A 144,179-nucleotide genomic window follows, 5' to 3' on the forward strand; every position below is an offset into this window, starting at 1 on the left:
CAATTCTTCCCAGCCCAAACTTTGCAACATTTTTGTAACGCTACTCTTTTGTCGGAAATCACCCAGAACAAATCGGGCTGCTTTTCTTTGGATTTTTTCCAGTTCTTGAATCAGGTAATCCTGGTGAGGGTCCCATACACTGGAACCATACTCTAGTTGGGGGTCTTACCAGAGACTTATATGCCCTCTCCTTTACATCCTTACTACAACCCCTAAACACCCTCATAACCATGTGCAGAGATCTGTACCCTTTATTTACAATCCCAGGGGCATAGCCTGACAATAAACAATAAGCTAAATAAACATTCAGAGACATAATTGTAGAACCAACAGAACTGTTGAATCTATTTTCTAAGAAGCCTCAAAAATTGGATTTTTAGATCGTAAACTGAATACAGTATACTATTCTCAGTAAAACTGTTGACCTTGATTGCAGAGTTCTCATTCTGTATTGTAATGTAAGAATGTGTAGTGTACTGCAATCTGAATATCAACATAATTCACTTGCCATTGTCCTTATAATGACAAGCCATGCATGCTCACATCACATACACATCTTCTTTGTGTTATATCAACATTTTGTAACTATAACACACCACCTTATCGGCCAATCCTGGCTACACTACTGCTGGTATAGATGTTGATTCCCATAGGGAACCTGAAATATTTGTCCCGAATGAGTAAATTTGGTATTATGCTACTGCTGGCAACTCAGTCACCTAATAGCCAGTAAGAACCAAGTCAGCAGCCGTTTTATTCACTCCCACCATTAGGCACACAATGAAGTGCCATCTTGAAATAAAAGCTGAATTTAACCCATGAACCTCACAGTCAGTACCTGAAACTCAAAATGTCTATCGTAACAATATATCATGTACTCTGCTAGCATGTAGAGAAGAAATAAACATAGACCTTCTCAGAGAAAACTTCCTGGATTATTAGTCAGAAGAGTATAGGCTACTGAATAGGTAAATCTATTGAGTAAAAAAATAATAATAATATCATAAAAATAACTTCAAACTCTTACTGATTGACTTTAAAAAAATGAGTGTTAGTTCTGCAAGTAAATAAGGTGTTTATTTATTATAATAATTTTTACATCTTTCACTAACTGTAAATCCGTATATATCACAATATGCTAAGACACTCTATTTTGCTCTCCAAATCAAGCAACTTCCTAACAACAACAAATTGCATTGACATTCTAACATATCAATCACCATCCACTGAATTGGTCTTTCCTTTTTTTTTAAGTGCCATATTTGCAAAATAAACTGTTGACTGATATCTGCAGCATCATACTTCAAATGAAGGCAATTTACAAAGACATTACAAATACTGGATTAAGAATGCTAATCATTCATTTCCTGTCAAAATGGTCAAAGATTGCTCCCCCATTTCTTTTTTCTGTTTAGGCACTTACAATGTGGTTTTTTTCTTTCAATGGAACTCAAATTAGTGTGTTACTCCTTAGCTTTTTTGCGCTTCAAGTTAACTGGCACATAACTTACAAAAAAATATTAACAAAGAAAAATTATATAAAATCTACTGTACATATAAAACATTTTTCTAAATAAAAGCTCATTTTTCTCATTTTCAAAAATCTGTTGATAACAATATACAAGAGAATAGATTATAAAATTTGTACACATGATTTCAGGCATACTTGTCACATTCATACATAACATACATACTGTACATACACAAATAATGGAATACCGTACATTATTTCGGTTCAAAGTGATTTTAAGATATGAAAGTGCTTTGAAAATATTGTAACATGGCATTTAAATATACAAATATATAAGATTTCATTAAATTATAGATTACTTAAGACAGTATGGCTATGTACACTAATATATGAGTAACAACTAAACAAAGAGAACACACTGGTTCAGCAAATTCAGAGAAGAGTAAAAAATAAAATCCATTATTTTAGATACCTACCTATATTTAGCTGCTTGAGAATTGATATGGCACATGAGTCATGACACAGGTACAAAAACAGTACAGAGAAAATGTTGCACATGGAAATGTAATATACAGAAATCACACACTTGCAGATCTTACACAGTAAGAACTAGAGATGGAATGGTAATATATGTTTTTGCTACTTGGTATATTATCATTATCAAACAAAATAATAATATTTGAAATTTATTACTCTTAAAGTTAAGCTATAATTGAACATTTTCTTACAAATTTAATTTTTAACTCTCTGCAATTGCATTTAGAAATAAACAATTCTTGAAAATAAATAATACAACCACTGCAAAATGTGAGCAACATGTACTGAATTCTGGTAAATCATATATTAACATAATAATGAGGACACGAGTTTACTTTTTCCTAGCTGCACCCTTTTTTATAACATTCTCCTCATGAATTTTGTATCTGAATTAACAGGAAACTGAGACTTATGTAGACTGTAAATTGCAAATATTGTTCTAAATTTTTTACATTAAAGAATACAGATTTCTTCATCTATGAATCCAGAATTTTGCCCCAGTATGCCAGTGGGCTATAACATAGCTTGATTAAACTAAATTCAGATTGAATTGCTGTGTGAGAATGCTAATAGAAACATTGTCATTATACTGTATATTGCATCTCCAAAGTATTGTGAATAAGGTAATAATTTAAAAAGATGAATCTACCTTGATTTATGGGTTGCTCATTTCAATCAAATGTTTAAAAAAATGAGTCTGTTAACAATAGAGAAAGTACGACAACTGATTAATTTGATGCCAGGGAGATATTGTCATTCCATACCTAGTTCAAACTTATATTAAATACCTCAAGATAGAAGTACAATGAATAGATAAGTGGTATCCATACAGAAGGAGACAGCCATGGAGGGGAATACAAAAAGGAATCTCTTGCTAAAATGAAGCCAGTTTCTAATTAATACCCTAACAGATTCACTTAGTAACAGAAACAATCATGAAAACCAACACCAGAACTATTTCATTCCTCATAAACACATTTAAAATACCAAACATCCCAGACGAGGACACCAAAGATATTTCAAGATGTTGTATTTAGCGTGGAGGCCATTTCTGAATAATATTATTCTTATGTTAAATTAGGGATATTTATTTCACACAACTTGGAGTCTTTTCTATATCTCTATATTTAATGCTGCTCTTTGTCTGTCTTTGAGATAGTCTTTTAATTAAGGAAGCTAATAGAATAATTAAGAAGCCAGAGCCCACAATAAGTTTTCTCAGAGAACATTTTTAAACACCCATTATCTCCAACTAGTTCTACAAAATTAAAAAAAAAGAATGCAACATTTCCTCTGTATTATAGATGTATGCTTGTCATGCTATAGTGCTGTTGGTGTTTTTCTAGATCTGTCTACTTCAACTCCCTGAGCAATAATCAGACAAGAAATTTAAAATATCTACTTAGTCTTCATAATAAGAAGTGAGCCAGAAATTTCTTTCAGCCATACAACAACAGCAATAACATGCAATGTCTCATCCCATTAACTAACCAAGCAAAATACCACACTATCCACAGCAATTAAATAAAAATTATTAGCTTGGAAATATAGTCAGTCGTACACAGAACCAGATTTACATGTACTACTATGCTGAATTGCAATATTATAGAGACAATGTTGTGCACTAAGGATAGAACACAAAGAAATGTAGGCTTATATAAATAAACTCTTAGTCATAATGTTCAAAATAATAGAATATCACCCATTTAACGCAGATCATAGAAATCATAAAAGAATGTCCGTCTGTATGATTTAAATGAAGGCAAACTTTGTAGCAGATTTGGTGGCAACTCAAACCAGGTTTTTGCAGATTTATTTCTGTGATTTTTTTTCCTACTGCCCAGTCATAGCTGAAAAGTAAAATTCAAAGATGATATGAAGTCTTAGGATCATCTTTATTACTATGTTTCTTGTTTACCTGATTTCTAATGAACATATATTATAATTATGTTTTGCTTCTACCCATAATTCATGTAACTGCAGATATCTATGACATTCATAGTGAAAAATACTTATTTTTATGATGAAAATAGATCATGTCTTGTAGAGAAGAAACAGACTTCAGTTTCTTAATGTTTCAGATAGTTATGTTAACTGGCTACATAATGTTGCAATCTAACTTAGTAGCACACATCAATGCAGGCTCCAAGCTATAATTTATTTTTGCAAGTGTGTGAATGCTGCTTTTCTTTCAGTTTTTCTTTTCTAATAGTTAGTTTTAAATATATTTTACTGCAATATATAATAATGTACCAATTAGTTTGAGCATATTTGTGATGTATATTTATTTTAATACAATATGCCTAAGTTTACTACAGTTATGATACTCTCTTCAGAGTGTTTATAATACAAACTGTGTTTATATCACCAAACATTCCATATGTACATTCAAAAGATACACTGTATTATGTTCATTGTAATGATAAAGAACAGCTTCACACATTTACACATATTATACTGAATGTAAATTGTATTAAGTGCAAAGCTTAAGGACTTACTACAATTTAAAAAGAAAAACTATTTTTTAATGAATTTTTATTGCAGTGGCTCAACAGATGAAAATGGTCATCTTTGATGTGACAACCTCACCCTTAAAGGTGTGTACTGAAGCAATGTGCAACATAAACAGACCTTGCTGCTTTGTGACGATAGACCACAAAGCTGTTATTCTCATGTCATACGTAGCCACTGTCCTTGACTTGATGGCTCACTCATTTGAAACACACCTATTCACTCCTCTGCCCCGCAGATGCAAGGTGATATGGCACTTGCGATGCGCCATCTGAGTGTGGGCTCAGTACCATTTGACTCCCTGTTGCTAGCTGATGAGTCATTTGTTCAATCAATCATTCACTATTGATCTGCATTTAGGGCAGTTACCCAGGTGGCAGACTCCCTATCTGTTGTTTTACTAGCCTTTTCTTAAATGATTGCAAAGAAATGGGAAATTTAATGAACATCTTGCTTGGTATGCTATTCCAATCCCTAACTCCCCTACCTATAAACGAATATTTACCCCAATTTGTCCTCTTGAATTCCAAATTTATCTTCATATTGTGATCTTTCCTACTTTTAAAGACACCACTCAAACTTATTCGTCTACTAATGTAATTCAATGCCATATCTACACTGACAGCTCGGAACATACCACTTAGTCGAGCAGCTCGTCTCCTTTCTCCCAAGTCTTCCCAGCCCAAACTTTGCAACATTTTTGTCGGAAATCACCCAGAACAAATTGAGCTGCTTTTCTTTGGATTTTTTCCAGTTGTCGAATCAAGTAATCCTGGTGAGGGTCCCATACACAGGAACCATACTCTAGCTGGGGTCTTACCAGAGACTTATATGCCCTTTCCTTTACATCCTTACTACAACCCCTAAATACCCTCATTTGTTTGATTGGTTTCAGTTATCATTTCAAATCTGAACAGGCATACACTCCACAAAATGCACTGACATATGACTTGTGACAATGTGACATATGACTCTGCATGAAAGTTGAGAATTGAGGCTAAATGTGACCATCAAGGCCCGTGTCTCTGTTCCTACTGTGTATATATTGCTCAAATGTCAAACATAGATGGACCTCATCAAGCCAAACAAACAATGGTAAAAGAAACATTGAGATATCTCCATCCATTCAAGAGATATATGCTCCCAACAAAATGATCATAGTCTGTCCGATATTGATATGATGTTGCCCGCGCTACCATCTTGAGACATGTCTCACTTGCCCCATGTGGCCATGGCAAAGCAGAGAGAACATTGTGTTTCATTCAAATGATTGTGCGACTTACAAATAAATTTGTTATATTTGATATATTTGTTTCATTTCACTAGACTCTGCACATAGATGTCATGCCTAAAAGTTGTGGCCGTGTGTACGCCTGCATAACTTTTTGTCCAATGCTTGATATTGATATTTTTTTACTTTATCTTCAAATCCAGAATGACATGGTCGAGTGGAACCATTATTAGCAATGACATATTTGGACCTATAAATAGATCCCTGCACGGATCCGGATAATTTTGATGATAATTTCTAAATAATGAATTTTATTGATTTTCACTCAGGTATACTCTTATTTTTGTTTGTGGTTAGGTGACTCCTGACAGTGGTATGGAAGAATGGTGATATATACAGAGCCTTGAGTCAATAAAGCCGTAAATCTGACCTAAGCTTAACTGGCTCCTGTCTGCAATTAATGGAAGAAGGAACAAAGGTCAATCCATCAGTAGTTGTCGCAAGAGAAAATCCCTCATAAACCTGTGATTGTAGGGGTTCTGGTGCCAGATATGAGACCTATTGTATTATGTTAACAGATCTAGCCTTTTCAATACCCTGGGTGTAATATAGTGTATCCGCGAATAAGCATTCGCGGATAACCTTTCATGGGTGCAGATGCGGATGAAGGAAGTGCGGATGAGGATACTATTTTGTATATCCGCGCAGGGCTCTACCTATAAACTTCATCTTCAAATCCTGAATGATATGGTCGAGTAGAACCATTATTAGGAAAGACATATTTGGACTTCATCATCATCATCATCATCAATGTCCCACTCCAGTCACCCGGGTGTGGTTAACAAGCCTCCTCCTCTCCTTTCTGTCCTTCCACTTCTCTTGCTCCATTAATTCCGCCACATCCAATCCAGCTTCTCTTATATCCTTCCAAATCTGATCCATCCACCATCTTCTCAGTCTTCCAACTGGTCTCTTTCCCTTAACTTCTCTTTCCAATTCCCTTCTAACCAGTTCCTTTCCCATTGTATTTACATGTCCGAACCATCTCAGTCTTGCTTTCTGTATCTTCTGTACTAATGGTTCTATATTTAGCTCTTCTCTGATTTTTATATTTTGAATTCTATCTCTTCTCGTCTTTTTAACCGATGTTCTTAAAAATTTCATTTCTACTGCTTGGATCTAAATATCTTGTCTCTTATTAGTTACCAGCATTTCTAGTCCGTATAGTACAATTGATATGAAATACCATTTATATAATGTTAATTTTGTTCTCTTGGGTACTTTGTCATCCCATAAAAGCTCTCTGACTTGATGATAAAATGTTGTACCTTTAATTAGTCTGTTATTAATTTCAGGGTTGATTTCATTACTTCCATTAATAATGCTTCCCAGATATGTAAACTGTTCTACATTCTCTAACCGTTCTCTGTCTATGTTCACTTGGCTTCTCTTTTTCTCTTTTTTACTGAGCTCGATAGCTGCAGTCGCTTAATTGCGGCCAGTATCCAGTATTCAGGAGATAGTGAGTTCGAACCCCCACTGTCAGCAGTCTTGAAGATGGTTTTCCATGGTTTCTCATTTTCACACCAGGCAAATGCTAGGGCTGTACCTTAATTAAGGCCATGGCTGCTTCCTTCTCATTTCTAGCTCTTCCCTATCACATCGTCACCATAAGACCTATCTGTTTTGGTGTGATGTAAAGCAACTTGTAAAAAAAAAACTTTTCCTCACAAAATTAAACTTTTGTTACCACTATGGCTCTCTTTTTCTTGTTATTATCCCTGGAAGGATATCCTATAAGCAGCTTTACACTTACACTATTTACACTCAGCACAGGCAAATCTCAAAACTTACAACTCATATGATACAAGTAGCATCAGCTCAGTTAAACAGTGGTATTTGGTTTGCTCAACTAGTGTCGATCATAAAAAGCACTGTAATCACATTCTATCAGTCTCATTCTGCTGTGCTACAGAAAGTCATCCTAACCTAAATCAGCAGAGAGCTTCTTGGTTGTCATCATACATTCTTTTGTTTTCTCTTAGCAATCATAAGTGAATTTGCATAAAAATTCACAAAAAACTTTTAAAAACTTTAATCTGATTTCCTCATTCTATAAATAGAATAGAAATTAAATTTATAAAAACAAACTAAATAGTTTGTATTACATATTATCATAAATAAGGCCATGATGTTTCACAATTTGATCTGAGATGGTAATTTTCATTTTTAAAACCAATGTGTATGTATATTTATAAATGAACTAATGCTATATTATGTGTACTGCAGGAAAATTCATTATTTTTCACAGAATCTGTAAGCTAGAAACATGGCTTTTTAGAAAAATGAAAATACCGGTACAAATTGTAACTTTCACAGAAGATTTACTGGAGTAACAAAGAACATCAGACTTTCTATATAAAGCAATATTTTGTCCTTGTTAAGAAATTTAGGTATTTTAATCCATAACTGGTTGCTACCAATTCCCTACTTAAGTTTCAAGAGGTATTTATGCATTGAATTTTAATAGCTGAAGTCAGACACATTAGCATAAATATTCTGATTTATTGAGCTACCTTAGCTCCATCACATGTTCATTCACGAACATCATGTGGTTGCTTCTTACCTGCTTTTGCATTTAGGCTATACGGTCTTCAACAAATTTTGCCGAAAGTATGGCAATCTTATGATATTTTTGTTCGAAGATCCATAACATCTTATTAGTTTAATAACAGAACTGATTTTATTATATCTCCTAGGTTCCCCATCATCAAAGATTTACATATAATGCAAGCAGACTACACAAAAATCATGAAAACTTTATGACTTATCCATTCAGACATTTATTATTTTATATACTCTTCTAGAAAATTCATAACCTCAACGACCAGAATATTACTATGTGCATTGTACAAGAGCTAAGAGTAAGCAGAGTGTGAACGATAGCTTATAGAGATCTTACTCTTCTAAAAATTCTAGTATGGTGCCAGCATACCATATTAATGCTTTCCCATTTTTTAAATCCAGATACAGCTCTGTACAGGTACCAATCAACAAACATTAATATGAAAATAATCTACTATTTTTCTACAATTGTACTGATAAATTTAGCAACCAGTAAAAGATTAACAAATGTAATATGATAGTAAGTCATGCAGTTCATATACAGAAAGGCATAATAATGGAATTCCTACCATAATTGGCTTGGATATGAAATGTTTTAGAAAACAGTTAAAAGTACCGTAGTTGAATGTAAAACTTATCTATCTTATTGGAAGACCTAATTTTACATTTTGCAAAACTTAGAATATAGCCTTTTAAATCCTTTTAATTTCCTTGAGTTGTTATTCAATAAAAATGTAAAGTATTAAAAGTAACTTATACCTATATTAAAACATAAAACTTTGATTTATTTCTTCCGTACATCTTAATAATGGTAGCAAGAACGTATAAAACACCCAGCAAGAATATGATTAACTTACTAAGTAAAACAGCATATGATTCTCTTAATACTTGCATAATCATTCAAACAGCTACTTCCAGTTGTTTTTGAACATTTTACTCTCCTATTTAGGATCAGTAAAATATTAAATCCCTAAATTTTCTGCTTTGAGTTCTGGGATATGCTAGATTTGCTATATACCTTCTGATGCTTCCACAGTCTATGCAGTAATTTTTATATATTTCTTTTTATTACAAATGCTGTCTTGGAAGCTTTGTTACATTACCTTTAGTCATGCATGACTTACTGTAAATATTAATCAGAGAAAAGAACAAAATTATGCTTTTAATTCAAAAATTCCACAAAGTGATTCACCATTCAAGTACTCCATAACCCTACTAGTAGCTTATAAAGAGAACTTATTAACTTAATTTTTTAAATAAAATCACATTTGAAGCTTTCTAAATTCTGATAAGTACCGGTACTGGTACTGGTATTTATTATTAAAATGGTCTCCAATAACATCAGCATCAGAGAAGGAAATAAAATTGATCAAAATAATTATTATAATGAAAGAAGTGAAATAAAGGCAAAGGTACCTGTAGATGAGGCAGTCATTTCAGATTTTGAAAATGAGATTAAAATAATTTACCTTGATTCTGAAAAAATTTAGAAATTATTATTAAATTCAAAATACTGTAATGTTTAAAACAATACAATTAAAATTATCTCATTTGACTTTAAAGTGAAAAAATCCCACAATTTTAATTGAATGAAAGTTACTGCACCAGTATATACAGTAACTTTAATAATTTAAACCACAAAATATGAATACTGCTAATGTATAACTCAATGTAATGAGTTACATATTTAAAATATGAACCCTTAATTCTCAGCCTGCAAGAAATCCAATAAGAAGGTTCATAATTACAGTAGCAGCGATTAGGGGGGTGGGGACGAGGGAGGGCAATGGACCCCCCCCCCCACTTTGTGGAGAAAACATTACATTTTTATTCCATTTTAGCCAGTTGAAACCAGGAATTATTAAAAAAGAAAGCTATTTTTACAATATCAGCTAAATCTTTTGTATATTTTATTATTATTTATTTATTTATTTTTTATTATTATTATTATTATTTTATTATTATATTTTATTATTATTAGCAGAAATACGCACTATACGTCGTTCATTATGGCTAACCAATTTGTATAGCACCGCAACAAGTAGTGGAGACTTCGCATGTGCTGTGAAGAAAGGTAGCATGGGAATATTCTTTTTTTGCCAAGTTCATGGACAATGAGCAATGATTCACCTGCTTAATTGTAATATATGTATAATATTGGTCCTTTGGTGAAAGTTTGATTGTATAGTATTGAATCAAAATCTCAAGAAAGTATTATTACCGTACTTTAGTTGGTAAACTATCAACCTTTATCTCTCTGACGAAATTTCCTCAGAGAGCATATAAAATGTACCATTTTGTGGTCTTCATTTTTCTAGTTTTGATGTATATACAGTAAAACCTTGTTCATTCGAAGTTGTTGGGACTCAAAAATCGGACTTAGAATTACGTGATTTCGAATTAACCGTCAATTCGCAATTCAGAAGTACCAACCCTCACCGTGTTACAAAATATTCTAAGGCAGTTAACCTTGATTCACAGTTTATATCTTTCCAATGCTATGAAAAAAGAACTACTTCCAAAATGTATCCAAGAAGGTGCATTTACAGTATTCAAATAATGCAATTGGATATCTCACTGGCAAACATAACCTCACGCAATGAAAGAAAGAAAAAAAGCATGATTCAAAGACGAGGAGAAATCTATGCTCGCTCCCATGTGCAAGTGCTTTATTTATTGATTACTATACTGTATGCATTTTAGATGCCTTGTATTTACACAGAAAGTACCCGATGCCCCGAAAATCAAACTTTCCTATGACTCTATCCTTGTACGATTTCCCACCATGGCACTTCTCTCGTACTTCAGAAATGTAAACACTTCCTGCGTCACAAAGTATTCTAAGACCCATTAATACATGCAATCACCTCGATTCACAGTTTAAACCTTTCAAATGCCATGGAAAAAACTATTTCCGAAATGTATCCAACAAGGTGCATTTACAATGTTCAAATAAAGTACTGAAAACATAACCTCGTGCAACGAAAGAAAAAAAAAATCACACAATTCAAAGACAAGGATAAATATGCTGGTTTCCCTGTGCAAATGCATTATTTTTTTGATTTCTGTACTGTTTGCATTTTTAGATGCTTTGGACTGGCATGGAAAGTGCCCGACACCCTTAAAACATTGTGGATTGTCGAACTTTCCTACGACGAGGGGATAAAGTTTCTCGCTTCCATGTGCATTGCAACGCACTACAATGACCCCCATCCCCTACCCATGTACGATTCTCCGGCTGCCACTTTCTCCTTTAAAACCATAAGACCGTTTGGGCTCGCATTAAAAGAAAGCCATGCAGTTTCATCGGCAATGACAATGTTGTTCGGTGCCTACGAATTTATTATATGAGCCATGCTTTTTTCGTCAAATGTCGGCATCACTAGTGTTCGCAGATTCTGTTTTTCCACACACTGCCTGTTGTGTGATATTACGGCGTTCCTTAAAAGGTTAAATACAAAAGAATTCCGATTTCATTCAACTTAGCAATCATGAAGCGCAATGTAGACGCACCAAAGTGAATGTAAGTGCGGAAAGCTACCCCTCCACATTCCGGAACATGTGTTCTATTATGACGCAGATAAATTTTGAGTTGAAATTACTCTGTAACATACTATTGTTTCGAACTAAAAGTCTGAATTTCGGTAATGGGGCCAACATTGTACTTCGAATTACGAATTATCCGTATTTCGAATTAAACAATTTAAATAACATATAAAACTGTATCTCATGTTTCCGGGAATGAGAGCTTCTTTGAATTAGGCGGGATTTTGAATTAACCAATTTCGAATTATCGAGGTTCTACTGCACCCTGCCCCTCCCACCCTATACCCTACAAACCTGGGTACATTTTAGTGACTACATTGTTTGCTCTCCTACTTCTAATTCCCAATCGCTGCTACTGCATAATTACAATCAAAATGTGGTATTCATAGAATAATATGACATGGTGCTATGAAATACTTGAGTATGGTTTATATAGTAGACATAACATTTATTATCTCCAGTCTTCAGAGTTCTTTAAGCCAACAGTAATTAAGATACAGCCTCAAATATTACAATATAACAATGATAAAGACCAAGAAATGTGGTAATTTAGATATAATTAATGTAACTATGGTACTTATTTATTATATAAAAATTTGTATACAAATTCAACATCTGAAATAAAAGAATTTGATCTTTTTTGTAAAATCTTCACTAAAAACTTTAAGTTTATTTTGTATTCCAAATTTAAAATCCATTCACACTTAATCATTTGCAGCATCATAAAAATAGTTTAGCTTAGTCTCAAATATGCATACTTTGATAAAAATATGTTCCAATTGATAACATACTTATCAACTTTCTTCCAAAGTCAAAAGAAATATCTGATTGAAAAGACATTCTTTCCATTCTTTACAAAAAGGTTTTCTTTTTCCACAGAATAGTTCAGTTTTTCCTTTTGCTACATGAAGTTAACAAACGACTAAACACTATCCATTTTTGCTACCATGTATGAAGAAGTCCCTGCCCTGAAAATCAGTCGGTAAATTGGTAAACTTCAGTTGAATGGGATAAAACTTACATAATATCTCTCTGGAGTGATTACATTCTTTCTCCATAGCCTGAAATAGAAAACCAAGTTCTGGTTATCATACATCTATGGAAATGTATCACTAATGCCTTAAAAGAATATTAAGGAAGACTCCTTTGAACTGTGGACTCCACAGTTGAAACTGAAGGTCAGACACTTGTCTCTGAATGAGCTCTTCCTGCAATAGGACTCAGTTCTTCCTGCTGTGGGCTTGGACTTTGTTCTTCTTGAAAACTTATGCTGCCTGCTTTGAACCACACTATGATGTCCACAAAAAATGCACAAAGCAAGATGGCTGCTGTTGTACCTAGAAAACGACAAGTAAATATCATATAAGAAATGATTTTCAATTATGACCTGCAACTGCAGTAACTGGTTAAAATAAGAAATGCATGACTGTGTGGCTGGTGCTCACAGTGCTATGATACTTATAATGCCCATAAGCCTTGTCAAACCAAAATATGCCATTAAGAAACTTCAACTCTTATTTCCTATCACACAGATTTACAGCCCTCCTCAGTCCGACAGAGAGCAGCTGCCATTGATCTGCGATGTGCAATATACTATGCTCAATGAATGTGTAAAATAATAAAAGTTCAGGTACTCAGATGATGGATGATTGCAGACAAAAGTATAACCAAATTCATTTCATCTTACATCATGGAAAAATGTATTCAAACAACTTAAAGTGCATGCAGGAATTTCAAGAAATTTTATTTCTATTTTGAAACAAGAATTAATTAATATATATTTCTAAATAAGAATGAAATATACAAGTAGATGCTCTCATGAACTGAATGTGAAACCTCAATGTTTCTTACTTTATTACTGTAATATGTAGTTGGTATAATTGGTTGTAATCACTCATTTCAGCTACAAGGGAGGAGCTTGTACAGTTGGTTATGTAGTCACTTCTTATGATCAAGCTTTCCAAAATCAATGCACAGAGTTGCCTGGTGTTTGAAATATTTAAATTCAAGGTACCCATGTCAGAATACTTACTAGCATGTTGTAAACCTTTCAAGAGAAAATTCAAACATTTGGAAGTATGCTAAAATCATCAACAGTTCTAAGTAATCTTTAGTTTAGGAACATCTGAATTATTTTTTAATGATTTAAGCTGAACTTTCTATTATTTATCTCATGCAGACTGACTGAGCTTTTCTTCATCGTGAAAAGTAGAGAAAATGCTAACCCCAAATAATTTTTTAAAATACGTTTCTTGGGTGGTTCTAAATAATATTTACCATGGAAAAATTTCCTAAAGACATCAGCATCATATAACCAACAGGCTCCTCTTTCTCCACAAGCTGCAGTTTCCCAAACAAGACAGGCTGAGTCTACCACTGCTCCGTACACTATGGGACAAGGTACATTACCTGGAAGAGAACAGAAAAAACATTAAAATCAATAAGAAGAAGAATTATGGTCTTAACAAGACAGATATAGGAGAAGCATTCACAGAGGAGATGACAATGGAGGGAGAGAAAATAAATATATTTATGTTACGGTATGTTATGTTATGTTTCCATCAGCGTGTGTATCCAACCCTTGTCCCATTTCTCTAAGGGGTCGGTAATGAAGTGTGATGAAACTTCATAGCAAATTTTTACGAATGGATGCCCTTCCTGATGTAAGCCGTATTAGAAGAGTTAATGAGATAAAATGAATGACGTGGTATATGATAATAGGAAGGGAGAGGGTGGAACCCAGTGTTGGCACATAGCCTACTCCTGATGAATAGCACCAAGGGGTCTGCTGAAAGCTTAAGATCTCCATCCGACATATCAATCACCATCAATGGTGTTATATGCCCTCACTCTATATGAACACTATGGAGAGGTTTGGAATTGAATCCAGGCTTTTTGGCAATCTAGCGCCCCTGTCGTGGTCTAGAGGTAGAATTGCTGCCTTACAATCCAAATATTTGGGTTCAAGTCTTACATATTTTTTCAGCTATAATAGCCTCTGTGGATCCGTGGTAGAGTGTCGGCCTCCGGATCCCAAGATAGCGGGTTCAAATCCGGCAGAGGTAGTCGGATTTTTGAAGGGCGGAAAAAAATCCATTTCGACACTCCATGTCGTACGATGTTGGCATGTAAAAGATCTCTGGTGATACATTTGGTATTTACCCGACAAAATTAATTAAATCTCAGCCATAGACGCCCAAGAGAGATCCGGTTTACTCTAGGTCCGCTAGATGGCAGACAGAGTAAACCGGAACGTCGAAATTGACGAGCAGACAGCCAGATGGCGTCAAATCGAAATGTCTGCAAACGGTAGCTGAGGCCATACGATTATTATTATTTATTATAGCCAAATTTCCATGTCAGACAGGTTCCACTGAATACAGGTGAACTAACATGAAAATTGAACCATTCTTCATGGGATTTGAAAACACTTCCAATATGGACAGTTTTCCAGTTCATAAAGATGCCATTAGAAGCAGATTTTAATGTATTTGTAAATCATCAACAGTATAAATCCCAAATAAGGAGAGTTTTTGGAAACCAATTTGTTTATTTCAATCGCCCAATTGTCTTACAACAAAATTCATAAAACAACTCTATCAAATGAATCAAATACGGTAATTATTTTCCTTGATAAGCTTCTCTGATAATCAGTGTCAGTACAACTTCTGAATGTCCAGGACCGAGCTCGATAGCTGCAGTCGCTTAAGTGCGGCCAGTATCCAGTAATCGGGAGATAGTGTGTTCGAGCCCCACTGTTGGCAGCTCTGAAGATGGTTTTCCGTGGTTTCCCATTTTCACACCAGGCAAATGCCGGGGCTGTACCTTAATTAAGGCCAAGGCCGCTTCCTTCCAGTTCCTAGGTCTTTCCTATCCCATCGTCGCCATAAGAACTATCTGTGTCGATGCGACGTAAAGCAAATAGCGAAAAAAAAAAAAGGTAGCAAATGTTCAGGAGGTTTGACTAAATACTTTTGAAGAAATGCACTTGAAAGTTGTGGGGATATGCAGGAAAAATGAAAAAATTGTGAATCATGTATTCCCACAATTCCCACAAGCAATCTTCTCAAACACATTCACCGTATGATCACTGATTAAAATACCTAGGTGCATGTCATGGACATGTTTAAGTCTTTCAACAAAGTTTCTTATCTACCTCTTTACTAATGAACCATTCATGACCAGAGTTGGGAAGTAACTGAGTAATATTAAACTACTTGTAACGAATACCTCTTTAGCAATCTTTACTTGTCATTGTTACTTTTTGTAAAATGTAATTTTTACTCGTAATTTATTTCTTGAAGTAAAATTGTAATTGTTACATTTTAGTAGTCGATAAACATTGCATGAAAGCAGAAATGGGAAGAAATTAAGCGATGATGAAGATCATTTTACATTTCTAATTCAACAGAAGTAGTAGCTTCACTAGTGCTGGATGAGGTACTTTCCCAACTTTTCAGTACTTCCGAAGACATCAAACTTTTCCTACAATATCTATCACCGCTGGGTGTATTCATAAAATTAAACAAGTGCCCCTGTAGAGCATCTTTTCTGCAAATGCAAAAATGTACTTTACTTGAAGAGGTTAGGGCTTAGTGATGAGAACTTGAAGAACTAATAATTTTGTAAAGTAAATGCCCAATTATTTGAAATACTAAATTTGAATAAGTTTAACTACAAAAAGAAAAAAAAAGGAGGGGTGGGGGAACCGAGTGAGTTGGCCATGCGGTTAGGGTCATGCAGCTGTGAGCTTGCATTTGAGAGATAGCAGGTTAGAATCCCACCGTCAGCAGCTGGGGCTGTACCTAATTAAGGCCACGGCCACCATCTTCCCACTCCTAGTCCTTCTCATCCTTCAGTCACAGAAAACCTCTGATGTGTTAGTGTGATGATAAACAAGTGGCAAAAACTAATAATAATAATTTTGAAAGTTCCAAGGTATCATGTTTATTTCACTTAGTGATGACAGCCATTTAACATCTTAATTTTTTAAAATGAAGTATTCTTTTCTTGTAAACTTCGATAACATTCCAGCCCCATGCAAAATCAATGTTAGTATTTCCTTAAGACTGGCATTCTGTGAAGTAAACATAATTGTAATTTTACTGATAATTTAAAAAGGTAATTTGTGACTGTAAATTAGTAAAATGTTTCTTGTGTAATTGTGATTCGGCCTAATTACTTTTTCCTTGTACTTTTCCCGTCACCCTCCGTGACATTCTTCATATACTTTGTAAAGTGTACGTGTCAGTTTTACAGGTTTTACAATGTTTGATTGTCTTAAACACACAGAATATCATGTCACGACAGTCTGATTGCCTGCTGAGGGCATTTATGCTTTGCCAGTGTGTAAAGAAACATAGCATACTGTACAAGCACACAATCATGAATGCTCTAATGACAGTATTTAATGGTTATAGTACTTTTTTCTTATATTCTTTCTACTACCATAGATTTTAAGAGATGCTAATATGACAGAATTTTGTCCCACTTGAGGACTTTAATGTACTTAAAGCTATCAACATTCAGTAGTCACATTCAAGCATTCTCAATGTCAGGATCCAAATTCCTAACTAGGAAATACAATGATAACTATCAACTGTTTTCAGGTGGAATTATTAATTTATTTTTTTTTACAATTTGCTTTACGTCGCACTGACACAGATATGTCTTAGGGCGACGATGGGATAGGAAAGGGCTCAGAGTGGGAAGGAAGTGGCTGTGGCCTTAATTAAGGTACAGCCTGGTGTGTAAATGGGAAACCACGGAAAACCATCTTCAGGGCCACCGACAGTGGGGTTCGAACCCACTACCTCCCGGATGAAAGCTCACCGCTGCGCGACACTAACCGCATGGCCAACTCACTCAGTGAATTTACTTTCTAAGCATCCTATATATTTTTTTTATTTTTTATTTTTTGGAATAGTGTATGTAAGTGTAGCTCTTCTTTTGCAGATTTACATCAAATGTTTGTATAAAATTTCATAAATATTACCCACGCAAATAAAGAATTTTATTAGGCTATTTGATTTAATACATTAACCAACTAAAAACCTCTTGCTGTTAAGGAAGCTAGAGGAAAAAAGATAGCTAAAAAAAAAAGGTTAAAAAGGTTAAATATTAAATACAGTAGTAATGAAGACTGTTGACAAAGAGAAGTACGCAATAATCTATTATCTTTAAAAAATAGCCAAATGTAAATTCACATATTATACATATTGCTGAAAAATTGAAGATTAGATTCATGTATACCCACCAAATAGTCCTATTGCAAACTGTATAAGCCCCAGAGCCATGGCTTTATCTCTAGGATCAACACATCGTAGTATCAGCAACATGCTCCCTACTTCAGACGTTGAGTGAATGAAGACGAAGAGCGAGAAGAGAAGAATGTACCAGACAAACGTTTTGCACTTGCTGTCACAATATCCGATGGTAGCAACAGACATTGCATCTTGAGTTGCTAGAGTCTCATTCAAGTAGCTCTCTTTTATGCACTGGCAGTCTGAAAACTGAACAATACAAAGAATTTAGTTCACAATGAATGCTTTATACTATAGTAACCCAGGTAATCAATTTAAAAAAACCAACAACAATGACAATAATAATTAAAATGGGTCGGCCTTTTTGGCTGAATGGTTAGCATCGTGACCTTCAGTTCAAAGAGTTCTGGGTTCGATTCCCGGCCGAGGTGGATATTTTAGCTGTGCCGGGTTAACTCCTTTGGTTTGGGGATTGGCATTTATGTTTGTCTCAACACACACCTCTTCATATACACACAGCACACACAGCATATACACAATCACTACAAAAATACTGAAGAGTCAATATATCCCTTCACATAAGGTTGGCATCAAGAATAGAACTTTGTTATAATATCATCTAAGGGACCTGATAAATTGTGTTGTTTTAAACGAGTATAATTGTAACTGAGTTATGTTTGCAGTTGAGTAGTAATGATGTTATTGGTTTAACGTCCCACTAACTACTTTTACAGTAGACATGATATAGGCTTTTGGGCTTATGCTGTGTCAAGAAAATAAGGTAAAATTTTTTACGTTTCACAGAGAACATTGTTTGAGAAGCCTTTCTTGTGGACAGTCAAGATTTTCTTTTGATGACGCAGAGCAAAGTTCTCAGCAAAACGTAAAGAATTTCACCTTATTTTCTTGACACAGCATAAGCCTATATCATGTCTATAAGTATGGGCCGTGAAAGCATCAATGGCAATACTTTTATGATATTCGGAGACATTGAGGTGCTAGAATTTGGTCCTTCAGGAGGAGTTCTTTTACATGCTGGAAAATCTACAGAAACGAGGCTGGTGTATTTGAGCACTTTCAAATACCACTGGACTAAGCCGGGATTGAACCCGCCAACTCGAGCTCTGATGGGCAGCGCTCTTCTGGCTGAGGTACTCAGCCCGGCCTTTCAGTTGAGTGAAGTGGAAAATGATATAGAACAAAACTTAATTGGGCTTAGTTTAGACTGTACTTATTTACTTTTAAGCTTGACATTAAAATGCAATTTGAATTGCATATGACGTACTGTAAGATGTAGTATTAAATTTCATAGAAGAGTCTTACGTCATACAGTTAAACTTTGAAGTACAGTATGTACAGTACTCACCACACTTCTTCATTTAGGAACAATAATGAGTAACTTTTGTCTGTCTTCTGCTGCTTACCCATTTCAAAATTATGTTCTATGTTCGATATTTTCATCACAAATTCACTACAGCCTGCCCTAGCTTCATAGAACATGTTCATAACTCTAATGGCTTCTTAAGCATCACTCGCTACTAAAATAGGCAATTCGAATTTTCCTTCTTCCTCCTCCATGGTCAAGGTGGCTCTTATTCTTCACTTCACTTACAATATCATTGTCCATTTGTGCCTTTGTTGACAGCATGTTTTGCTGCATTTCAGATAACTGCTAATTATCATCACTGTCAGAATGTTCTAGTGACAGTAGAGATCTTAAAATATTTTGGTTCTACAAAAAATTCTAATCCAAATTGAGGTTTAAACTGATGTTATATACGAGGTAGCTGCATGTATGTTTGTTGTATTAAGCAGGGCTGGACACACTTCCTTATGAGGAATATGTTAGCACCACAGAATACTTGATGCTATAGACAAGCCGTCACTGAAACTGATGTTGCTGGAACAAGGAGATCTACTGTATTAATAATCTGAAAAAAATTGGACTAAATCATGAAGACTGTGTTAACAGAACCAAGTACCGACACCAGATCAATAACTTCCAAGGACTTCTGTGAAGAAGAACAGCAGAACAGCGAGTGGACAGCAGAAAGGAGACAGGCTGCCAGAAAGAGAATACAATGATACTGGGCTGCACAAGAAGCTTCTAAAAATGTGTAAATGTTGCTTATTGTGGTCTATAATGGCCACGAACATCAATAAAAAAATTAAAAATCCAACTACTTCTGCCATATCTTGAGATATGGAGGCCAACACATTGTCATTGATCTAGAGAGGGAGCTACTTTCTTAGCTAAAATATTGCAATATACCGTACTGAACAAGATATTCAATTTGCACTTACCTGCACTATTTTTCCATCTTCTATAGTAATATTCCGACAGCCTGCATGACAAGCTGAAAAGTATGTTTTACTATCCATACCACAGATAGGGCCAAATTTATTACGATCACAACTGCAGTTGAGATCACAAACAGGTTCAAAGGATTGTAGCCTAGAACAGAAAATATAACAAATGTTAGAGAAATTTTCTTCAAAAATAATGTACAAAAGACATAACATACAAAATATTTTCAATAATCATCCTTGATAGGATAAGTTTACAACTTGAGAAAGAACTAGGAGAATATCAAGGAGGCTTCAGACCCTCGAGGAAATGTCCTGATCAGATCATGAGACTTAAGTTGATAATGGACTATAACAGGAGAAGAAACAGAGATATGGTGATAACATTTGTAGATTTCAAGAAAGCTTACGATTGCATCCATAGAGAGGCTCCAGATTCAATTCCTGACCAGATCAGGGATTTTTACCTGGAGGGCTGGTTCAAGGTCCTGTCAGCCTACGTGATTACAACTGAGGAGCTACCTGAAGGTGAGATAGCGACCCCGGTCCAGAAAGCCAAGAATAACAACCGAGAGGAGTTGTCGTGCCAATCACACGACACCATGTAATCTGCAGGTCTTCGGGCTGTGCAGCGCTCCGTGAAGAATGGGCTGCCATTCCCCAAGCAACCTATTTCCTTCAGATCCTCCCTTACTTCTCTGATCCATTTACATCCTGTTGTGGTATTTTTTGAGATGAGATTGTGTTGTACTAGTTGTTTCAGAAGTCTTGAATCCTGCATCCTCATGATATGTCCAATGATCCCATTCTTTATTTCTTGCTAGCTCAGCAGTTTAGCCCTCAGGGAAGGTCCAAAACTTTTTCAATGTAACCTACCTTTCGAAAAATGTAGCTTAGTGCCGGCTTATGTAAAAGTTTCTTATTATTTAACTCTAAATTGGGGATAGAGAGTGCTTTCCCCTCTCAAGCTCCCCTTCATTTTGAGTTGAGGTGACTACGTTTTCATGACCAATTTTCTACTCTTAATGTATTAAAATTTTCTTATACGAGTCACCTCCCTAGTTTGGGAATAGCCCCTGTATCATCAGCCTAGTGCCCCTTAGGTTTTATAAAGTTTCATGTAGGAGTGCAAGCAACGCCTCCATTCATCTTGGTATTTTGGGCCATTTAATTAACATATTGTTTTTCTTTTAAGGCCCTGTAGGCTGGGTACGAGATACCCCTGTTTAATTCTTGTACGTTGAGCCTCGATGGCAAGTTTTTGTAAAGTCTGGTATTGCCTTTTAATAGGCTTGAAAAATTGAGAGCGGGTCAGCTCTTTCTTGTGTTTGAAAAGTGCCTCTGGGAGGCTTGAGGTTAAAAGTTGGGAGCAAGTGCTTTCTGCCCTTTATATGAGTGTACCTTGTTATAATGTTGGGCTAATAGCTCAAGGATTGTGTAACTGAGGCTCGAAGCCAGAATTTGTAAAGACCCCTTAACTTGTGCTTTCGTTTGTAAAGTTATAATTGTACCTGATTTTTCATTGTTATTTCACCTAGTGAAAATTTGTTAAATCTTGTTGTCTATAGAAAATATAACCTTAATTCAAATTTTAATTAATCTTTCAGCTTTGTACTTAGACCCATTCTAGCCCGCACCTTCTTTCACCTCTGCTGTTCCACAGATATCTCAGAACAATAATAATAATATATTATTATTATTATTATTATTATTATTATTATTATTATTATTATTATTATTATTATTATTATTATTACTTTTATGGTTTTCAGAGACACTGAGGTGCCAGAATTTTGTCCCACATGACAAAATGGAACCAGGATGGCCAGGATTTGAACTGAATTACCTTGACGAGAAACCAGTGACAATTTCACTGGCTTACCATACATACCCTTTTTCTTAAAAGTGGATTCAACAAAATGGAATATTTCAAGCAAACTAGCAAAACAGAGTTAAGCATCTTATTTGGAATACTCTAAACTGTTTATAAATTTTTAACAATAAAATAATTAATAAACTATGTCACCAAAGTCACCATGAGCTTTATCTAAAAGCAAACTATGTCGAACCTTACCTTCCAACATTTAGGCCAGCGAAGTCATCCATTGGACAGCCAATGAACATAAGAATTCCCATTCCTGAAAATAAATTTTAAAATATTTTACATTAATAAGTAAAGAAATGACCTGAGTTTATAAGAAGTAGGACCCAAAAGTTCAAGGACTTGGAATAAAGCTGCTGAATGTGAATACTTTAAAACAACAATGCTCAATAATCTTCAAAGTAATCCCTTTGGGTGACTAAAGACTTTGCCAGTGTTGTTAAAACTCCTGGAGCACTACTGAAAACCATGTTTTTCAACTTCCCATAATTCTGAATCTTCAAAGTAATCCCTTTGGGTGACTAAAGACTTTGCCAGTGTTGTTAAAACTCCTGGAACACTACTGAAAACCATGTTTTTCAACTTCCCATAATTCTCCCTGTGGTGCTGCTGCTTTTATGTAATTAATTGATGCAAAATGATGTTGCTTCAGATGCCCTGTCATTTTTAGAATAGAAAGGCTAAGGCAGGTGAAGCTGAAGTAACAGTACACAAGTTCCATTTTTACAAGAAACTCTGAGACCAGCAGGAACAGATGTGCTGACATGTTGTCATGGCAAAGGTGTCAATGTCTACTTCGCCACATCTCAGGCTGCTTACAATGCGTGGACTCCCAAATACAATGTAAAACATTCTGATAAAGCTTCCTGTTTACTGTTTTTCCCACAGAAATTAATTATAAATGGACAATTCTCCGTACAACATTCTGTGTTCTTTACAGTGTGAAAGTTTTTGAAGGGTTTTCTTCCAAATATGAACAACATTTAATGTTTAGACACTGCTCTTGAATATACGTGTTTCTTACTTTGCAGCACGAAGATGACTAACAATAAAAGAAGGTGCCTACATACACCTCATTTCTCACCGTCCATAGGCAAAACCATTACTGATTGGTAGAGTTGGAAGGATGGATTTCAGACACTGTTATTTTAACTACATGCTCATATGCGCAGTCCCCAAACTTTTGGATAACATTTTGTATAGAATGTTGATACAAGTTTGTGTAAGAGACATAAAATATACAGAGTGTATTAAAGTAAGGTAGCTGACACGTGTGAAGTTATCACGCCACAGTCACATTCTTTGAAGTGTATTAGTTTCAACCATAATAATAGCACGTATTTTTAAGACATTATCAATACTATTAAGACAGTCTGAGAAAGTTACTTACAATATAACAGACCCTCTGATTGTCTCAGACTAGATTGAGAAGGTTATCTTCACTATAGCTGAAATTTAGACAGTTCTTTGAAAACTTATTTAGCAGCTTTAAAAGATACTATAACAATATTTTAACTTGCATCTTTTCTGGGTAAAAACAAGAACCACTTTTATTCTCATTTCTGAGTGATTCTTAAGAAGAAACATCTAAATCAATTCCTACCTATATTTGAATCACAGAATTAAGAATGATTTACTTTCATTTTTTATTTGTTCTTTTTATCTAATTATTTTAAATTTATTTGAACCTTTTATTAGAGCATGTAAAAGTTACAATTAGTTTCTAGTTTTTTTAACAGTCATTCCTCTACACCGTAATTCAGTGCTTTCCATTTTTAAAGAAATGTCATAACTAAAAACATTTGGTGGAAAATACATCATGAAGATATTACTATTTCCTACCCATCCTATGCTCACTAATTTTAACAGGAACACCCATAACATTACCTTCCTGTTGCAAGTGTTGATAGGAGGGAAAAAAAAAAAAAAAAGTACAGTAGATTTTCTCTCTGGACAAAAACATCTAAAGTTTAATATCGTCAGAATTCTTATTATTGGCTTTTCTCAAATAACAGGTGAAACAACTTACCAATGGCATATATAATAGCAGTGCAGGCAATCCAAGCTGCAACAAACCTTGCATTAGGTTTCACCCTGAGGATGAATACACCACTGATGATGATCCCTAGTCCCATCACCAGAATACCTCCCACACCTGGAACAACACATTCATAAACTTAGTTTCTTGCAACCAAGGAGTTTACATCACTGAGTAATCAGGGGAACAAACAACATAATCTCTTAATGACAAATACTGTTTACTTATATATTCTACACTTTCATGCTGGTCATTGAGTAGCAGACAGAGGGGTCGAAGAACAACAACTTTTAAATAGAAATATAAAGTCTAGGACAAAACCCTGTGGCAGGACAAGCCTAGGAATGTCAGAAACAAAAAAACTCTACATTCCTAAACAATGTAGAACTGACAATCAATAAAGTGCACACAGTGAAATTAGACATTGGACACTCAACATTGTTTGCAAACGTTGCTCAAAATGTTGCCCACAACATTCAGTGCAGGCATCACATCTGTGTAGTAAGCTCAATGTCCAGAGTCTAATTTCATGGTGTGTACAAACAACTATCATATCACTTCACTTACTGTCAGTTCTGAAATTTGAAAAAAATTAAAATAAAATAAAATAAAATAAATGGTCCATTATGTCATTCATGAAGGAACTTTTACTTTATAACACAAGGTCCAGAAAATTTACAGAATTCACAGAAAAAGTCTAAATTTTAGAAACAATAAAACCTAGAAAAATGAAATATTTTTGCATAGTGTCTAACCAACAAAGTGTTAACTGGAACAACTATTTTATACAGTGCATAAGACAATTAGGTAGTTTAAACAGTACCTAAACTGCAGCTAGTCATTCATTCTCAGAACACCTCCACTACCACTAGTGAAAGTCTTAAAAGAATAATGAGGTACCTCTGATGCTGATGACGACATATTTCCAATGAATAGTGAGCAGCTCTTTAGATTTGACTTTGAATTATGCCCACCTAATAAGCCCCCTTGCTAATTACACACAGAATTCAACTGAATGGAAGAAACAGAAAGTGGTTCATTTCATGAATCGAATCCTTTCTTCTCACAATACAATTGAAGAACACACTCACTTTCACCCTCTTCAATTCAGGTTACTGTAACATGAGTTTTATGGTGGACAGGTACCTTCTCACTAGATCCATTTCCTGTCTGTTGCTACTCTTCTACAACCTGCTAGGACTAAAGAGGTCGTCACTGTAATTTAACTATCTGGAGGAACATTCATAGCAGAGGCAGATTCTGGTATCGTGCAATGAACTTCACTGCTAATCTGTGGAGTGTGAATTTATAAGTCAAGCAAAGACTGAATATATGCTGTATATCTCCAGCAACCTCCCGCCCATATCAACCAGCAACAGCTGATATATAATGATAGATGGGAGCAAAATTAAGGAAAGTTTACTTTTTGAGTGCAAGTCAAATGTTATATTTACAGTAACTACAACCCTAATAAGTTTGTAGGGGACTAGTATAACACAACACTTATTATTTATTTTATACTACAATATTCTTTTACACTCTAATGCACTGTCAATAATTATCTAGTCATAACAATAAAAACAATCTCCATAGACATCAAAACATTCCATCACAATTTCTTCTCTCCAAGGAGTAGGTATACAATGTGCATAATGTCAAGGACTGTATTACTCGTGTGGTCCCCACATCACTTCCTTCGAAGCCCCAATGGGCCAGTCCTCTACACCTCATCATGAAAAAAGAATGGCTCTTGGAGAGTGTGTGGAGACTACAGACGGCTAAATGATCGGACAATACCACCCTATTCCACAAATTCATGATGTCAATCAAATTTTAGAGAACAAGATCATCTTTAGTAAACTAGATCTCCCGAAGGCTTACTATCAAATTCCATTGGCAGAAGAAGACAAAGAAAAATTGGCAATCATGTTGGGGCCACCAATATTTGTAGGGGACTAATATAACACAGCACTTATTATTTATTTTATACTACAATATTTTTTTACACTCTAATGCACTATCAATGATTATCTAGTCATGACAATAAAAACAATCTCCAAAGATATCAAAACATTCCATCACAGTTTCTTCTCTCCAAGAAGTATACAATATGCATAATGTCAAGGAGCCCATTACTCATGTGGTCACCTAAAGTTCATTCAAGTGCCCCTTGATTTAATTTATAGTACAGCCCTAGAAGTAGAATTAGTAGAAAGAACATACTAATAATTGTTCATGATATTTTGTTATTGTTCCAGAGAATCAAAAATGGAAGAGGGCAGCTCCCATTTTTAATATCAGTGCTGAACAGACAAGAGTTTGAAAGATTCTAGACTCTGTAATGAAAGGGTTACTTGAGAATGTAAATTTAGCTTACCTTTTTTATGTGGGTTATCTACGTATATGAAGCACGAAAGTTTTTGATACTTTAGGGAGAAGTTTAACTCTCTTAGATATAATTATTTATTCATTTATCATATGATGAATCAAAGTTATTTACATGTACATTTTGTATACAAAGTTTGTGGACAAATGTTCACAGTCACAAGCTCGTACAATCTTACAATTCTAGATCTAGTTCTCTGACCCATTCTATTGCTTCATTTGATGCATGATGGATGTTCGTTATCATTCCTCTAAAAGAACGAAGAGGGCGGTCAGCAACAATGTGGTGGCCAGTCTGCAAGGAGGCACCACATTCACAATTTGCAGAGGTAGCCCATCCCTATTTGTGTAGCAGATATCCACATCTGCCTTGTCCAGTTCGGATCCGGTTGATGATCCTCCACTGATATCTGGGAAGGTCAAATCCTTGTAGTCGCTTAGAAGGGTCTTCAATCAGATGTATATTAACTAATGTAGATTGCTTCCACTGGATTTTCCATGAATTCATAATTTTGAAGGAGGATCTTTCAAGGTTAACTGCTGTACGCCACTGTGGTTTCCCTGATTTCAAGTACTGATGTTCTGTTTGTGCAATATCTTGGTGAATGAGAAGCTCTGGATTCTGTTGAATGTTTTTCCATACCTTTAGAAGTGCTTCTGATCTTCTCAGGGCTGGAGGTGGAATATTGCAGAGAACAGGTAGCCATAGTGTGTTCATACTTCGAATACATCCCATGATTGTAATATATGATGAAGGTAAATAATTACATGATTTACTCTATCACAGTCAAGGGTCAATACTCTCAACTGTTAGTACAATAGATGCAGGTGTTACCCACAGAATAAATACTGGTTGGACCAAGTGGTGAAGTCCTAATGAGATACTGTGTGATAGAAGAATGCCCTTACAATCCGAGGGTAGGTCTAAAGTATACAAAAATCTTGTTTGGCCAGCCATGCTCTATGGAAGAGAATGCTGTGTAGTTAAGAAAACATATGCACAAAAGATTCGCACTGCTGGAATGTATATGCTCTGCAGTTAAAGAAGAATCTCACTAACAGACAAAGTAAGGAGTGCATTTGTAAGTTTCAAAGTCGCACCCACAAATCCACCTGGCTGACAACTGTCCAGAAAGAAAAATCTTTGGACTGGTAGCAGAAAAAGCAATGAACAGGAAGAAGTGGCATCTTGTGGTTATGAAAGCTGATTCTGTTTAACTGCAACAAAGTGAGGAGGAAGAAAACAGAAGGGAAGATTCCAGTTAGAATGGGCATCAAGGGGGTAGCCATCAATTCAAGTTTTAAGAAGTGTGAGAAAAAATAGAGACATAAGAAAATATCAAATTAATTATAAGTATGGGCAAATTGTGGTTAAGCTTTGGAATAATTACTTTTCCTTTTCTGACCATTTCAATATTTTTTCCCCCATTTATTTAATTACCTAGAATGTGTAAAAACATTTCAGGTAATATGACAACTAATGTCATATTCTGCACTCATCTGCAAAATGCTTTCTAAGGCACTCTTGCTGCTTTAACTTTTCCTGTACTAAAATTACTTGCAAAGTCAGCCCAAGTAATCTAAATCAACAGGTAAATCAAGCAACTGCAGTATTTTAACAATGAATACTGCAGCCTTGAATACATGTCCTCACTTCCTTTTAAATTACATTCAAATGTGATACTTCAAAAATCAATAGCAATGTAGCAAAAATATCCCCATTTTAAACACATAAATACTGCAAACAGGTGGTAAATGACTGAACCATTTACGTGTACAGTTTTATAATATTTTATAGTGAAGTAATGTGGCAATACCAGCCTTTCAAAGTGTTGTCAGAATGATTTAAGGGCAATACATCCATCAAACCCCTACCTCTTCACACGACATGTCATGACAGAAGAGATCTTTATATATTCAAAAATTAAAAATTATCCTTACAAGAAAATACTCTTAAACTCGTGTACCATACATACTTCTCTTGGGACAGCATGTAACTTCTGCGTTTGTATCTTCTACAATTCTCAGAAGTCCTTACTGCTATATTAAATGTTAGGTACTGGGCAACACTTAAGATAAGTTATGGCTTCGAAACAAGCCCTTTGGTACATAATCTACATTGAGTTGTTGACTTATTATACTGTATCAAAGATCATAGGTTTAATTTAAATGAGGAAAGATGAATTTTGAATACAGGAAAATAAATTTAAAGAAGAAGGTACTAGTATCCCTAGTGTGCCAGTACAATGACCATTGCTGAACTTGATACTAAGTAATATTGTACGAATGATGTACCAACGTCCTTTAAACACTTTATCTGTTAGTAAAAAGAAAAAAAGGATATGACAGTATGCACAGGAAACTAAAACCACATATATCACTAATGATTTCCAGTACAGTGTCTGCTATGACCTAGTCTAGAACCTGTTTCCGTCAATTCAATTAAGAAATTAATAGAGAAACTTTCTATGGTTTAAAGCTTACCTGAGACCATATTTGCAGTATGAGCTGCCAGTCTGAATTGACTCTCCAGGTACTTGGGCAAGAATGTGTACAGACCAGCAATAGGCAAGATGTGGAGGACACTGCTGGCTGTGCGGAACATGAGGATGTCATTCGACAGTAAGCGCTTTACGGCTGCTGGGAAGTCTGTGAATACAAACACTTATAGTTAATCACTGAAAGATTCAACAATACACTTTGTTTATAAGAAATCTAAGATACAATAAATGAATAGAACAACTTGAATAATAATAATAATAATAATAATAATAATAATAATAATAATAATAATAATAATAATAATAATAGTATTTGGAGAGTACTGTATATTTTGTAGGTGGGTATGAAAACATTCTACGTGAAGAAAGCAACTAATAACCCTATCAATTGAAGAACCTGCATGTTTCTTCTATGATCTTGGTTTTCCATTAATTTTAACATTCACCTTTCGTAAAAGTGGATAGACTTAGAGGCAAATATGCCAGCCTAGAACGTTTCGACAGCACTGAATTTACGTTAAAAATTAAATAATTGAAAGAGGTTCAACCTATTCAATACATAGAATGTGTACAGACCAGCAATAGGCAAGATGTGGAGGACACTGCTGGCTGTGCGGAACATGAGGATGTCATTCGACAGTAAGCGCTTTACGGCTGCTGGGAAGTCTGTGAATACAAACACTTATAGTTAATCACTGAAAGATTCAACAATACACTTTCAATTATTTAATTTTTAACGTTAATACTTTCAATACGGAACAATGAAATTTTTATCTTTAAAAGCACTGAATTTGCCAGGGAATTGTGGAGAGACCGAAACAAGTAAATGCGGATGATCCAATATTCGGCGATCATTTGGAGACTGTTACAGTTATTTTCTAGTGTGACGATGCCCGAAATTTTCTACTTCAGGGTCGTGTTGCAAAGGCATGAGGGATCATCGGGAGGCCAATTCACTGTCACAGTTCCGCCACAATAAACTCTTAGGGTAGCATTTAATTAATTTAAAAAATCAAAGTTATGTAGTGCGGAATTTAACATTTGGTCTTTTGACTCATAATACTACTACAGGAATCTCCTACCTGTCATTGCTCGTAAATTCAAGTTTCGCAGCAGCGAGCTACGAATTTACTTCACCACAAAATCCCCAGCATTATTCTACCGACACGAGGCTGATATACAATATTTGGGCACGTTCAAATACCACCAGACTGAGTCGTGTTCGAACCCGCCAAGTTCAGCTCAGAGGACCAGCCATCTACTGACTGAGCTACTCAGCCCGTCAATGGTAATAGTGATGATTCATCTCGTCTCATCGGACACACAGAATGGGCAGGAGTCGCATCGTTCAAGGGATGGTTCAAATACGATCGATCGATCGATCGATGCGACTGATCTATAATACGAGTAATATAAATTTGTTTGTCTTTAGTCAAACAGCAAGGAAACTATTTAGGACATAAAACATGTTTGCAAAAGAAAGGTTCTCACTCAGCAGGATGTAAAGAGAACAAGTGAGCATTACAAAGCGTCACGTGGGGTCTGGCGAGCTCGCCTCAAGGTCAAGGTCTCAGACTAGGACCTGACCTTCAGTGGCCCAGCTGCCAGACAGGAAGAGGGAAGTTACCGGCAACCAATATTTATTTATTTATTTATTTATTTATTTATTTATTTATTTATTTATTTATTTAATTGCAATGAAAGTCCGCTCGACAAATAATTGTGATCTATCTGAGTGGGCCCCTAACTTTTGAGATGCGTCGCAATATTCCAGTCGAGTTTAGTTTCAACAATAACAATGTTACTGATTTTACGTCACGATATTAGTTTTAATCGATACTCTTTTGAAAATAGACTTTAAAATATTCAAGCACTAAAGAATAATTTTTGGAAATTTTCTGTCAAAATGTGGATTTTTTTCATTCTTCGTAGGCTGTCAAAAACAGTTTATTCTTGAAGTTCGGAGCCTATTGATTTTATTCACAACATTTCATCAAACTATGAACTGCGTATTTTGATTGAGGAAATTAATTCTTAAAAATCCTAATGTACTGGTAACTGAACGGTTCCACACTACAGCTAGTAGCAGAAAACTTTTGCGCAGCCGGGCTGAGTGGCTCAGACGGTTGAGGCGCTGGTCTTCTGACCCCAATTTGGCAGGCTCGATTCTGGCTCAGTCCGGTGGTATTTAAAGGTGCTCAAATACGTCAGCCTCGTATCGGTAGATTTACTGGCACGTAAAAGAACTCTTGCGGGACTAAATTCCGGCACCTCGGCGTCTCCGAAAACCATAAAAATAGTCAGTGGGACGTAAAGCAAATTCCTAACATTATTATTATAACTTTTGCTACCGGGCGAGTTGGTCGTGCGGTTAGGGGAGCGCAGCTATGAGCTTGCATCCGTGAGACAGTGGGTTCGAACCTCACTGTCGGCAGCCCTGAAGATGGTTTTCCGTGGTTTACCAATGCTGGGGCTGTTCCTTCAATAAGGTCACGGCTGCTTCGTTCCCACTCCTAGGCCCTTCCTATCCCATAGTCGCCATAACAACTATCCGTGTCGGTGCGACGTAAAGCAAATTGCAAAAAATAAAAAGAACGTTTGCTTGTACATATAACAGAAACTCGCCCTCGACGTACTTGCCATAAGACACAGTATAGTTAGGCACCGACACAGATAGGTCTTATGGCGACGACGGGATAGGAAAGGCCTACGAGTTGGAAGGAAGCATCCGTGGCCTTAATTAAGGTACAGCCCCAGCATTTGACTGGTGTGAAAATGGGAAACCACGGAAAACCATCTTCAGGGCTGCCGACAGTGGGATTCGAACCCACTATCTCCCGGATGCAAGCTCACAGCCGCGCGCCCCTAACCGTTCGGCCAACTCGCCCGGTTTTTACAGTTTTAGCGTGCCAGGTTTGATAGCTGAAATATACATGATTTAGTGTTGTTGCTCAGTCCAAACCAGCGTCAAACCACGAGAAAATGCCTGAATAAAATTTAGTGAAAATCGGTATGCTAAGTCGGGGAATAAGGCAATACATTCTAGGCTATAAATGATTTATTCATGCTCGGTGAAATGGTACTTTCGGGAAGGCCTACTATTGTCAAATGTCTATATTATTAGTGGTCCTATCGATGAACACTACTGAACTAAAGTTATAGAGAATACAATTTCATATCATTTATGTCTTGTACATGCCTTTGCTGGCAGGACCTAGTGTTTACAGTGCACTGTGTCTTCTGGTATGGGTTAGAGCAATTTTGTAACTTTCATTGATCTGTCTCTGTCTTATCCTTGGCTTTGACAATATGAAAGTGACTGGGGTATGAGTAATGCCATTCCTTCTGCAGCCAGTCCCTGCTATGAATGGTATGAAAATGTTGCTCATAGGGTCGGTTGGTGCATGCATTTCAGTGGGCTTGGCAGACTGATATATATAATAGCAACTTCTGGCTCGGTGAGGAAAGCAACGGGAAACTACCTCACTCCTCATTTCCCTAGAACGCCTCTTCAGTGATGCATAGGCCATCTATGACAGCTGATGGCGGAGCTGTTGAGGATCCAACCAGCCTTAGGGCTGAAGACTTAACATACATACATGTCTTATACAGCTATACAGTACACGGTTTGATAACAGATATATTCGTGAATTTAAACTTTTATTGCTTAGTCCATATCAACGCCGAGCATCGCTAACATGGAAATATGGTTCAACCGCGTTAACTGGCGATAGTTTTTGTCGTGATTGTCTTAAGGTTAAATCCACGTGGTCATCAGCCCATATCGACAAAGAAAATTATGAAGATGACAACCAAAATTTAAAAAAAAAAAACTCGAGAAGAAACGATCGCTAGGAGAGTAAGATAACAGGTGTCCGGCCCCGCGGTGTAGGGGGCAACGCGTCCGCCTGTCACCCGGGTCAACCGGCGGCCCCGGGTTCGATTCCCGCCTGGGTCAGGGGTTTTTAATTGTAAATGATTAATATCCCTGGTGTGGAGACTGGGTGTTTGTGTCGTCCCTAACGTACCTTTCCTCACATTCAACACTCTACACTTCCTCCGTTGACCGACTCGTTGGCTGAATGGTCAGCGTTCAGAGGGTCCAGGGTTCGATTCCCGGCCGGGTCGGGGATTTTAACCTTCATTGGTTAATTCCAGTGGCTCGGGCGCTGGGTGTCTGTGCTATCCCCAACATCCCTGCAACTCACACACCACACATAACACTATCCTCCACCACAAAAAACACGCAGTTACCTACAAATGGCAGATCCCGCCCACCCTCATCGGAGGGTCTGCCTTACATGAAATTCTAAATTATATTTACTTCCTCCGTTCCAATTACACGCAGGTTCATATCACATGGTGCAAGCAGGGGCAAAAGATGTCTATAAGTCGACGCCCCGAACAAATAGCATTTAAAAAAATAGGCAAACGGGAGTCATAAAAAGAAGATGAACCCTTTACATTGGATGCCGCAGTATCACACTGTCGGAGAAAAAGTAATAAGTACTGAAAGCCCATAAAACTCATCAACAACAAAATTACATTGACTATTGTTTGTCGTAGCCGGGCCCGTGGTGTAGGGGTAGCGTGCCTGCCTCTTACCCGGAGGCCCCGGGTTCGATTCCCGGCCAGGTCAGGGATTTTTACCTGGACCTGAGGGCCGGTTCGAGGTCCACTCAGCCTACGTGATTAGAATTGAGGATCTATCTGACGGTGAGATAGCGGCCCCGGTCCAGAAAGCCAAGAATAACGGCCGAGAGGATTCGTCGTGCTGACCACACGACACCTCGTAATATGCAGGTCTTCGGGCTGTGCAGCGGTCGCTTGGCAGGCCAAGGCCCTTCAAGGGCTGTAGTGCCATGGGGTTTGGTTTGGTTTGATTGTTTGTTGTGATGTGCTTTGTCATTTCTCTTGCCACTCATCTCCGATAAATGGCAGTACTGCTGCGTGCCGCGTATGCTCAAGGGGTTACAGTACCTATCCGAGTAGAACAGCCTCCTCGAAAATCGGCGGGAAGTAGTGGAGAGTTGGATAACTTTCCTTATTTCTGCATGCCATTTCTCTGTTGTTCTGATAACTACTGGTACGTGACGCACTGGTTCATTACAGTATTCCACCTGCTACGAGGTGCTGATAGGAACGGAGAGTGTAGACACTTAATGGAAAACGGCAGAGCAGTGTTCATCGCTGTCTGTGGCCGAGTCATTCCAGTTCTGGAACTTAGAAAATTGTTAGAACGCCAGCGTTGTACTCTTCGTGAAAAGTGAGAAACTGTGCCGTTTATAATTTCATCGAGCATTTCATACGATATCATTGCTTTTAACCGCGACATTCCAGTCGGTTAATACTGTATTCTGACAAGAATACTGACGTCATTGTAATGACATATATCGAGTTCAATTGAATATCTGTGACGGCATCACGCGAAAATGGACGGGTGGGTTTTAATCAAAATTGGTATTTCAGTTCAGGATAAGGTCGAGTAGGATCTTAGCTAAAAGTTATTAAAAAAGTCCTCAGTTCTAGTCCTTCAGGCAAGCAACTCAATGTTGAAAACATCCTAGGGATATGAGCTACGAAATTTAGGTAAATAAAGTATGGGAATATATGATTTATTTATTCCTAAAACTTACAATCCTTTTCTTAATTCGTCATCCAGTCGACTGGATTAGCAGTTTGCCTTTTTCTACCACTACGAGCGCTATTGTGAGTCAATGGATTGTTTCACTTATGCACGACTACGAGCGCAAATGTGAATCAATGCAGAATTTCATTTAAGCCCTTATAACTACATATTCGGTGTGGACATTTTTCAAACAGTCAAAAATCCTTTAGGGTATTGAACCAAAGAACACATTACAGAAATACACTGACTGACAGAGCAAATGCAACACCAAGAAGGAGTGGTTCGAAAGGGATGAAAGTTGGGGAAAAAACAGAGACGGCACGGACGAATAATTGATGTTTATTTCAAACGGATATGCAGGTTACACAATGCGCACGGCATCGACTCAGTAGGATGTAGGACCACCGCGAGCGGCGATGCACGCAGAAACACGTCGAGGTACAGAGTCAATAAGAGTGCGGATGGTGTCCTGAGGGATGGTTCTCCATTCTCTGTCAACCATTTGCCACAGTTGGTCGTCTGTACGAGGCTGGGGCAGAGTTTGCAAACGGCGTCCAATGAGATCCCACACGTGTTCGATTGGTGAGAGATCCGGAGAGTACGCTGGCCACGCAAGCCTCTGTACACCTCGTAGAGCCTGTTGGGAGATGCGAGCAGTGTGTGGGCGGGCATTATCCTGCTGAAACAGAGCATTGGGCAGCCCCTGAAGGTACGGGAGTGCCACCGGCCGCAGCACATGCTGCACGTAGCGGTGGGCATTTAACGTGCCTTGAATACGCACTAGAGGTGACGTGGAATCATACGCAATAGCGCCCCAAACCATGATGCCGCGTTGTCTAGCGGTAGGGCGCTCCACAGTTACTGCCGGATTTGACCTTTCTCCACGCCGACGCCACACTCGTCTGCGGTGACTATCACTGACAGAACAGAAGCGTGACTCATCGGAGAACACGACGTTCCGCCATTCCCTCATCCAAGTCGTTCTAGCCCGGCACCATGCCAGGCGTGCACGTCTATGCTGTGGAGTCAATGGTAGTCTTCTGAGCGGACGCCGGGAGTGCAGGCCTCCTTCAACCAATCGACGGGAAATTGTTCTGGTCGATATTGGAACAGCCAGGGTGTCTTGCACATGCTGAAGAATGGCGGTTGACGTGGCGTGCGGGGCTGCCAACGCTTGGCGGCGGATGCGCCGATCCTCGCGTGCTGACGTCACTCGGGCTGCGCCTGGACCCCTCGCACGTGCCACATGTCCCTGCGCCAACCATCTTCCCCACAGGCGCTGCACCGTGGACACATTCCTATGGGTATCTGCTGCGATTTGACGAAGCGACCAACCTGCCCTTCTCAGCCCGATCACCATACCCCTCGTAAAGTCGTCTGTCTGCTGGAAATGCCTCCGTTGACGGCGGCCTGGCATTCTTAGCTATACACGTGTCCTGTGGCACACGACAACACGTTCTACAATGACTGTCGGCTGAGAAATCACGGTACGAAGTGGGCCATTCGCCAACGCTTGTCCCATTTATCGTTCGCTACGTGCGCAGCACAGCGGCGCATTTCACATCATGAGCATACCTCAGTGACGTCAGTCTACCCTGCAATTGGCATAAAGTTCTGGCCACTCCTTCTTGGTGTTGCATTTGCTCTGTCAGTCAGTGTAATTATATGTTCTTCTTCTTTATCTGTTTACCCTCCAGAGTCGGTTTTCCCTCGGACTCAGATACAGTTCCCACCTCTAACGCCTCAAGGGCAGTGCCCTGGAGCTTCAGACTCTGGGTCGGGGGATACAACTGGGGAGGATGACCAGTACCTCGCCCAGGCGGCCTCACCTGCTATGCTAACAGGGGCCTTACGGGGGATGGGAAGATTGGAAGGAAGACAAGGAAGCGGGAAGGAAGCGGCCGTGGCCTTAAGTTAGGTACCATCCCGGCATTTGCCTGGAGGAGAAGTGGGAAACCACGGAAGACCACTTCCAGGAAGGCTGAGGTGGGAATCGAACCCACCTCTACTCAGTTGACCTCCCGAGTCTGAGTGGATCCCGTTGCAGCCCTCGTACCACTTTTCAAATTTCGTGGCAGAACCGGAAATCGAACCAGGGCCTCCGGGGGTTTCAGCTAATCACATTAACCACTACACCATTTAGGCGGACGAAATAATTATATAATTAAGTTAATTTGGCTAGGATTTCAATTAAAAAACGAGTAAAGAAACAAGTGATTATAGGCTCTTTTTCCGAAAATGCATTCAGGCCGGAAGAGATTTTCGAAATTTGTGTTTTGGAGTTTGATAGAGCTATCCAAGACTCACAATGCGAAACCTTTTCGGGCCCTTTATCGTTTTTCGTAGTATGGAGAGCCCTACTTTGTCTGCAAAGAAATGTTTTCAACATAACAACTTTCAGCGGGAAGGGGAGTTTCAGAAGCGGCCTAAAGTATAAAACTCGATGTCTTTCTCTTACGTTTGATTTTACATGGAAATAGTTCGTGACAACACTTATTTACAATTTTTTGTTCTATACCTTTTTCCGATAAAGTCATTCGTGTGAAAGTTTAAATCCAAGAGCCGGTAAATAACTCTACAGTCTGTGAAGTGTGTTGCTATGGAGATCGTTCTGGCAACGTTTTAAAGGCTTTGTTCATCGGTCGGTGTGTCCGGCTCCATGGCTAAATGGTTAGCGGGCTGGCCTTTGGTCACAGGGGCCCCGGGTTCGATTCCTGGCAGGGTCGGGTAATAATATACTTTATTGCAGCCAATGGCCATAAGATATTTACATTAATACACAACATTAGTCATCTTTGCATAAGGCTGTCATCGATTCGCGCCGACAAGTTCACATCATGGCATGATAACGTTCACAGCTCTTACCACAACGTTCACATACACAGTCCGTATCTGGTTGATGGAATTTCTTTGTTTTACACAGCTTATAATGAAATCCGTGTATTGCAAAGCGTGTAATCAAGTGTCTGAGCTCATATCCTCCTCCTTGCCAGTCTTTGTAAATCATTGCGTCCGTCGAAGCTAAATGTATCCTCTATTTGCTGGGATATCCGTTAAGCAGAGCTTAAGGTCCAGCAGCCAGTTTCGTTGCTTACTTAGCACCACCCAGGAGACACGTGTAGGGTAATTTAGGGTTATACCTACGGACGCAAAGCAACTCGAAATAATATTGAGCAAGTAAAAATTCTTGACATCAGCTCTGATAACATTTTCACCACCAGGATTAAAGTTGCAGACTTGGAAATAGTAAACATTTACAAACCACCATCTCAACCGTGGTGTAATGAAGCCATCAAGAATGTAAATCATCCGGCAGTCATTATGGGAGATTTCAACAGTAGGAGTACTTCCTGGGGGTATGGAGATACTAATTCAGATGGTCTTGGTGTGTTAGAATGGTCTGAAACAGAAGATGTTTTCCTTGTGTACGATGCAAAAGAGAGAGGCACCTTTCACTCAGTAAGATGGAAGAAGGACACCAACCCAGACCTCTGTTTTGTTTCAAGGGACGAGCACGGAAGACCTTTACAATGCAGCAGGAAAGTACTGAACAATTTTCCCCGAAGTCAGCATAGACCAATTCTTCTAAAAATTGGCATTGAAGTCCCAATAATAAGATCAACACCTGCACCTCGTTGGAATTTTGAAAGAGCAAACTGGGAAGCGTTTACTAAGGAGTTGGATCACAATATCCAGTGGATTCCACCCAAACTGGACAACTATAAGCGATTTGTTAGTTTAACATGCTCCATGGCAAAGAAACACATTCCCAGAGGATTTAGAAAAGAATATATCCCCGGATGGAATAGAAGATGTGATGAGCTGTACAAAGAATACCAAATCAGCAACAGAACAGAAGTCGCTGATGAACTATTGCAAAGCCTAGATTCTGCCAGAAAAGATAAATGGAACTCAATGACAGCAAGCATGAATTTTCAACACTCAAGCAGAAAAGCATGGATTCTTCTTAGAAAACTTGGTAGTTGTACTCCCAAATATATTAATAAGAGCTCAGAGGTATCTCCAGTAGATGTAGCTAAAAGAATCATCAAACTGTCCAAAATACCAGAAAATGTCAATAAAGATGAATCAAAAAACTCAAGAAAGAGCTAAAAACTAGGCTATCCTCGACTGAATCAACCCCCTAGTTCTCAGGGGAATTCACAACTGCAGAAATCTCAACAGCTTTAAAAAAAAAAAAAAAAAAAACCAGGCAAAGCAGCAGGAGTGGATGGGATATATCCAGAATTCCTGAAACATTGTGGACCTAGAACCCTACACTGGTTACTTATGTTCTTTAATGACGTCTTAAGAAATGGTAGGCTTCCATCTTTGCTTAAGAGAACTAAAATAGTTGCCATTCTAAAGCCCGGAAAAAGTGGAGATAGTCCTGAAGATTATAGATCAATAGCACTCTTAAGTATTTGCTACAAGTTAATGGAGAGAATGATTTACAACAGAATCTCAACCACAGCCTTCCAACGCATACCAACTGAACAAGCAGGATTCCGACCTAACCGAAGCTGCTGTGACCAGGTCTTGGCACTCACCAGTCACATTGAGAACGGATTTCAAGACAAGAAGAAGACAATCGCTGTTTTTGTGGACTTGACATCAGCTTATGACACCGTATGGCGACAAGGGATGATTTTGAAATTCTTGAAGATCATTCCCTGTAAGAACCTTGCAACACTGCTGAACAACATGCTATGCAATAGAGCGTTCGAAATACATTTAAACGGCAATAAGAGTAAGCCCTATATACTAAACGATGGTTTACCCCAGGGATCAGTTCTTGCTCTTCTACTATTCAGCATCTATACTGCAGATCTTCCATAAACTACTTCCAGGAAATTCATATATGCAGATGACATAGCTCTGGCTGCCCAATCGAGTGACTTCAAAACAGCAGAAATTACACTCACAAAGGATCTCCATAACCTGAACAAATATTTCAGTACTTGGCGACTCAAACCTAAGCTGAACAAAACTGAAGTAAGCTGCTTCCACCTAGACAATCAAAAAGCCAACTATGTTCCTCAAGTCGAATTCAAAGGCCAAAAACTTAAGTATAACCCATATTCAAAGTATCTGGGCGTCACAATGGATCGGACACTTTCATATAAGCAACATCTCTCTAACACTGCAGCCAAGATAAAAACAAGGAACAACATATTAGACAAGCTCAGTGGAACAGGATGGGGAGCAAACGCGACAGTACTACGAACATCAGCTCTTGCCTTGATCTATCCAGTTGCAGAATACTGCTGCCCTGTGTGGCTTAACAGTGTATATACTTCAAAAGTTGACACACAACTGAATGATACCATGAGGACAATATCAGGCACCATCAAATCGACACCCCTAAAATGGTTACCTGTTTTATCCAACATCCATCCCCCTCACATACGAAGAGAACTGGCTCTAGTAAGAGAATGGCAGAAATGTCGCAGTAACCCTCAACTGCCCTTACATCAGGACTGCAACCCTCAGAAACCGAAGAGATTAAAGTCCAGAAACCCATCATGGAAGTTAGGCGAGAAGCTCCTGGAAACACATTTTGATGCTGATAAGATCTGGCGCGAAGAATGGACCTCTTCAAATCCTGACCACCTGGGTTTAATCCACCATCCTTGTGGAGCTCCTCCTGGTTTCAACTTACCGAGAAGGGAATGGACATCTCTAAACAGAATCCGAACAAACCATGGAAGGTGTAAATTCTGGCTTCACAAGTGGGGAAAATCTGAAGACCCATTCTGCGACTGTGATAATGTGCCTCAGACCATCCAGCACGTTGTTATGGACTGCCCAAAAAGAAGATTCAATGGATCCATTAAAGAATTACATAGTGCCTCTACAGAAGCAGTGGACTGGCTGAAAAGTCTGGACATTAAGTTTTGAATGCTGACTTGTATATAACATACTTATTTAAGAAATATGTATTTATATGTACTTATAATGTATCCTTGTTTTGCCATACGAAATAATAATAATAATTGCGACCGTCAAGTAAAATTCGCTCCATATGTCTCTCTTCTTTGCTCTTAATTTTTCTATGAACTGTGTAGATGTTGGTGTAGTTGGTAGCGGTAGGTGACAACGGAGATCCTCTACGTAGAAAGGTTCGCGAGTTAACTCATATACAAGCCTTGAAGGCGTATACTTCGAGACACATAGTGCCTTTTTCAGAAACGTAGTTTTCACTTTTTCTAGTTGCTCGAACTGTTTCATTTTTAGATGCGGCCATACAATTTCTAATCCATAAGTGATCACTGGTGACACTTTGAGGTCAAATAATTTCAGGGGTGTTTTGATTATTTGTTAATTTCTCTGGCACGGGGGCTGGGTGTATGTGTCGTCTTCATCATCATTTCATCCTCATCAAGACGCGCAGGTCACCCACGGGGGTCAAATCAAAAGGCCTGCATCTGGCGAGCCGAACTTGTCCTCGGACACTCCCGGCACTAAAAGCCATACGCCATTTCCATCGGTCAGTATTGTTTTAAATATTAACCCGATACTTGGCTTCCCTCTATACCGGCAGGAAGAAATCAAATAAAAATTATCAATAATGGAGAACAATATGAAACTTCAAAGGTCCAGAGAGAGCAAGGAAGTGAGTACGTCACGACAAGCCACTGACAGAGAGAGATACATGCAAACTTCTGTGCTTCAGAATCTGTTTTTTTTATTTTTTATTGCTAGTTGCTTTACGTCGCACCGACACAGATAGGTCTTATGGCGACGATGGGACAGGGATGGGCTAGGAGTGGGAAGGAAGCGGCCGTGGCCTTAATTAAGGTACAGCCCCAGCATTTGCCTGGTGTGAAAATGGGAAACCACGGAAAACCATTTTCAGGACTGCCGACAGTGCGGTTCGAACCTACTATCTCCCGAATACAGGATACTGTCCGCACTTAAGCGACTGCAGCTATCGAGCTCGGTTTCAGAATCTGGGGGACAATACGAATGGTGGACAAAAGTGAAACCATGCACATAGTACTTGATTGCCCTGTCAACGACGGGTACTGAAAATAAAATGGCGTATGGCTTTTAGTGCCGGGAGTGTCCGAGGACAAGTTCGGCTCGCCAGATGCAGGTCTTTTGATATGACTCCCGTAGGTGACCTGCGCGTCGTGATGAGGATGAAATGATGATGAAGACGACACATACACCTAGCCCCCGTGCCAGCGTAATTAACCAATGATGGTTAAAATTCCCGACCCTGCCGGGAATCGAACCCAGCCAGCACGCTAACCATTTAGCCATGGAGCTGGACAACGACGGGTACTACAGCTAGTCAACTAAACGTTGGTATAGGCCCACTCGCACCCACGAACAAACCTAAACAGTGATGGATTTCACCAAGATGTATGACGACACTGGCGAGTAAGTCGACTGTTTCTCGAGGTTTTGAATACGCAATAAACTGAATGAAGTGAAAATGAAAATCCACAGCCTGTTTCCAGTCATTCAACAGGGTCAGGAATGAAATGAATGAAGCCTCCATTGAGCGGCGAGGATAGGAATTGTGCCGGCTGCCGAAACCTGTCGCACTTCTCTGGGGGAATGATTAATGACTGACAGATGAAATGAAATGACATTGGAGAGTGTTGCTGGAATGAAAGATGACAGGAAAAACCGAAGTACCCGGATAAAAACCCGTCCCGCCTCCGCTTTGTCCAGCACAAATCTCACACGGAGTGACCGGGATATGAACCACGGAACCCAGCGGTGAGAGGTCGACGCACTGCTGCCTGAGCCACGGAGGAGCAAACCGAATGAAGTGCCACTTAAGAATATAGATAACCGATCTACAGAGATATTTTAGAATTGAGATTGTCAACTAAATCAATGATGCCATGCAAAGCTGCATGTCCGGTAAAACAGGACATATCACATCGAAATCATCTACTAAATACGCTATTCTCACGAATGAAGCCCCCATCTAGCGGCGGGGATAGGAACTGTGTCACCCCCTGCGGGTGGGGGACGCACATGTAGAATACACCCGCGGTATCCCCTGCCTGTCGTAAGAGGCGACTACAAGGGGCGACCAAGGGATGATTGCATTAGAACCATGAAACTACTCTTGATTCGTACCATCATGCGGGGAACACCATGGGTTGCCTGTACTTGCGAGTAGTAAATTGGTACGAAATAGGTTTGTGATTAGTAGCAGTAAAGAGGCTGGCCTGGGGGGTTTCCAGTACCTGTGCGTCGTACCCATGTGAGCAACACCGCGGGTCTGGGCGTAGCCTGTGAGTTGTACCCTACGAGCGGCACCGTGAGTCTGCGCTGCCTGTGATTAGTACCCACTATGTGAGGAACACCACGGGAATACCGGCGCCCGTGATTAGTACACCTAGGTGGGGAACCTTATCGGATTGCGTTGTCTCCCGAGTGGCTTCATTGTGTGAGAAACACCATAGGTCTGCGTTCCCTGTACGAAGTGCAATCCTTGTGAGTAGTACCATCTTCTGTGGAGCACCGTGAGTCTTCGCTACATTTGATTAGTGCCCCAACATGACTAATGCTATGGTTCTACTTTACTCGCGACATGTACCATTCTGTGGGGCCTTAGACGTGGATTTTGCACCCCTTTAGACATCAAGCATCATTGTGCTTTATAAGTGGTCCCTTGGTCATTAATAATATTATTTACGATATTTTTTTGAGTCTCATCCACTGGTTTTTGTTTGTTTGTTTGTTTGTTTGTTTGTTCGTTTGTTTTTTTGTTTCTGGTTGAGTTCATGTCCATCCGTTCATTCTTCATGACATTTTTTATTTTATTTTGGTCAGTGGATGAACTTTTTGTTATTTCATTTCGTACCATTAGGGGCCGATGACCTCGATGTTAGGCCCCTTTAAACAACAAGCATCATCATCATCATCATCATCATCATCAGGAACTGTGTCGGCTGCCGAAGTCTGTCGTACTCCTCTGGTGCAATAATATTAATGACTGACAAATGAGATGAAATGATATTGGAGACTGTAGCTGGAATGAAACATGACAGGGAAAACCGGAGTACCCGGAGAAAAAAACTATCCCGCCTCCGTTTGCCCAGTACAAATCTCACATGGAGAGACCGGGATTTGAACCACGGAACATAATGGTGAAAAGCCGGCGCGCTGCTCCTGAGCGACGGAGGCTGCAATCTTAGCTACATATTGTTCAAAAATAATCACCAGAGCACCTAAGACATAAAACTCAGTTATGGTTATGGTTGGATTCAAAAGATTTTTTTTTTCATTATACAGTTTTAGAACATTATTTTCGAACTACTTTGTTCTATACATTGTTTGGATATAGTGAAAAATAAGGGAAATATCAGTGGCGGCCTTGTGAACGTTGAAGTTCCAAGAGCCGGTAACTAACTCCATGAAGGGTTACAATGAAGATCATTCCGACAACATTTAAAATGCTTTGTACGTCTCTCTGTAATCTTCGGTTTTTATAGCAGAATTTTGCGATCCGTATGATTGCAGAGAGGGAGGGTTGAACACAAAGAGAACTAGAAAAGTATCGTCAGATTCTAATCAAACAGAATAGTTGCATTTTCGTAGTTGCTGACTGGATACGTACTCGAATCATTATAGCAATTAGGCTTGGAATAATAGGACTGCAACTTCACGATGGCTGGAAGAAATGTGAGTGTCGTATTATTTTATGTTTTAACCTTGGGTTTTTCATTTTGTCAAAAAGTACTACTACAGCACCCGTATCCATATCCCGATGTCGAGTTTGGAGATGGGTGCTCTATCAAACCTCAAAACGTCAAGACTTTAAACTGAAAACCATGTAAGTCAAAATCCTAGTAATACGCTCAAGAAGTGGTCTTCAAAAGTTTAATAATGCACATTTTAAATTAGTGCCCTGTCAATGGCTGGTACTATAGTTAGCAGATCATAAGTGTACCGTGTACTTCAACATTAACGCAAAGGATACTGCTACAATTCAATCTTGAAGAGAAAGGGAATTCAGGAGAGAAAGAACGCGAGTGTAGAGCACGCGAAGAAAAAGAATAGAAAGTTCGGAAAAACGGGAAGATGTAAAAATATGATCCACAAACTGTGGGAGAGAGTGAGAGGTTACGAGAGAAATCAAGGAAGTGCTGAAGTACTAGAGAAGATGGATGAAATAAATCACAGTTCAAGACCGTTGCACGCGAACACACAACCAACTGCCTTCATGCATGTTAGTAACACAGCCATGCGAGCTAATCACATACCACAAGAGGATTCAGAAATCAAAGTTGAAAGTTTCATAATTGTGACATATTTTTAGAACTGGGAACAATAAGATTATCCACGTTATTGTGAACTCTGTCTTCTATCATCGTCTTCGAATGTTGCCTCCGTGGATGAAGAGATGCCCGGCTAATCATCCCACGTTCGTGGGTTCAATCCTAGCTGAGGTAGTAGATTTTTGAAGGACAGTCAGAAATCTAGCTGTGTTATGCCTTCTTATCATGATATAGTAAGAATTCATAAATATAACCTCTTAAGCTGAACATTATTATAAAGCTAAAGCTTAAGAGTGAGAGTGTATGTTATTAATGCGTACAGCGTTTAATTAAGAAAGTAATTATAAGTTGAAGAGAGGGGTTCACCACTACCTAATTAAACAGTTCCCCGCCTGCTTTAAATCCATACCAGCTGCATCCTGCAAAGACACGACCGGAACACTATGTATCTCATTAACACACACAGGGTGGTCGGAAACAACGTGAACCGAGTACATGAGTGTTAGAGTGTTGGTCATACTGATAAACAATTTCAAAAAAGTAATTCGATATCTACCGCTGTGTTCCGTGGTTCAAATCCCGGTCACTCCATGCGAGATTCGTGCTGGACAAAGCGGAGGTGGGACAGGTTTTTCTCCGGGTACTCCGGTTTTCCCTGTCATCTTTCATTCCAGCAACGCTCACCAATGCCATTACATTTCATCTGTCAGTCATCATTAATCACTGCCCCAGAGGAGAGCGACAGGCTTCGGCAACCGGTACAATTCGTATCCTCGCCGCTAGATGGGTTCATTCATTCCATTCCTGACCCGGTCAAATGACAATTCGATATCTGTTGAAGTTAGCCAAACAGATCGCTCCGCGGGCTAATTCAAATGTGCTTTGCGAGCCGGTGTTGCCAAATCTGTACGTGACATAAGAACGGTTTGGGAGCCATGCCGAGAAATCAGCATCAAACACAAACTCACCGTGGGTTTCAGCCGGTATCACATAGCGTGCGATCCTTTCAGCTAGGAGGTCCGTGTTCAAATCCCTCCTCTTCGACTGGTGCTCATGAGGGCCCGTCGCTCGATTCCCGGCCGAGTCGGAGATATTTTAACCTTAAATTGTTAATTTCTTCACTCGGGGACTGGGTGTTTGTGCTGTCCCCAACAGTTTCCCATACACGGCCGATGCCACCCACCCTCTTCGGAGGATCTGCCTTACAAGGGCCACATGAAATTATCACAGGTCAATATTTTGAAATAGAACACAAGTCATAAAACAGTTCCATCTTCGAATGCGTATGCAATATTTCATGGAATTCCTCCCAATGACTTAGATATGATGTCGTTTTGGAGGGTTGATAGACAGACGTCATTTCATTTTTACATAACGAGATACGGCACAGACAGGCGTAGCCAAGTGGGCGTTTTCAACCATGAATCTTCCAATTGGTAAAGATTCAAGCCGTATTCTATAGCAGCGATTGATGGTTCCTATAAAACCAAGGTCGAGGTAGCAAGAGAAAATTTGAAGTAAAAGAAAACTCCAAAAGAAAAGGAAATCATGGACACCTTCTCGTGGTGTTTTCCTGGACATTCTAAGAACCAAGGCAATTCTTCTATTTAATTCTATCTTCTACGCAAAAGAAAACAACAACGTTATTATCAACAAAAACCTCCCACGAGAAGGACAAGCAATTCTATTAGGTACATGTAAGTCAAAGTAGTATACAAGTTTTATAAATATCTGTTAAACAATTACCAACTCATTATCTTTGCCAAAACACTTGTAGTTATAATTCTCATGATCTAGAATGGATATGCTGCTACAAAAATGGTGCAAATGCAAAAAGACCCGGGACCACCCAAAGTCACTGTACATCCAGGACCGAATTGCTCAACATCAATTTCGCTTCGTATGATCCGTTACATTACGAAAGGCTGTGGAGATAAAACAAATGGATGAATGACAGCAAGTGACAGGCTGACAACAAAATGCCTGTTTGCCTCTAATCTCAATTTTACAATACCCTGGTGAGACCTGTCCTGCTGTAATATGGGATATAATATAAACAGGAATAGCAGGTCCATGTAGCAGAAATGACGAAGCTACCCTGGTCACCAGGTCATACCAGACTTGACCACATAAGAAATATAGAGATCAGAGGAAATGTTGGTGTAGTCCCTATACTGGACATAATGCGAGAAAATCTCCGACAATTCTGTTGTTAAAACTGCGTTCAACATCTCTTCTCCACAGCACCGACCCAGAGGGCGGCCAAAGAAATACTGGATGGACGTTATCAAAGAGGATATGACCAGGGTCGTTACAAACTGTTGATGATGCCGAACATCTTCTGAAGTGGGGATTCAAGTGCAGTGCAACAGAGGGGACCCTGCTACGCGGGACTAACGCCGACAGGAAGGAGAAAAATATGGAGATAAGATAAGCAGGATACATTAAAAAGAAAACCATTTGTTGGTTGAAAACTCTATATAGCAGTTTCTATAAGTTCTTGACTGTATTTTTACGAAGTCTGTGGTGTAGTGGTTAGTGTGATCAGCTGCCATCCCCGGAGGCCCGGGTTCGATTCCCGGCTCTACCACGAAATTTGAAAAGTGGTACGAGGGCTGAAACGAGGTCCACCCTGCCTGGGGAGGTCAAATGAGTAGAGGCGGGGGTTCGATTCCCACCTCAGCCATCCTCGAAATGGTTTTCCGTGATTTCCCACTTCTCCTCCAGGCAAACCTAAGTCCACGCCCGCTTTCTTACCTCTTCCTTGTCTATCCCTTCGGATCTTACCATCCTCCCCACAAGGCCCCTGTTCAGCATAGCAGGTGAGACCGCCTTGGGAACGTACTGGTCCTCCTCCCCAGTTGTATCCCCCAACCCAAATATCACGCTCCAGGACACTACCCTTCAGGCGGTAGAGGTGGGATCCCTCGCTGAGTCCGAAGGAAAAACCAACCCTGCAGGCTAATCGGATTAAGAAAGAAAGTTTCTACAAAAATAAATGAGTTTGTTTTTCAGATGAATTCCTCTCTAAATGTAAAGAGAAAATCCCATTTACTGTTAGAGCATGCGGTGTGTTTTACTTCTTGATTGCATGTTTAATGGTCTCTCATTGTAGCGACCCTAAATTCAGGTTGGTGAGAAGATTTGAAACTAAATAAGAAGCAGCAAGGGTTAGCGCATGGGAAAAGGGAAATCGGGCGGAAGTCAAAATAATTCTCTATTGTTGTAGTGGAACGTGGGACACATTAATTAGTCAGTTTCGATTGGTGGTAGGGTCTTAACAACTCCTTGCTCGAGAGAAGAATAGTGTTGTAAATTACTAAACGAATTAAACTTCTCAAATGAATGTAGTCTCTCTTGAAAGGATTCTTATGTCAGAAAGAGACACCTGAAATTTGATTGCTTTCCCTTAAAAAACTGGAGCAGGGTTTCTGAAATATTTTCACCTGTGGAAATCAAGTCCGCATAAAATACAAGCGTGGTTCCATTAAGAGTCTTACGTTCCAACAATAATAATAATAATAATAATAATAATAATAATAATAATAATAATAATAATAATAATAATAATAATAATAATAATTTAAATCTCTAATTCAATATTTATCAATGATTAATTAACATATTATATAGGTGTAATGAATATCGGCCTTATGGTGAATAAATTACATTTCATGCTGGGGCTGTACCTTAATTAAGGCCACGGCCGCTTCCTTCCCATTCCTAGCCCTTTCCTATCCCATCGTCGCCATAAGACCTATCTGTGTCGGTGCGACGTAAAGCAACTAGCAAAAAAAAAATTACATTTCTGAAAATCCCGTAAGAAAGAACAGTATTGAATTCTCAAAATTGAGAACATCAAAATTTAAAAAGATGCTTGTATAGAAACATATTTTAAACTCTTTTGCTATGAACAATAATAATGAAAAAAAACCGAGATTTTTCTCTAAAAATGATTAGTATTATAAAAAATGTTTAATATTCACTATATCAGTGTTAATACACATTAAACATGTACCTTCCGAAGTTTGTGTCTGTAACTATTTGTGACTTTCGGTAAGATAAGGTTGCTTATCTCCCTGTTCTCCCTTCTCTCATACTGTACATACAATCATGACTGGGCCCTAACCTTTTAGGAATCGCATGCATAGTTTGTAGATGATTCTTATTCAAATGAAATTAAAATAAAGCTAAAAGTGTGTAAATCGAACCAAAGAAACTTATTCTGAAACAAAAGAGAAGCGCACTCGCCTTAAACAAATGTATGCAAGAAATTCTCTTTTAAAGACATTTGTCTAGAGCACACCATTTCAATGATAATTGATGCAAAAATGGGGAAGAGAATAACATATTGAAATAATGTGCTACATAAGAGCCTAAGTTTGCGAGTTCGGTTTCAGCTCGGTCCAGGACTGGAAGATGTTCAAATACACCAGCCTCATGTCGATAGATATGCCGGTAAGTAATATAAATTGTACGGAAAAAATTCCTAAATCGCAGCACCTCCGAAAAGCATTCCAGAACTCCTCAAACGAATTCAGAAGTGCTCCACTTGGCAATGACTAGACTACTTTCCATGTTATACCTGTCCAAAAAATATAGGCTGATAAGATATTTTATTGTTTGTTATTTTTTAAGAACTACAAGATGATCTATTTCTTAGATTACGTTCAAGGAGGCTCCCATGGTTAACAGATCCTACCACGACTGGCAACCAAAGATAAACTGAAGAAAATGTGGAACGCTTCACGTTCGGCAAACCATCACCTTGTCCAAGATCCAAGTGCCCTAACACCTGGCTACAATTTAAGGTGCTATGGACAGACCATTCTGAATCGTTTTAGGACAGCTAAAGAAAGATGTGCGTACTTGATATATAAAGCTTGGTCATTTCGCCATCATGTGATTGTGGTGTGGCTCAAGAAAGACCACTCACCACATACGTGAATGCCCATTGAGATCTTCCCCAAAAACGACCTGAAGAGTTTCATCTTGCTACTTCAGAAGCTGAAGAATAGGGTGCCCAAAAACATCTAGACTTGTACTTCAGCCAATCTCAGAGTCTTATACCGTATTCTTGTTTCTATGCCATACGAAAAACGAAAGAAATAAAAAAAGAAAGAAAGAAATAAGAAGAAGAAAGGACTTCTTATCATTGACAGCCTTTACTTGTTCAATATTCTGATCAAGCCGGATCGTAGGATCGACTACCAATCCATATCTGAGACGTCTGCAGTACGGAATCTAATGGTAACTTTAGTTTCACGAAGTATGCTGGTAGTAAAATGACTTAATAATCTCTGGAAGTAATGTCCCGGCCACAGGAAGAGATTTAAGAAAATGCTTACGTGTATACATACGTTCAAAGGGAGGAGAACACTCGATCTCATATGAAAAATGAAACGTTCATATTAATTAAAAAAACATATTGGTTATAGTCTAAAATATCAAATATCTTACAATAAAAGATGCGTATGTGATAAAATGAGTTGAACTACACGACAAGATTCTCGATTTTTCAACACAGCTGAACAGCGGCCTGGAGTGCGTAACACCTGGGAGGCTCTCTATCTCCTGCACGCAGGTGTCTCCTTAACTGCCACGGATTACAAAATGAGGCAAGGTATTATATTTTATACGGCGCAAGAAATTTACGAGTAGTCTCACATTCCAAGCGCTTCTTTTGTCTTCTTGGAGAGCTCTTGGGCCGAGAAACGAGGAAGTCAACAGAGAGCGGACCAACAGAATGAAGAATACGCTTTCCGCGTTGTCCATAAGTCTCTTCAAGATTCAACATATCATGTCAAATGAGAAAGTGGAGGTGATGGTGGTGATTATTATTTTAAGAGGAAGTACTCAAATGAGAAAGGAGGAAAATGTTTACTGTTACAAGTGACTTTTCAATGTCGGAGAAATTCATACAAGAGTTTGATTACCGCCACGAAGTTATCTCCTTACTCCATAAGTGAGGAGAATATACAGTAAAGATGCTGCACAACAGTAATGATGCCCATTAACTATGAGCTGTCTCAAGATACGCTGGGGTGTCAATGTTAGCAATTTTGCTTTACGTCGCACTGACACAGATAGGTCTTATAGCGACGATGGGATACGAAAGGGCTTGGAGTGGGAAGGAAATGGCCGCGGCCTTGATTAGGGCATAAACCCAGCATTTTCCTGGTGTAAAAATGGGAAACCACGGAAAACCATCTTCAGGGCAACCGACAGTGCAGTTCGAACCCACCATCACCCGAATGCAAGCGGTGTCAATGTTACGAACCTTAACGAGAGTTATTTAACGTTCTACAACAACATTTAAATGATTGCAAAACAAGTATAGCCTGATACAACTGATCACAGAAGGCAAGAAAGAAAGGAAACACCGGAGCGCGGAATCTCTGGCAGTAGCTCAGCATCGGAGATTCGGCAATCCTGATATGGGAGGCATAAAGTAGAAATGATTACTGCAGGATGATCGCGAATCTTCTTTGAAAAGAAGAATAAGAATAAGAGCGAATATAAAACGCTAATAATAATAATAATCGTATGGCCTCAGCTACCGTGTGCAGACATTTCAATTTGACGCCATCTGGCTGTCTGCTCGTCAATTTCGACGTTGCGTTTTACTCTAGGCCCCCACTAGATGGCAGACCGAGTACACCGAAACTCTCTTGGGCGTCTATGGCTGAGATTTAATGAATTTTGTCGGGTAAACACCAAATGTGTCACCAGAGATCTTTTACATGCCGACATCGTACGGCATGGAGTGTCGAATGGACTTTTTTCCACCCTTCAAAAATCCGACTACCTCTGCCGGGTTTGAACCCGCTATCTTGGGATCCGGAGGCCGACACTCTACCGCTGATCCACAGAGGCAGCATATAAAACGCTGCTAGGGCAATTTATCAGAATTTGGTCCATTGTTACTAAGTAATACTTCTTCTTCTACGCTTTTCCCACACCTAGATGGCGTAGCGGGTGTGAACTGTGTCTCTCATTTGGACTTGGCCGTGTTTTACAGCCGGGTATTCTTCCTGACTCCAACTTTATGTGAAGGAATGTGTTCACTATTGCGTGTTTCTATGGTTTTAAAAAAATGAAATGGCGTATGGCTTTTAGTGTCGGGAGTGTCCGAGGACAAGTTCGGCTCGCCAGATGCAGGTCTTTTGATCTGCGTGTCGTGATGAGGATGAAATGATGATGAAGATGACACATACACCCAGATCCCGTGCCAGCGAAATTAATCAATTATGGATAAAATTCGCGACCCTGTCGGGAATCGAACTCGGGACCCCTGTGACCGAAGGCCAGCACGCTAACCATTTAGCCATGGAGCCGAACTGTGTCTATGGTGATTGGTAGCGAGGCGTGTTGTGTACGCATGAATATGTGTGTATTGGGACAAACACAAACATCCAGTCTCCGAAATTACCCAGGAATTACCCAAACATGGCATAATCTCCGATCCCACTGGAATTCGAACACATGATCCTCTGAACCAAAGTCCTCGACACTGAATTCATCCAAGGAGTTGTTGTTTTCCTAACCCTCGTCCAGTTTCTCTACGGGGTCGGGTATGAAGTGAGATGAACCTTCGTAGCGAGTTTTTACGACCAGATACCCTTCATGACGTCAACCCCATCAGAGGAGTTAACGAGATTTATTTATTTATATATGTATGTATTTATTTATTTATTTATTATGTACTAGCACTCTGCCCGCGGCTTCGCTCGCGTCATAGTTATGTCCCATTATATTTTTTATTTCTCTTGAAGGCCACCGAACCAACCTTACGCGTTCATCGACTTTCTTGTACAGCGTTTGCGAGCAGCACGATCACAAAGACGTTTTACTAACATCAGTTCTGCCGGTGTGGTTCCAGTCTGGGATTATAAATAGGCCATCAGTTTGTAAAGCTGTTCTGTTGCATCTTCATGAGTCATTGTTTCCTTATGATGGAGCGTCGGTTTCATTTTCGAATTCACCATCACTCTCGTCTTTACCTGCCGAGGAACAAGAGGCAATAATGTATTCATCTGTCATCATACCGTAGCCTGAATTACAGTCATTTATCAACCAGTCATTTACTGTCCGCACACTTTATCTTGATGCATTTGTGTACGGGGTGAGGAGTAAGGAGGGAGCTGTCCCGGTATCGATAGTGCTGCCTGGTGCTGCCAACTGAATGAAAATGAAATCTGAATTGAATCGAGAATATGATCGATCGATATGAAATTTCTAAACCGTTGTCATCTTAAGCCAACAACTATGTCACATACACATTATATAACATTATAAAACATATCTCTTGATGCGAATCTTGTTCCTAGCATGAATTCTATACTTTGACTTTGATGTGTAAACAACAACAGTACCAGTACGTAAAGTTTACGCCAGATGTCGCACAACGATGCTTAAGCGATTCATAGTTTGTGTTTCAAAGGTTGCCAGTATGAATCTCGAAGATCGCCGAGGTCGACCGATTCAGCACTAGGATGTTAATGCACCAAGATAAAGTGTGCGTATAGTACGTCGTTCACATCTACGTCCGCGCATCCGGGAATGCGTACAAATGTGTCAAGAAACTCAGAAGAGTCCACGGTTTCCCATTCTCAATTCCAGGTGAATGCCGGGAGAGTACCTTTGATAGACCGCGGCCGACTTATTTCCAGTTCCTGACCTTAACTATCCTTGGCGGAAAAGACATTCAAGAAGAATCGACCCCGTAAAAGAAATACTGTACAAGTAAAAATAAAAAATACTATTTTCGATCCGGATTAATGAGGGCCGGATAAACGAGGTTCTTCTGCATATACCGACACTTCTCCTGCCCTGCCAGCCAATGTTTATTGCCCCCCTTGGGACTCGAACCGGTTTACCATGGTGTCAGACCATACAGACCTGACGGCTTAACAGTCATGGCCACCAGACGGGGTTATACTTATGACAACTATTAAAAAAAAGTGACGTACACTGGGATCAAGAGTGGGATACCACTAGACTTACGTTACCCCTTTTCGATGGTTGGTTTGGTGAACGTCAAGCCTTAAGCGCTTTTGAGCTACAACCAATAGCCAACGGAGAAGTCTGCTGTGTTGTCAAGGCTGCCTCACAAGCTACTGCCCTGGTCTCTGCTACTGTCAGTACTCAACACCTGATCAGTGGAAATGGTAGCCTAGGGTTTAGCTAATTAAAGTGCGGCTTTGTGGCTAAACGGATAGAATGCTTGCCTTTGGTGGGATAGCCCCGGTTCAATTCTCAGAATTAACCCTCTCGTACTTTCAATTCCCCTGGCTTGGGGACTGGATGTTTATTTCCTCATTAGGTCACCACCAAGCCTATACAGATGACATGCACTATTATTATTATTATTATTATTATTATTATTATTATTAAAAATGAATTTTACAGCGGTCGTACCCACCGTTAACTGGTTTCTTAGCTTCCTCGGGAGATCAGGGGTGGTGTCCGACCCATGATCACGGTTTCGATTCCAACCAACAAAAGAGAACACTAAACCTGAGAAAGATTGCATTTCAATTTAGCACATTACCTATAACAAGAAAACTATATTACTCCTATAACAGCAGCCCTGCAGTGTCTTCCTACAAGGATGCAGAAGTAAACGGGAGTGAAATACCAGCACTCTGTTACCTATATAATTAAGTCAGAAGTATATACGATGAGGAACGCATGGTTGCTCCTTAGCCGAGGCGATCTGACGAAGCGAAGCCTAGCACACTTATCCCCCCGGTCCCCGCACCTATCGGACAAACTGCGTGAGGTGGGTCGAGGAGATAGGGACGCAGAGTCTGGGCTGCAAGATCAGTCTCCGATGCCTTGCTTGTAGAAATACGTGCGACGTTTTTTCTCATTGCTTTCAAGTTTTGTAAATGGAACGATGTGTCAGATGCTTACATTATAATGTGCTTTAGACTTCCATCGTTCTCATCTGAGGTTTGGGCTTCACCGATAGCCTTGGTAGCCCTCAGTATACCTAACACAAACCTGGACGCTGGCGACTTATTTCGTACTCCTCACCAAGGCCAGAGGTCACTGACCACTCACTCATAGCCTAAGTTTACTTGCGGTAAGGTGGTTAGTTTCTTTCCATGCTTCATGTAGCCATTAACACATGGGCTACATACTAAAGTGATTAACCACGGTCTTTGTTGCTTAACTTCCGGAGATAGCTCGGGATCCGGTGTTTCCAGATGTCTACGTTACCAGTGACGAAGTACCATTTTGCCCGGTGAGATTTTTCAAGAAACGTATGTAACAGCTAGATACCACTAATGTCAGCTGTACCACCATATTTTCGATAGATAGATAGATAGATAGATAGATAGATAGATAGATAGATAGATAGATAGATAAGTCGGTCGATCGGTGTTTCAGTTCATTTGGGTTACCAGTCCCATAACTGAAGGAGAAAGATTTTAGCTTAGTTCTTAGCTTAGTTACCGGCCTCGTGGTGTAAGGGTAGCATGCCTGCCTCTGACTCGGAGGCCCCGGGTTCGATTCCCGGCCAGGTCAGGGATTTTTACCTGGACCTGAGGGCTGGTTCGAGATCCACTCAGCCTACGTGATTAGAATTGAGGAGCTATCTAACGGTGAGATAGCGGCCCCGGTCTAGAAAGCCAAGAAAATGGCCGAGAGGATTCGTCGTGCTGACCACACGACACCTCGTAATCTGCAGGCCTTCGGGCTGAGCAGGCCAAGGCCCTTCAAGGGCTGTAGTGCCATGGGGTTTGGTTTTCTTAGCTTAGTTTTTGAAGTTCTCTTTTTAACGCCGCACTGACACATGTAGATTTTCGGCGACAGTGGGGTAGGAAAAGTCCAGCTCCTTGATGTAGGAGTAGCGTGTCTGTCTCATACCTGGAGGCCCTGGGTTCAATTCCCGATCAGCTCGGCCAGGGCTGGGAAGGGATCGATCAGCCTCGTGAGACCAACTGAGGAGTTGTCTGATATGAGAGGCAGTGGGCACGGTCACGAATGGGTGAGGATGTTGTCATGCCGACCACCTGGCACTCCAGTGTATGCAGGTCATCTAACTGGGCAGCAGCCATCTTGACAGGTCAAGGTCCTTACTTGGCTGTTGTGCCGCGGGGTTGTTTGGGGTGGGAAAAGGATAGGACTGGGAAAGAAGAGGCCATGGCATTGACGTACAGCCCCCGAATTTCTCTGGTGCGAAAATGTGAAACTACGGAAAAACACCTTCAAGGCAAACGACAGTGGGCTTCATGCTCACCACCTCCTCAGTGCAAGCTTGCATTTACACGGCCCTTGTTGTATAGAGATCTTACTCTGTCCGTTCCCTGAAATTATGACAGCATTATATAAAGAAAGGAGAAAAGCCATTAAAGACGGAAAACTGAACAATCCTCAAACCTTCGAATGGTATCCTGGGCGGTTGATTATAAAGAACTATCCAAAACGATTGAACATAAAAATGAGAGAGAAGAGAATTCTAACATAAGTAAGTAGAAGCATATTCATGATGATGCTTGTTGTTTAAAGGGGCCTAACATCGAAGGTCATCGGCCCCAGAAGCATATTCAATTTCACTTCAGTATCTTGTGATTTTAATCACGCCACATATGATTTTATATTCTAAGAGAGGGTGTTACAATCTAGCAATCGCTACACTAAATAATTATTTCCACAGCTGCTAATCTGAAAAGAATATTGTACAATAATCATCAAGACAATCAGGTATTTTCTGCTGTTATGTGCCAGTCCAATCTTTAACACTTACCTCTGAGGCTGGGGTTCTTCTTGCCGCGATTGAGGGAGCGAGGAGTATTTCGGCTAGTCCTCAGTCTATTAGGAAAACAAAACATGGCGAAGGACGCCAGCATCAACAGCGTCGCCACCATAACGAGGCCTGAAACAAGAATCACACACGTTGCCATTACAGCGGCATCTGCATGAAGCAATGACCCTAGTTGCTAAGCTTATTCACTCAATCCGTTCCTTGGCATTGGCAGTATTAGATAAATAAAAGATAATCAGCTGTATTTTTGCCACTTTGGCCTGCCAGTAACAACAAATATTATTATCCAATCTTCTTATTAGGAAAGATAATCAAACGCAATATAATTAGAAAAAAAGTCATTTTCCTTGAGAGCACGAAAAAGAACCAGACAGATAGGTAATAGTTGAAGTTGTGGTTTATTTCTTATATGTTAATTGTCCGGATTCATGGCTAAATGGTTAGTGTGCTGGCCTTTGATCACAGGGGTCCCGGGTTCGATTACCTGCAGGGTCGGGAATTTTAACCATCATTGGTTAATTTCCCTGGCACGGGGGCTAGGTGTGTGTGTGTTGTCTTCATCATCATTTCATCCTCATCACGACGCGCAGGTCGCCTACAGGAGTCAAATCAAAAGAACTGCACCTGGCGAGCCGAACCCGTCCTGTGATTTCCCGGCACTAAAAGCCATACGCCATTTCATTTCATATATGTTAATTGTAGATCTACCTTTCTTCAAGCTATGCACTGTTATCATAAGGATTGCAGACATAGTTAATATTTCGTGAATATTATAGTGATGTTGTACATCATTCTCATTATCATTTTTTATTTGATTTTATTTACTTTTCAGTATAATTGTTTTTATTATGATACTGTATGGTTTAGTGGTTGCAAGATGATTCATTTGTAGTTTATTTTAATTGCGCAAGTTTAAATATTTAATTTTCTGGTTGGATGGAAGAGATGACGTAGGCTAATGGTCTTCTTATCTTGTTTGCCAGATAAAATAAATCTTTTCTGTTCTATAAGCACCAAAAATCTCATCACCTTAGCGAGCCTTGGAAGGGAATCATACACATGTAATTTCAGTAATAATGAAAAGAAGAATAGGAGGTTTTCAGCCTGTCAAACACGAATGGTAAGTGTCAGCATCATCCAAATTACTGCGATAAGAACCATTTATACTGTTCCCAGAAGAGAGAGAGATTATTCAGAGAATTTGGTCAAACAAGGACAAGAAATGAATATGAAAGAAAAGACGAGAATCTATGCATTAACATATTGTCCGTACAGGTCAACTGAACAGAATTTACTGAATTATTACAACATTTGAAGTTTGTTGGTAAAAGAATGGTGCACAAGAATGAAGAATGGTTTACTTCTTTTGGTTGTATACTAATTTACGTTAAGGACATAATTACTTGATATGCATTTTTCTGATCATGTTAGATCGACAAAATAATTCTCAACACAATATACTCAAGTCAAACAAACCCTATGGCTCATTTATACTAGCAACATCAATTCATCCAATGTTGACTGTTTTCGGAATTATACATCAAATACTTAACTTATATCTACTTAAATAAGAATTGTGGGAAATTTAATTATCACAAATTCTTACTAAATTTGCTTTACCATGGGAAATAAAATTATTTTTCTTTTATTATCTGATTAACGGCGTACTAAACACAGGTAGGTTCGCGGCGAATTTCATTAAGTTTTCGATTAAGAAAAGTGTATTTAACTTGCTTTTTCTTTCGACAAATGTAACATACTTTTAATTTTAAAATTGCAGTATACTTTGACTTTTCTGTTGAAAAGAAATTATTCTTTTTCAACGTATACAGTTATTTTATTTTATTTTACCCCTGTTTTGGTTTGTTAAAAATATGTCCACATTATTCTTCAAAGAACATTTTTTAAATTATTATAATAATAATACTTATAAGCAGAGAAACGAAAATATATACCATTTGTATGCCAATACTCCATTCGTGATGGTTTTCCGTGGTTTTCCATTTTCACACCAGGAAAATGCTCGGGCTGTACCTTAATTAAGACCACAGCCGATTCCTTTCCACTCCTAGCCTTTCCCTATCTATCTATGTCGGTGCGACGTAAAAAAAAAAAAAAAACCAACAACAACTCCGTTCGTAACCATCTGTATTGCCTTTATCATTATATCAAGGACAGAACTTATCATCAAAGAGGCACGAAATAATTTAAAATATGTATTTGTTTCTGAGATAATACCAAAGTAAATATTAAAATATGATGAAAATATATAACTTGAGCCTCGTATGGGTTAAAATGCAATATTTGAACAACTGGACGTTAATCATACAATCAGCAAATCTAACTGTAATTCTAATTTAAATCTGTAATGCTTCAAGGTGCAGTAATAACTGTATTGAACGGTCCTGACAAGTTAGCAGGGTGAATATCGCTCGTAATATCGACTTTCGGTAAACTAAAACAAATTCACGCTGTGAGTACCTACACTGAAACTTTTCCAGCTCAATCAACATTCTCCCCCTTCTCTTAGCAGACTTCCTCATTAGGAAATTTTACGTACGCGTACACCGGGGTAGTTTATGTATAATCAATAAATCGAACTATTTTACCACGGTCCTTACCGAAAGCTCTTTCTAAAATAATACACAAGATTTTTCAATTACAGATAATAAAATATCATGATATTTAAAATGTACACTTTATTAAATAACATTAATCAATTCGACATTGTGCTTACATCTAGTCACTGAATGAATGAATACAATTAGATTGCATGCCTATCTAAGCCATTCTCTTGCTTACTTCTCGTCATATGGCATTGAAAAGAGATTACGAGAATCTCGTTTAGAGTCTACCTTTTATCAAAGCCGAACAAGATTAGATAAAAGATGAACATTTGAAGACTTCAAAAAACTATTTTATTTTCACTGCACGTAAGATTCATCAGATGGTTCGTTGCACTCATCTGGTCCTCATTACCAAGTATCTCAAACGATTTAATTTTATTTACCTATCTATTCCCTCAGATTTGTTAGTTCTCAAGTGTGTTAGTGGTTTAATTAAAATTCCATCAGAGGCTGAATATGTCATGGGATGTCTCTAGAAAGTCTAATTATTCCAACTAATTAAAGTTGATTTATTAATTTCAAGCGCAAATAAACAAATCATTTATTAATAGCTGGGAACTATCATCATACTTGAGTGATCGAAGTACCAAGGACAAATATGGCGATATTTACTAATTTACCGATTTTCTGTTTTTAGAAATTGATGGGGGTGATTTTTGTTTTAAGAGGAAGTACAACTAGGTAACCATGCTCTCTTCACACTAATAAAACGAAAAAGAGAAAGAGGTCCGACACTTCGAAGAATGGTATCGCTAAAAGAAAGGGAATGGCGTAAAAATGAAAGACTCCCTAGGCATCGCAAATCTAATACCGTCGGGTCGGAAAAAAGTAAGATCTGGCCAAGGGAGGTCAGATAAGATAGATGAAAGCGAGGATCCTCTTATGACTAGGAGGGGATACTGTGTGTGTAATATATCAACACCTCCCACAGAACATCTATCAGTATTCCGAATTAATCGATGAACGGCAATGACAACCGTTATCTTGAATGAAGTGTCTCTCCAAGTATTTAAGGACTATTTTTCAAGAAATCCAGAATTGTTTTTTTTTCTCCGGAATTTTTTTTCATGTTTTGTGAAACTAATTTCTGTATGCCTTGCAGTATTATACAAAAGACTCAAAATTAGATTTCCACTATCACTGTCCGAAATTGCACTAATGTTTGCCGACAAGAGTGCTGTCATTTTCATCAATATCTCTCTCTGCACTAATAAGAACTCGTAATATTTCTTGTTCATTCAGCGAACGACTTAACCCCGCCAGTACTGCTGACGATACTTAAGATTAGTCACAAACATAGCCCTAAAGATACAATAATATCGTTGAGTCTGTATCGATAATAATAATAATAATAATAATAATAATAATAATAATAATAATAATAATAATAATAATCATAATTTCGTGTGGCTCTTTCTAACCGGGTGCAGCCCTTGTAAGGCAGACCCTCCGAAGAGGGTGGGCGGCTTCTGCCATCTGTAGGTAACTGCGTGTTATTGTGGTGGAGAATAGTGTTATGTGTGGTGTGTGAGTTGCAGGGGTGTTGGGGACAGCAAAAACACTCAACCCCCGAGCCAATGGAATTAACCAATGAAGGTTAAAATCCGCGACTCGGCCGGGAATTGAACCCGGGACCCTCTGAACCGAAGGCCAGTACGCTGACCATTCAGCCAACGAGTCGGACGTCTGTATCGATGAATAACATCAACTCAGTGCATAATTCAAAAGCAGAAAGATAGATGTCATCAGATGTCGTACATGTACGTACATAGTAACTGGGGCAAAAATCTCCGAAACGAACCAGAACGTTCATGGGCTATGTGACACCTGTTGTACGTAGCAAACATGGGTAGTAGTTACATTTTAACAAGTCCCAGGGTATAGTTAAGATGAAAAAAGTGAATGTTTCAGAAATACTTCATGACTTATTTTACTCTTTGTTCAGTAAATATTCTCCCAAATAACCTTCTGGTGGAACGAATTGTAATATACACTGACTGACAGAGCAAATGCAACACCAAGGAGGAGTGGTTCGAAAGGGATGAAAGTTGGGGAAAAAACAGAGACGGCACGGAAGAATAATTGATGTTTATTTCAAACCGATATGCAGGTTACACAATGCGCACGTCATCGACTCAGTAGGATGTAGGACCACCGCGAGCGGCGATGCACGCAGAAACACGTCGAGGTACAGAGTCAATAAGAGTACGGATGGTGTCCTGAGGGATGGTTCTCCATTCTCTGTCAACCATTTGCCACAGTTGGTCGTCCGTACGAGGCTGGGGCAGAGTTTGCAAACGGCGTCCAATGAGATCCCACACGTGTTCGATTGGTGAGAGATCCGGAGAGTACGCTGGCCACGGAAGCATCTGTACACCTCGTAGAGCCTGTTGGGAGATGCGAGCAGTGTGTGGGCGGGCATTATCCTGCTGAAACAGAGCATTGGGCAGCCCCTGAAGGTACGGGAGTGCCACCGGCCGCAGCACATGCTGCACGTAGCGGTGGGCATTTAACGTGCCTTGAATACGCACTAGAGGTGACGTGGAATCATACGCAATAGCGCCCCAAACCATGATGCCGCGTTGTCTAGCGGTAGGGCGCTCCACAGTTACTGCCGGATTTGACCTTTCTCCACGCCGACGCCACACTCGTCTGTGGTGACTATCACTGACAGAACAGAAGCGTGACTCATCGGAGAGCACGACGACGTTCCGCCATTCCCTCATCCAAGTCGCTCTAGCCCGGCACCATGCCAGGCGTGCACGTCTATGCTGTGGAGTCAATGGTAGTCTTCTGAGCGGACGCCGGGAGTGCAGGCCTCCTTCAACCAATCGACGGGAAATTGTTCTGGTCGATATTGGAACAGCCAGGGTGTCTTGCACATGCTGAAGAATGGCGGTTGACGTGGCGTGCGGGGCTGCCACCGCTTGGCGGCGGATGCGCCGATCCTCGCGTGCTGACGTCACTCGGGCTGCGCCTGGACCCCTCGCACGTGCCACATGTCCCTGCGCCAACCATCTTCGCCACAGGCGCTGCACCGTGGACACATCCCTATGGGTATCGGCTGCGATTTGACGAAGCGACCAACCTGCCCTTCTCAGCCCGATCACCATACCCCTCGTAAAGTCGTCTGTCTGCTGGATATGCCTCCGTTGACGGCGGCCGGGCATTCTTAGCTATACACGTGTCCTGTGGCACACGACAACACGTTATACAATGACTGTCGGCTGAGAAATCACGGTACGAAGTGGGCCATTCGCCAACGCCGTGTCCCATTTATCGTTCGCTACGTGCGCAGCACAGCGGCGCATTTCACATCATGAGCATACCTCAGTGACGTCAGTCTACCCTGCAATTGGCATAAAGTTCTGACCACTCCTTCTTGGTGTTGCATTTGCTCTGTCAGTCAGTGTATTTTACTATTAAAACCCCATAATCTTCGTTGCTGCAAAGTCTCTGACAGAGAGAGAGAGAGAGAGAGAGAGAGAGACAGAGAGAGTGTGTATTTGACCAAATAATTGCTGTCAAACACACTCTCTCTCTCTCTCTCTCTCTTTATCAGAGACTTTGCAGCAAGAAAGGTTATGAGGTTTTAGTAGTAAAATAAGATACAATTCGTTCCACCAGAAGGTTATTTAGAAGAATATTTACTGAGCAAAGAGTAAAATAAGTCATGAAATATTTCTGAAATATTCATAATATTCTCACTTTTAAAATCTTAATTCTACCTTCTTTAGGCTTCCTGAAAACTTTCCTCGTCATCAAGTTCTCTTTTAGATGTACGATTTACTTTTCATCACTTTATCCATACGTACACATTCCCGTTGACTGTTTACTTCTTTTCTCCAACTCTATTTGAAAATCCCCCTTTGGGTGGGGGCGGTAGAATAACACCCACGGTATCCCCTGCCTGTCGTAAGAGGCGACTAAAAGGGATCCCAGTGGCTCAGAACTTTGGAGAGTGGATTGGTGACCACGGGCCCCTTAGCTGAGTCCTGGCATTGCTTCCACTTACTTGTGCCAGGCTCCTCACTTTCATCTATCCTATCCGACCTCCCTTGGTCAACTCTTGTTTTTTTTCCGACCCCGATGCTATTAGGTTTGCGAGGGCTAGGGAGTATTTCATTTTCACGCCTTTCGTGGCCCTTGTCTTCCTTTGGCCGATATCTTCATTTTTCGAAGTATCGGATCCCTTCTATTTTTCCCACTGATTAGTGTTATATAGAGGATGGCTGCCTAGTTGTACTTCCTCTTAAAACATTAATCACCACCACCACCACTCTATTTGAAAACAAGTATCAGACTTTGAAAGATTATATTGGGTCTTGTTTATTAAGATATTTTAGTATATGAACAACCGAACAAGGTCGACGTCAATAGTGGAACGTTTCCTTGGATTATTTACACATTCACTTTGTCCACAAAGACCCGCTGAAAACTAGATCCTCTTGTTAAAACGACAAGTATCGCAGGAGAAATAAAAAAGGGACGAAATGTTCGCACAATCTCGTTGAAATAGAACGATAAGGTTCTTCTCTTCAAACGTGCGTATTTAGTGATCAGATGTATCCGTCAGCAGTCCTGTGCGTTTATTGTGAATAATAGGAGGATCTGATACAGTAGAAAAATCTTGATTTTTCATCTTGGATAGAACTTGGATGAACTGATAAATCAATTTCAGAATGGAGTAAGAAGAAAAAAATATATCTTAGTAAATACTTTCCTGGTACTGGTATATTAACATTTATTTTGTTAGAATGTTCTTAGATCCACGTGCAGTCAGGAATAGCCTGCATATTCATACATCTATGAAGGCATTTTCTGTTTTACTACATAAAAACATTTTTGTAACTAAACTACTGAAACTGCGCCACGTAAGAACATCGTTGAGTTAGCTTTAAGCGTGTTTTACATGAACTTATGAAGTGGCCCACCTTTTTATAATAAAATTGTATCCAAGCCTTTAACTGGGAAAACATATCATTTCCGAACCGTTTTCTGCCCTCGCTTAAAGCCCAAGTGGCAATTGATAGCTTTCATTATTGTCACGCGTCATCCACAGATCATTTAATTTTATATCATCAGACAGTGTTTCCAGTTCTCGTTAACAAGATAATCATCCATTTCCCCCCTTTTACTTCTAAATGTCCTCCAATACCATAAGGAAAGTAAGGAGAAGGTACAAGTTGCGCTCTAGTAGATAGTCAGGGCTGGCAATAAAGTTCGAGTCTGGTAAATTCTCAATATATAATATTTTTTCTTATTTCTGCATTATACATAATAAAAATTAAATTGTACAAAAAAAATACCTTGAAATTCCATTAATGAATCCGTCGAGTTTCAATATCCTTTTTGTTCGTTGTTATGCAACATGTGAAACTGTTTGTTAAACCGTCTTTCTTACTTCCACACGGACGTAAGTTGATAGCAATGGTCATCAAGAACAACCAAACAGATTACGGTAAAACAGACTTTCTTCCCTAGAAACAATGTAACTCCAATGTACTATAGTGCAGTGGAAAAATATACTTTGCAACAGTCATGTACAGGAATAATAATAATAATAATAATAATAATAATAATAATAATAATAATAATAATAATAATAATGAATGAACTGAAATAATCCGGGTCCTAATTATTACTTAAGCTTACCGGACACATGATAATCGCATGGCGCCAAGTATGGACTGTATGGAGGATGTTGCCATACCTCCCACTTGAATCGCTGCAGCAGTTGGGACGTTTGGCGGGTCGTGTGAGGTGTTGCGTTATCGTGCAACAAAGTCTCGGTGGACGACGATTCCGAAACGATGAGGAGGTGAAAGCAGCTGTCTCCATGTGGTTGCATAGCGCTGGAGATGATTTCTATGCATCCGGAATCGAAAAGTTGGTTGACCGTTCCGAGAAATGTTTTCAGTCTCTTGGGGACGATGTGGAAAAGTGAACTCACATTGTATGTTGCCGTGTTGCCTATGTGTAGGTGGTTTCATAAATGGCCGTAACATGGAAGTATAACTTACTTTTAGATTCGCCCTCATAGTTATGAACAATAATAAATGGTGACGTCTCTATATTGAATTGCTGTATGTAGACTTAGCATTGGAAATATGATATTAGGTACATCCTCCAAAAGTACGAATTGTGCAAAATAAAAAGAAACAGCTGTTCATACAATAAAGTAAACATGTACTGATAAACTTACCCAGCCACCAAGCCCCGACCCATCTAGGGTCTGTGGGAGTGATCTGAGGGTCTACGTTGAAGTCTGCGTACAGCCGCGTACACATGGACCCAAGGATGAAGCCCAGAGCGGGACCAAGAATACGAACTCCAATGGTGATAGCTAAAACAGAAGGCAAGATATTTAACAAACGCATACCTGACAATAGACAACGTATATATCACCTGACTGTGAACAACATACGTATCCCATGTTTTTGTCTGTATAGCCTACCTGATAGTGTGTGTGTGTGGGGGGGGGTATGTGTGTACTAATATGGTGACTGTATTACACATGTAGGGTGAATCTAAAAGTCAGGGGAATCGAAGAGAATTTCTATCAAACAGATCACTAAGAAAATGATTACACATAATTATGATTAGCTTCAATGAGCTACCCCGAATCACACGGATCTGCCGCATGGTATACTCTTGTTAAAAGAACTCAAATTTGTTCAATAATTAACTGCAAGTTGTGTCAAGTATGGTCCAGAGAATACGTGCTCATCATCCGAATGAATATTAAAGAAAAATAATGTGTCAGTAATCTAGGAGATATATGAATAAAGGATGAATGTTTGAGAGTTAAGATTCACTTTCTCAGCATCCTTCTAGTGAAGTATGGAAATGTAAATATTATCAGTTCGAAAGACTTTCGTTATCCAGACTTTCAGATATCTTGGAAAGAGATTAGGTACATGGATCTTTCAATGCAGTTCTTTTTACAGGAAATTACGCAGACACTAGCTTTATATACGAGAACTTACGCCAATACTCACCGCATGCCTAAGATAGAAGGATATAAATATCATGCATCTATAATTAGGATAGGTAGATTGACAGATAGATAAATAGACAGATGGATGGATAGATAGATAGACAGATACATATAAAGAGGATGTACACGTGTAACCAAGACACGTATCATATACGATTAGAAAAAAAGAACAATAGTTAAAAGTGGGTCATCAGATTCAAATACAAATAAGGAATTCCAGTAGAATCGATTGGCATTGGACGATAATAAAATGCGAGGGACTCGTATCAATAGGCGTACTGACACTTAATAAAATTTTCAGGATGACAGTTAAATACTTTCCAATAATGCTCCCTAGAAAATGAAACACTAAAGTATTGAAATGAACTGTTAGGGTCGTGGTTCATCACTGGGTGAAATGCAGAATTTTAGATGAAGGTATGTAGTAGGCCTAAACTAAATATATTCACATTTTTATTAATTGTATTTGAGCTGCTAATATGAAAATAACTACCAATAATAACATTAGTCAGAGTTTTTTTTTGCGTTCCTTCGAACTAACAACATTTTTTCCAAGTTTGAACAACAACCAATGTTGCTCAACTCCACTGATCCATCTGGAGTTGAGGTTTTAATAAGTTGAATTAATTTTACATTTTTAAAATTAGATATCAGATAAATGCGAACATTATATTAGTAATTTACAGATGAAGAGACGAAAATGTTGCCAGTGGAACTTTTCATGCAGCTGGAGTAGATGAAGTGACCACTACATGCCATGTCATTACCCAAACAAGCACGTTGGAAGTTTTCTCTGCTTATTAAACCGCACGCCTGCTTCCACTGAGTTACTGGACTAATGAAGAATAAGACACGCAACGGCAATTAGTAAAATCGAGAGTGCTTTAAAAATACAGATAAAGTAACACGCCATGATTTTCTTGATGAGGACTTGTATTTCTATGACATGTCATATTTTTATCGTGGTCTCTCTTTTTATGAACTAAAGTTAAATTGAACACATTTCTAGCTCTCGTGAACACGATCACACGGTCATATAAATGCAGATTTTGGTCATATTTTAATATTTTTAGCCGTTTTTCAAGAATTATTCACATGTTTTGTGCCGATAATGCCAAGTATTTTGTTTATGTTTGGTTATTTTGTATTTAACTTCCTTGCAAATACCTTGTATTTAGCCTACATGACATTTGAAGGCAACGGCTTTCGCAAGCACTAAATTGTCAAAAGAGAAAGGACAAGAGAATAATTTATTAGGAATGTGGCCAGTCTGTTGCTGGTCTTCTACGCAAATTTTGGCCAGTATTTAACTTCTTGTGCGTCATGTTTCCAAATTGTGTCATATCTTAGGATAGGGCCTATGCGTATATATTTCCAGAGTTTTTCGATAATAGAAATCAGAGCGCTACTGATGAGTATACTGCATACTTTGTTGATATCAACTGAAAATTAGTATCGAACAAGATTAGCTTTAAGACGATGCATTCGTATAAATGTTTATTAGTATAGGAGAAATTCGTTCTGTTTCGATTCAGCCTTCAATCACATTTTCAATGATATTACTAATACTTTCGCCTATATTTTTTATGTACTATCCGAGCTGAGCAGCCCGTCTTCTGAGCCCAAGTTGGCGGGTTCGATTCCAGTTCAGTCCAGTGGTATTTGAAGATGCTCAAACGTGTCAGCCTATAAAAGAATTCCAGTGGAACATAAGTTCGGCCCATCTATGTCTTTTGAAAACCGCGACAGTAGTTAGGAAGACATACAATCAATAACATTATTACTAATTTTTACAATAAGAAAGAAAGTTTTCGCACTATTTTTGCATCAATACAACAGAAAATACCCATGCAACAGTCGTCGAAAATTTTTTCTTGGATCGATCATGTTGTTGCCCAGAATTCCGTTTAAACGTGTATTCTTTTCTGGGTAAATCTGGACTAACTTGGCATTTGGTTGTCGTTGCATACCTTTTATGGCAACATGTGACGATTGGAAATGTTTAAATCTACTGTGTTTATTACATACTGTTTGGTTTTACGTCCCACTAACTATTTTAAACGGTTTTCGCAGGTGCCCAGATGCTGGAACTCCGAAATATTTTTACGTGCCAGTAAATCTGCCGACCAGAGGCTGGCATTTCTGAGCACCTTCAAATGTAATTGACCGAGCCGGGATCGAATCCATCAAGTTCGTCTCAGAAGACCAACACTCTATTGTCTGAGCTACTCACGAATTTTTAAATCCACCGAGCTCGGTAGCTGCAGTCGCCAGTACCCAGTATTTGGGAGATAGTGGGTTCGGGGTTCGAATTCCACTGTCAGCAGCCCTGAAGATGGTTGTTCTGTGATTTCCCATTTTCACACCAGGCAAAAGCTGGGGCTGTACCTTAAGACCACGGACGCTTCCTTCCCACCCCTAGCCGTTTCTCATCCTATCGTCGCCATAAGACCTATATGTGTTGGTGTGACGTAAAGCAACTAAATAAATAAATAAATAAATAAATAAATAAATAAATAAATAAATAAATAAATAAATAAATAAATAAATAAATAAATCCATATTGGTATTTAGACTATTTATGATGGCCGAGAGGGGAATACGAGCTCTTCTCATTTGTCTTCACGAAGCTGGTTCCACTTCGTTAAAAACTCATATCAAGACTTTTTCTTTACAATTTGTTTTACGTCACACCGACACAGATAGGTCTTATGGTGACGATGGGATGGAATGGCCTGGGAGTGTGAAGGAGGCGGTCATGGCTTTAATTAAGGTACAGACCCAGCATTTTCCTGGTGTGAAAGTGGGAAACCACGGAAAACCCTCTTCGGGGCTGCCGACAGTGGAGTTCGAACCCACTATCTCCCGGATGCAAGCTCACAGCTGCGCGTCCTTAACCGACGGCCAACTCGCCCGGTATTTATTTCTTCTGAGATCTGAACTAAAGCCAATCGAGTAGAAGGCAAATCAACTACACTACGTATTGAGATGGCAGTTTTGGACTTCATAATGGAGGGCTTCTATAATAATAATAATAATAATAATAATAATAATAATAATAATAATAATAATAATAATAATAATAATAATAATAATAATAATAATAATTGCTTACTTCTTCATATTTTATTCTGAAGCCACTTAGAAGTGAACAAATGATTGTAAGAGACATTTCTTCAGAATGATCAATTATATCATTCTCCCACTACACTGCTATTTTCTCTTGGATCACGTCTGGGCGAAATAAAGGAGAGTAAGATAATGATGTAGTGACGTTATCAAGTTGTGTTCTCTTATCGGTCACTCAACCTACTCTTATCTCGCAGTATTAAATACTGCATTAGCACGCGATAGCATTTCTTGACTAGTTTCCTCTATCAAGTTCACGTAATTGATTGTGACAAGGTGATGAATGCGACAATCAAACGGAAGAATTCATATTGTACAGTATGTCAGAATAACTGCAAGTGGATAAAGTAAACACTAGTTCTGAATCAATCAGCTTTGCCTCCCAAGTTAACGGAGGAGAAAATGAGGAGACATAACTTACATATTATCTATTGGTCATTGGACTACAATGAACATTTCATTTTTCCTTGTCGTTCAGAATAGTCTTGCAATCTTGCAATGTCACTACTAAATAATAAGGATAGTGACCCGGCCCACCTTCGCACGGGAGTAATTTTGAATTTATGATAACAGGCCTTGCGAGATTTCCTTGTAGATGGTATTAGTTGTTCTCCTTATTTACAAGGTCGGATCAGAAAGTTCGCGAACTAGCTCTGTAGTGCGCCAACAGATGGCAGCACAGGATTAAGCTAGCAACTGTAAGTGACCTTTAACCTTTTTAAGGCAGTGTGCCAGAAGTAATCGCTGTGTTAACATCGGAAATACCGGGCGAGTTGGCCGTGCGCGTAGAGGCGCGCGGCTGTGAGCTTGCATCCGGGAGATAGTAGGTTCGAATCCCACTATCGGCAGCCCTGAAAGTGGTTTTCCGTGGTTTCCCATTTTCACACCAGGAAAATGCTGGGGCTGTACCTTAATTAAAGCCACGGCCGCTTCCTTCCAACTTCTAGGCCTTTCCTATCCCATCGTCGCCATAAGACCTATCTGTGTCGGTGCGACGTAAAGCCCCTAGCAAAACGAGCCAGCGTGAAATCTGGGCAAATCGGCCACAGAGAGAAACATTGACCATGCTTCGGTAAGGAAACTTCGTTGTACCCGTCGACCCAAGACTCGACACCGGTGATGATCCCGAACGTGAAGGATGGCTCATTGTTCCATCTTTCTATTCCTCATGTAATTGCAGACTACCAAACACACGCGTTCACAAGAACACCACTATAACAACTTCTGATGTTAACACAGCAATGTCTCCAGGCGCATTGCCTTATCAAGGTTGAAGGTCACTAGAGCTGCTAGGATTTTTATGTGTCTTTTTACTTATCGTATGTATTTTAGTGCCGGGAGTATCTGAATACGTGTTCGGCTCGCACATGGGCGACCTGCGCGTCCGGGTGTGGGATGATTATGATAAGAATGCGGTAGGAAGAGGGTGGAACGCGGTGGCACGTAGCCATATATTTCTTCAAGAAGTAAATAAAGGAAACAATATGGACGTATTAGAGACGGGGACATTCAGCCTCTCGTTCAAATCTTTCGGAGAATCGGAACAAGAAGTTAAAAATTAAGGAACCATGTGAACGGACTAACCAATATACTGTATTCCGGCTACATAAGCATCCAGTCGTCTCTTCATGAAGACCTAGTTCCAGATGCTAAGATGCTACTGAGAAGCACGTTAATTGTCGCTTATATCTGCATTTCAAAACTCGTATTCGGTCCGTTTCCTGTACTACACATTTTTTTTTTTTGCTATTTGTTTTACGTCGCACCGACACAGATAAGTCTTATGGCGACGATGGGATAGGAAAGGCCTAGGAGTGCGAAGGAAGCGGCCGTGGCCTTAATTAAGGTACAGCCCCAGCATTTGCCTGGTGTGAAAATGGGAAATTACGGAAAGCCATCTTCAGGGCTGCCGACAGTGGGGTTCGAACCCACTATCTCCCGATTATCGGATACTGGCCGCAGATAAGCGACTGCAGCTATCGAGCTGGGTCCATAATAATCTAAAGAAACCAATACTAAAATACTGTGCCGGCATGAGTGGCTCAGACTGTTGAGGCGCTGGGCTTCTGACCCCAACTGGGCAGGTTCGATCCTGGCTCAGTTCGGTGGTATTTGAAGGTGCTCAAATACGTCAGCCTCGTGTCGGTAGATTCACTAGCACGTAGAAGAACTCCTGCGGAACTAAATTCCGGCACAACAGCGTCTCCGAAAACCGTAAAAGTAGTTAGTGGGACGTTAAGAAAATAACATTATTATTATTATTATTATTATTATTATTATTATTATTATTATTATTATTATTATTATTATTATTATTATTATTATTATTATTATTATTCATCAATGGAAAGGTGTCCACTCCATAATACATGTAAACTTTTACCTAGGATAAATGTACAGTAATCATTTGACACAGCTGAGGTAGCTATCGTGTTGCCAACATCTATAGACAAGGTTCTGGATTAAGGAAATAGGCTCCCTCTGAGGACCAGTGGCAGAGTGGTGGCCTCCTAATCCCAAGATCCCGGATTCAAACCCAACAGAGGAAGTCTGCTTGTTTTAAACAAGTCCATCTCGGCACTCCACGTCTTTGCAGATGGCAGTCGTTACAGTCAATGCTATTAGGCCGCGATTTCTCAATACGTCTAAGTTTAAAGTGGCACTTTTGTAGGGGCGACAAAAATAATTCCTAATTTAAAAACGACTGAATAAATGTTCAAAATACTTTTATGAACACATGAATGACTTCATATAATATTTAAAACATCGTGAAGAATACTTTTAATGGACAGTTTATTGTGAAGATTTATGTAGAACATTTATGTGAACCGACATACCTCTTTCCAATAATAATAATAATAATAATAATAATAATAATAATAATAATAATAATAATAATAATAATAATAATAATAATAATAATAATAATAATAATAATAATAATAATAAAGTTATTGCTTTACGTCCCACTAACTACTTTTTACGGTTTTCAGAGACACCGAGGTGCCGCAATTTTTCTCCTCAGGAGTTCTTTTACGTGCCAGTAAAGCTACCGACACGAGGATGACGTATTTGAGCGCCTTCAAATACCATAGGACTAAGCCAGGATCGAACCTGCCAAGTTGAGCCACTCAGCCTAGCACATGCATAATTAAGCTGGCCATTTGGGAAGCTAAAAAAATGGGACATTTACTGACAATTGACTACTTTTGGAGGGACAAAGTGAGGCGGTAAAATTCCGATGAATGTAAATATTGAAAGGTTTTCGGCACAAACCACTTGTAATTAATTTATTATCAATACATATGTATGAAGAAGTAGGCCTAATGTTATCCACCTTTAACAGAGATCTGCAACACTTCCCTTGAACGTGCACGGTTTTCAAAGATTAGGCCTACAAAATGTTTTGTTATATCATATGTTCCATGTGCAATACTGAATGCTGCATCGCAGTCGAACATCCGTCAGAAACTGGTGTTTTTTCCCTTTTTTTTTCGGCTCAGTGATGGATTCTGAACAGAAAATGTCGCACTAACACATCCTAGGTTTTCGGCGACGGAAGGGTGGGAGATTGGGAAGGTAGCGGTCGTGGCCTTCATTAAGGTACAGCCCCAGCATTTGCCTGGTGTGAAAATGGGAAACCACAGAAAACCATCTTCAGGGCTGCCGAAAAATCGATGAGTTGGTGCGACGATAAATCACTAGCAAATAAATAAATAAATAAATAAATAAATAAATAAATAAATAAATAAATAAATAAATAAATAAATAAATAAAATTAAGTCTGATGAAATAGTAAACTCCGGGCTGAGTGGCTCAGACGGTTGAGAAGCTGGCCTTACAATAATATGCGCTCATTCTTTTCGACCGCCTATATAAGAACACGAACTGGAAATAACTGATTGTCAGTCGTTTTCAGCGCTGTGATATTTGTAATCGAGATCTGGACCAATGCTAAAATATCGATATATTTACCGAAACAGGGACATTTAAGCGTCCACCGAACTTCTGGACGAAATACCTTAAAGAAGAACTGTCCTGTCAAATCCGCGACATCCGGTCAGGTTACAAATAATGAAAATCAAATATAAGTTAGTGTACCCATCACGCTTACGAACAGTCCTTGGCGAGTGAGATAGTAAGACAAGCTACAGTATCAAGTGATACCAGGTAGGTGTTGTGTACTGTCACATAACGTGAGGCCTGTTCGGGTGCAAAGAACATCGAGAGGTAACTTTCTCTCGCGGCCTTGTCCAAGTGACACCATCCAACCAGTTCCGCACCATGCGGCTTCTGCCAACAGCTGCGTTCACAACACACAGGGAGTGTGACGAGTATGGTAAGTGACAATTTGGAGGGAATACCCATGACTGCTGTAGCGGGCACGAATTTGGCCGATCACAAATTTACTTTCTCCAAATTTCATTAATAATGTTAAATACTGCGAATACAACAATTTATTTAAACCATCCTGCATCCAAAAAAATGTTCACGTAAAATACGCAAAATATACACAAAAAGCACAAGTAAGTGGAAACAATGCCAAGACTCAGCTAAGGGCCCCGTGGTCGCCAATCCATACTCCCAAGTTGAGAGCCCCTTGGGCCCCTTGTAGTCGCCTCTTACGACAGGCAAGGGATACCATGGGTGTATTCTACATGTGCGTCCCCCACCCGCATGGGGTAGTGTGTTTGGTCCGCGAGAGGTATTTTATTTCCCTCAAGTCCGCCGGCAAGCCGGTTAGGACCCCCTTTCCGCCACCTGGGACGCGCCACGTGGGAGTATCACCTCTCCCCCTGCTACGCCAGCGTAGTAGGTTCGTGAGGATGCGGAGCGGATGCGGAGCGGATGCGGATATTATTTTGTACATCCGCGCGGGGCTCTACCTATAATATTTAGTACACATGCGTCTTCTTACTCCTCCTGGTCTTATTCCAACTATTTGATATAGACGCTACACACCACCCAGTTTTCCGGATAGCTGCCCTTTCTAACACCAACCCTATGTGGAGGGATGTATTCACTATTGCGTGTCTGGCGGTTGGTAGTGCGATATGTTTTATGTACATGAGGTGGTCTGTATTAACACGAACATAAAAACCCAGTCTCCGAGCCTAAGGAAATAATCATTCGTGGACAAAATCCCCGGTCCGACCGGGATTCGAGTCCCTCTGAACCGAAGACCGCTCTGCTGATCATTCAGCTAAGAAGCCGGACAATTTAATATATACCTTCATTAAAGACTGTCACGCCTTTTAGCGTTCAGTCTGCAACCCTGTGTGTATTAACTAAACAGCTTAAAATCCTCTATTTGAAACTACAGTAAATCTGTGGATTCCTTTAGTTCCATCTCTCTTGTCTCTAAATTATTAAAATCTGAGACTGACCATCGTCGCCTTGGTCACCCTGTCTTCTCCTACCCTCCACAGCCGAGTTCATTATTCTCCTGGGTAACCTTTAGGCCTACTCCTCCATTTGCCTCAGATTATCTCACCATCGAATCCGGTTCATACACAAAGCTTCATTGCGTTCATTACTTATTTAGTATGTATCTTCTCATTAGCAAATGTACCCGTCTTCGCTACAGTATTGGACCTTGTATACGGATTTCTACGTAAATTACTGTACACGCAGAGAGTAAGATTATATTAAATTGCATGTCTCTTAGCGCTGTCCGAGAAACAAAACAGAGAGGACGCCATACGTTGTTTCCGATGTAAGGTGCACCTTACGGGAAGTTTTGATAATGGCAGGCCACATTTCCTACTGCCATTCACAACCGAGTTCGGGCGTTTCTACTATAACGAGAGGCTCACTTGCCAACTGCCATTCACAACAGAGATGGAGGAGAGTTTTCATTATAACGGCAGGCCCCTTTTCCTAATGCCAGTCACAATCGACTTGGAGATATTTTATTATAATCGAGAAATGCAGCGCTATCTAACGTATAAAGAATTGGGATACTACAATAAGTCATTGGACCAAAGTTTGAGACCTCTCCAAATTGAGCGGCGACTATGTAATGTTTTGTGATGTAACTTACCGGTTAGCCAGCAGCTACCCTGAAACGAAGGTCTGCACCGTCATTAAAATTGCCTCCATATTTGGATATTTCCGGGGACAATAATTTATACATTTCAACAGCTTGGAAGCTTTCCTCAAAGGAAAGAGTGTCCAGGTTTCGGGATTAGCACTCGCATACACACGGAGTAAATAAGGAAGGGAACTGATACAGTTAAGAAAGTTGAAATTAAAAGAAAATAGGATTATAAATGAGGACAGCCGGATAGGATAAATATGTAGGGCCTAAATACCAAGTGGATGTATTGGAAAATGAAATGTCCCAAACAAAACTATGATGATATAAGTTACGGATATAAGAAGACGGTAATGGAGGAAAAATTTAGGCGCAGCGATTCTTAGGTCAACAGAGAAGAAGATGACTTATGGTGTTATTACTTAAGCTGAAAGAGGCTAGGCAGAGGCAAGAAATTAAAGCGGAAAACAGAAGAGAAATACACTAATAATTATAGCAAATGCCAGAAAACACCTTACGGTGTGAAATCATGGGGTACACTCCGTGGTACTGTTCGAATGCTAACAGCCCCTTTAGAACTATTCGAAGACGATTGCAACCTCCAATGGTATTCCTCACATATTCCGTAGAATGGCGGCTTGGCGTCTTCCTCGACTTCTACCCACGGAACAACCACTAGTTAACAGGAATGATGACGAAAATGGCATTACTTTACTTCCCTGCTGACAAACAGCCAGAGACGTTGCCATGGTAACCGGTAGGTTCGTTGTCGGTCTGTCTGTCACTCAATGCAGAGCATGAAAACCGCAAAAAATAGTAATTTTCTCCGTCATTTGAAGAGTTAGCGAAATTATATACATAACAAATGTTGTTTAAAATGAAGGGATGTTTCACGTATAGTCCTCGGATTTTACAGAAAATCAATAGTATAAGAGAAAATGGAAGAAAACTGTTCTGGGTTTCCTATAAACCCCCAGTCTATTCAGTGATTTTTAAATCATATGCATATCTAAACCTTCCTCTGAATGAGTATAGTCTAAATATGAAGTTTGGTTGAGATCTATCCAACCGTTTCACCGTGATGGTAGAACAAACGACAGACACGAAAGCTAAAAACCACTGATACAGTCTTGACCTAAAAAAAAAAAAAGGATAAATATCTGAAAATTTGGCAAAACAAACAAAATTACAGACAGCGGACCATCTCCTACGGTCGCTCCCACTGTTTATATCTGCAATCATTCGAGCTGCTTTCATGTTTATGAATACGATATCCTGAGTCTACCCAGCGTTCACTCCTGTACAGCAAAACCGATGTGAAAACAGTGATGTAAAGATTTTCATCCGAGACCTCTCTTCTTTCTCAAAGAATACTGCTGATAGCAACTGCGAGCAGCATTAGTTTTGCTACTAGGCCTACACCTTTAATCGATTTCGTTTATAATAATAATAATAATAATAATAATAATAATAATAATAATAATAATAATAATAATAATAATAATAATAATATTAATAATAATAATTTTTCGGTTTACTGTAGTTACTTCTAGGACCGCTGGAGTTGGCCGCTGATTTAAGCCAGATTCCTTTTCCTAACGTTACGTGATTTTTAGCTAAAACTTCCAACCATTGATTAAATGGGATTCAAACTACGGATATAGAAAGAGAGCTTCCAGAGCACTGCGCTAATCACGCCCCAACACAATAATAATAATAATAATAATAATAATAATAATAATAATAATAATAATAATAATAATAATAATAATAATAATAATGACTTTGCAATACTTTCTGAAAATGTGACATCTGCTGTAACCCAAGTAAATGTCTTGGAAAGAATCGCCAGCAGAACTGGCTTAAGAATTTCTGCAGAAAAAACAAAACTTTTAACAAATATTTGGGATGCACCAAAATTTCTGAAAACAGATATTGGCCAAATAGAGAGGGTAAAAAAATTCAAATATCTAGGGGAAATAATCCAAGAAAATGGTTTAGAAAAATCTGCAGTAGAGGAGAGGGTACATAAAATGGAGAGAGCTTATGGTGTCACCAAAGATATCTACAATAAAAGATGCCTATCCAAAAATGCAAAAATAAGGCATTACAACACAGTAGTGAAGCCAGAATGCCTATATGCAAGCGAGTGTCTGGCATTAAACTATAATGTAGATAAGCTAGAAATACTAGAAAGGCGAATCATGAGGAAAATATTAGGCCCACAAAACACAGCAGAAGGTTGGAAATTACGAAGTAATGCTGAAATATATCAAAAAATAGAAAATATATCAGATGTAATGAGGAAAAGGAGACTTATGTTTTTTGGACATTTATATCGAATGCAAGATAGTAGATTAACCAGTAAGATTTTCAGATATTTGTGGAGTAAGAAATCAACGACAAGCTGGGTCAACGAAGTAAGAAAGGATTTAGAAAAAAACAATATAACAACAGAAGAAATAAATAATAGAGAAGGCTTTCGGTTAAAAGTATTGAAAATAGAAGGATTCCAAGGTAGGAAAGTAAAAACGACTGGTTCAAAGTGGTCTGAAGACAGAAAGAAGAAACATAGTGAACAGATGAAAGCGTACTGGAAGAAAAGGAAAGAACAAAGAAGAAGGAATTGAAATTGGCACGTGGTCCTCTGGTGGCCCATTCGAAAGAATAATAATAATAATAATAATAATAATAATAATAATAATACGAAGAAGAAGAAAAGGAAGAAGAAGAAGAAGAAGAAGAATTTAAAAAGAAGAATAAAGTTATGGGTCAATTTTCAGCTATATCAAGAATTTCGAACCCTGGCGAGAACAACTGAGATTTTTTCATATTCTCACGCAGATACAGGAGTGGACAGGAAGAAGTTACTTTACCATGGATGTATTCGTGGGTGGATAGATGGTCACTCTTAAGATACAAGTTGAAAAACCCGCACATCCCGTACTGCACTGGAGAAAATGAACACGTGCAAGCCCCACCACGAGATGCAAAGTAGTGAAATTTAACCAACAGCTATTGCAAAAATACTTGCTTGAGTCTCAGTGCCAGTAGAGAAGTAGGTCAAAACAGGGTGTTGCAAAGGTGAGGAACAGCTGTTTAATTTTGCAACTTGTTTCAATAACCGGTTGTTTACACACACACACTCACACACTACCAGACGCACCAAGCCGCGTCTTTCCTCATTCCTGACTTCACATGTCTAAACTGAAAGTCTGCCATTACTCGATCTGCATACTGTTTTCATTAATCACCTTACACGAACACAATCGATGGGCTTTCACCAGACAATGGACAGCTGATGTGCCTTCACGAATATTAAGTAGCCTCTTCCCGACTTACATTCGCACTTCTGAACGAACACACCCAAACTACGTTCCAGGAACTATTATACAGCAGAATTTTGGAGATCGCAGCTTATACGGTCAAGATTACAAAACCTTATAGTCAAGTCTAACATACGGATCTGGAAATGCCCGTAAGTGTTCCCAGATGATCGATAGCATTTTTTCCTACTAGAGCGAGAGAATTTGCCTTTTTTTCCTAAGAAAATACCCTGCGTCAAAATTTTCTTCAGCTAGTATTACGACTACTCCTGCTGTAAATGTAGAAACAAAATGACATAGATTAATATCAGTTAATACTAATGTCCCGATATTTGAAAAAAAAGCGTGTATCCAGAAGGATGTCAGAAATAAGGTCCTTGCAAAAAATAAAATGGAAAATCACTCTTATTATTGAAAATTTATTCTCATCACCAGTCTTGAAATAACAAATTTCTATGAATATTCGTTCATTATGTTCAAACACTGATGTCCCACCAGCCTTGTCGCTTTATGTTTAAATCTTTTATCACTGTTTCACAATCTTGTCATTTTATAACCAAATATCATTAAATAGTCAATACTTGTTTTCATCAATGCTAGGTGCATTTTTTTAAGGTTTGCTGTAAGTCGCACCAACACAGGATGAAATTTCCCTACATTTAAACTGAGTTTAAACAAATTACCAGTTTTTACCTCACTTCAATTTTTCAGGTGGAAATGATTGGAGTAAGATGTTTGGTGATGCTTGGGATAAGAAGAGATGAATTATTACGGTAATAGTTCCTCGCAAGTGAAAAACGGTCCATTGGTAATACAACGAAAGTGAAGCTTTTTATTTTAAGCCGTTTATATATCGCGAGCTAGAAACAGCTGACAAGGTCACCACAATTACAAAAAAAAAAAAACAAAAAAAAACTGTACAATGTCTGCAATCCACTTCCAAATCATGATTAATGAAGAATTCTGCAGGACCGAAGTACGTTCTGCCAGAAGGACACGTTACATTACTTTTTTCACAAATGAAGCCCGTATCTTTTTCGCAGATTGACACGCTGTGTATGAAAATACTTCTAGAAGGTCATTATGGCAAAGAAAATGACAGTACTTTGTATCATCCAGACGTTGCATCCAGGAAGACAAACCGAGGGACTTGTGAGGACAAAAAGTAGAATGAAAGTGAAGAAGGAAACATGAAGGTAATTGAGTGGAGCTGAAATGGAAAGAAACGAGAAACAATTTTGAAGTTGGCCAGTGGTGTGATTCGAACCTATCTGCCCGGAGTGTCAATGCTTAACCACACTGATATATCCAAAGCAGTTGCTTTTTAATCACCAAAACGAAATTTTGTCTTTGAAAAATCATGATAAAATGCCGAATTTCTAAACAAGTTAATCCGATCTGGAAATGAAGAGAACGAGCGTTGTTTCCTGCTACCATGAATCCCTCTATTATCAAGTACCATTAGAATGAAGAGACGTTCTCCAGCAGACACTTATTTCTGACCTGTTTAACATCTATTCACTTAGTGCTGTCAAGTGTTGAGCTGTGTGAAAGTTTCGTTACGTTTTTAAAGCCAGTTCTGTAGCCAGGGCGGTCAGACCGGCTTCTAAGAGCGATTCTATTTAAATTCACAAAGAACGGGCACTTCTAACGATCGTCTCCAGTATCTGTGGGATTAGGGATAGAGGGTGCTCTCCTGGGACCCAATCACCATAACTCCTCACGAGCTACGAGGCTGTTAAATTGTCAACGCGGACAGAAGACACCATCTGGACTACTTAACGCCTTTGACTGAGGAGAAATAGTTCACTAAAATAAAACGATCTGTATCAAGATACTATAATTTAATGTGCAGTAAAGAAGAAAATGAGTTCTTACCGAAGAGACAATTAGACTTAATTACGGTATGGTGTTACAGCCGCATGCTCGGACCATCCATGGATATACCAGATCTTTAATGGTCTGGCTCCATAGCTGAATGGTAAGCGTCGAGGTCTACGAATCAAAAGATTCCGGGTTCGATTCGCGGCAGCGCCAGGGAATTTGACTGCGTTTTTGACTCGGAGAGTGGGCATTTGTGTTTGTAAGAATACACTCTCTTCCAAGTACAATAAAATATGTTGTTTGGTTTACGTTTCACTATTTTTTACGGTTTTGGGAGACATCGAGGTGCCGGAATTTTGGTCCGCAGGATATCTTTTTAGTATCGGTAAATCTTCCGACCTCAGGCCGTATTTCAGCACCTTCAAATGCCATCGGACTGGGCCAGGACCGAACCTGCCAACTTGGAGTCAGAAGGCCAGCGCTGTACCGTCTGAGCTACTCAGGTTGGCCCAACCGCAATAGAAACACGCAACAGTGAATAGATCCGTCCACATAGGGTTGGCGTCCGGAAGGGCATCCGACCGTAAAACAGGGCAGAGTCAATTTGTGCACCACAGTTCGCACCGGTGACTCTATCAAAGTGTGGAAAAAAGTGGGAGATGAGAAAAAGGAAGAAGACACCAAATCTCTAATCATCAATCAACAAAAAATCAACCTGATCTGCATTTAGGGCGGCCACCCAGGTGACAGATTGCCTATCTGTTGTTTTCCTAGCCTATTATTAAATTATTGCAAAGAATTTGGAAATTTATTGAACATCTCTCTTGGTAAAATATTCCAGTCCCTAACTCCCCTACCTATAAACGAATACCGCACTAGGAGGACTGAATAAAGAATCAGAAAAATCTTAAGAAATGTGAAATATTCTGACCATTATGGTATGAGAAAGAACCCCTTTTTCAGGCCAAAATTCCAGAACTCATAAACACCATTACATCAGATGAACTACAGTACTCAGAATAAAGTACTGTAGAACAAGACGACCGATATATCTAATGAAGACGAGACTGATGACATTATCATATCTCGAAATGTCAACATGTTCTGTGATCCAAAGCTCGAGTTCCGACAGAGTTGTTACACAAAGGTTATTATTATTATTATTATTATTATTATTATTATTATTATTATTATTATTATTATTATTATTATTAATCCGTGAGTTCTTTGTACGTTTAACGACCTTTCTGAATTCTGGTAATAAGGTATGTTTATATTTTCGTACAGAATTGTCGGGGAAGAAACTAATTCATTATAGCTCTTTTACAGTTTTCATCTCCATCGGATTTTACAACCTCAATATTTCAATATATAAGAGGAAGTTTCACCAAAATATGCTTTTCTTAAGCAGGTAATTTTTACTCCACGAGCTGGGAAGTAAAGTTGTGATACGTAGAATTATCTCCTCGCGTGTACTTTGAAATTTGGGACAAATCTTGACACTGATGTATAGTTCAGTGCAGGTCATGTAGTTTCTGGATTGCATGCGGACGACTGTAAGATCGATTCTCGAGTCATCAACCCCGACGAAGTGTAGGCGTAGTTGTTCCCTATTCTACACCTGCAAGTGGTGAGTGGTTCACGAGATCCTGTCGTGGTATTCCGAGATATAAGGTAGAGGGATGTAGCACGTCTCCTATTTATAACGAAATTATTTGCATACCGATTACAGGGGGAACCACGCCGATCATTAATAGTATTCATACATAGATAAAAATACACATACGTGTCGAACTTGACAGCAACATAAAAATCCACTTCATACACGCAATAAAGTATCTGAAGGAGTGGAAGATATAGGCTTCCACTATCTGGTCTAACAAGGGAACCGTTTGGGTTGGACCACATATATTTCAATGAATTATCTAATAATATTCCTAAATGTAATGGTAATATTTTTTTTCGTAATATCAAAGGTAGTACTATGCTGGGCCCGTCTCTGTGGCGTAGTGTTTAGTGTGATTAGCTGCCACCCCCAGAGGCACGGATTCGATTCCCGGCTCTGCCACGAAATTTGAAAAGTGGTACGAGGGCTGGAATGGGGTTTTCTCAGACTCGGGAAATCGACGGAGTAGAGGGGTGTTAGATTCCCACCTCACACATCCTCGAAGTGGTTTTCTGTGGCTTCCTACTTCGCCTTCAGGCAAATGCCGGGATGGAACCTAAGTAGGCCAAGGCCGCTTCTTTTCCTTGTTAATCCCTTCCATCCTTCCACCGCCCCCCCCCCCCCCCACAAGGCCCCTGTTCAGCAGAGCAGGTGAGGCCACCTGGGCGAGGTACTGGCCCTCCTTCCCAGTTGTATCCCACCGACGTCTCCCACTCCAGAATACTCTCCTTGAGGTGGTAGAGGTGGAATCCTTCGCTGAGTCCGATGGAGAAACCAACCCTGGAGGGTAAATGGATTAAGAAAGAAGGAAATAAATAAATAAATAAATAAAGAAAGAAAGAAAGAAAGAAAGAAAGAAAGAAAGAAAGAAAGAAAGAAAGGATGAGTATTAAGTTGGGCGGATTACAGCAGCTAACCAATGGTGAGGTACAATGACCTAGCTTATGCACTGTAGAAATACTTTGTGCTGAAAATGAGATTTAAGCAAAATCAGCAGAATTTTGAATGGTCTACAATCCTATTTTACTAACATGCATAGTATTATATCAAAAAATTAGGGTTTTAATACTTCAGTATCGTTTTAATGGCCCGAGCGGAGTGGCCGCGTGTGTTAACGAGCTACAGCTATGGAACCAAGCTCTGCATTCGGGAGACGAGTGGGTTCGAGCCCCACCATCGGCTGTCCTGCGAATGGTTTTCTGTGGTCCACGTACCTGACCAGCCAGCCCTTCTGGGCTACATTTTACATTGACGACACGCCTAAGTTTTAAATATTTTTAAATCACTGATGATGGACCTTAGTGTCTGAAAACCGGTTATGAACTAAAAATTTGTGTGATAATACCATCAAAACTATTTTAACATAATGGCTTTGATACTTTATGATGATTATAAAATATGTATTGGTAAGGTGTTTCCGAACATGTGGAACTTCGCGGATATCCGCATCCCTGCAGGGCTCTACCTATATGTTCATAGGGACTTTTTGTGTTGTTTTGGAGGTGTACTATCCACCCCTGAATTCTATCACTTGAATCAAGCACTGGATGGAAATGATGAAGAATTAGAAATTCCTTTCGTCTAAATCAGGAACAGTTTTATGAACTTCTCTCAATTACTGAGGATGATATTAAGAAAAAATGAATACTAAGTACACAAATTATAGAATGTAATTGCATGTAAAAGCAATAAATGACGTACAATCAATTTTCAGAGTTTCATTTATTCTTGCCAACAATTGTCGCTCTAAAGAGACAGAAAAATGTATTTTTGTATCTCATCAATCAGTCTTTCTTCCTTTAGCCTGCCTTCCATAATAATTAACAAACACAGAAACAATTAAGCAATATAATATCTACTGTATTATGGTAATTCACGAAAGCCACACAGATGAAACGACTGTTTGGTAGATGAAGGGCAAAAAAGGATTGTGCGCATGCGCGAAGTCAGCTACAGCTGTTAAAATCGCCTCCTTGGCGATCTATACATTTAGCTTGGCATTGCTTAGGTTAACGTTGCTTAGCATAGCAGTTTGTGTGTGCCATTCCATGAAACTTCACTGGAGCGATTGTTTTCATTGGGTTGGGAAGTACAGCGTAGCTTGGCTTAGCTTTCTGTGCGTGGTGGCCTTAACTCTCCTCTCAGCTTAGCTATTAACTAAAACAGGTTTGGCTCATTAACGATCGACCGTAGGGCATATGTTGTTCATAGGAATTTTTTGTATTATTTTGGGGTGTAAACCCCCCCCCCCCACTACCGGTTACTTCACACATGTTTTGGAACATCCTGCATAGGTCAAAGTGTACTGAAAGGAGTGCTAGGAAAGATTCTCTGGGACATGTAATACAGTACTGTACAATCCGATCATGTTAGTTGAATACAAAAGGAAAAAAGGAAACGGCATCTGAATATGGACCCTAAAAGGTGCTTCTGGAAGTGGGATATAAGGGTTCTACAATTCATAACTTTGGCACTGACTGGGATACATTGATTAATTCTATGCCCGTCCCATCTTTGTCCCCAGGAGTTAACCTAGTACACATTTCTCGTTTAAGTGAACTTCAGGGGCCTGAACTACTCCAGAAATGGAATTTTCATTTCGAAAACTTCCTAAAACTCCTAGGGAGTCGAATTTACGTTCTTCTGAGTTGAAGACCTTCTGAAGTGGTGCAATATACGTGGCCTGCCTGCTGATTTCGACATTCCAATTCTGGTGCTGTATAGCAATGAAAGTGGTATTCCGTTGGATGGTTCCTATGGCTGAATTAACTTAACTTTGTCCCCACCATATCAAACCAAATCCCATGGCGTATCAGCCCCGAGGTGTTGTGTGGCCAGCATGACGAATATTCTCGGGCGTTATTCTTGGCTTCTAGACCGCGGCCGCTATCTCACCGTCAGACCGCTCCTCAACTGTAATCACGTAGGCTGAGTGGACCTCGAACCAGCCCTCAGATCCAGGTATAAATCCCAAACCTGGCCGGGAATCAAACCCGGGGCCTCCGGGTAAGAGGCGGCATGCTACCCCTGCACTTTGTCCCCACCAAAATCTTTACCATGCCCACTACAATGTCATGGAGTTATACGAATACTGATGATACTTCAGAAACTGACAAGAGTACCTCAGCAAGGCTGGGATATCAGACAGAACAAGTGATACACCGAGAGAACGGGTCTACGTAGGAGACACACAGTGTATCAGTGGAAAACTTTCGGCCTAGTTAATGATACTAGTTTTAGTCCTACAAATTACTTTTATGGTTCCGAAGAGGCTGAGGCGCTGAAATTTTGGTCGAGAGTTCTTTTACATGCCAATAAATCTACCGAAAGGAGGCTGACATAATTCAGCACCTTCAAATACTACAAGACTGAAGTGGATTCGAGTCCGTCAACTTGGGTTCAGGAAACCAATGCTCTACCATATGAGCCTCTCAATCCAGCCAATGAAAAACCGTTTCGAATATGGCTGACAATCGAATTCTCTCGCATCTGTCTCCTAGGCCGTTGCGAGCAATACCGCAAACCATTCATAGAATTCTTATCTAACTTAGAACTTCTAGGGACTTCTTTGTGGAAACTTAATGAACTTCTGCAGAGCTCTTAACGGTCGCATCCGGAAGTCCTGAAGTAACAGAACTCTTAACAATCTATTGAAGAACTTCTAACGACTTCTTCGGAAACTCTCGAACCTGTAACAACTGCGTACGCATACAACTTCACATCTCTGGTAATATCACGCCAGCCTGTAAATGATCTCTCCCGCGGTCGATTTTCAAGTGGGATTCTTCGAGATATGGTTGAATTCCGTCCAAAGGTGGCATGGGTAGTAGTAGAATTCTGTCCCTATAAAACATTTACCTTTCCATTTTGCAGATGAGGACTACCAGTAACGTATTATATCAATGAGGCCTAGTTTTAATGAAAATGAAATGAAAATCCACGGCCTGTTTCCAGTCATTCGGTCGGGTCGGGTGAGGATAGGAAATGTGCCGGCTGACGAAGCCTGTCGCACTCCTCTGGGGCAATGATTAAAGAATGATTAATGAAATGAAATGATATTGGAAAGTATTGCTGGAATGAAAGATGTCTGGGAAAACCGGACTACCCGGAGAAAAACCTGCCCTGCCTCCACTTTGTCCAGCACAAATCTCACATGGAGTGCCCGGGATTTGAACCACGGTATCCAGTGGTGAGAGGCCGGCGCGCTGTCGCCTGAATCACGGAGGCTTCCCTAGTTTTGATAAGTTACTATATTCTTACAAACATGAAATATACAGCGTGTTTCAAAACGAATACCGATTCGCGTAATAAAAGCAAATGAACGTAGATATTTAGTTTATATAGATATTTAATAGAAATTGGCTACAGAGAGAACGAATGTATTGAACATTTTGCTTCCTCTAACTGGAGGTTGTATACAACAATCTGATGTACGTCGCACCGACGCAGATAGGTCTTATGGCGACGATGGGATACGAGAAGGCTAGGATTGGGATGGAAGCGACCGTGGCCTTAATTAAGGTACAACCCCAGCATTTGCCTGCTGTGGAAATGGGCGACCAGTGCTGTAGACAGTGGGGTTCGAACCCACTATCACCCAAACGCAAGCTGATGGCTACGTGACCCAAACCGCACAGCCACTTGCTCGGTGGAGGGTGAATACAAATGTGCAAGTGCTGTACGTTAATACTTACACTTTATATATTAATTTATAACGATACTGATATATAGTTATTCGTCCGACTCGTTGGATGAATGGTCAGCGTACTGGTCTTCGGTTCAGATGGTCCCGGATTCGATTCCCGGCTGGGTTGGGGATTTTAATCGCTTCTGATTAATTCTTCTGGCTCGGGGACTGGGTGTATTTGTTCGTCCCAACACTCTCCTCATCATATTCAGACAACATACCACACTACCAACCTCCACAGAAACACGCAATAGTGATTACATCCCTCCATATAGGCTTGGCGTCAGGAAGGGCAACTGGCCGTAAACAGGGCCAAATCCACATGTGCGACGCAGTTCGCACCCGCGACCCCACAGGTGTGGGAAAAAGCGGTAGCAAAAGAAGAAGAGTGATATATAGTTATTCATGCACTGTAGAAAATAACATTAATATAATTTTAGAACACATGGAGATCAAGTGATTATGGAATGTATTATGACGTGAAATACAAACAAGGTAGATTTATACTTTTGAAATCAAAATAAATGATTCCTTGTGATAGACAGTAATTTTTTAGTAAGGGAAGGACCTTTGTTTAATAAAGACAATGTTCAATTTAAAATCTCTACAAAATTTAGTAAAAAGATTTGGGATAGTTGAGTCATCCTGTCGGATTACATAATACGTTTAAGGTGGCTGCGCGGTTTGGGTCACGTATCTCTCAGCTTGTGTTCGGGAGATAGTGCGTTCGAACTCCACTGTCGGCATCTCTGAAGATGGTTTTATTTAGTTTCCTATTTCCACAGCAGGAAAATGTTGTGGCTGTACCTTAATTAAGGCCACCATCGCTTCCTTCCCTATCCCATCGCAGTCATAAGACCTATCTGTGTCGGTGCGACGTAAAGCAAATTGAAAATAAATAAATAAATAAATAAATAAATAAATAAATAAAAATCATGTCTCGTTTAATGTTAGTAACAACTATGGTTAAAAATGTTCTTTGTTAATTAATACTATAGAAATGTATACAGGTCTTTTAAACCTCTGCCAGAACCTCTGTAATTTTACTTGGTATTTCTTCTTCTTCTTCTTCTTCTTCTTCTTCTTAATCTGCTTACCCTCCCGGTTTGGCTTTTCCCTCGGACTCAGCGAGGGATCCCACCTCTACCGCCTCAAGGGCAATGTCCTGGAGCTTCAGACTCTGGGTTGGGGGATACAACTCGGAAGGATCACCAGTACCTCGCCCTGGCGGCCTCACCTGCTATGCTGAACAGGGTCCTTGTGGAGGGATGGGAAGATTGGAAGAGACAGACAAGGAAGAGGGAAGGAAGCAGCCGTGGCCTTAAGTTAGGTACCATCCCGGCATTTGCCTGGAGGAGAAGTGGGAAACCACGGAAAACCACTTTCAGAATGGCTGAGATGGGAATCGAACCCACCTCTACTCAGTTGACCTCCCGAGGCTGAGTGGACCCCGTTCCAGCCCTCCTACCACTTTTCAAATTTCGTGGCACAGCCGGGAATCGAACCCGGACCTCCGGGTGTGGCAGCTAATCACACTACCCACTACACCACAGAGGCGAACTCTTGGTATTTTCAATTAGCAAAAATGTACAAGACACTTGTCTTAACCAATTGGAATCTTCCGATTTGCTGATATTAGAACTAGTCATTCAGGTATTACGACTAATTAGATTTGGTTACCAATTACACGCTATTACATAATCCAGCTCAATGTAAATACGTGCATACACTTTCTGACGAACGATTTGAGGGGGTGGGGTGGAGGGCGGAACTCAACCTCTTGATCTTTAAACCGCGTTAATAGGGACGGAACTAGCAGTCCCCACTCCCAGAAACCTTCCCTTCAACGATTTCCGCCGAAAATTCATATGAGAAACAATGTGCTAACGATTCGTCCAAAAACAGAAGCACTTTACGTTTTACAGGAAATGATGGTAGAAGGATGGGCAATCTCTCACGTGAAGTTCGCTTTTGGCATGTCACACTCACTACTTTGCATGCAGCAAAGACCTGTCCACCATTTAACAGCTTGGCACTCTCTCGCTAGGAAGAAAATGTGAAACTCGAAATGGAGACAAGTGAAGAAAGTTTGCGTGGGAGGATTCAACAGGTGTGAAGTTATTGCGTTAATTTTGGTGAATAACAATGTTTAAATCACTGGCTTTCACTACCACGGGAGGTAATAACCTAAGGTGACATCTGACGTTAGGAATTAACTCTTCAACTGTCAAGGCAGGTTTAACTGCAAAAGTAAAATCTCCCACTTCCTGGTACAGCGATATTGAAATTCTTTCAATTCGAATTACGTCATAAAATTGAAACTAATTCAAACCTCAGAAGGTGATCTCCAACGTCCTCCGGATTGAAATCCTTGACATTACAGGCATTACATTGATACAACCATAGGAAGTGGTGGACAATTAGTGACAAGAGAGTTTCAACAAGGAAGATCCCGGCAAAGGACAAACTACTCACTAGCGATAAGTACCATTATGAGGGGCCGTTGACCTGGATTTTGGAACCCTTTAGACAAGAAGCATCATCGACTCAGGATTGTGCTTTGGAAGCAGTCCCTTGGTCAGTATGTACCATCGTTTTAAGTTAGTTTCTGGGAAGGTGGGGCATTGCGGGTCGAATCCACTGTTTGTTTTAAGTTCATAAGCATTGTTCATCGTCGTCTTTTTGAATTCTAGTCAGTGAATTAATTTTGGAATTAACTTTTAATATTGTGAGTGGGATCCGCTGATTATTTTACATTCATATTCATCCATTCATTCTTCATCGTTAAGTTCTGAATCCTGGTCAGTGGATGAATATCGGAATTTTAAACTGTCATTACATTTCGTACCATTACGGGCCGATGACCTAGATGTTAGGCCCCTTTAAACAATAAGCATCACCATCATCAACAAACTACTAACACGTCTTTTACCTCGACTTCACTACTAAATATGGATTTCCCCCCCCCCCCCCCCCCACTCGTAAAAGTATTTCTTATGTTAATAAAGGAGAGACAGTGGTGGGCTCGCCTCTACGGGTATTTTGCATGCTTCGTGCTGGGGGTTCCTTCTTGACGGTAGCCGTGACCCTTGCGTCAGACAAAATTAATCCTTCGGTCCAGTAATATTGTCCTAAAGAGGTAATTTTCAAATAGTACGGTATACAAGTTTAGGTTTAGGTTCACTGTGCAATTTGTACAACACACTTTGAAATTTACAACCACCCAATTTCTGTGTTCTTCGAGGTCTTATTCCTATTGGGATTAATCATCGACTTCATTGAAAGTGTACATTCTGGAATACACCACGAACTGCTTCTCATTCATTTAATGTGGAATTTGCATGCACATTTTCTAATTCCAGTTTTATGAAATAACAGATGCCTCCCAGGATACTGCTGTCAATAAATCTCAATTTCACACCAGGCAAATTCTGGGGCTGTATCTTAATTAACGTCAAAATATGGTAACCTTCCTCAATCCTAGCCCTTTCCTATCCCATCAGCGCCATAAGACCTATCTGTGTCGGTACGATGTAAAGCAAATTCTATAAAATAAAAATATATAAAATAAACAATATTAATTTTTAAAGAGAAAGAAGATGCCGGTATTGTGTATCATTGCATTGCATTAGGAAAAAGTAATTGCTTGAAACTATGATCACCACTGTCCCAATCTGAGAGCTACTGAGTCACTGCCTAATTCTAGCCTCTGTTTAGAATTCTTCAGAGGCTCATCTAACATAATTTGGAAAGAGATTGATTCAGTTACTTCAATCAGCTGTTCAGTCAGTTCGATGACTTCGCTACAACGAGTGTTCTGTCAGCGTGAGGATGGCAGAAGAAGAGTGCATTCACTTTTATACATGGTTATCTTATCTAATTTTCCTCGGTGATCTCAGCCTAAGAAAGTATTTAAAAGTAAAATACCAGAAGAGAGAGAAACAAATAAAGATAAGGTGTCTGGACAGCTACGCAGGAATGTTAAGCTGTCTGGTGACCTTACAAAATCACAACCGGAGTGAGGCAACATTATCTTTAACAGCTAAGGCCTTATGATGGGTACCATATTTTGATGAACTGAGCATTCCTCAGCGTAATCTCTACGATAGAGGGAAATCTAACGAAAATGATCTAACTGCAAAATAGTTACTCTAATAGTTCTCCAAAATGCGTTTCTACAGAAGCAGTTCTCTTTCTATTAATCTTTATTGTTGAGGGTTTTATTGTTGAGGGTTTTAAAATCATCTAAGAATCGTAATATTTCAGATAGTCTGATGGAACAAAACTTTAAAGCGTGATAGTGGTAGTGGTGGTTGTGATTATTGTTTTAAGAGGAAGTACAACTAGGCAACCATCCTCTATATAACACTAATCATACAGAAAAAATGGAAGGGTTCCTACACTTCAAAAATGAAGGCATCGGCCATAAAAGGCCCACGAAGGGCGTAAAAATGTAAGACTCCGTGGGCCTTGAGTGCTATAATACCGTAGGGGTCGGAAAAGAACAAGAGATGATCAAGGACGGTCGGATAGGATAGATGAAAGTGAGGAGTCTGGCACAAGTAAGTGGAAGCAATGCCTGGACTCAGCTCAGGGCCCCGTGGTCGGCAATCTACGCTCCCAAGTTGAGAGCCGTTGGGGTCTCTTTTAGTTGGCTCGCCGAGTGACCTAGTCACTGGATTCTCACCAAGATCGCGGTTCAAATCCCGGGTAATGCTATTGGAAATTTTGAAATAAAATCTAATAATAATAATAATGCTATTTGCTTTACGTCCCACTAACTACTTTTACGATCTTCGGAGACGCCGAGGTGCCGGAATTTAGTCCCGCAGGAGTTCTTTTACGTGCCAGTAAATCTACCAACACGGGGCTGTCGTATTTGAGCACCTTCAAATACCACCGGACTGAGCCAGGATCGAACCTGCCAAGTTAGGGTTAGAAGGCCAGCGCCTTAACCGTCTGAGCCACTCAGCCCGGCTAAATGAAATCTCACCAGTTTTAATAGCTTATACAGGTTGACGCAGACAATACAGCGCTAGTTTGATGGATTCTATCCCAGCTCAGGAAGGTGCTAAAATACACTGCCGGGAATGTCGGAAAGTGGTTGGAACTAAGATGGGGAGATAAGGCCTGTGTTCAGGTAGGCTGTGGACAGCATGAATATTTCATTTAAAAAAAACATAGCAACAGAGTGAGTGCATCATAATTCCAGCAAGGAACCGTATTCGAATACACTAAGGTTATATATCTTCTTCTTTCTTCTTTTTCTACCGCTTTTCCCACACCTGTGGGGTCGCGGGTGCGAACTGTGTCGCACATGTGGATTTGGCCCTGTTTTACGGCCGGATGCCCTTCCTGACGCCAACCCTATATGAAGGGATGTAATCACTATTGCGTGTTTCTGTGGTGGTTATTAGTGTAGTGTGTTGTGTGAATATGAAGAGGAAAGTGTTGGGACAAACACAAACACCCAGTCCCCGGGCTAGAAGAATTAATCAGAGACGATTAAAATCCCCGACCCGGCCGGGAATCGAACCCGGGACCCTCTGAACCGAAGGCCAGTACGCTGACCGTTCAGCCAATGAGTCGGACACTAAGGTTATATATCAAAGTTAGATATTTCGAAGACTAAGCATTTCGGAATCTAAGCTGATATAACATGTTTTTTTCTCCTCATACGAGCAATCCATTCGTCCACTCATCCATGTTTTTATTACAGTATATAGGATGCAACAATAAGTTACGGCCAAACTGTTAGCATATATTCCTCACACGTTGGAGAAGAAATTATATTACAAGGACCTGGGTTCGAAAACTTGTTTTCCTTTTTTTTTCTATTTGCTTTACGTCGCACCGACACAGGCAACGATGGGACAGGAAATGCCTAGAAATAGGAAGGAAGCGGCCGTGGCCTTAAGTAAGGTACTGCCCCAGCATTTGACTGGTGTGAAAATGGGAAACCAAGGAAAACCATCTTCAGGGCTGCCGACACTGGGACTCGAACTCACTATCTCCCGGATGCGAGTTCACAGCTGCGCGCCTCTAACCGCACGGCCAACTCGCTCGGTAGGTCCGAAAACTCTTCATTTCCATTTCAGAACTCATTTTCTACAGCTCTATACAGTACATTAATAATGGGAAACACACACGAACAGAACGTACCAGCTTAGGTATATGAAACAGTTTGTTACATGAAATATGTTCAAAATGCCTACCGTCAACACCGATACATGATTCCGCCGTCGCACCGAATCCCGGTACATTATGCAGAGACTCGAGAAGATCTGAAATGATCTTGAAGAATAGAATCGGCTGCCCGAGAAGCAGACTAACGAGAGTGGCACCTACAGATGATCGTGGCAGCAGATAGTGACCATAGTGAACTATATTATGTGAACATTTGTTATAAATTTATCCTTCTAACGGATCTTTTCACCTAAATTAAAATTTGTATCATCCCTTTAACAACGAAGATGATAACATGTGTCCATTAAATGGAACATAAACTGTAGGGAAATCATGAGATGGATACAATTATTAAATGCATTAAATCCAGATTTTTTATTCACTCAATGATGTTCCAGATTACTGATTAGTTGAGAAAATGTGTATGACAGCTGGTATAAACAGGTGGAAACAATGGCAGGAGGGTACCGGTACTCGGAATAAGGAGATAAAGGGTAAGTTACGAATGAACCCAATGGATGAAGCTGTACGCAAAATCCGGCTTCGGCGATGGGATCATGTAAATGGAGGAAGATAGATTACCTAGGAGAATAATGGACTCACTCACGGAGGGTGAGAAAAATAGAGGGATATCAAGGTGACGATGGTTAGACTCAGTTTCTAATGATTTAAAGATACGGAGCTAGACAAGGCCACAGGTCTAGTTACAAACAGAGGATTGTGGAGGCATTTCGTTAATTCACGGAGGCTTGCAGACTGAACGCTGAAATGCAGAATAGTCTATAATGAAGATGCATTTATATATTTTACAACTAGTTTTTGGTCCTGTATGTAAATAATGGGAAATACACAAGAACTTACCAAAGTACAAAGGAGATTCCCTGCTGGCCACGTTGTCATCTATGTATGGAATTCCGAGGGTGTAGACGGCGGTCTGGCCCATGCCAACACCGAGCAGACTTATGAAGAAAATGGCAAGCACCATGGGTGTATATCTTGACTGAAGATGGCTAGTATCAGGCTGACACGTCCTGGTGATGTTGTCAATAGTTTCAGGACGGCAGATGTTAGACATATTAACCTCACTCACATTACTTGATGTTCCATAAGGACTTTCCACTGTCGATGCTACACCCACAAACAACAAATCAGTCGCCTGAATCAGCTGTTTTCCGAACAAGAAATGAGGCATCGAACACGCAAACGAGGATAACGCAAATAACACCATACCCCAAGCGATCCACTTAGGTCTATGACCCTGACCTCCGTAGTAGGTCAGTAACAACGACGAACCTATCTGCCCAATTTCGGTGGCACTCATGATTATTCCCGTAGTTTTCGACTGTATTTGAAATAATTTTTCGATAGTTGTTATAACACTAACAAAATACGTGTAAAACATGCCCTGAAGAACCCACGTGATACAAAAAATCACTAAAAAAGCTTGTTTTGAAGCAAATACTTGAAGCCATTTTGGAGCACAGGGTCCTAATCCACACTTAAGGTCTTCATCGTTCGTCTCATCATGTTCTTCGTCCTCGGTGGCTTCACCCTCCTGTGGAGGATGGCCGTTCACTCGAACGCTACCGTTATGCATTGGAGCTTTTCCGTTGTTGTTGCTTTTCGTCCCGTCCTCCTGCTCTAGGACCTCATAGTAGGCTCCATTGCCCTTCAGTCTGTCCTCTGTGCTGTTGATGCTGCCCTTGATGGCGTCACTAATAAGACTGGTGCATGCATCTCCACCACCACCAGACAATGTCAGACCATCCACAGGAGAAGTGGCGGTGTCATCGGGCGTGCGGTACCGCGTGCGCCACTTGCCCATAGTGGCTGGGGCGGTCTTCAGCCTGAAACAAACACAGCGCGATATTAGCCATTTCATTCATCAATAATATTATTTTTTTTATTTATAAATTACAACATAATTCCTGAGTAATTCATACATCAGTGCTTAATTTCATTCAAAGACAACCTGAGAAATTTCGTTCCCAAACAAATACTCTCTTATACAATAACAATATAGTATGTTGCTGAGTGCAAGAAAAAAGAAGAAGAAGATACGATCCCGAGGAAGGAATAAGCAGAAATCGTGGAAAAGTGGTACGGCGTCATCATAGGAGGCTTCAGAGGTTTAGAAGAAGGAGAAGAAGACGATACGCGGGACAAGGGGAATAGAAATGTAAACAACGACGATGAGCCAAGTTTAGGTAAGAAAATAACAAAAACGAGGGAGAGAGCTTAATAATTGAGGTAAAAAAAATTTATAAAAATTGTGCCTACGATGTAGGCAAACCACATTGTTGGGAACAACATTCTATTTTTAAAATCGACAGAATACCTCCTCCCTCGCCCCTCTCTGCAACTATGACGACTGGCGTAACAGTTTCGATGATGTGGGTAGGAGAAAATAGAACGCTTGTTGATTTCCACATATCACTCAGTACGCCTATATTCCATATTCTCCTGATATGTCACCGTGGTTTTTCGTCCTACTTGCCTGGATGAAAAGAACGCTGAAGAGAAGGCAATGTGAGACAATACAGCTATCCAGAAGGCTGCAAAGGAAACGCCTTTCTCAGGCTACTTCTAAAGCCTTTCGAAGCGTTGGTAGCAGTGAACCGATTTGGGAGGAGACTATTTTGAAGAGGAAAGCGATCATTAGTGAGCAAGTTGAAAACTTGATTTCTTACATCAGTATAGAGTTTTGGTCACTCAGTAACGTAATGTAATCATGAAGCAGAGAATTATGCAAAAGAAAACTGATAGCTACCACAAAAGTAAATTATTTTACCCTGCAGTTTCTGCCTCTGCTGCACTTTTCAACTCCTCCAAATACGTTTAAATATTTTAACTGGGGACGTGATAAGTACAGTGGCCTTATTTCTGGTTTCCATCCGGACAACCGAGATACGAATTCTAATAAATCTCGGGTTTGAATTTCCATCTGAAAAATCTCGTGACGTCAGGAAGGGCATCCGGCATAAACTGAAAATGAGCCACAATGGTTCCAATGACCTAAAAAAATAACTGGGATAAAGTGAATAAAGTCCTTTTTAATATTTCTGAGTACATTCACTGGCATGATTTCTGAAATTCTTTACGAGTATCCACCAAGGGAAGATTTTTCTTTTTGCGTACAAACACGTCACAACCGGCTGAATAGCATATGCTCAAGGTGTTGCGCGATCGGCGAAGTCGGCTGGCATTTAGGAGTGCTTAAATGCAGGAGGACTGCCATTAGAAAACCTTCGCATGACTGTAATCCGATACCACGGCATGCTTTAAAATCCACAGCACTTGAAGGGACGTTAAATACGCAGGAAAAGAATTATTTTTACAAGTCATGCAATAATAATAATAATAATAATAATAATAATAATAATAATAATAATAATGGTTTTACGTGTCGTTAAGTACTTCTGTGGTTTATAGAGACATCGATATGCAGGAATTTTGTCTGAAATAAATCTACCAATATAAGACTGACGTAGGATTTGAGCACCTTCAAATTCCACTGGACAGACCTGGGATAAAATCCGCCAACTTAGGCTCAGACAGTGTGTCTGAGCTCATCAGCTGGGTCATGCAAAGTTAACTGAGTTCTATCGACTTAAATGTGACTGCTTTACTTTTTATAATCCAGAAAGGAAACACACATGTGTTCTTAAGTGGTGAGTTGGTGGACGAAACACGAGAGAAAATTCTAAATTAATTCAATGTAGAAGCACTCATGAGATATAAATAAAACAAAACATATAAATGTTATTCTATGAACTACGGCAAAGAACCTACAGTGGAAGATACAAAGAGTGCGACAGGTAATAGTTATTAACGCATCAGACACAGAAAGCGCTCGGGCGGAATTTCGAAACGAGTAATATAAACTTACCACCTCAGTGGCTGTTACGTACAATATTTTATTTCGTACTCTTTTTAAATTAAATGAATTTAATTATAAATGATCTTGATTCGTCACGACGCAAATCGTTCATGTTTGATTCATGCATTGACGTTTTCTTGTTTTGTTGTTCGTGTCTTGCTATGAAAGATATAAGAGGTGTGTACATGGGGTTATGTTGTAATAAAACATAAAAATGAATGTTATTTGAAGCAGTGAACAGTCCACTAAGCTACCAGTGTCATAAACATAGTCCTCTGATCCTGGATTAATGCCGGTAATGCGAACTTGATGATATACTGTGATACCTGCGAGATTTATCTGTTGGAAATGGATTAACCTAGGTCTATACATTAGTTAGTATTGTGATGAAATGAAATGGCGTATGGCTTTTAGTGCCGGGAGTGTCCGAGGACATGTTCGGCTCGCCAGGTGCAGGTCTTTCTATTTGACTCCTGTAGGCGACCTGCGCGTCGTGATGAGGATGAAATGATGATGAAGACGACACATACACCCAGCCCCCGTGTCGGCGAAATTAACCAATTATGGTTAAAATTCCTGACCCTGCCGGGAATCGAACCCGGGACCCCTGCGACCAAAGGCCATCACGCTAATCATTTAGCCATGGACCCGGACAGTATTGTGATGGCGGCAGATAACTTGAGCTAGGAATACAGAGACGCCATTTTCTGTGCAGATGAGTACGGGTATTGTGATGAAATGAAATGGCGTATGGCTTTTAGTGCCGGGAGTGTCCGAGGACATGTTCGGCTCGCCAGGTGCAGGTCTTTCTATTTGACGCCTGTAGGCGACCTGCGCGTCGTGATGAGGATGAAATAATGATGAAGACGACACATACACCCAGCCCCCGTGTCGGCGAAATTAACCAATTATGGTTAAAATTCCTGACCCTGCCGGAAATCGAACCCGGGACCCCTGCGACCAAAGGCCAGCACGCTAATCATTTAGCCATGGACCCGGACAGTATTGTGATGGCGGCAGATAACTTGAGCTAGGAATACAGAGACGCCATTTTCTGTGCAGATGGGTACGGAACCACGGCGCTGCAACAGGCGAAGAAACAATTCAACAAGGTTAAGCCTGGTGTTCCTTGATTCATAATCTCTCCGGCTATCCGTGTTTACGTTATTGTGAAGTGGAGTTCAACCATTCAGAGACGATTTGTAGTAAAAACAGTGCGGACAGTTATTATAGCACGGTAAAGTGTCATTTCCGTACTCTTCTGAGTAAGGGAAGAATACAATTACGTCATAGTATGCAATAAAATAAAGAACCTACTTTAACATAATATTGTAGTTTAGGCTGTATTTTCTTATACAAAAACGCTCAAAAATAAGGCAACAAGAGCTCACAGGGAGAAACTTTACTTTCCCGGTATATGTTAGGATTCACAGTGCACTAATACGCGTTACTATAGTCCAAATACTTAGTAAACGTCCTTCTGGGTGACAGGTGGGGCGTGGTCATGTAGGTAGTGTGGGAGGTCTGATTAGCGCGCTCTCTCTCTTCCCGGTTTACTATCTCTTAACTAGCTTGTTAACAGGTTGTGTTCGGCCAATGCGTACAGTTTAGAACGAAATGTAAACGAAGACTGGGCAGCGAGAGGAGTGGAAGACGAGGCAGTCCCCTTTGATTGCCCCTGCTCACATGCGCGGGCGATTCCCGCGCAGGACCTTTACAAAGTATTTGGACTGTATTCAACATAGTCACCATTCTTGTCCAAACACTTCTTCCAACGGTACAACAAGGCACCGATGCCGGCATGGAGGAAATCTGTATCCAGTCCTTGAAGCCACGTCATGGCGGAATGCTGAACGACCGTACCATCGTTGGATCACTTGGCAACCAGATGCTTCTTCAATGGTCCGAAGAAATGGAAATCATTGGGTGCCAGGTTAGGGCCGTAGAGTGGGTGGGCCAGATGGTGCATTTTCCTCGCCAGGGGAGCCAATAATGTTACAAGTTACTGCAACACACAGGAGCGTTCGTGGACGAAAATTCGCAGTAAGCGACCTGGACTTACTGCGTGTCAACAGGTGTCACGTTAATACACGACAACGCCAGGCCACACGCAGCCACCAGTACGCGAGAACTGCTACGGCGCTTCCCGTGGGAGGTACTGGACCATCCGAAAAATCATATTTCCCTGTGCGAGACCATGTTACTTTTATTTTGAAGCTACCTTGTATATACATCTTTCTCCTTAGTTTCCAATTGTCTGTCGTTCGTGTTACTTTCCACACTTTCTTGTTTCCGCTTAATACGCTCCGCGCTGATTGGTTCAGACGGTAGAACGTTGACCATCTGAGTCCAATTTGGTGGATTCGATTCTGGCTTAGAATAAAAAACCATTATTATATAATTATTAATCGTTGTCGGTTATTTAACGATGATTTTAGGTGTATTTACCTAACTCACAAATTATATTACATAGTTTAATTCCATCATCTGTTCAAATTAACTAGGAATGACTGAGAAGCCATTTCCGAATAGGCTATGGAGAAGATGACGGCAAAGGCTTCAACTACTCAACCTTCGCAATGTGTGGCATATAGTAACTAGCTCTATGCCTGGTCGCTTGGCCCCCAGGATTTAACCTGGTACTCATTTTTGGCGTAGACTAAATGAACCTTAGGACCATGTACTTCGCTAGATATGGAAATCGCATTTTCAAAATTTTAGGCTTCCAAACGGGAAATTAAACCTACGTCCTTTACCACGTCGGTTAGATATCTCTTAGCTAAATGAAAAGCCCAAGTTATTAAATTCTAACTGGGAAATACTGAACATTCTGGGTTCTTAACAAAACATTCTGTAAGATTATCCGAGGTTTCTGCAAATTGCTGCTGACTCAGCTATTAGGTTGCCTAGAACAGTGTGAAATGACCGTGTCTCGAAACAACTGAAGCTTGACGTACGAACGTGGGTTAACGTCTCTCCCTGTCTGTCCTAATGTAACGGTCATCCATGTTAATAGGATGTTGCTCTAAGGTTAGTGCCGCAAAAGTTAAGAATAGAGCACGTTTTACCACGCCATAGGATTCATGCTTTTTTCTTTTCTTTTACTCTTTGCAATCAAGTTTTTGAGACAAACCACCTTCGGAAGTTAACAACAGCAATTTCCTTCCATGAAACAATGGGATATGGTTATAAAAAATAACTGTGATTTTTGTAGGTGGCCTTGGATTTCAGCAAAAGGAAGGCGCAAACGATACTGGTCTGGTCAATACTGTTGAACACGCTTTGCATTTCTGGTGGGGTTCCCAAACAGAAATGATCACGCCAACCCTATATGGTGGGATGTAATCACTATTTCCGTGTTTCTGGTGTCCTCGAGCCAGAGGAATTAATCAGATGCAATTAAAATCTTCGACTCCACCAGGGATCGAACCCGGTACCCTCTGGACCGAAGGCCTCAACGCTGACCAATCAGCCATGGTGTCGGACTGTTTAAATACAACACCGTTGCCACTGATTATTTAAGATAACACAGTATATCTCACATTTGTTCAGTTCCTGAACAGTCAGCGTCGAGAGAGTCCCGGGTTCAATTCTCGGCTAGGTTGGGGATTTTTAACTGCGTATTGTTAACTCCTTTGACTAGTGGAATGAGTGTTTGTGTTTGTCACAATGTATTCTTCTTCATGTACTCATAACACGTTACACTACCAACCACCACAGAAACATAGAATTGGCGTCAGGAAGTCCATCCCAGTGTAAAACAAGGCATAGTCTTTATGTGCGACACAGCTCGAACTCGCGACTCGCCAGCGTATGGGAAAAGTGGCAGCAGCAGCCACTAAAGAAGATCGCAGTCTCAAACTTAGCGTAAAAATGTTTTATTTATTATTATTGTAAAATCTTCCCGCAACAGCTGCAGGTTGCCCAAGGACAAAGAATACCTGAATAACAATAGATTCAGGTGAATGGCTTATCCTTACCTGAGATAGCATGAAGGAACATAAGAATAGGCAAAAGAGTAGATAACCATAGCGAGGCACGTCAAACATTTGAGGTTGTTGAAGATTGTGCTGGAATTCTTGGAGGTAGTGAAATGAAATGTCGTATGGCTTTTAGTGCCGGGATATCCCAGGACGGGTTCGGCTCGCCAGATGCAGGTCTTTATATTTGACTCCCGTAGGCGACCTGCGTGTCGTGATGAGGATGAAATGATGATGAAGACAACACAGACACCCAGCCGCCGTGTCATTGGAATTAACCAATTAAGGTTAAAATCCCCGACTCGGCCGGGAATCGAACCCGGGACCCTCTGAACCGAAGGCCAGGACGCTGACCGTTCAGCCAACGAGTCAGACTTGGAGGTAGTAATGGCGATGTTATAAATTAAATCTCTATTCAGCCCAAAGGTATTGCGGAAGTTGACAAAAAATGTAGTTATGTTTACTCGGGATCTAACAACGAGTCGATTACTGTGATAGATGCGAACTTAAGTTTATATATTACAAGCAAATTAATGCTAATTGCAAGAACTGTCGGTAACAAAGATCTTGTGTAAGCATAGTGTCCAATCATCTCAAATTATTATTATTATTATTATTATTATTATTATTATTATTATTATTATTATTATTATTATTTGCTTTACGTTGCACTGACACAGACAGGTTTTATGGTGACGAAGGAATAGGAAAGGGCTAGGAGAGGGAAGGAAGGGTCCGTGGCCTTAATTAGGGTACAGCCCCAGCATTTGCCTTCAGGGCTGCTGACAGTGGGGTTCGAACCCACTATCTCTCAAATGCAAGCTGATAGCTATATGACCCAACCGCGCAGCTAATTACTCAGTTATCTGAGAAATATTACGTTCGCCACCATTATGGCACGAAGTCACAAAAATGGGTTACTAGGTTACGGGATGAAAATATGGCATTAGATGTTTCCAAACCGCAAGTTCTGGGGGTCAAAAGCATACTGTTAAACAAGTACCCAATTCGTTCAACAAATGTAAACTCTCATCAGTAGCATCGAGTGGGTAATTTTTGCTTCCTAATTCCTTTTTGTACTGTATGTGAAAGACGTGTTATATTCCATGCTGATATGATATATTACATATTATTATTTTACAACCTGTTAGGCAGCAGTGGTAAGTTGTGTAATGAAAAATGAGGTATACTTTGTCCTAGTGGCAACCCTATAATTAGGGAAGTAATAAAATAAGTCCGCCTCTATGATGTAGTGGTTAGCGTAATTAGCTGCCACCCCTGGAGGCCCGAGTTCGATTCCCGACTCTGCCACGAAATTTGAAAAGTCTTACGAGGGCTGGAATGGGGTCCACTCAGCCTCGGGAGGTCAACTGAGTAGAGGTGGGTTCGATTCCCACCTCATCCATCCTGGAAGTGGTTTTCAGTGGTTTTCCGTGGTTTCCCACTTCTCCTCCAGGCAAATGTTGGGATAAAAAAATCGTATGGCCTCAGCTACCGTGTACAGACATTTCAATTTGACGCCATCTGGCTGTCTGCTCGTCAATTTCGACGTTCCGTTTTACTCTAGGCCCACTAGATGGCAGACCGAGTAAACCGAAACTCTCTTGGGCGTCTATGGCTGAGTTTTAATTAATTTTGTCGGGTAATCACCAAATGTGTCACCAGAGATCTTTTACATGCCGACATCGTACGACATGGAGTGTCGAATGGACTTTTTTCCGCCCTTCAAAAATCCGACTACCTCTGCCAGGTTTGAACCCGCTATCTTGGGATCCGGAGGCCGACACTCTACCACTGATCCACAGAGGCAGCTTAAATGTTGGGATGGTACCTAACTTAAGGCCACGGCCGCGTCCTTCCCTCTTCCTTCTCTATCCCTTCCAATCTTCCCATCCCCCCGCCTCCGCAAGGCCCCTGTTTATCATAGAAGGCGAGGCCGACTGGGCGAGGTACTGGTCATCCTCCCCAGCTGTATCTTCGATCCAGAGTCTGAAGCTCCAGGACACTGCCCATGAGGCGGTAGAGGTGGAATCCCTCGCTCAGTCCGAGGGAAAAACCGAACCTGGAGGGTATGCAGATAAAGAAGAAGAAGAAGAAGAAGAAGTAATAAAATTAAATGAAATAAAATAATATAACATTGCACGTCAGACTGCCAGCTCTTTTCCAACACTCTAGCGCCATTTGGGGCAATTTTGAACCATGCGGTATTTCCGTCCATCTTCCTTTATGGACCATTATGTGCTCTATGTTGCGTGAAGACTACCTGAAGAAACATTCCGGTACACATTCTAAGGGTGAAAAACGGAAGTAGACGGAAATATCCCATGGTCGGAATTATCCCAGTTGACCCTATATATTAATGTTCGTCAGACCGTGAAACATTTTCCAACGATCGTGCTTCACGTTTTAAAATTAGACTCTCGGCTCTCATTTCTCTTATGCAGTGAGGAATCTGATTATACATTACACCAGGGTTTCCCAAACGTTTTGTCTCTGAGGCACCCTCAACATATCATATTCAAGTCTAAGGACCCCTTATAGCCACAGAACACAATACTGCATTCAGTAAACAAAAACAAAACAATTTTTTTTAACCCAGCATTTTGTAATAACACCATGTTCGATTATATTAGTGTAATTTAAGGCTAATATTTACTTTCTTTGAAAGTTTAATTTAACTGATCAGAAATGATAAAACAATGTGAACAACTGGATCTGGAAACTTATTTGAAAATATTCACTTGTTGCGGTTGTTAGATTAATGCAGGGCCTCTCGAACGCCCAAAATCTCACGCGTGCAGATCGAGGCGCAAGAGCTCCGTGCACTGTGCATCGGTGCCGCTCGGCATGGCTCGGATCAGCGCTTCGTCTCTGGGCTACTCGGCTATGCTCGGCTCTACTCGGCTATACTCGGCTCAACTCAGCCCGGATTTGGAGCTCTACGGCGCAAGTGGGGCAGAGGGAGACAGCGGAGCGAGCGAGACAGGCGCGAGGAAAGAGAAAGTAAGCGCTATTGCTCCAAATCGAGGAGTGGGGGGGGGGGGTCTGCACTCTGGTCAACCAAGCCAAGTCGTCATTTACACCGTGCACAGTGCGGAGCATGCACCCTGAGAGGCCCTGGATTAATGTGGCGGGTGGTTTTACAAGCGTAGTCACTCGAACCGAAGATTAGCCTCTGCATCAGTTCTGTTTCTGTACATCGTTTCCATTTGTGTGAGAGCAAAAAAGGTACACTTACTCAGGTATGTTGTCATGAAAGGCATTGAACGCAGTATTTTCTTTCTAGAAATTGTCTGGTATAGGGGATGTCATGGACCCAGAACTCGATCAAAGACGTGGAGTTGCGAAACATTCATGGAACTTCTTAATCAGTTTACCCTCGGACTCAGTGAGGGATCCCACCTCTACCACCTCAAGGGCAGTGTCCTGGAGCTTCAGACTCTGGGTCGGGGGATACAACTGGGGAGGCGGCCTTACCTGCCATGCTGAACAGGGGCCTTGCGGGGGGATGGGAAGATTGGAAGGGATAGACAAAGAAGAAGGAAGGAAGCGGCCGTGGGTTTAAGTTAGGTACCATCCCGGCATTTGCCTGGAGGAGAAGTGGGAAACCACGGAAAGCCACTTCCAGGATGGCTGAGGTGGGAATCGAACCCACCTCTACTCAGTTAACCTCCCGAGGCTGAGTGGACCCCGTTCCAGCCCTCGTACCACTATTCAAATTTCGTGGCAGAGCCTGGAATCGAACCCGGGCCTCTGGGGGTGGCAGCTAATCACACTAACCACTACACCACAGAGGCGTACTTCATGGAACTTCCTGGAGCTAAACATGCCACTCCATTTGATTCTGAACCCATACCATATTTCAATTTACTGTATTTTTCACTTTATCCCTGCCAAAATTCTTCGGATAGTTGATCTTCCTCAAGGGAGGGCAGTTGATGTACAGTTTCAAAGAAGGGATGTCTGATACACAACATTTTCTGAACCAGAGGCGGAAGATATGGTCTGCGTGTGGATGCTAACAACTCCAAGTGTCTCGCAATTACATCACTTACACTGCCTTGTTGTGTTTCTTCTTTTTCCGCTGCTAACTTGTACCATCCATCGGCCAAATTAAGAATGGTCTATGAATTGTGTGTGTATAATAAAATTTCACTCTTCAAATACTTACAACTTACATTATTATTGCGGACCCCTTGGATTATCGTCGCGGCCTCCAGGGGTCCGCGGAGCACTGTTTGGGAATGGTTGCATTATACTATTAACTCAAATTCGGCACCAACCAACAGGTGTATATATTATCCAACTGATATCAAGATGGCAAATGTGATGCAAAAATAAGCACGCTAGTAGTGCTACGTGACTGCTGATTTCATGTCCTCCAGTTTTCCGTTGAATCGAAAAATCCACATGCATTACCTGAGATTTGAACCCTGATCACCTTGGTGAGAAGTCAGCGGCAATTTTACTCGGCTGTCACGCCTCCAAACAGTGGCACCATCCTCTAAAACACGTGATTCAAAAGGTTGTGTAGAAACTGAAGCAGCCCATAGAAAGGTTGAAGTACAACAATTTTCGAATACAAAAATACTGTCTACTATAAAACTCTGCGTCAAGGAAAGCCTGAGAATGCCAGGAACAACATGGACAAATTATTTTATTTACTTTTTCCAAAATACTCTCCATTCGTAGCAATACAGAACTGACAATCAATGAAGAGATAGTGGGTTGCGCACATACAGTAGTTTGCTTACCTCCGTCAATTTACTAAGCCAACGTGAGACCTGCATTGAATGCGGTGGGTGACAATTCGACGAGCTTTTGTGAACACCACTCAGTGTCCAGAACCTAACTCCACTGTGGTACAAACGACTATCATTTCACTGATTGTCACTTCTGAATTATTTACGAATGTAGAGCGTTTTGGAAAAATAAATCAAATAAATTGTCCATTATGACTTTCCTGACATTCCTAGGCTTGTACCGACGCAGGGTTCCTCCTAGACTCGACGTTCCTTCCTAAAGTTGTTGTAGTTCGACACCCCTATGGGATACTTCAGGTTCTGCACAGACTTTTGAATCACCATGAATTACTCCGGAAACTCCGATCCTATATCATCCCATCGAACATATAAGGTAAGTATACTTGTGAGCTTCAGATTGCCAATACTGAGTACAAGATTGGCAATTCAAGCCCCACCCTTTCCAAATTGTGCGATTTTCTACAGTGTCATTCAAGGCTAAACTTCTTATTATAAAATCCTAGATGCCTGACTCAGTTCGATGTCATGGTTGTTACTCACATGGATTTAAGACCCTGGCGGCGAATGAGAGGAAGTCACGTCACATTCTACAATTCATCGAACAGCAAGAACTATCTTGTTCCGCACTCTTCACACTGTTCAGCAGACGGCGTGTCCGGTGTTTGGAAATTCGCTTCGCCTATCAAAGCGGTCCTGTTTCCATGCCAACAAGGTGCAGACTTTTTTTTAATACCGGCTACCGGCCTTGGAAACACTCTCAAAGTCATGATCTCGCGATTTGAACTGATCTATGACAAAGAGGCAGGCCAAGAACCCAGTAGTGCCTGAAGCCCAAGTTAGCTTTAAAACAACATAAGTGAGACAAATACAGTATCAGTTAGACGGCCAGAGTCGTAGCAGCTGGGTTTGTACAGTACGGTCAAGGTTCGACTTCCAGTGATGGTAAATAGGACGCCTCACCTCAAATACAGCGTGCTAGACAGAACCCTTAAAACATATTTGATTTTGACTTTGATACCTAAATTCAGCATGGAGATAAACGTAAAAATGAAGTATTTGAATTTTTAAAAGGCATGCTTGGGCATTTGGTTCATGAACTGCAACGGTTCTTGACTTTCGCGTAAACGGTAGGAGATGATTCAGTGAGATCCATATAAAAATAAACCCAGATTTTAGTGCCAATGCTGAGGCAATCTTACAACTAAACAACCGACAGATTGAGAGAGTAACCACTTTTAAATATCTGGGTGCCATTGTCACTGAACAACTTGATCCCGAGAAAGAAGTGAAACAGAGGATAGCAATAGCACGAAAAATATTTACAAAAATGAAATCTTTCTTTTGCAATGACTACTTAAATTTAAAACTTAGACAGAGGATGGTCAAGTGCTATATATGGTCAGCCTTGCTATATGGTGTGGAAACATGGACTCTCAAGAACATATCAGTGAAACGCTTGGAAGCCTTTGAAATGTGGATCCACCGTAGGATGCTCAGGATTTCGTGGGTTGCACGACTAACGAACCAAGAAGTACTCAGAAGGGCAAGAGCAAGTCGGGAACTCGTTCAAACAATAAAACTCCGGAAGATCTCTTACCTTGGCCACATCCTTAGAAATGACCGTTACCTCATCTTACAGCGGATTGTACAAGGCAAAATACAGGGTCGAAGAGGTGTCGGGAGGAGGCGAACATCATGGCTTGGAAACATCAAAGAATGGACTGGAATTCACAGTGTTGAAAGACTTTTCCACCTAGCTAGAGATCGTTCTGCATTCGCCACAGTGATCGCCAACGTCAGGGGGACCTGATATGGTACCATGAAGAAGAAGAACTGCAAATGTAAAACAAATGCAATTAAAAGTAATATCTTGTGTTTTATTATTTGTTCACCACAGTCCAAAGTACATATAAACCGTTATCAACATTACTGTCTAAGAACCAACAACCGCCAGTGTTTTCAATGTCCATACTTCCGAACCACTGGAGTTCAATGATCGAATGACTTAAGATGTGAATGCAAGATTCTCCATGTTAATGAATCGACTTATAGAAGAAAGAGAGGAGGGATTTTTTTGACGTCGCACCGACACAGCTAGATCTTATGGCGACGATGGGATAGAAAAGGCCTAGGAGTGGAAAGGAATCGGCTGTGGCCTCAAAAAAGTTACAGCCCAAGCATTTGCCTGGTGTGAAAATGGGAAACCACGCAAAACCATCTTCAGGGCTGCCGACAACGGGGTTCGAACCCACTATCTCCCGGATGCAAGCTAATAGCTGTGAGATGTCGTGTGGTCGGCACGACAAATCCTCTCGGCCATTGTTCTTGGCTTTCTAGACCAAGGTCGCTATCTCATCGTCAGATAGCTCCTCAATTGTAATCACGTAGGCTGAGTGGACCTTGAGCCAGCCTTTAGATAAAGGTAAAAATCCCTGACCTTGCCAGGAATCGATCCCGGAGTCTTCGAGTGAGATGCAGGCACGCTACCCCTAGACCGCGGGACCGACTCAGTCTACATCAAAAATTAGAAATGAGGTGGACGGGTATCACTCTGTCCGACTTAATGCCAAGGTATTTTCCACGGGTCATTGCCGATCGACAATATGAAAGGTAGCCTTTATTTTAAAAGCAAAAAATCACGTAAATTCATTTTCTTCACGTAGACTACGTGTTTTCGAAGGACCTACTTGGTTAAACGCGTTATCAACAGCCGAACAGTGCATGCGTGAACTCTGTCGTTGTTATAGCTACCATAAACCATTGTTAAGTAAAACTTCAGTGTGTGAGAGGAAGCCTATTCATTTGTTTGTCTATTTTAAACACTTTTAAGGCAAATAATTATCTATTATAATAAAATATTATTAATAGTAATAATTATAAACACTATAAATAACATATATATACAAAAAAGAGTTTTGCCTGTTCATTGCTAAAAATTTAAAAAGAATCGTATTTCTGTATCGGTCGAGTTTACAGTAAAAAGGAAATGCACTATTTAATTTTACGTAATTTCTGTCTGTCTGTCTGTCTGTCTATCTGTATGAATGTACGTATTACGCGCTGAAAACGGCTGAAGAGAATTTAATGAAAATCGGTATGTACAGTCGGGGAATAAGTCGCTACAATCTAGGCTGTAAATAATATTATTCACGCTGAATGAAACTGTAGTTTAGGGGAAGGTCTAAAATTTAATTCTCAAATATTTATGTTATTAGTGGTCCTATCGATAATTACTACATAACTAAAGTTATACAGTATTAAATTTCCGATCGTTTATGTTTTATACATTTTTACCGTACCGGCTATGATAACAGAGATATTCATGAATTTGGATTTTTGTTGCTAAGTTCATATCAGCGCTCAGTCAGGAGAAAATGGGAAAACAGATTTTATTGAAAATCGGTATGTAAAGTCAGGAAATGAGGAACTACAGTCTACGCTATACATAATTGTATACGATGCCATAATATCACAGAGACGGAAGAAAAATAAATGTGAAAGCCTACAACATAGAAAATGCATAAAACTGATCAACAATAACATTACTCTGACCATTGTTTATTGTGATGTGCTTTATGTCTTCTGCTGCCACTCATCTCCGATAGATGGGATTACTGATGCGTACCGAGTATAACAGCCTGCCTGAATATCGGCGAGGAGTAGCTGAGGAGTTATATCTCTCTCTTTGGCATGCCATTCCTCTGGTTCATAAATTTTCTGATACTACTCGCACGTAACACACCGGTTCATTACAGCATTCCAGCTATTCAATACCTACTCTGAGGCACTTATTAGAATGAGCAGTGTGCACATTTAACGGAATAATGGCAGAGGAGTATGCACGGCTGTCTGCGGCCTGGTCATTCCAGCATCGGTACTTTGGACTGTTAGATTGGCAGCATCGTATTGTTCGTTAAAAGATATAAAATGTGAAGTTTTTCATTTGATCGAGTCATATGATAAACTAACATTGGTTTTAATCGCTACATTCCTATCTACGCCGTTGTAATGACCTATGTTGAATTCAGTTGCGAAAACCACAAAGACAATATTTCTGAGAATTCCATAGCGAAACACGGGTACATCAGCTAGTTACGTAATAATATTAATAAAACAATAACATCCGAACCTAATCCGTTGGTGACAAACTTGGGATAAGCGAAAGTTCTTCTCAAAATGAATGAATAAAGTGGATAAAAATTATACAAATTTTAATATACGTGTTCGTGTTACTTCATTTTATAAGGAAACGTATTTCTAGAATGATGTTTTCATGGAAATTGTTCTTCTTTCGTACTGAATTAGCTGACATCTTCATCACAGACGTTTGTACTATGAAGAAGAAGCCGGTGGATGATCTTATTACAAGTTGCTTTATGTCGCATCGACACAGATAGGTCTTATGGCAATGATGGGACAGGAAAGGGCTAGGAGTGGGAAGGAAGCGGCCATGGTCTTAATTATCGTACATCTCCAGCATTTGCCTGGTGTGAAAATGGGAAACAACGGAAAACCATCTTCAGGGCTGCCGATAGTGGGATTCGAACCTACTATCTCACAGCCGCGCGCCTCTACGCGCACGGCCAACTCGCCCGGTGTGTACCTTAATTAAGGCCACGGCCGCTTCCTTCCCACTCCTAGCCCTTCCTTGTCCCATCATCGCCATAAGACCTATCTGTGTCGGTGCGACGTAAAGCAACTAGAAAAGAAAAAAAAACTACCGAGCTCGATAGCCGATAATATTGATATTTGGTGCATTAAAGCAACAATTATTTTCATCTTCTCTTCTTCATGTTCTTCTTCTTCTTTTTCCTCCGCAATTGGTGTGACGATATTAGCTGTCCTTAAACTAAACCATCAACGATCATCAATTACCATCACCATCGGTGTTACTTTAAAAATTTAGTAATAATAATAATAATAATAATAATAATAATAATAATAATAATAATAATAATAATAATAATAATAATAATAATAATAATAATAATAATAATGTGCAAAGGAGTGTTTGTGTTAGTTCATCGAACGTTTTATAGAATGAGTAATCGATCTAACGGAGAATCGAAAGGAAATATTAGAAACATAACTGAAGGGGAAAATAATAACTTCCTGTCAGATCGATCGTAAATCGGAGATAATTTGCAAAATTCAAAGAAGCCAAGTAATCGCTCAGATGTGATAAGTTCGAATCTCCGTGATGATTTTACCTCTTTGAACTTGCATGTACACTGATCATCGTTTACTAAAACTCTGAGGCCCCCTTTTGATATAGTCTTGTAATCCCATATTATTGTTATTATTATTATTATTATTATTATTATTATTATTATTATTATTATTATTATTATTATTATTATTATTATTATGCTCAATCATCTATGAAGCGGCATGTATGTGATGATAAGTTTAAGTTAAAAATTTTCAGATTTTTTCATAATTAGATGAAGGTATGTAGCGTTTCTTACAGTTACCATAAAACTTTAAAATATTTAACTCCATAGCATATGTGCCAGTTTTAAATTTTTGCTACGTGCCGATTGTTTCTCAGCTATTTTTTCCAAAACAACTTGGACAATCTTATGCTGTTCGTAACTCATTTTTACTGACGATACTCGTAAAAACTGCGATTCTGCTCCCTTACGATATCTTGGGTAGAGTTCACTGTAAGTAATTCTATGCAGACAGTCTTTCGCGTTGGCACTGTCTATACTTACAGACCCAGATAGTGTTAACTCGAAATATCGACATTGTTATTATTATTATTATTTTTTTTTTGCTAGGGGCTTTACGTCGCGCCGACACAGATAGGTCTTATGGCGACGATGGGATAGGAAAGGCCTAGGAGTTGGAAGGAAGCGGCCGTAGCCTTAATTAAGGTACAGCCCCAGCATTTGCCTGGTGCGAAAATGGGAAACCACGGAAAACCATTTTCATGGCTGCCGATAGTGGGATTCGAACCTACTATCTCCCGGATGCAAGCTCACAGCCGCGCGCCTCTACGCACACGGCCAACTCGCCCGGTATTGTTATTATTATTATTATTATTATTATTATTATTATTATTATTATTATTATTATTATGTCCGACTCGTTGGCTGAACGGTCAGCGTACTGGCCTTCGGTTCAGAGGGTCCCGGGTTCGAGTCCCGGGCGGGTCGGAGATTTTAACCTTCATTGGTTAATTCCAATGGCCCGGGGGCTGGGTGTTTATGCTGTCCCCAACATCCCTGCAACTCACACACCACACATAACACTATCCTCCACCACAATAACACGCAGTTACCTACACATGGCAGATGCCGCCCACCCTCATCGGAGGGTCTGCCTTACAAGGGCTGCACTCGGCTAGAAATCGCCACACGAAATTAAATTATTATTATTATTATTATTATTATTATTATTATTATTATTATTATTATTGTTATTATTATTATTATTATTATTATTATTATTAGATTAGTTGATCAAAACTCAATTCATAAGAAGTTAATATACAACTGAATTTCTGGGAGATAGGAAGTTACAACCGATATGCCACTATTTTACAGTAAACGATATTCAGTGTACATCATAAGTAGGGATATTCAAATTTTCAAAATACCTCATTAATCTCGCTGTTCCTGGTGCAGACGTGAGCACTTACGCAGCCGTAGGACAGTAAACTTTAGTCTGTAGCCGTCGCGCACCTTAATATTGGATACGTCCCACTGTATACCTGGAATGAAAGAGGAAAGCGAGTTGAATATCCATGGGTTATACCCGTGGTTTTGATTGGGCACCCAGAAGTCAATGTGCTCGGTCATAGAGCTTACGCTGTTGTATAATTAATGAAAGGTAACAAAGGAAGAAACAGTGAGAATAACAGGCTGTTGTGAATATGCTTGTTTGGTTAGAAGTAAATATTTCTCTCAAACATAAGTATAAAACATTTGATGATTCATGGCTAGACATCGGGTTTGTATACAAAAGCATATTTTGTTTGCCGATTTGTAGACCTCCGAAACTGGCAATAATGTGAAGGTGAAATTGAATTAAGTTTAATAGTGCATATACATGCATATTTGCATAAATTTTAGATTAGTGCATACATTTGAAATTTCGGATTTATTGTGCATGTTTTAGACTTATATTATGCGTATTTTTACATGTTTTACAAGCAGTCTTCAAGAAAATGTACAGTAATTAACATCGTAAACTCGTTCGGCAATGAAACGATTCAAATGGAACTGGCGCGTATCAAGACACACTTCCAAATCATACCAGAATAAATCAAAAAGTTATAAACACGTGGGTTACGTCTTGGTGATCCACTGGACATTATGGAGAACGTGAAGCGTGAACTGGAAGACATCCCAGGAAACCCCGGACATGTCCTTAATCGACAACCGGGCTGCAACATCATGGTAGCTACAAACAAATATTTGGCTGGTACTGATAATTTGGATCTACCAGAATGTTTAACAAGTACACTCACTCCAGAACTTAAGTTCTATTCCGTCCCTTCGCTAGTTTTAACAAACACCACAGATTTGCAAAAGAAAACTTAGAGAAGTCTTTTGTAGTATACGGGTGTGCAGTGTAAAATGAAAAAGGATTGTGTATTTTTGTGTGTTTCTTCACGTTTGTGATTTTTTGCCCACAGTTTTCTTACAGCCTTACTAATTGACTTATGATGTGTATAAAATAATTCACTGTGTCTTATCTAGGAGACGTGTGCAATTTTTTTACAAGTTGCTTTACGTCGCACTGACACAGATAGATCTTACGGCGACGATGTGATCGGGAAATCCTAGGAGTAGCAAGGAAGCGGCCGTGGCCTTAATTACGGTACAGCCCTAGAATTTGCCTGGTGTGAAAATGGGAAACCATGTTCAGGGGGTTTGAACCCACTATCTCCCAGATGCAAGCTCACAGCTGCGTGACCCTAACCGCACGGCCAACTCACCCGGTAACAATGAACACGGATACATTTCACAAACTATGCACGGACTGTAAGTAGTGTGATTTTTTGCTTTTCATTCAATTCAATTGTTTATTCATGATAATGATTTTATGTATAGGTATAGGTGAGTAGCGTGAGTGTAGTAAAGGAATGTTACGTTTGGATTTCATACAAGTGTTTAATAGCATGAAAATAACTGCATGCTTAAATGCGTATCTCACCACTTTTTGCAGCATAGTTGCTTGCTTATATTGGTGATAAATCCGGATGTCTATTCATGAGCAAGCACTGTGTGATTAATTACACACATGAAATGCATTTCGGCAGAATGTCTACTACCATTAAGGTTATAACGTCTTACTCACCAAATTTCATTGCAATCAGTCTGGTTCAAGGCCATACCCAGAAAAAAAAATTCAGAGGGGGTTTCGATTTTTTGTGTTGGGGGGGGGGGAGGCTTCCGAAAGAAAAACTAAAAGTTTAGCAACAAATACTTTTTACTTTCAAATAGATTTTACAGAAAGAAAAGTTTGAAATAGTTTTAGAGCAGTGCCTTTTACAACTCAACGGGTGAAGTAGAAAGGCATATTAATAGCATTCTGGTAGGCAGAACACGCTTTAATACGTGCATTCAGTGCGACACAAAGATTTCTGTCATTTGTTAAAAAAAATAGAGGCAACAATATGTTTCACTGTAAGTGTTAAAAATATTTAGAGGTTTGATTCAGTTTTTTTTTTAATCTGCTAGCGGCTCGATGACATAAATACATGTCTATATATTTATTTATATTGATTTTATGGTGCAAAATATATTAAGAACGGAACATGAAAAAAGCAATCCGTATATCTCACCAAAATCATTATGTTTTCTTTAAATTTGTTAACTATTTTCAAGAGAAACAGTTAAAGATGGCACAAATTTTATAGGTTAAATTCAATTGCTTATTTTGCGAATTCTTGTTTTTATAATATTTTTAATTTATAGCAGGCTATTTCAAACCCTGTATATGCTGTTTAAATTTATCAAGTTGACTTTTACTTCAGAGGGGGTTTGAACCCCTCTAACCTCCCCCCCTGGGTACGGCCATGGTCTGGTCCAACCCAAACCGTCCCTTGCTAGTGCCGAGGTTAACATCAGTGGAAGCTTTTATCTTCTGCTCCTCGAAGGACTTTCGTGGCTGTACGGATATGATTTTTCTAAGTCATTTGTAAAGATAATATCGTACGAAATATACAAAGCACAATTCGTAATTTTAAATTCTTGAAATGCGATGAACAGGAAGTGTAACTTCTGTAAGAGAAGTTTCAAGCTGTACTGACATCTAAACTAAGGCACAACACGATGTCTTCATGTTGTCTGTCTTTTTAAATTACAGTCATTGCCCTCTACCATTAACAGCCGAATCCCTTTCGTGTGTTAACAGTCTGTAAATACACATAAACACACTCGGTTTCCTGCGACAAACGTGCTCTCATGTTATATCACAAGTGTACTCGTTCAGACTTCCGGAACAGGACGTAGAAGCTTTTGGAAGTCCTTGAACCGGATAGCAAGCAGTTTGGCGATGATGTATGGCCTTGATACAAACGGATGTCACCACCATGCTAGTGAAGAAAGTATAGCATTTGAAAAATGCTTTAGAATATATCGTTAGACACGGGTAAAGCCTTAAGAAAACTTCATGCTTCATAACCTTGTCTACATGTAAAGCTTTCATTACATACTGTAAATGTCAATTATCGAGCTCCGTGTAGCGGGAAGTAATAGTAGTAGTATTTATTCACTCATTACGTTGTTTACATATTTACAGGACTCTTTTTTGCTAGTTGCTTTACGTCGCACCGACACAGATAGGTCTTATGGCGACGATGGGACAGGAAATGGCTAGGAGTGGGAAGGAAGCGGCCGTGGCCTTAATTAAGGTACAGCCCCAGCATTTGCCTGGTGTGAAAATGGGAAACCACGGAAAACCATTTTCAGGGCTGCCGATAGTGGGGTTCGAACCTACTATCTCCCGAATACTGGATACTGGCCGCACTTAAGCGACTGCAGCTATCGAGCTCGGTTTTACAGGACTCTGTGTCTTATATACATAACTCTTCTAATAACATTAAAACTTGAAAAAATTAATCTTGTAACTAACTCTTACACACAGAAGTAGCATTATTATTAACATATTAATACTTAAAATAAACTGAACTTGTAACTATCTCTTTCACACATTAAATATTTTATTATTATTATTATTATTATTATTATTATTATTAGTAGTAGTAGTAGTAGTAGTAGTATACATAACATAACATAACATAACATAACATAACATAACATAACATAACATAACATAACATAACATAACATAACATAACATAACATAACATAACATAACATAACATAACATAACATAACTACATACATAACTACCACGAATGAAATAATATTGTCTCTAGAGTATGGTGAGATGAGGCCTCTTTGATAAAAGAGCCTTCTACATGTCTCTCAGTCATGGCCATCTATGAATACTTCACAGCACAGCCTGCACTGTTGCTAGGTAACATCTCGTCAGACATTTTATACCACTCATTTCGTGTCGCAAATTTTCAGATGACCTCAAGCCGTAAGACATATTTATATCAAAACTACTTTCATTTTAGGTATTTTAGGTGGTAAAAATAGGTTGTTATATATGTTGCAACAAAAATAAATTAAATGCTGCAATCAATTTGACTTTCGATCACCCGAAGTTCTGATAGACAAACAACTAAAAAATGAATTAAGTGCGATAGCGATACTAATTCGTAGCTAAGAGTGACCTCTGTTTCTACACGTGTAATATTTTAAATCATCGTATTATAACAATCATCTTGCAGCAGCCGTTGATGAGGGAGGGGGACACAGCTATCACGCACCAATATTCAAATGCTCCTTCCTTCTTTCCTGCTAGGGACCGCATGCCAATTTAAATTCATCCTTTCATGTTGTCCCCTCTTCCGTTCTTTCCAGCATTCCTTCATCATTGAACTATGTTTCACTCTTCTCTTCTCACCACTTTGGAACTCGTTGGCTGAATGGTCAGAGGGTCCCGGCCGGGTCGGGGATTTTAACCTTAATTGGTTAATTCCAATGGCTCAGGGGCTGGGTGTGTGTAGCGTACTCAACATTAGAAATCATCCTAGGTAGGACCCTCATCTTCACAGACATGCAGATCGCCTAATAGGCCGACTACTAGAAAAAGACCTGCACCAGGCCTCTCTGGAGGCCATACGCCATTATTATTACCACTTTGGACCGGGGTTCCTTTCCATTCTTCTTTGGAATCCTTCAGTTCTTAAACTTTATTTTTTAAATTCTCTCTTTCTATAGTTTCTTATTCTCTTATTTTACTTTTTATAAATCTTTCTTCACCTCTTGTATGCAGCTCGTTGTTGACTTTTTCTTCGAAAGGTTCTGGAATATCTGTTCCGTCAGTCTCTTATCATCCATTCTATAGACATGACCAACAAATAGCAATTTCTGTTTTAAATTGTTTGTTATATTTTCTATGTTCTGGTATATTTACTTATTACTTCTTATTTCCCACTGTTCTGTTGTCTTCATTGGTCCTAAGATTTTTCTCATGATTCTCCCTTTTAATACTTCCAGTTTTTCTACACTATATCTATATTTTTTATTATGACCTTCATCCTTAGGACATTTGGCCATTAAACAATGTACAATGATAAAAATATCACAGAAAATGGAAAGAAAAAAGGGACAACAAGTTAAAAGGCATTAAATAACAGAATGGACCTAAAACAGAGCAAAAAAAGAAAGCAAAACACACTTGAAATAAAGACACTAGCTCCTTTAGACATTTAGGCCTACACCAGTTTTTGTCAAGTATGTTGCAATTGCACTGTATACATGTAAGTATCCAGTTGCCAGTAAACTATAATTCAAAACGAGATATTCACTTACGTAAGGACTTTCTGGTTTCACCACTTTTGTAGTGCCTTATTTTAGGATTTTTAAATAAGCATTTTTTGTTGTAAATATTCTCAGTGATGCTATGCGCTCTTTACATCTTGTGTAACCTTTGTGATACAGCAGATTTCTCCCAGGTATCTATCTGCATTCCTTTACTCTCTTTATTCGACCAATGTGTGTTGTCAAAAAATTTCGAGCGTATTTAATGTCTGTAATACATTTGTTTTCTTTTCTACAGAGATTCACACAACTGTTTCGTTGGCTATTTCTTCCAAAAGATTGATTTGTGTTCTTGTATCTATCAGGCTCTCTGAAAGTAACTTATAACAAGGAAGAATCAGAAAATTAGAATTGGCCTACAAACTAACCTAGAGTATGTACAACAAACGGGCAATATCCTACATGGCCAAAATCCGACACTATCATTCAGTAATCAAACCAGAAGGATTGTATGCCTCAGAGTTTCTTATTTTGAATAAAAAAGGGGAGCTACAAGAACTGGAAAAGAAAAAAAGGAAGATCCTAAGGAAGATTCTGGGACCCCCAGAAAACTACTGATGGAACCTGGAAAAAAAAGGAAAAACAAGGATCTTTATAAACATACGGAAAAGATCTCAGACACAATGAGGAAGCGAAGGTTGAACTTCTACGGGCTTCTAGTAAGAATGGATGAAAGCAGACTGACCAAAAAGATCTTTAAGTACATTGTAGGATTGAAGGCCACCACTAAGTGGGTAGAAGAGGTCAAAAGAGATGCAGAAGAAGTTGGAATTACACTAGAGGTGATCAATAAAAGGAAAGAGTTTAGAAACATAATCAACAAAATCAAATTTTTTGAGGACAAACCACCTAAAAAGAAGCCCAACCGGATAATCTCTGAGGAGGAGAGAAAAATACGAAGCGAGAGAATGAAAAGGTTCTGGGAAGAGAAGAAAGGCCAACAAGCCTTAAGTTCTATGCGGTCCACAGTTGGCCAAATTCGAAGAAGAAGAAGAAGAAGAAGAAGAAGAAGAAGAAGAAGAAGAAGAAGAAGAAACGATCCATTTCTTGCTATCTGTTTTACGTCACAACGGCATATACAGATTTTATGGGGACGATGGGATGGGGCAGGAACAGGGATAGAAAGGAAGTGACCGTGTTCTTAATTAAGATACAGCACCAGCATATGCCTGGTGTGAACATGGGAAACCACGGAAAACCAACTTCTGGGTTGCCGACGGTCGGATTCGAACCCACTATTTCCCGAATGAAAGCTCACAACTACACGACACCAACCGCCTGGCCAACTTGTTCGTGGAAGTACTGAAATGAGAAAGAACGTATTTTTATTTCTGGCCTCCCAGTCATCTGGGGGTTGGCACTATTGTGGATTAAGCGTAAGGAGGGATGCATTCACTATTGGGTGTTTTTGTAGTGAGTGGTAATCTGGTGGGTTGGTTGTGAATGAGGATGTGTATTAAGACAAACACTGAGCCCCCGAGCCAATGAAATTAACCACACGCGGCTGAAATTCCCTGTTCGCTCTGGAATCAAACGTGGTGCCGTCTTAACCGAAGGCCACTTTGATAATCAGCGCTTTTTTTCTGCCGGTCCGCTCCGGTACGCGTACCGGTATAAACCTTAAATTGTAAACATTGTGAAGATTTGGATTCATTGTTTAAAACTGTGCCTCCACATACGTATTTCTATCATCGCTTGATGTCGAATCATGGCGTGAGAAGTCCGACTCCATGGCTAAATGGTTAGCGTGCTGGCTTTTGGTCATAAGGGTCCCGGGTTCGATTCCCGGCAGGGTCGGGAATTTTAACCATCATTGGTTAATTTCCCTGGCACTGGGGATGGGTGTATGTGTTCTCTTCAACATTTCATCCTCATCACGACGCGTAGGTCGCCTACGGGAGTCAAATCAAAAGACCTGCACCTGGCGAGCCGAACCCGTCGGGATCTCCCGGCACTAAAAGCCATACGCCATTTCATTTCATGGCGTGAGAAAGTGTCGATATATTAATTTTTAACCATAGTTATCGATCGTATCATAAAGTATATGATACTGATCCAATTCTACAACACTACTCTTTCCACTGTACGTGCTTGCCGCTTAAAATTTGAAAACTGTGATCTGCTTCACTTCCTGTTCACTTAAATTTATTAGGCTACTTTGTGTGTTGAGGTTGCGTCTGTTGTAAATTCTTTATGTTAATTTGTTTGTTTCCTACGGTCTTTATCAAAAGCACTGAACTCGAAAATCACTCAGTTCTTCTCTTCCGCTCCGGCAGGTAAGAAATTGAAAATTTCTGAGACTGAATCGAGTGAGTGTAGTGTGCTAAAAATAAGTTTGTGGGAAAATGCTGATATCGAATCTGTAAAAGCTGAACAAGTGGTTGGGGCTATCGAATATGCGGTCATGAATGAAAAACTTCCCGAGTGTTGGACTCCACAGCCAAAATCTGATTTTTGCGAAAAATGACTCGTTAATCGTAAAAAAATAAAAAGCTCCCAATATGTTAAGAAGAAATCAATTTGGACCCGGACAGGAACAATTCTGTTTGGGACGGATCGAGCAAGTGCCTGTTAACTTTCTTCCAGGAAAAAAAGCAATGATGATAACTATTTAGCCAAGGAGCTGGACAGAAACAATACTCGTAACTTTAAAGTAGTAAAATAAAATAAATGTATTTACCTTACGAAAGTATGCTTTCCTGTTCCCGTAGAAATTCACATTCAATCCGTAGTGAGGGTAGGCATGATCTGTTCATTGTGCCTTCGAAGAAAGTGAATCTTAGTAGCCCAGAAAAAACTTTCAGTTGGACCTACAGGCTGTTCGCTTGTTCTTTGAATTGCCCCCCCACCCAATAAAACGATCCTTTCCTGCGAATGACGTGCTGACAACTCCCGAATATTCTCTTGTAGCCTCCAGGCATAATAAACTGGACATCCTATCCCAGAACAGAGGTTAGGAGGTTTAATAGTTCTAATAGTCCTAACCTGATCCAGTAGAATTTAATGATCCGTGAAAGATACAACTAGTACACAGTTTCAAGACAACCAGTAGCGGCCGGTGATGTAATCGGCTGGTACGGTATAAATGCTAAGGTTGGAATAGATTGCTGAGCTGTACCATAAACACAAGTAGCAATGAATGTGGAGGGATTATCTTAAAGATATACTGCATTATAAAACCGACCGAATCCAATGTGCCAAGTAATCGTCTTCAGTGAATAAGAAAAACATCATCATTCAATATAATGTCCGGCTCCATGGCTGAGTGGTTAGCGTGCTGGCTTTTGGTCACAGGGGTCCCGGGTTGGATTCCCGGCAGGGTTGGGATTTTTAACTATCATTGGCTTATTTCGCTGGCACGGGGGCTGGGTGTATGCGCTGTCTTCTTCATCATTTCATCCTCATCACGACGCGCAGGTCGCCTACGGGGGTCAAATCAAAAAAGACTTGCACCTGGCGAGCCGAAGTCCTCGGACACCTCCCGGCAATAAAAGCCATACGCCATTTCATTTTTTCATTCAATATGGTAATAACGCAAAACCGAACATACCACAAATCACTCAACAACAACAGTGCGAACTGAGGTACTAAATGCTACAACATCCACCATATTCTTCAGACCTAGCACGCGTACATGAACTGGTATGAACTCCTGTGCATATGAAACATTCTTTTAAAAAAAATAAGACCTTCAGAAGAGAAATACGCGTAAGTTGCTGGCTTACCTAATCGGTAGATTTACTGGCACATTAAAAGAACAAAGGACAACATTCCGGGACCTCGGTGTGTTTGAAAACTGTAAAACCATTATTACAATTTTAAATGACGTTAAGTCGCGGCTTTTCGGAAATACGAGTATGAGTGTTTTAAGTTGATGAGAAATCAAAATTTTATCGAATGGAATAACTACGGACAGTTGATTGCAGAGTATGTACAAGCAATGCAACTGTCACAAATTTGTTTCTTAATTCTTGGCGTTTTTGGAGGACTGGCTACTGCCATGTTATGAAGCGTGTCTGAACGAACAAAATAATTGCCATAGTAACGAGGGGGCGTGGCCGGGCAGATGTTGACTGGTTTACAGTCTCGCCAGTCGACTGGGCATAGTTCTACCGTCTAGTCCAGGGCCTCTCAAACGCCCAAACTCTCACGCGTGCAGAGCGAGGTGCATAGGCTCTGTGCACTGTGCATCGGTACGCTTCGCCTCAACTCGGCTTGACTCGGATGGTGTAGTGTGCTGAGAGCGACGAAGCGTTTGGTGGTAGACGACGTGTTTATCAGTGAAATAGACAAGCGCACGACAACAACATAATAATGGAGCAACCTGTTTCGAAGAAAGCAAAGACTTCCGAAAGTCCATTTCAATCGAACGGGGAACTTTCGTATTTTTTTTTTGTTTGTCGTGACGATAACGCCAAATGCTTAATCTGTGGGACGATAATTACGTGCGTAAGAAAATCATCTATTGAAAGACACTACAACAGACTACATTCGGAAAATTATTGTGAAATCATAGGAGACGTCAGAGAGAAAGAATTAAGGAAGTTGAAACAGCTTGAAGAAGAGCATTCTATATCCACAAATGAGTTTTGTTCCAGTACTGTAGCATTTTCATTTTGGTTACGGGTTCTGCATTTTTTTAAATTATGTTTACATTCCTCTCAAACATGTATGTGTATTTCTAATTCACTTTTTTAATTTTTTTAATAACACTGGTAACCTTGTCCCATACAACTGTGCGTCTCCGCTCACCACACGTAAACATTTCGCAGTGGGGGAGAAACAGCAGTGAAGGTGAGGAACGCGGAGACAGGCCGAACGGGGAGACAGGTGTAGGGAGAGAGGAGTGGGGGTCTGCACTCTGGTCAACCAAGCGAAGTCGTCTTTTGCACCGTGCACAGTGCATGCACCACGCGCATGCACCCTGAGAGGCCCTGGTCTAGTCCTCTGTCTTGATGAAAATATCAATAATTATACCGGGTCAGACTGCAGGGACGGTATGAAATATCTGTTAGCCAAAGTTTCATAACTCATACCTGTTGTCCAACACCACTCTAATCAAAGAACTGATTCTGATGCTGATACGCTACATGTAGACTACTTAACAGAGTGGTTCTACAGCTTTTCGTCTCCAGAGTAGCATTGGAGGACTAAGACTGAGAACAACAGCACTTTTAGTCGTTTAATTTTACTTTGAAACCAGGCGGATTATTTCACATGTTAAGCAAACTCTCAATTTTCCTCTCGGAGCTGAATGAACCTGAGTTCAAGTCTACCTGCCATTGTTAATTCTTAATCAGACTTGTGAATCGAACATGGGATTCCAAGGACGACAATAGGTCTTTAATGGCACCTGGACGTCAAAAGTAACATTTCAAATTTTTGTTTTCTTACTTATTTAAATAAATAATATTTTCCGAATCAAGAAAATAGGTGTACGTTCCTGCAACATAGGTGTATTTTTAATTACTATTTCCTCAAATAGGGTAGCATCACTGGCACTTCCCCCTCAGCTGCCAGGTAACATTACATTTCTGGAAGTGATTCTAGGTACATTTTTCTCAGGAACCAAAAGAGGTAGAGCAATCAAACACAGTATTTTTCCTAAATTGCCCAAAACCTACAAAGCAGGCTTGTAAAAATATATTTTTCCTTAAAATACTAGTATGACACGAACCAGCTCCAAATTTTTTAGAGAAATAATATTTTCTCCCCGGGAGCCCATTTTAATTGGGTAAAATACCTTTTGGATATGCTCGTGAATATTTATTAATAGGTACTGAGTAGATGTTATTGATTCCCACGAAAAGAATTGTGACTCATAAAATAATATCTGCATCAAAATTGTACTTAAGTTGTGGAAGAAATTTGAATTTTTTACATTTGATTTATTGCTATCTGCATCCCTGTTGTTGTTGTTGTTGTTATTGTTGATGATAATAATAATAATAATAATAATAATAATAATAATAATAATAATGTTACTGGTTTTACGTCGCGATAACTACTGTAATGGTTTTTGGAAACGTCGGGGTCTCAGAATTTTATTCCGTACGAGTTCTTTTACGTACGAGTATATCAATCGACATGAGACTGGCGTATCTGAGCACTTTCGAATACCATCGAATATAACCATACTCTTCTTCTGCTGCTACTATTATTACTAAATGTTTTTCATTCCTCCCTTAGGGGGGGAGGCGGGCCTCCTAGACGGTGACGTCGTCTCTCAAGCCAGGAGATGTGCTGTGAAGGTGAGAGGGTTGGCGGCCGTGGCCTATGCTAGGAACTGTCCCGGCATTCGCCTTAGTGAAGGAGAATGGAAAAAACAACGGAAAATATTTCTCAGGACAGCCGACGGTGCAGATCAGTCCCTCTCCGTCTCCCGAATGCAGAGGCGTAGAGCCACGGTAAAGCCGTGACCACCCCTCCTTTGCTCGGTAGGCTGGTCGGAGTGCAGAGCTGTCGGACCACGGACCAGCAGCCATGGACAATTGTGGGTCGAGACCCTCTCTACATCCGACGACCGGCCGAGCTTGAACCTGCCAACTTGGAGTCAGAAGGCCAGCGCTCTACCGTCTGAGCTACTCAGCCCGACTCCCAGTCGAACGAAGGGAAATAACTGGTATTATGAATTACCAAATTTCAGCTCAATCGGTTCAGTCGTTTTTGAGCCTATCCGGAACAAACAATCAATCAAACAAACAAACAAACAAACAAACACGATCTTATTTTTACGACGGATGAAATAAAACTAAGGTTACAAGGTCCATATTCCTGGAGTTTCGTCTGTTATAGAGACACTAGTATCGTGCGGTAATTCTAATAAATGCCGCTGGCAAATTGTGCAGAGTTTCAGCCAACCACCAACAGCCAATGCTAGTTGTCTCCCTTTGAGTCCAACCCTTCTTAAGGGTGTAGTGGCATCACGCGACAAGCCTTTTGGTGATCTTCCTCCAGGAGTCTCTGCTTTGGGCATGGTGACTTGCTGCTGTAAGCTCATCCTGATCAAGCTCTTGATCTGGTCCATCCATCATAACGGTGCACGTCTCTAGGTCTTCGGCCGTCGACTTTTCCCTCTATGATAAGTATTCCCATTGCCTCCTGTCTTCTGGAAGTTGTAGGTATACACAAATGGCGACTTGTTTGGAAAACAGGTCTCGCGAAGGAATAAGCTCAGTTATTTGATTTCTGTGGACAGAAAATGTCACCGCGGCTGAAATTCACCGGCAACTGGTAGAGGTTTGCGGATAGACTGTAATGTCTTGTCAGCATGTCGCAGAATGGTGTGAGAGTTTGCGGCCGGTAGAGAAAAGGTCATTGACGACAATCGCAGCGGGCGACCCAGCACGGCATCAACAGATCTGAGCACAAATCACGTGGAGGAGCTGATCCAGGACAACAGGAAAATCACGTTACGGTATTTGACGAGGAGGTGAAACACTTTGCGACAAGATGGCAAGGACAGGATGTTTACAAGGGCGGAATATTCAAAGTCATCCAACGAAGCGACAAGTGCCTAAACCAATATGGAGACTATGTCGAAAAATAACCTAATGTATGTACACTCGAAATATTTAGCATCTCGTGGCCAGACATATTCATTTCAGGCAAGAAATCAATAAGCCCTCAGAACCACCCAATACCTGCTTACACACTCTCTCTCAATGGTCACATCCATCAGACGCGTTAACGGATACACACATCTGACGAGTGAGGGGAGGTGGAGAAAACGGAAGTACGAGGATATCTAGCATGAAAGAAACCCGCACGGAGGGGAAGGTACTTGCTTCCCCGTCTGCCCACACGTCCCATTGGCTCGACAATGAAGGGAGGAACCACACGCCTCCTTCAAGGCAATAGACGTAATGTGAACGTCAACTCATTGAGGGTCAAATTCTCCACTTTCTTTGTAATTCTTTTGTGCGAGGTCTGACTGAAATGTTAGCGGTCTCGACTATGACTTCATTATCAGATAGCATTGCGCTCAACCACTGTAAGAAAGAATGATCCTTAATTACGTCATATAGGCCCTGTTAAATACTACTACTACTACTAATATTAATAATAAATAATGATAATTGTTATCCTCAAAAAACAAAGTAAAAATAACCTGGCATTAAATAAATTATGAATAGCTGAGACGTACGTGCGTTTGGAAAACCGTTCCTATGAGGTTATTGTCAGAGCTGATCAAACAATTAAATGCCATATATTTGGGGTGGCATTACATCGTGCACACTTCATCGCAATTAAATTATAGTTAAATGTTTTCATTGATTAGGAAAAGCTAGTATAGCCAGAATGTTTAACCATAGAAACATCTGAATCAGTTCCCAAAAAAAAAAAAAAAAAAAAAAAAAAAAAAAAAAAAAAAAAAAAAAATGGAGTTGGGAGTGACCTCTGAGTGCGCAACGTCCCAAGCCACACCTCCTGGAAGACGAACACATGTGACGTTGTGTTGGTTACTTCTCCTTCATCCTCAGGGTTGGCCAAAATCTTCGTCCAAACGTTACCTGTTTCCTTTTCCACCCAGAATTCTTGTCATCGCCAATGTACTATCAGTTGGCCGTATTTGTTGTATGAAATAAAATGCGCATGTTTCACTGTAGGCTTTGTAACCTTACTATTTGATCAGCCTTCGTATTAATAGTACGTATACCGAGCTCGATAGCTGCAGTCGCTTAAGTGCGGTCAGTATCCAGTATTCGGGAGATAGTAGGTTCGAACCCCACTGTCGGCAGCCCTGAAAATGGTTTTCCGTGGTTTCCCATTTTCACACCAGGCAAATGCTGGGGCTGTACCTTAATTAAGGCCACGGCCGCTTCCTTCCCACTCCTAGCCCTTTCCTGTCCCATCGTCGCCGTAAGACCTATCTGTGTCGGTGCGACGTAAAATAACTAACAAAAAAAATAGTACGTATAGATGAAGGATGCGTTAATTACCTAAATATGAAGTGCTAGCGCAAAATATTATGTTATTGAGCTGTGCATGAATCTAGTCAATGGACTGTTGAATCATATAACTACAATAACAACTACATCTGGGCTAAAATAGAGAAAAGACCAGAACTCCCGCCGCCAGTGAGCTCTGTTCTCTCAGAGTTTATTTTCCCGACACCGCGTCAGGAAGAGAAGGTAATATTTCCATGACGCTGTCAGGCTACATAGCATGTCTGCTGCATACGGTCGCTATGGAAACAGACTCATAGGCCCATTCACCTACCCCGACGCTGAAGCCAGACGCTACCCAAGTACGTCTATTGACGATCGCTGCGTTTCCATTTCATGCTTCCACACTTGTTAGCATTTGAACAGAAGCAACTCGCAGCTCTGACACTCACAAAGACATTATTACTATTTTCATGGATGATTGTATTCATTGCTAATTTCGAAGATTGTTCGATTCCTTTTCCACCAAAAATTCTACTTACTTCCTCTTGTTCTGATCTCAAAATTCAAACCATATATTAAATAATGATAATAATAATAATAATAATAATAATAATAATAATAATAATAATAATAATAATAATAATAGGTATGAACTCGCACTCGGGAGATAGTGGGTTCGAACCCCACTGTGGACAGACCTGAAGATGGTTTTCCGTGAATTTCCATTTTCACACCAGGTCAATGCCGAGGATGAACCTTAATATTAAAGCTACGCCCGCTTCCTTCCCACTCATAGCCCTTTCCTATCCCATCGTCACCATAACACCTATCTATGTCGGAGCGACATAAAGCAACTTGCAAAATACTACTACTACTACTACTACTACTACTAATAATAATAATAATAATAATAATAATAATAACAATAACAATAATAATAATAATAATAATAATAATAATAATGTTACTGGTTTCACGCCCCACTAACTACTTTCATGGCTATCAGAAACGTCGAGGTGATGGATTTGTGATGGAATTAATTTACGAGCTAGTAATTCTACAGATACGCGGCTGGAGTATTTGAGCACCTTCAAATACCACCGGACTGATCCAGTATCGAATCCGACAACCTGACCTCGGAAGGCCAGGGCTCTACTGTCTGAGATACTCAGTCCAGCAAAAGTCTTTTCATGGGTCGACCAATGTATGATCTTCTCGAAAAGCGGTGGTATTAAAGGAAAAACTCTAGTATTCTATTATCCTTCATCCTTAGAACCTGGTCTGTCAAATTAATCTCACTTGTTTCATTTACAGAAAATATATTAAGTTACTGTCTTAAAAAAAAAACACATCTTTAACGGAATATCTTTTCACTGGTCTACGAAAACTACATTTGAAATGAGACTTTTATTTCTGTTATTTCTTTTATGCCGGGCTGAGTGGCTCAGACGGTTAAGGCGCTGGCCTTCTAACCCCAACTTGGCCGGTTCGATCCTGGCTCAGTCCGGTGGTATTTGAAGGTGCTCAAATACGACAGCCTCGTGTCGGTAGATTTACTGGCACGTAAAAGAACTCCTGCGGGACTAAATTCCGGCACCTCGGCGTCTCCGAAGACCGTAAAAGTAGTTAGTGGGACGTAAAGAAATAACAATATTATTATTTCTTTTATTCACCCATGCTTCACTTCCATAATTTTTACGTCACCAACGCAGACAGGTCTTTTATGGCGACGATCATTTTTCAGCAGCTTTTGTTGAGGGGTGGGGGACACTGGCTATCACGCGCCAATATTCAAACGCTCTTTTTTTTTTTGGCTATTTGTTTTACAAGCATCGACATATATAGACAGGTCTTATGTTTACGGTGGAACAGGACAGAGCTAGGACTGGGAAGGAGGCCACCGTGACCTTAACTGAGGTACGGCTTGGTGTGAAAATGGGAAACCACGATAGATGATATTCGGATTGAAACTACCAATCCCTGAATGCAAACTCGCATCCACGCGATCCAAAGCGCGCAACCAGCAACGGGTGAGTCGCCCAGCATGCTCTGAACACCAGTACCGGCGTAAGAGCAATTAGGAAGTATGGGATGTTCAAGGACGGTATGGGGGTGTTACAGTCGGTGCTTAAACCTGTGTATAACAGGGACGTAACTGACGGAAATAATATCTACTTCATTTGACACGTGGAAAAAAAAACAGGATGCGGTATTACTTCCTAGCTTATTTCTGCAGATGTTGGCGTGGCCTATTACGCTCTGGTCTTCAAAGGCGGTATTTTGTGTTGTACCCTTTAAATGATTTAGGACAGGGCCTCTCAGACCGCATGCACCGGTGCATTGAGCGGCGCAAGGTGCAACAGAAGACTTCCCTAGGTTGACGAGAATGCAGACCCCCTACTCCTCGTTTTTGTTCAATAGCGCTGTCTCTCTCTTTCTCTACGCCCGTCTCGCTCGTTCCGCCTGTCTCTCCCTTCCTCACTTGTTCAGCAGCGCTCCGCCATCCGAGCCGAGTTGAGTCGAGACAAAAGGTTGGTCCGAACCGAGCCGAGTCCGACAGATTCACGGTACACAGAACCGTTGCGCCTCGGTTTGCACGTGCGAGAATATGGGCATTTGAAAGGCCCAGATTTCGGATATGGGTGCATTATTCACACTGTATTTCTTAGTAGACTGCAATGCGGCAAACAATGAAAAGGAACGTTGTAGTACGGTCTTGTTGATTACAGATCGATGGTCACGTAGTACGGTCTTGTTGATTACAGATCGATGGTCACATAAGGTGTAAGTTACTTCGACATGCGAGCGAAGATTGAACCGTTTTTAATTGCGGCGAGGATCAATTTTGTAATCTCCCATTATTATTTTTTGTGCTGAATTCTATGTAATCGCCCGCCCGGGCTGAGTGGCTCACAGACGGTTGAGGCGCTGGCCTTCTGACCCCAACTTGGTAGGTCTTATCTTGGCTCAGTCCCGTGGTATCTGAAGGTGTTCAAATACGTCAGCCTCGTGTTGGTAAATATACTGGCACGTAAGAGAATTCATGAGGGACAAAATTCCGGCATCTCGGCGCCTCTGAAAACTGCCAAAGTAGTTATTGGGACGTAAACACAATAAAATTATTATCACCTCCTCCACTTCGGGTTAGTCATTCTTCACGAGCTGCTGGTGATTAGAGATGGTCCACGAGAGGTCAACAACGACTGATGTGTCATCTACAGCCGACCCCCCCCCCCCCCCCAAAGTGCCGGGCTGTACGTCCCACTGCGCGGGCATCTCCACTTTCCTGCATTGCCGGTGCTCTTGTGTTGTAGTTTCTCCTCTACCCTCAGTAAAGGGTTTACGGTAGTTTCTGATCCATTTTAACCGAAGATATTTAGACGTGTAGTGAGTTAGCACAATTTTCAACGTTTCAGCTGACATAGTCACTACGTTACGAAGGTTACGGTAATCAGTAGTAGCTAGTATGATAGATTTCTAGTGCAACGATACCACGTCCAACTCTCTAGCACGAGTAGTAAGCTATACTAATTTTACTAGCATCAAAACAATCACGATTTCGACACAAAATCGCCATGATGTCACCGATTACTGAAACTAATTTCAAAGAATACAGTCATCAGTGGCGGCTCATGACCAAATTTTCAGGGGGTTCACAACAAAATTTGTGTTCACATCTCACATATACCAAAGTAGAATGCAAATACGAACAAAATACTTACTTGAATCATTTCACTAAAAGTTCCTTGTACGGTTGCTCCTCTACTCATAATATGGTAGAACCCTTATAACAGAGGATACATTTTTCCGAGACTAATTTGTGAGTGTACAAGAAGATCAAAATTACGACTGCCGGCCTGAACCGCTCAGGCTTTGGCTGAGGTTGAGGCTCTGGCTTTCTGATCCCGTGATTACGAACACCTGTTCAGAATTACCTACTGGCGAAATCTTCCGGCGATGTAATACAATAGTAACTTCTGGGAGCTGTGGCCAACAGTAACAGGGGAGGTGGCGGACCCTTGTGGTCAACTGTAACACTATTTCTAGTTTGAGGGTGGTTGTAGAAGGGAAGGCACATTCCTCATCGTGCTCCTCGCTTATGGAGAATTCTGTGCATAAACCATGACGTCATCTCCATGCGCATGCGTATAGTCTTAAGGCTTGTAGCAAAATATCCAGTGTGCTCCCTGGCATTGTCAGCCGAAACGAACAACTGTGTAATGGAGCTTCGATATAAGTCGAATGTTTTCGATCGACTGACGAAATCAGATCGAAAAAAAGGTCTTTTTTTATTTACCGGTATCCACGAATGCGTGAATATGCGTTAGAACTGGGTGTTCACGTGCTCATGTGCTCTTGAGAGCCCACCGACACTGATAGTCATCCTTAAACTTTTTAACTTTGCATTAACCATGTAGATTGCAAAGTTATGAAGCCGAACTTACTATACATTCCCTCGGTGACGCTCGAAACTCAAGTAGGGGCACAGTACATGAGCGAAACGCAAGACGCATTCTACGTCAAATAATTATCATGCCTTTAAATCTAATACAATTAAGTACGTCGAGTTTATTAAAATGGGGACCAGGTGCTCGCAACCTGGGAGCGTGGGTTGGTGACTGCAGTTTCCCTAGCTGAGTGTGGGATTGCGTCCACTTACTTGTGTCCGGCTACTCGTCCAACCTTCCTTGGTCAGCTCTTGTTCTTTTCCGACCCCAACGGTAATATGTTTTCAAGGCGTAGAGGGTGCTCAAAATATCTCCATGAGATGAGCTCGTAGTACGAAAGTTCTTCTTCTTCTTCTTCTTCTTCTTCTTCTACCGTGCAAGTTGGCCGTGTGTTTAGGGGCGCGCGGCTGTGAGCTTGCGTCCGGGGGATAGTGGGTTCGAATCCCACTGTCGGCAGCCCTTAAGACGGTTTTCCGTGGTTTCCCATTTTCACACCAGGGAAATTGGTGACGGCTGCTTCCTTCCAACTCCAAGGCCTTTCCTATCCCATTGTCGCCATAAGACCTATGTGTGTCGGTGTGACGTAACGCCACTAACAAAAATCTTCTTCTTCTTCTTCTTCTTCTAAACATCATATAATTAATTGTTACTGTTAGAGTAGTAGTACTCAGCTGTGGTACAGGTATAGTAATCCTTATCCCGATCCCTATTTTGTAATGTTTTTCGCTCACAGTTATAACTAGGGCTAGGATTTTGATGACATGTCATCTTTTAGTCGGTTCACAACAGACATTGCTAACTTGTACAGAAATCCTGATCATAGTCCCCGCATTGTAGAAATGCTAATTTATTAGGTCACTTTTTGTCATTTTTGTCATTTTTGCCATTTTGTATGTTTAGATTACTTTCTAAAATTATACATCATTATTTGGTCATTTCATGGAATGTACTGACTCGTTGGCCGAATGGTCAGCGTACTGGCCTTCGGTTCAGAGGGTCCCGGGTTCGATTCCCGGCCAAGTCGGAGATTTTAACCATCATTGGTTAATTCCAATGGCCCTGGGGCTGGGTGTTTGTGCTGTCCCCAACATCCCTGCAACTCACAGACCACACATAACACTATCCTCCAGCACAATAACACGCAGTTACCTAAACATGGCAGATGCCGCCCACCCTCATCGGAGGGTCTGCCTTACAAGGGCTGCACTCGGCTAGAAATAGCCACACGAAATTATTATTATTATTATTATTATTATTATTATTATTATTATTATTATTATTATTATTATTATTAGTATGGAATGTATTTGACTAGTTTATACCTTTTAGGTTTTTTTAAAAAAATTGTTGAAGATTTTGAAGCATTTACGTGTGTGGTATTGGATATTATCGCAACTTTAAGTGAGGATGACTGTGGAGACTTGAGAATCTTTACAACGCTTTGCCAGTCTGGGGATTAAAGTAACTTTGTTCATCACTTCTCGGAAATGTCCACATTCCAGGAGAGACACCTCCAATTGGTGAAGTCTTCCTCGGGAACAATCGAGATTTTTCTGAAGACGTGGAGCAAAGTTCCCTGCGAAACGTAAAAAAATTTCACCTTGTTCTGTTGACACCTTAAAAGCTGAAAGCTTTTTTAAATTTTTTATTCGTTATGTCCAGCTAAGGAGCGCGTGTGAACTTATTTAGCAAAGCGTTTCTTCTTGTCTTCCCAAAATCTCTTCATCCTTTCGCTCTGCTTTTTTCTTGCGTTCTTCCGTCATCCTGTAGCTTGTCTTTTAGGTTGATCAGCAAATTTGTGTTTGTTTACGAGATTTCTGATTTTTTTCCTGTCTTGCAAGATTTCTTCATTCATACAAATTTACTGAAGACGTTTGTTTATTTCTGTAAGCCAGTTGTGATTTTTTTAGAGATACTACGAGATTTAGTATTTTCTTTGATAGCCTATTGTTATCCATCCTGACTATAGAATTTTGATCTTTTTCGAATGGTGTCTGACTTTTTTCTGTCACTTGATAGATTTTCTGCGATTTCCTTTTCATCCAAATATCATTTTCTCATTTAGGTCTTAGAATTTTCCTCTCTTGTTTTTCGATGGTTTTTTTTTCTTTGTGATCTGCCACCAGATATCAAAGTTAGTTAGCATGATGGAAATGTCAGTTGACAAAAGCCGAAAGCTTATTATAATGCCAATAACATAAACATAGGCTATACCATCTCGATTAGTAAATTGATTGTTACAGTTCGTTTACAATTTGTCATTTTTTAACTTTTCGGATCATTTTACTGGATTTTCCCGTCATTTTATAGTTCATTTTTAAACATGTTTAGGTCACCAAAATCCTGACCCTGGTTATAACATGACAACTGAAACTTTCGTCTGTGTGAGAAATTTCTGGGATTGAACATTAAATTGTAAACAATAGTACAGTTATCTACATTATTAATGTAATTTATTGTATTTTAATTTCTTCATAGGTATTATGTTAATGTACTTAGGAAGCAAACTGTTCATTAATTTTATACTGTGTAGTATAATAGATATTTTATGCACATAAATATAGCATAGTAACATAGTCATTTATTTCAGTCTATATTTTTAAATTTTAATATATTATATATTTATTTATGGTTAAGAGTAAGACAGGGCGCGTGTCCCTAACTTTGCCTGTTAAAATGGACCATCTTCTACCTATTCTCTCTCTCTATTTTATTTTCGCGTCCTTCCGTTGCCCTTACCTTCTTTTTTTTCGATGAAAATCCACAGCCTATTTCCAGCCATTCGACCGGGTCAGGAATGGAGTGAAGTCCCCATCTAGTGGCGAGCATGGGAATTGTGGCGGCTGTCGAAGCCTGTCGCACTCCCGTGGGGCAATGATTAATGACTGACAGATGAAGTGTAACGATATTGGAGAGTGTTGCTGGATTGAAAGATGACAGGGAAAACAGGAGTACCCGGAGAAAAACCTGTCCCGCTTCCGGTGTGTCGAGCACAAAATAATGTCACATGGAGTGACCGGGATTTGAACCACGGGACCCAGCGGTGAGAGGCCGGCGCGCTGCCGCCTGAGCCACGGAGGCATTCTTTTGCCTATACCTTCATATTTCGAAGTGTCGGACCTTTTCTATTTTCCTTCCAATTATTATTAGTAGAGGATTGTTGCCCAGTTGTACTTCGTCTTCAAACAATTACCACCACCACCACCACCACCATAGACGTACGCCGAGTTTCATTACTCTTTTGTCCGTTGCTATAAAACTAGTTGTAGTTCCTATAAACAATAAACACCACCATTGCCACCACTTCTCTATCAACAGGGAATTTATTACACGGAATTCGTCAATAGCAACCAAAAAAACATGACGGTTAACCAGACTTACTTCCCTGAAGGCACAGCTCTCTAGTGGGAGTAGAAAAACAAATTAATGAGATAGTTATTTATAACTTTTGAAAGTAATTTATTCCATGCTTTCGGCTTGAAACGGTAATCAAACATTAAAGGTACGTGCAATGTACCAAAGTCACTTACGCTGCCAAGGACTAGATGCCCTTGGACGCCACGTGGAAACACTCAAGAACTGTAAGGCGACAAGATGTGGGGTATTTTATTAGAGTGGGGCAGACAAGAGTAGTCTCTTAATAATAAAAGTTTATTGCTTTCAGCCATAAAGAAAGCGAGAATAATCAGAATGATTAACAAGGACATGGTAAGTTGCCCGTGTAAGAGTCCCAGCAAACGTCGTTTGTACTGTTTATGGTGAAACATGGCAGTTCATCTTGGTTTTAAGAGACTACTTTACGTTGTATTTACACAGATTTAGCGTGTAAGTTGCGATGTGCTCTCATTCTTGGTGGATAGAGCCATCTCTGTTGTCTTCTCGGTACGGCTTTACGACTCATTATTGTCTAGGCTTTTGGCTGGGTAGCACAGCTGCTTCACCGTTCGTCTTCTGAGCGCAAGTACCCGCCACGATGAGCTAGTATTGAGATCTCTTAATGTGAGATTTATATCAATAAATTATATCAAGAAATGAAAGCAGCCCACTGCCCTCTAAGATTTCGGCATTGTGTTGTGTTGGATGGTGGTCGTGTCGCAAGTGGTTTTAATGGGGACAAAACAACGACATTAATAGTCTCTTACTCTGCCATTTGTTATGACCGATTGTAGTTGGCTGTGGAGTTTGTCTGGCCTTCTGGGCTCAAGTTAACGGGTTAAAGTCCGGCTCAACCTGATAGTTCCATCGTCCTGGTACGTGAAACAACCACCACCACCACCAACAACAACAACAACAACAAAAAATTAAACTATCTTAAATGCAAACATTAACCAATCAAAATAATCGTCGAAGATTCCTGTGATGCAGATCCGAGACTTTCAGTTTTAACTTCTTAGACAGCACAATTGGCTTCCCCTGTAACTCAACGCGGACAAAATTTAAAAAAAAAACCCTGCCAGTGATCTGTCTTTGTTTTACTCAACGTTATGCAACGTGAACGGTACGAGTCTGGTAGAACATTCCAGCAGTCACGGCGTAACCTTGGCTTCGTTTCTTGCTTCTTTACATCCATTTTGATACATTGCATCACCAGTCACAAGTTCACCAGCAAAGCACGCCGATAAGAACACAAAGGGTTGTGGCCGTTTCATTTAGTGGATAACAAAATCATGATCCAGTGTGCATGATTCTAGATGAACAGTGACTAAAACTTGTTTATTGTAGTGTCTGCACGACCAGAATCTTAACGCAAGCTCCCCTGGTTGCTAGTAGAATATAAGAATATGAATGAAAAATCAAATCAGTGGAAAATACAGCTCATTAACCACTTATAGACCACTGGTCCAGTAATTTCCTGCCGTTCATAAATTAAAATTTTCATTGCTTAGAGAAATTCAATGAAGAAGTTGGCGCCTTTAGGAAAGCCATAAGATTAAATGTCACTAATGCCTCTAGTATAAGATACGATTGTTCGAGTATGCAGTATAATTAGGTGCATATATTTTAAAATGCGTTGTTGAATGAGGGGCTGCCTGGCCGAGGCGGTAAAGGAGTGCTAGGTTCACCTGGAAGGGCGTGGGTTCGATTCCCTGTCAGGAAGTCGACAAAATTAAGAAAAGGGATTTACACTTCCAGAGGTACACATGGCCCTGAGGTTCACTCAGCCTTAACCAAATATGAGTACCAGGTTAATTCCTGGGGGCAAAGGCGGCCAGGCGTAGAGCTAACCCACCAAGTGCCGAGTTTACGGATAGTGGAAGTCTTTACCTTCCACCCATCCCAGGGCCTTCGCAGCCTGTACGGAGATGACTTCGCTTTTTTTTTTGCATTGTTGAAAGATAATTCTGTTAGCATTTCAATATACAGAGCGAATCAAAACTCAACGGCAACACTTCAGGAATCGATTATTAAGATATATACAGAGAAGGAAAAGAAAGGGGGCATGATAACACGGGTCCGGAAATGCATAATTACAGAGTTGTCCGAGCGTGTACAGTCTTTACTGACTGCATCTCGACACGTCCTGACTGCCGGAATAAAATGCGAAACACCGGTTACAAATTGTTACACAAGCAATCACGTTGTGGGCCTGAACCCCAGATGGACCGAGAGATTTTAAAACATGTCCACCCTTTCCTATTATTCTTGGCATTTTCATGATATTGTAAACAGAGATCTGCAATCTCTCTTTTGTGTGTTTAAATTAGTGTATTTTGTTATTTAGTTAGAAACATACTTTAATGTGCCCTAGAAAAACAAATATTCCCCTCAGATTCGTAACGGACATAAAATAACCCCCCCTCCCCCCAGACTTGGACCACAATATCAGTTTTACGTCTCACTAACTAATTCAACGGTTTAAGATACCGAAAGTAAGCCGACTTGTAGATTTCACGTAGCTCTTGATATCGTATTCATAGCCAATAGACCTCTAGTTTTACGTGGGATAAAAACCGCAGGGATGTGACTTTTCATTTCAAAAAACCGACAGGCACTGGAGGGAAGCTAGTGACGATGCCACTCGGCTATCATGCCGAGATGCCGGAATGTTATCTTGCAGCAGTTCTTTTTCGTGCCGGTGAATCTGCTGGTACGAGGTGTCTATCTAAGCACCTTAAAATACTGCTAGATTAAACCCGCACTCTTGCACTCAGAAGGACAGCGCTTCTAATGTCAGCCACTCATCCCGCCCACTTTTTATTCCACGCATATATTTAGAGGACATATGTCCTTACAACATTCGCTAAGGCTAATGACGTGAGAATGTAAGTGCCCTGGGATTGAATCCAACTCCTTCGTTCTCCGGCCGAAAATGCTCAGGCTAGGATGATCGACATACAGGAAGAATCACTTTCAATCCTTTAATCCTTTGGTGTTTAAATATAAAAATGTACAGTATATAGATTTCAATTGCGCGTAGGGAAAGCTAAATCTACCACCACAAAAATGTGTCACTTGGTCTTCTAAACGACCAAACACTCGTCATGAAGACTTGGATAGTGAAACATTATGTGTACTACTACTGTACGAAGTTGAATCTTGGACACCGACCAAAGCATCAGAAGAGAAAGCAGAAACTTTTGAAGTACGCCATTTTTGCCTACAAACGTTACTGTTTGTCGACTGCTTACAAAGTGTAGAAGTATTATTGCACCAAATGAGTGAAAAATAAGCACTGCTTAGTATCAACAAACAAGGAACGCCAGAGTACTTTGTACATGTCATGAGAAACGTCTGTAATATCCAATACCACATCTCCTTAAACAAGGTGAAACTTCAGAAGAAACAAAAAAAAAAAAAAAAAAAAGAGGTTCAGGACTGTCCCGACACCCCCCCCCCAATTTTTTATTGGATAATTAAATATGAAGAAGAAAACAGTGCTTGGTGCAAAAATACACATACAAAATTTCTCATTGGTTAATTTTTAAGTTGGCGGAACGAGATCGAAGTGTTGACAACTCTAATACAACAAAAAACAAATAACAATCAACTCAGTGTAGTAAACCTTAAAATAACAAATTACTTTGCAGCCTTAATCGTTCCTCTTCACACTAGATGGCATAACATAAGATTATTTTGTAGAGCCATCTGTGAAAGAAAGTTCAAACTTCTTGCACAAGTAGTTGCAAGTTTATATTGAAGATGACGTTTTCAAGGCGCTTCATTTATTATTATTATTATTATTATTATTATTATTATTATTATTATTATTATTATTATTATTATTATTACTATTATTATTATTATTTTGATACTTGGGCCGAATTGAACAATGGACACATATCGGACTGAGGGGTATAGATTTACTATCCAAACGAATAAGGACATCCTCAGTGTTTGAATAATGTGAGTATACGAATCTTCCTTAGTTGTTACCAACAGCAAACGGTGAGCTAAAATAATTCTCTGATATTAATAGGCTAAGGAACCTTTAAACACAAGGCCAGCAAGTAATCACTTATTCAGGTATCTTACTTTGGTTTGACACAATCTCAGCGGAGTATCTGGTACCAAGCAGCAGCCTAGCTAGTCTCACCGCATCATAACCTGCCTTACGTAACGTGAGTCAAGTTACCTCACAGCTCTGCGCAGAGAGGCTGACTGTAATATTAACTCAGGATCTCTCGTGCGAGGAGTAACCTTAATTCATACTGACTGATACTAGTTTCACTCATCCATGAGCCAATGAAAAAGACCTGCACACAGATGTGAAGCACTGATTAAAGGATACCTCTTGTCGGTGGCTACTGCAAAGTTTCATTCGTGCAGCATGAAACAATTCTGTCTCAAGATTTGTGAAGTATGTTACATGAGAAACAAATTCGGAATCTAGAGATGAAACGGTCATATATAAACAGCGGAAAATCATCTCAAAGCGTAGTTTTCCCAGATCAAAAGCAAGCTTGTAGCTTGGTATCAGGTTCTCGGACACGGGATATATAGTTTTACGTCGTATGTTAGCATTAGGGACGTTACTCTTCATTTCAAAAATCATACATGCATTGGTCAGGATTCGAACCACGACCGCCATAGACAGAAGTTAGTGACAAATCACTCAATCGACATGCCCTTTTTTCCCAGATCAACTTTCGCAATACAATTCAGATGGAGCGGTAGCTTAGGTCCATATCTTGGCCCCGACTGATTTAAAAAAAAAAGAATCACACGATGATCCACATAAACAAATCCATGGCACAAGAATGCAATAAGAACCTTGCCCTGCGCTGCGCAGCTAGATCTGCTAAGATAACAGCTGTCTAGCCAGATGGCCTGCGGATGATGAAGTATCACGTGGTCAGCGTAACAACTTATTAATTCTATTGTTTGGTTTTCATGACTACGTCACACGCTGATGAAAGAAACTGCATATATAGCGCTTGTGACTTTTTAAGTCATCAGTTCCGTGTACGACTGTTAAATCCCTCGTCCCGCTTGCCTGGGCTCTATTACCGATTATGACGTGATCTTAACACTGGGTAGACGGACTAAAACGGGATGCATTTGGCATCTGTAGAAGAAGTGTTACTGGTCTCACGTCTGACCACCCACTTTTACGATTTTGGGAGGCTCGGAACTACTACTACTACTACTACTACTACTAAAGATATCATTGACCCTATCATGAATCAACAACTACGACAACCGAAGAAAATACATAAGAAATTGAGTGATATAATCAATAGGCCTACGACTTCTTGGTCAAAATATTCAATTAATTTTTCGTGGCTAAATGAACTGATTTGATTAATGGATTCATATCGGATAGTAGGATACAAATTAATTTTCTAGACAGACTAATAATAGAACCGACTTAAATCCCAATCCCGAGAGTATGTTTCCCTTCCTTAACTCGAGGGGAGTGCTGGTACGGTACAAAACATATCGCTTTCGCTTCCTTTCGTATGCTGGGTTTCCTTTCGTATGCTGGGTTGAATGGCTCAAATGGTAAAGCCCTGGTCTTCTGAGACCATGTGTGCAGGTCAGATACCGGTTACTTTGTAAGTGCTGTGGTATTTGAAAGTGTTCAAATACAGTATATCAGCCTTGTGTCGGTATATTTAGCGCCACGTAAACGAACTAATGAGGAACAAAATTCCGACACCTCTTCGTCTCTGAAAGCGTTAAAGTAGTTATTATATTTTCTCGCATCCTAGCCTACTAATGAACACTCCAGTATAGGCAACAAACCCATTATAAGTTCACTGGGATGTTCATTACGATGTTCCATGTCTCAAACATTGACCAACAGTGGAAGCTATCTCACAGTGTTAACCTATGTAATTATGAATTGTGTAGCAGTGTGGGTAATTTTAATAAGTAGCAATTAAAATGGAGGAAGTAGTTAAATTTGTTTTTAAATGGACGCGATGCTCAATGTCTGATGGTTTATTCTCTCGTGACTGAATTTGAGTCACACCTGCAGCCTAGGAAAAACGTGATTTATAATAAGAAGGTTGGTTCACAGAGCTCATTTCCTGTGAGAATTCCATTAATTATCCTTGTATAAATAATATAATAGGGAAACACATGCTACAGACTAAATAGGTCAAGGACAGCCTTTGTCTGAAGTTCAGTGAAAAGTATCCCCATCTAGTATCTTTACTTAAATATTAACGGCTTGTGCGTGTAACTGCAAGGTTATTTATACCAATAATGAATGCTGTTGGTTGTTTATGATGCTAAATACTAAGGATGTTAGAAAAAAAGAAATAAAATGTACTTATGCAGGGTGGTCGGAAACAACGTGGACCGGCTATATGAGTGTTACAGGGATCGTCGTACTTAGTAATTTGAAAAAAAAAAAAAATCATTCGATATCTGACACCGATGTCATTTTATCATCTGGTGAAGTTAGCCAATCAGATATCTTTCTTTCTTTCTTTCTTTCTTTCTTTCTTTCTTTCTTTCTTTCTTTCTTTCTTAATCCGTTTACCTCCAGGGTTGGTTTTTCCCTCGGACTCAGTGAGGGATGCTACCTCCATCGCCTCAAGGACAGTGTGCTGGAACGTGAGACTTTGGGTCGGAGGATACAACTGGAGACGAGAACCAGTATCTCGCCATATCTTGCTATGCTTGTGAAGGGATGAGAAGATCGGAAGGAATAGACAAGGAAGAGGGAAGGAAGCGGCCATGGCCTTAAGTTACGTACCATCCTGGCATTTACCTGGAGGAGAATGGGAAACCACGGAAAGCCATTTCGAGGATGGCTGAAGTGGGAATAGAACCCCCACCCCTCCCTACTCAGTTGACATCCCGAGGCTGAGTGGACCTCGTTCCAGCCCCCGAACCACTTTTCACATTTCGTGGCAGAGCCGGGATTCGAACCCGGGCCTCCGGGAATGTGAGGTAATCGCATTAACCACTACACCACAGAGGCGCACCAATATTGTATTTACTTATAAAACTGAGGAGATTGGTATTGCCTCACCTCGTGCATTTTCACCAGTCAGGCCTGCAAGCTGTTGTTTACTCATTTCTTCACTTTAACAAAGTTATTATCACCCCAGATTACTAAATGTAGAAGCAAAGAATTCCCTACACACATGCAAGCCTTTTCAGTAAGTTACAAACTCAAATGAAGCATTGAGAAACGTTACAAAAGATTGCGTGGTCTAGAAGTAGCGTGCCTGCCTCTTACCCGGAGGCCCTGGGTTCGATTTCCGGGCAGGTCAGGGACTTTTACCTGGATCTGAGGGCTGGTTCAAGTCCACCAACCTACGTGATACAGCTAAGGGGCTATCTGACGATGAGATAGCGGTACCGGTCTAGAAAGCCAATAACAACGGCCGAGATGATTCGTCGTGCTAATCGCACGACACCTCGTAATCTGCAGACCTTTGGTTCAGGTCCATTAGGTTTTTTTTTTGCTAGGGGCTTTACGTCGCACCGACACAGATAGGTCTTATGGCGACGATGGGATAGGAAAGGCCTAGGAATTGGAAGGAAGCGGCCGTGGCCTTAATTAAGGTACAGCCCCAGCATTTGCCTGGTGTGAAAATGGGAAACCACGGAAAACCATCTTCAGGGCTGCCGATAGTGAGATTCGAACCTACTATCTCCCGGATGCAAGCTCACAGCCGCGCGCCTCTACGCGCACAGCCAATTCGCCCGGTAGGTCCATTAGGATGAGACTGAATTTGTGATGATGTGATGTATAAAGGCAGCAGGTTAATCCTTCTTTAACAGCAGACTAGGCCCACTCAGTCTGTTGGTTCCTCCTCCCACTAGCCTCTTTAAAGTTCTTGATGGGCGAGTTCCCATCTGGGATGGCGGTGGGTTCAACACTCGTCTCACTTCCTGGGCGGTCCGGTTTGAGTCGTCACCTGTTTTTTTTTTAACCCACACAAGTTTCTTCCATCGCGTTGTATCCCATAGTTATTCTGAACAGGTGTTATCTCTCTCATCACACAGATTATAAACGTCAGCACATTTCATGGAGGGAGAAGGAAATGATTTTATAGCCTCAGTTGGTTAATTGGTTGTAACTTTGAGATGGAGTCGCGCGCATGAAAACAGAACAGGTTATGGAGCTGATTTCCTTTTCGATTGTGAATGGATGAGAGAGATGAATAAAAGTCAAAGATGTGGAGGGTAAAATAACAACCTTGCAGTTTTATTAATCTATCCCCGGACATTTTCTAGAATTATTTACTGGATATGAATGAGAGAATGGCGAGTGCAGCGGCCTGCGGTTCAGAGGATCCCGGGTTTGATTTCCTGCCGAGCCGGGGATTTTAGCCGCATCTGGTTAATTCGTCTAGCTCGGGAACTGGATGTTTCTGTTGGTATTAATATACATCTCTCAATTTACACACAATACGCCACATTTCCACTCAACCCCGTAATACTAAATGTATCTCTCCAGATAGGGTTGGCGTCAGGAAGGGCCTCCAGCCGAAAAACTCGGCCAAATCCACATGGCGTACAGACCCCAAGTAATTGGGAAAAGGCCAGCAGAGAAGAAATATTAATTTATGTGAATACGAGACAATGACAGATTGTAATCTAGTAATCCGATTCAGGCAAGTTAGGTCTACTATCGAAAACGGTAAAAATTGTCTTAGTCAACCGCTTGCATCCATTCTAAATAGGTGGCCAATAGAACTTGTGTCGTCGTTTCTTGATGGATGCCATCAGTCGTTCGGTTTTCTGATAAATACAATTCCTCTCGTCCTCGCAACATGTATTGCACAGCCACGATCTTTGGGCCCATTTTCATTCGAAGGATCTTCCTCTCAATCTTCTCAACTTCTCTCGGACCAGCTTTTCCAGTAATTCGGAGGCATTCACTTCCATAGAGACATCCGGGTTAATAATAATAATGCTATTTGCTTTACGTTCCACTAACTACTTTTTCGCTTCGGAGACGCCAAGGTGTCGGAATTTTGTCCCGTAGGAGTTCTTTTACGTGCCAACAAATCTACCGACACGGGGCTGACGTATTTGAGCACCTTCAAATACCACCGGACTGAGCCAGGATCGAACCTGCTAAGTTGGAGTCAGAAAGCCAGCGCCTCAGCCATCTGAGCCACTTAGCCCGGCACATTCGGGTGTAATCACCGTGTTGCCTTTTATCTTTCACAGGTCGTGTGTTCTGCGAAACGCTGTGGCCATCCTATATCGCCTACTTCAGTTAACTTCTCTTTCACTGGATCCTATCCTATTATTATTATTATTATTATTATTATTATTATTATTATTATTATTATTATTATTATTATTAATTTAGTGCTTGTTTTAGAGACTTAACTTATTAATGAAATTTGAAATTGAGCCTCGCGTTGTGGTGGTGTCTTAATGTAGTCTCCTTTGTCTTAATTGGCTCAATGTAAGATTTTCTGTGAATTTTGAGACTATGGTACCTCCGACTAAC

At 40.2% G+C, this 144,179-nt stretch overlaps 1 protein-coding gene across 1 annotated transcript; it reads right to left on the reverse strand.

Annotated features, from left to right (window-relative positions):
• Window positions 1–12,847: 12,847 nt before the first annotated feature.
• On the reverse strand, window positions 12,848–95,259 carry Oatp74D (Organic anion transporting polypeptide 74D). The gene is made up of 10 exons (XM_067153025.2): window positions 94,296–95,259; window positions 65,785–65,925; window positions 56,935–57,063; window positions 29,281–29,445; window positions 24,403–24,528; window positions 22,566–22,629; window positions 20,489–20,639; window positions 18,178–18,433; window positions 14,199–14,330; window positions 12,848–13,258 (listed from the first exon to the last, which is right to left on the reverse strand). The coding sequence occupies exons 1-10, from the start codon at window positions 95,257–95,259 to the stop codon at window positions 13,101–13,103; spliced, it is 2,286 nt and encodes a 761-aa protein (XP_067009126.1). The 3' UTR covers window positions 12,848–13,100.
• Window positions 95,260–144,179: the final 48,920 nt, after the last annotated feature.

The sequence above is a fragment of the Anabrus simplex genome, chromosome 8 (assembly GCF_040414725.1).
Source record: "Anabrus simplex isolate iqAnaSimp1 chromosome 8, ASM4041472v1, whole genome shotgun sequence".
NCBI lineage: Eukaryota > Metazoa > Arthropoda > Insecta > Orthoptera > Tettigoniidae > Anabrus > Anabrus simplex.

What these genes read in the sequence shown, in the direction of transcription:
- Oatp74D (XM_067153025.2), bottom strand. Translation starts at nt 95,259, where the DNA reads ATGGGCAAGTGGCGCACGCGGTACCGCACGCCCGATGACACCGCCACT. An exon ending in TGCTATTATATATGCCATTG is followed by an intron (nt 22,630 to 24,402) that starts GTAAGTTGTTTC and finishes ATTTATTTTCAG; the next exon opens with GAATGGGAATTCTTATGTTC. An exon ending in GCTGGCCTAAATGTTGGAAG is followed by an intron (nt 20,640 to 22,565) that starts GTAAGGTTCGAC and finishes TTTCTGTTCTAG; the next exon opens with GCTACAATCCTTTGAACCTG.